Consider the following 144,179-nt stretch of genomic DNA (forward strand, 5'->3'; position numbering starts at 1 on the left):
TGACAGCATTTGTAGCACATAATGAATGGAATACATGGAAACGAAGGCGTATAACGCAATAGTTTGTGTGCTGCACAAAGTGGCTACAATGCCAGCATATAATGAATGTGGTTAGATGGATAAGAGGATGAGCAGCACAGCAGCCACTGTGCCATGTAGATTTGAAGCACCAGCAGCACATAATAAATGAGGAAAAAGGCAGATAGGAGTGCATATCATTTTAGGCTGCTTTTGTTTGTTTATTCATTTCTTTCAGTCTTTTTTTGACATTTAACAACCTTTATTAAACTTCCATAAACATGATTGTTTTTTTTCAACAATTTTTATTTTCATTTTGCATTTATAAAAGACACAAAAATGTTCATATTTACAACATGACCATAAGAGAAAGTTATACATTGTAAATATAAAAACATGAAGGTCATATAACCTATTTACACTATATACAGAGATGCTTTCTCAAACAAGTTTAAACAATATAAAGACAAAACATACATTAATGTTTGCAATACCATATTTTGTTGTGAGTTTGTGGGTATATTGCTAGGTTCCCTTATAACACGTTACTCTATAGTGTGCATGATGTTTTATGCTAGTATGCTATTAAAGGTTTGTTCCCAAGTTGCTCGAGTTTTGCTGTTTTTGTTTCTTTTATCCATTACTATTTTGTGAGCTAATAGGTGTTTAATAGCCACTTTCTTAAAACCCTCCCAAGAGATGTTCATAGAGTCTATCCATTTGAGGGCTATATATATAGTTTCATTAATGAGAATATGGTTATAAGTGAGTTTGCTTGTTTTACTGAGAAGTTAGATGGGCAAATATGTAATATGGTAAATTCCCATGAAGTGTTGATGATTGATCCAACTTTTTGTAATTGCAATTTCAGTGAATTCCAGAGTTTATAGATGCATTTGCAACTCCAAAATATATGCATTAAATCTATCTGATCTGGACAGTATGGTGATTTTGTTGCACTGAATTTGTGTAGTAATGCAGGTGAGAAATATGCATTGTTATAGGTTCATAGGTTCATAGGTTGGTACTAGGATATCAGCCCTAGGGCCTATACAAGCCTAGCCATAACAATTTCCTGGCTATTTCTTCCCACATTATTTACTTTCCTGGACCCCTGTCTAGCAGGGCGACTGACGTGATCCCTGGGGTGAATTTCCTTTCTCCCATCCAATCGTCAAGGTTCCTCTTGAAGAGGTCCAAAGAGGCACTCTGCTTGACATGTATGGGCAATCTATTCCAGAGTCTGGGGAGTCTCTGGGTCAAGAACCTATCCCTCCAGCATGTTTTGTTTATTGTGATGACAAGGTTTAGATCCCTGGAGCATGTAGCTCTGAGGGATTGGGATTTCATTAAGTGTAGCATGTCCAACAGCTCTGGGTTTCACATGGCCTTGTATGTTAAGCAGAGATCGCCTCTGAGTAGACGATATGAGACAGAGTATAGCTGGAGTTTTTTAAGGCAGTCAGCATAGGGCATCTGCTTTAGGCCTGTGATTCTTTTAGTGAGGTATTTCTGAGGCCTTTCCAGTTGTTGCAGATGTCTTGAGAGGTAAATACCAAATGGGGCATTGTATTCTATAATGGGTCTAATGAGGGATGAGTACAGTGGGACAATGACCTCCTTTTTTCTGGATGAAAAGCCCTTCGTGATGAGGTGTGCCACATAGAAGGATTTCCTGACTGTTGTGGCGATGTGGTTATCGAAGGTGAGACCACTGTCCACCTGTGTCCCTAAGTCTCTTATCACACTTTCTGTGTTTAGTGTACTGCCACCTATATGGTAATTCATGGATACATGTTTTTTCCCAAAGGGGATAACAATACATTTCTTGGCATTGAGCTTGAGCCCATGGCTCTGGCACCAAGCATCTGTTTCTGTAAGGCCCTTTTGTAGAGTATCCACATCATTTGGGGATTCAACAATGGCTCCCAGTTTGCAGTCATCTGCAAACTTTGTTAGCCAGAGTCCCTTAGTGTTGACCTGTACTTCAGAGAAGTAGATGCCAAACAAGAGCGGCCCTAGGACTGAACCCTGAGGTACTCCACTTGTCAATTGTCTGGAGCTGGATTTGGAGTCGGCTACTTTTACAGTGTGGGTTCTATCAGTAAGCCATTTAGCAACCCATTGGGTGACATAGGGATTAATGCCCGACTTAGTAAATTTATCTATGATTCCAGAGTGGGGGATGGTGTCAAAGGCCTTGGCAAGGTGTAGATAGGCTGTGTGGACCACCTTACCCTTGTCCATGGCTCTGGAGACTGATTCAAATAAGTCAATCAGGTTCAGGAGACAAGATCAGCCCTTCACAAACCCAAACTGTTATTTATCATAAGCTGTGTGTACAACAGTTTTTTAAGGGGTATGCTTTTCAGTGTTAATTTAATTGTATTTTGTATCTTGTGGTCATTCAAAGATGGTTGTATTTTCCTCCAATAGTTAGATAAAAGGAGGTATTTCTGGAATTTGATTTCCCCTGTCATTTTGTATGAGTTTGTTATAGTTTTCTTTGTCATGAGGGATAGTGTCCCAGAGCAGACTGCATTTTTCCATGTCACTATTATGTATGGTAAGGTTTTGGAGGTAACTGGAAACTGTCTAAGCATTATGACATAAGACTTAGGTAGATTCAGATTATTTCTCATTTCTATGATAGTACAATTAAGTAGTGGGTAGATATCTTGTATTCTTTTTTCTTTTAAAGTCTTTTCTTTTAATTTTGCATTTTTCTTGCCACTGTTTGGTGTGTGTGTGTGTGTGTGTGTGTGTGTGTGTGTGTGTGTGTGTGCGCGCGCACACTCATGTGCTTTATCCATTTTTATATCTATTTCTTGTTGTCTGTCTTAGTTTTTTTTTTTTTTTGTTTCTGACAACACACCTATTTTTTCCTGGTTTATCTATGAAGATTACAATTTGAATCGTACATCTGACTCTGTGCTCTAGAAGGTTGAGCCCTGATTATGACCCATCTGACCCACAATTTGCTGGTGTATTGGGTGCTGGATGAGCCAGGCAAGGGGGTAGGAAACAGCAGCACAGTCGAATCTTTCATTCTGGGAGGGAAGGGATTTTGGATGCTACCATAATTATACAGCAGATGCTGTTGCCATTTTGGCATTGAAGGAAAAAGGCCAGAGCTCACAGACATTATTTGTGGTGGTATGCATGATATCATTAGCTCTACCCATTTAAGACATAGGAAATCCCCTCGCATGCAAAAAAGCATATATGATGGGAATTGTTCATCCAGTCCATCTCACCTTCCTAACCATTTACCAGTGCAATCTTATCCCCATGGGATACTACCAAGAAGGCTAAAAGTAAAAATGGTACAGCTGACCAACTGGCTGTCAGCAGGGAGGCACTCCAAAAGGGGATAACATAACAATAAAAAAGGCTAGATCTTAAATCTTGTAATAGTTTAGAATAATTTAACACATTTAACAAATTTTGATAGCCAGTGCACTGATGTTTTTTGTAGGAGGGTTCATTTTTCAGGTGAGGAGGAGATGCTCCCCTAAACGTTTGCTGTGTATATGTGCAAAGACTGAAAATGATTTCCTGTGGAGATTTGGGTGTACCATGAAATATTCAATTATCTGACTTGTTATGTATTCATGGCTTCCATTTTGAGAATCTCATTGTTGTTCATGGAATATCAACATGAGACCATTGTTTGTCACGATATTCCTTTCGTGTCCATAGGTTTTCTATCAGTTCTTTTTACTACTGTTGATTTTTTTGTTAATTGCATATATGGTTTAATTCTTCTTATTCTGTTCTTCCATTTCATTTATTTAGTTACTTATTTATTTATTCATTAATTAATTCATTCATTCATTTATTTTGACAAGTAATATAGAACTTTCCATATATTTTTAGTCAGTGTTTGCCAAATAGATGCAAGTGATTTTATTATGATGGTGCATTGTATACAGTTATTTGTTCTAGTTGCAGTTTTATAATATGAGTGTTAGTACTCATCATTGAGGTCTTAGTTGTTATTTATGTAGGTATGTATGTGTGCATGTAAATATATATTTATTTATTTGTGTTATAATTGGATCAACCATACTGGCCAGGCCCATTTTCAGAGGGTCCCAAGGGAAAGGTCAAAGATTTCAATAACAGGCTTAAAACAAAATGAACAGTGTAGGGAATAATGTACCTTGCATATTACAGTATTCACAAAATAAAATGAAAGAAATTTAATTGAACAGTTGCTATTTGCAATCTTACAATGCTCAACACAGGAAAACATTTTTGATAATGGAAGGGGAACAGCATAACACTCAGAAACCCATTACTGTTGGTTACATAGAGGCTCATCTAATCAATTACAGATTGTTTTGATACATGCAGGACACATGCCACATATAAGCATCACAAAATCACATGCTAGCTTATAACTCTGAATTATGATTCAGGTGTAGCCTTCAGGTGTGAGAAGGGTGAAGAATACTATAACATATAGTTGGGTTAGACAAAAAGGCACAGTAGATGAGGTTTTATAGGAAAGATAATATAAATAATATTATTAATAGTGTAGGGATCTATGAAAAAAATTAGGTGAGATGAAAAAAGAGGGATGTAAGAGAGGTTGTAAACTAAGGATCAGCCAGAGCAGAAGTAAAAGAAGTACAGGAAAGATGCTGAAACATTACAAGAAAAGCTTAGTTTTAGTGTATTACTTAAACAGGGAAATATTAAAACTGTTATGTGCAAGCTTGAGAAAATATTGATTTTTAATAATATTGAATATTTCACAGGTTATACTTACATAAAGGTTTGAAGGAAGTATGGTTGTTGTCAATTTCTCTTGGTTGGAAAGAGATTGATTCATTCCTTTGTCAGGTAAACATCTATTACTTTGTGCCCTATCTTAGTGCTAGTTTAAGTTATTTTTATATGCTATGATTGCTGACCAACGTTTTTAAATTATAGTATGCCAGTTAAATGTATTGTTATTGCAGGACAAGTAGAATGACCTAGTAGTTTATGGGTAAGTGAAACATGAATATATGTGAATTTATTTTCCAGTATCATCTTCTGAAGCTGGTTCAGAGATGACAGAATTGTGTATGTGGTCTGCTGTAAACCTTGCCAGCTTGTTGCATAATAGAGACATTTTGCTGAGAAAAGCCTTTTAAGGTTCCTTGTTACATGTATTCATGTGGGTTTTCTCCAGGTGCTCTGGTTTCCTCTCATATTGCAATGTTATGTAGTAGGTAAGCTGAAGACCTAAAGCTGTCCTTATGTATGAGAGTGTGTGTGCGCGTGTGTGTGTGTAGTATCGAAGATAAATGACTACTTCCTTTTGTTCATTTGGCTTGTAAACTGTGCAATAAGAGGTGGTTCTCTACAGGATCACTCTAAGAATTAGCTGCAATTAGTAAGAAAGAAAGAGAGCAAGAGATAGAGAGAGATAGAGAAAAGGAGATTCATTCCAGTTATACCCTTCATTTATTTTACATTTGTAGACTGGTGAAGTCTGGTTGGCCACAATGGCCCCTTATCAGTGGAGGTGCATGGAGAAAAGCTCCAGTACATCCAATAAATTCAAAATCATTTAAATTATGCAATATCAACAGTGCCAGGCAGGATATAATTAGAGAGTGAAAAATAGGCAGGGCAAAATAAACAATAAACTCATTGATGAATAATGGTAGTACTCATGTAGAATTTTATTTTGATAATCAGTGTTACTTACAATTAAAAGGGACTGCCATGGGGGCCTCATTTGCACCCATATATGCAAATCTTTTTAAGGCTATGTGGAGGAACAACTGTTATATGATGAGACCCATAATGTTTTTTTGATCTCTATTGATATCTGGTGCCAATATTTGGATGACTGCTGCTTGGTGTGGTGATCTGATGTTGGTTATTTATAAGAATTTATTAAATATCTAAATGAGAATAAGTGGGGCATCCATTTTACTGTAAATCATGATTCTAAAGTTAGGAGCTTTATTTCCACCAGGCCTTAATGAGCATTTGTAATGACCAATAGGGCTATTGGGAGCAGAATTTAATTGATTTTACTGTATATTCCTTATTCCACTGATGAAGGCTCATAGCCGAAACCGGTATGCTTAGATTATTTTTCACCATATGGGTGTTTTGTTTTATAACATGTTTTTTAACATGTTGTGATAGTTAATAAACACTTTTTGATGTGTGAGAGCTGAGTTTGAGTGCGGGATTTTTGGTTGTTGTGATTGTGTTGAAAATGGATGCCAGGTCCTAAATGCAAATGTATGTGCATATATATCAATATATATATATATATATATATATATATATATATATATATATATATATATATGCATGTATATTTAGATATAGCTATAGATATGTGTTTGTGTGTGTGTGTGTGTGTGTGTTTGTGTGTGTGTGTGTGTGTGTGTGTGTGTGTTTTGTGTGTGTGTGTGTGTGTGTGTGTGTGTGTGTGTGTGTGTGTGTGTGTGTGTGTGTGTGTGTGTGTGTGTGTGTGTGTGTGTGTGTGTGTGTGTGTGTGTGTGTGTGTGTTTGTGTGTGTATGTATATATATATATATATATATATATATATATATATATATATATATATATATATAGATAGCCCGTGGTGGTGGTGCTGCGGTAGCGTTGTCGCCCGACAGTTAGACGTTGCCCTTTCGATTCTCAGTTAGAGCATCTTCTGTGTGTCGATATGCGTGAATGGCCATTCCTTCATTGAAGGTTGTGCATTAGGCCCAGCAAGCCAGTACATGAAAGTCTACTGCCAATCATTAGCGGACAGGAGTTCCACTGTGGCGACCCCTAACCGGGAAAAGCCAAAAGACACAAACAAACAATATAGACAGAGCGAGGGGGGGGTAAGAGATAGCAAGAGAGAGAGAGGGAGAGAGAGAGATAAAGATATATATATTTTAATATATGTTGAATTAATCTTACATAATAATTATATAACAATAACATATTACGCTAGCCAAACCAAATCTGCATACACTATAGATGGACATTGATTAGAAAAGCAATTTCATTGACTATGATATAGCTTGACTTGAGTTAATTCATTTTTTATTATATAATTAATGTGTGCATATATTATGAAAGATGAAATCATCACATATATATATATATATATATATATATATATATATATATATATATATATATATATATATATATATGTACATCTCTTTACATTTTTAGCTTATTATTTTTTAGTATCTAGTTGACTGATTGACAACATCACTGAGATTTCACTAGCAGATTGTAATGGTAGTTTGAACTCAGGGAAGAGGAAAAGATGTTTGTTACATTTTGATTACTTTTACCTTTTTCTATATTTACACACACACACACACACACACACACACACACACACACACACACACACACATATATGTATTTTGCTTGTGGTGTGAGCATTTGCTTTCACATCAGGTGATACATGGAGTTTCAGAAGATTAGTATTTATTAACCTTTTTAGAAGTCATTTACTGTTTCTGTATAGAACTTAAATTTGAGTTTTTAGTATTTTTATTAGGGTTGGATTTCAAAAGAAAGTTGCAGGCAGTGCAGCACTCTGAAGGAATATGTCAGCACAACAGCGGTGAATGTGGTTTCATAAAGTAGGACAACAGACTCAGTGCATGCCCAACAGATTCCAAAACACAGAGTGTGTACTCAGTGCAACTTAAATGCGACAAAGTACTTCAGTGGCAACTTCATGAAAGCATTTGGTGGAGGCCAAATGTGCTGTATTTCTACATCACAAAACTAATCAAATTGTAATGGAATCCTGTGGAATATACAGCATTGCTTAAAAATCCAACTGGCATTTAATCTATTTCAGCAGTCTAGGGTACTGCAAGCAACAGAGTAAGATATTCAAATTCATCCTAGAAGGCAGCCGACTAGCCAACCAGCAAGGCTACATTTAAGTCAGCAGTCTGATCAGTAAATAATCTACAGGTACTGATTAGACATATAAGTGGTTGCAGGATGTCTATAAAATATGCTCCCTGCAAATGTATACAGGTACTATGTAAGATAACCCTGTACCTCTAGAAACAAAACTTTGTCTGATTTTATGTATACTGGCCTCTGGGACATTTCGGTGCCATGTGGGAGATGCTGTAGGGGAGTCCTAGAAAGCTATCCATCACATCCTCTTGCATTTCCTGGCAGGTCTATATTAGAAGACCGAATGCTTAAGTGATTGAACATCTAAACATCGATCTTCTAGTATCGAACTGCACAATGTCAAACATCCCAGGGAAACACATCCCTCGGCCACAACACAAAAAAAATTACTTTACATTTAAATTACGTGGGGGGGGTCTTTGCCCCCACACCCCCTGACATGGGGGCTGTGCCCCCCACACCCCTCTCTAACTAAATATACCAACTCTGAGATCACTCAACAGTAGGGAAATAGCAAACTCTGGAGAATGTCCAAGGGGGAAATCTTTCCCTGCGTTAAATCAGCTGTTCAACATTTTTTGCTTTCAATATTAAAAGATCGATGTTTAGGTGTTCGATCACCCAAACATTTGGTCTTCTAATATAGACCCTTTCCTGGCAGCTGTGTGCACCAAGGCAGCTAAGTACATCCACTTCCCAGCTACAGTCATGGAGTGAAGAACTGCCATGTAACAGTTCCATTCCATATCCAACTTTCCCTATGTCCTCTGTGCAATTGAATGCACCCATATTCCAATTAAACTTTGGTAGTATATTTTTACCCAAATATTTTATACAGATTTTTTTAAAAAGTATAATAATTCATAACAGAAAAAGGAGACATATAATTTTAGAACAAATTAACCACTTAAATTGAAAAACTTCATAATGATAAACACAATGAAGCTATTTACAAAGTTGTCTACTTACACAAAAACAATTATCATTTATTCAAAATATATTTCTCTTTCATATCATGTTACAGTCAAGTTTCTGAAGTATATCTATAACTTTTAACCAGGAGCTGTAATGCAAAGTGATTCTATCAGTTCTCATCTTGATTGTAGGCAGTTGCAGCTGACAAATATTAAGTGCAATATTTTTAAATTCTTTAATCAATGGAGAAGTCTCAGTCTTCCAGTTCATAGTAATTGCTTTACATGCTATATATAATAAAGTCCATAATAGTGAATATTTTGATCTGAGAACACATTTAGTTTTGGAATATTGAAAAAAATCAAAGATTTAGGGCCGGATTCATGAAAGCTTGCACAGAGTGCAAGAAGAGTGTTGGGGCTCACGGAGGCAATATGTCTGCCGTGCGATCCAGGTAGCCAGCAGGGGCATGCACGAGAGCTGCTAAAGCTACTTTTGCACAGACAGCATCATGTTATGCAAATTACCTCATTTGCTGCTGAAAGCTATGCAAATGAGGTAAATTTGCAATCCAGGAAACATTAACCTGTCCGTGGAAGATTAGTGTTATCTGCAGAAATGTACTCAGTTGGTAACGGAGTACCGTTCTGAAAATAGCTAAACGGAGCTATGACAGCTCCAAATAAAGGATGCATGCAGTTGAGGAAGCATACCAATGGCCAAATATAAGGCCACTGGCATTTATAAATGTTTAAAATTATTAAAATCTAACTTTTTTTTCCCCGACCTCTGATGTTTAAGCGTAGCACAACACCACGCAAACGTGCAGCGCTTTAAAAAAACAGAAAATAATTTAAAAATAGCCAAAAATAGCCATTTTCACTAAAAGGCTTATCCTGCCATGCAGGTGAATGGCAGGATGAAGACAACATGGCCACTGAGTAGTGGTTGCTAAGGGGGGGAAGCTCAGTGTGAGAGATGTAACCATGCATTAGTAGGCAATCCTATTCAAATGAGGATAAGGATAGTGAATCCCAATTTTCCCCAGCATGTGAGCCATGTCCCAAGAGTGTAAGTGTAGGAGTAGGTGAGTAGTAGAGTAGAATATAGGTAACATCATAAGGGGGTGTGTCAGAAAGGCTGTAAGCTTATTGGAGCACAGTGTCTTGTGTTTGCCCTGAGTTGCTCAGGATTGCAACAGTCGTGTTTACAGTTGTCCTTTTTGAAAACCAGAAACCAAAGGTGTACGCTGTGAATATATCTAAATTTCTTGCAAACATGCACACAGCATGTGTGTGCATGTGCGCTCATTTGCGTGGTGCTGCCCTGGGCAGAAACAGAAATGGAAAAGGAAGGAAAAGAAGTAGTAGGAATTTAATCAAGGAGAACTAGCAGAGCTGCCAGGTGAAATATATCAGAATCAGCCAATTACACAGGTAGCAGAATAGCCCAGCCCAGCGCAGCACTTTAAACTCTGCAAACAGCATTCTTCCCTGTTTTTTCCCAAGAACTCTGCAACACTGCAGTATACAAAGAGAGAAAGCTTAAAAACTTTAAAGTCAGACAAAATGTTAGGGGCTGCTCTTGCTATCATAAACCAACATGTGAAAGGTGCTGAGGGTGGTGATGTTGTGAATGCTGCTGAGCAACACACAGTGAGGAGACGGAAAAGAGTGTACAGACCCAGGGTAACCTACCAGGGGCTACATGAGCTGGAGATAGTGGAGCGCTATAGGGTGGATAGAGACCTCCTGCAGCAAATTGTTGAGCTGTGCCGGCCACACCTCACACAAAGAATCAACAGAGGGGAACCTATCATGAGGGCTATGTTTAGCAAAGTTTGTGGATGACTACAAAAAGGTTGTCATAATCGATGTTTGGGACAACAGAGACATCCTTAAAAAGGGTCTCAGTAAGACAGATGTAGTGTCAAAACTATGGCCTCGAGCTGCAGTCATACAAATACCACATAGGTGCCAACACCCTAAATATGGAGGTAATAATAAGGGATCTATGGGGACATGTGGATAGTCATCTCTACTTCCAGAAACACATTCACAAAGTGGTTAGAAAATCATGCTATGTGTTCCGACAAATTGCCAAGGTCTTTGCATGTAGGTCAAAGGAGGTTCCCTCTACTCATCAGTCATCAGACCCTTCAGAGAGTATCACAGCACACTTGCGATGAATCTGACTAGGCACCTTCAGCAGCTAGAAAGACCACTGAAGTACTTCAACAAGAGGATTACTAGCCTCAAACAGTTGCCCCATGCAACAAGACTGAATTTAACTCAATCTGTACTTTGTTGCATACTGTCTACTCAGGCGATCTCTGCCGAACAGACAGGTCCATGTCCAATGCAGAACTGATGTACATGCGCTCTCTGAAGTAAACCCAAGCTCACTGTGCCACACGCTCTAGGGATATCATCATCACAACAATAAATAGAACATGTTGGAGGGATATATTACTAACTCACAAACTTTCCTTGCTTTGGAACAGGCTCCCAACCTACATTAAGCTGAGTCCCTAACTGACACTCTTCCAGAGGAGCTTTGATGAATGTATGTGAAACTGAACTGTCACACATTGGATCACTTCTTCAGCTCTACTACACAGAGGCCTAGGGAACTAACCCCATGTGTGGTGATAGCTGCACACTCTGGCTATACTAATATATACCTTCAGGAAGATAGCCTATTACCTACCTATGTACATATATATATATATATATATATATATATATATATATATATATATATATATATATATATATACATATATAGATATATATATGTAGGGGGAACACAGTATAATAAGCTAAAGATGGATAGGCAGAGATGTGTGTAAGAGGGTGACCATGACATGTACCTGTCACAATGGTTCATAGGTATGTAGTAGACTATCTTCATGAAGGCATATATTAGCCTAGGCAAGTTGTGCAGCTTTCACCACCCCATTGGGTAGTCTCCCAAGCCCTAGTTCTAATAGTTCGTACATTAAGCCCCTTTCTAGTGGGGCTGCTGATGTGATGCCTGGCGTGAATTGTCTGTTTCCCATCCACTCATCAAGGTTTCTATTGAAGAGTGTCAGCGAGGGGCTCTGTCTGATGTACATTTGGACTCTGTTCCACAGTAAGGCAAATGTCTGGGATGGTACTCTATCCCACCAGCATGTTGTATTCATTGTTGTGAAAAGGTTCATATCCCTGGAGTGTGCAGTGCGACTCAATTTTGTTATCCGTAGATGGAGCATGTTCAACAGTTATGTGTTGGACACGGCTCTGTATGTTAGGCAGAGTGTGCCTCTCAGTAGGTGGTACTCAACAGAGAACAGATTTAGTTTTACCAGTTGTGTTGCATAACACAACTGCTTGAGGCCAGTAATCCTCTTGGTGAGGTACCTCTTTGGTCTCTACAGCTGCTGGATATGCTTAGTTGAGTACATCCAAAATGGTGCATTGTACTCAATGATGAGTCTGATGACTTAAGAGTAGAGGGCTACCACTAACTCTTTTGATCCTGATACAAACCCTTTGTTGATTAGGTGGGCCACATAGGATTTCCCAATCACTTTGGCAACATGGTTGTCAAACGAAAGATGATTATGTACTTGTGTCCCCAGATCCCTTATTACCTTGTCAGTTTTAAGGGGGTAACACATATGTGGTAGTTTGTGGGTACTTTTTTTTCACCAAAGGGGATTACTATGCATTCTTCCAGATTGAGCTTGAGGCCATGATTCTGACACCACACATCTGTCTCACAGAGTCCCTTCTGGGGAATATTTGTGTCATCCGGGGAATCTATTATGGCAAACACTTTACAGTTCCCAGCAAACTTAGTCGACCACAACCCTCCTGTGTTGGCATGTACTTTTGAGAAGTCTATACCAAACAGGTGGGACCCCAGGACTGAACCCTGGGGGACACCAGTTGTTTCCGGTGTAGAGTATGACATGTAGCCAGCAACTCTTAATTTGTGGTATCTATCTGTGAGCCAGTTTGCAATCCATCTTGTGATGTATGGATTCATGCCCAGGCTGGTCAGTTAATCTATGAAACCTGACTGGGGAATGGTGTCAAAGGCCTTAGAGAGGTATAGGTAGGCTGTGTGGAGCTCATTTCAATCATCTGTAGCCAAACTGGGTGTGCTCAACTGTGTGAAGGTTCCCAATGTCTTTATTGTTGACTTCCATTATGATTGGCTCCATTGCCTTGCAGATCAGACTTGTCAGGTTCATAGAGCATGAATGCCAAGGGTCTTTTGTGGCTGTGCAACATTCTATGGGTACATATCCTGTAGAGAGCATGTAGAGAGAGGTGTAGGTATCCTTGATGAACATGGATACATCCCCACCCTATGTGCTATGATCTAGGTTCTAATGCTGGAAGGTATGGAATGAGTAGTATCCTGGTAGTGCTGGTGTGCTCTCTGGAGCATTGAACTAGGTTTCTGTTAATGCACAGATATCAATATTCTCCATACTGAGAAGTGCCTTGAGTGTGTGCATCTGGAGGCTGAAACTTCTGGCAATGGCAATGAGTAGCATTTAGCTCACTTTGTGGTTATTTGTGTTGGTTACGGGGTTTGATTTGTCCTGAGTGACTGGTGTTCCACACCTGAAGTCAATGCCTCATTGGTCCGATCTGACCACAAGCTGATTACCCTACATATCCACATTCTGCCCCCACCCCCCATTAAGGAAGCCATGTTAAAAAATATCTCCAAAGACAAATTCATGATTCTTAAGACAGAAGTGGTGAACTTCAAGACACCCATGCAGATGGACAATACGGTTACGACTACTGAATCCTACACAATTGCACTTTATAAGCACTTACATGAGTGCATGGATCGTGCTGTTCCAAACAGTACAAAGATGCTATCCTCTATGAAAAGGAAGCCAAACTGGTGTTCCCCTGCCATAAACAAACTGCACAACAGAAGGAAAAAACTGTTGCAAAAGAGGGTAAAACCCATGAGTGGAGGAGCTCCCTGGTCAGCCTCAGTAAGAAGCTGCAATCCCTGATAAAATCCTCCAAAGCTAGTTATGAAAACAAAAATCGCCACTGATTCTAAAGACAACCACAAAGCATTCTGTAGCTATGTCAAGAATCACAATGGCAACACTCAGATCTGAACTGAGTTACAGCACAATGGCACTAAATATACAGACCCAACTGATATTTCCAACATCCTGGCAGATAGGATCAGTGCTAACTTTACCCCCCTCTCACCCATAAAAGAGCCCATCTCTATACCGGAAGAATGGAAAGTTGCTGTCATCATGGCTGCACAGGTGAAAACCACTCTCCAAAGCCAGGAATACAGCATCCATGGGACCTGATAACATCCCAGGGTGTGTTCTGCACGAACTACAGAACGAACTGTCACCACACCTAAGTACCATGTTCAATCATTGCCTCACCTCAGGCTTTATGCCTGCTGAATGGTGCACAGAGGCAGTTATCCCACTACACAAGGGGGGAGCCACCACAGACCCCGGAAACTAGCACCCCATTAGCCTGATGAGCCTGGTCTGCAAGGCCATGGAATGTATCATCATGGAACTTTTAAACAAAGACATTGGCAATCTCCAAACTCAGGACCACAACCATTTCGGGTTTGTAAAAGGCAGATCATGTCTCCTAAACCAGATAGACTTCTTCAAAGCAGTCACCAAAGTTATAGACAAGGGTAAGGTGGTTCACACAGCCTATCTAGATCTTGCCAAGGCTTTCAACACCATCCCCCACTCTGGAATTATAGATAAACTAACTAAACTAGGTATAAATTCCTATGTCATAAGATGAGTTGCCAACTGGCTCACTGACAGAACCCACACTGTGAAAGTAGCAGACTCCAAGTACGACTTCAGACCAGTGGCAAGTGGGGTACCACAGGGTTCAGTCCTGTGTCCTTTCCTGTTTGGTATCTACTTCCCTGAAGTACAGGCTAACACAGAAGGTCTTTGGCTAATGAAGTTCCCAGCTGACTGCAAACTAGGAGCCATAATCAAAACTACTAACGATGTGGACATGCTTCAAAAGGGCCTCACTGAGACAGATGCCTGGTGTCAAAGCATGACCTCAAGCTCAATGCCAAAACGTGCATTGTCATCCCCTTTGGTAAAAACTCTGTACTCATGAACTACAACATAGGCAGTATTATACTTAACACTGAAAGTGTGATAAGAGACCTTGGGACACAGGTGGTCAGTAGACTCTCCTTTGATAATCACATCACCACAGTAGTCAGGAAATCCTTCTACATGGCACACCTCATCACAAAAGGTTTCTCATAAAGAAAAAAAAGAGGTCATTGTTTCCCTCTACTCATCAGTCATTAGATCTATTATAGAGTGCAATGCCCCTTTTGGTATGTACCTCACAAGACATCTACAACAACTGGAAAGCCCGCAGAAATACCTCACAAAGAGGATTAGCGGCCTCAAATACATGCCCTACACAGACTGTCTCAAAACACTCCAGCTTTACTCTGTCGTATATCGCCTACTCAGAGGTGATCTCTGCCTAACATACAAAGCTATGTCAAACACAGAGCTGTTGGACATGCTCCACTTAAAGAAATCCCAATATCTCCGAGCTTCGGCCCCAAAACCCAGACCGAAATACAAAAGGAGGGGGTGTATCCATTTTCATAAAGAATACCCACACCTCCAGGTTAGTGGCACAGCACGAGCCCTCAGAGACCATCCAAGTGCAACTAACAGTGGGCAAAGCTGCTTATCAGATCATAGCCTGATACAGATCACCTACCTTGTCTCAGGACACTCACTCAGCATTCCTGAGAATACTGGAAAATATAAAGGTCCTACCAAACACCATGATATTAGGAGATTTCAACTACCCAAACATTGACTGGGAGAATTACTCAAGTACAAACTCCTTTGCCCAATGCTTCCTAAAGTTTATAACCTCAAATGTCCTTGAACAGCTGGTTACCACACCCACTAGAGGTGACAACATACTGGACCTGATCATCACCAACATGGGGGATCGTTGTTCCACATCAGAGGTAAACCCCTCGCTGGTACGATCAGATCATAAAATAATCACACTGGGCATCCACATCCCGACCCCACTCCCAGTCAAGGAAACCACTGTGAAAAACTTTTCAAAAGCAAACTTCACACTTCTCAAGATGAAGTGGAAAGTTTCAAAGCCCCCTTGCTACAGGATAATACTATCCACTATGCAGAATCCTTTACAAGGGCATTATATGAGCATCTACAGGGATTCATGGATTGAGCCACCCTGAGTAAAACCAAGACTCACTCCTCCAAAAAGAGGAAACAGTCTGGTGGTCCTTGGCCATAAATAAGCTATACAACAGAAGGAGGAAACTACTACATGATAGAACAAAATTCCAAAAAGGAAAGGCATCACTGATCATTATTAGCAAAAAAGTACAATCGCTCATAAAATCATCCAATGCCAGTTTCTAAAGAAAAATTGCCAAGGAATCTAAAGATAACCACAAAGCCTTCTTTAGCTATATCAAACATTTAGGTGGCAACTCTCAGATATGCTTTGAGCTACTGCAAAATGGCACAAAATACACTGAACCAACTGACATTGCCAACATCCTGGCGGACAAGTTTATTGCAAACTTCACCCTCCCCCTCACCCCCAAGAGGGCCTGTGTCCATCCCAGAAGAATGCAGAGCCCCAGACATCATGGACATGCAGGTAAAAACAGCCCTTTCTAAAACTAAGAACACAGCATCAATAGGACCGGATGATGTCCCAGGCTGCGTTTTACACGAGCTCCAAAAGGAACTAAACCCTCACCTAAATTCACTGTTCAGAATCAGCCTTACCACAGGCTATGTACGCAAAGAATGGTGTACAGCAACATCCATCCCTCTCCACAAAGGTGGTGCCACAACAGAACCTGGGAACTATCGCCCTATAAGCCTGACCAGCCTGGTCTGCAAAGTTTTGGAGTCAATTATCATGGAACTCATAAACAGAGACATTGGGAACCTCCACACACTGGACCCTACCCAATTCGGCTTTGTTAAAGGCAGATCCTGCCTCCTAAACCTAGTTGATTTCATTGAAACAGTTAAAAAGGCCATAGATGAAGGGAAGGTAGTCCACACAGCCTACCCGGACCTCACTAAAGTCCTTCGACACCATTCCCCACTCTGGCATCATAGACAAGCTTACCAGCTTGAACATTAAACCCTATGTCATGAGATGGGTGGCCAACTGTCTCACGGATAGAACACACATGGTCAGAGTTGCGGGTGCCATGTCCGACTCTAAACCAGTCACAAGTGGCATCACACAGGTCTCGGTCCTGGGACCCCTCCTGTTCAGTATATACTTCTCTGAGGTACAGGCAAGCACGGGAGGACTATGGCTGACCAAGTTCGCATATGACTGAAAACTGGGGGCCATAGTCGACTCTCTGACTGACACAGACATCCTCCAGAAGGGGCTTACAGAGACAGATACCTGGTGTCAAAACCATGGCCTTAAGCTGAATGCCAAAAAATGCATAGTCATCCCCTTTGGAAAAAACAAAGTGCCCATGAATTACCACATAGGTGGTAATCCACTAGGTATGGAAAATGTAATTAGGGACCTGGGGACCCAGGTAGATAGTAACCTCTCCTTTGATAATCACATTGCCAAAATGGTTAGATATTCCTTCTATGTAGCCCACCTAATCACAAAAGGGTTCACCTCTAGATCAAGAGAGGTCATTGTGCCCCTCTACTCATCACTCATTAGGCCCATAATAGAGTACAATGCCCCATTTGGTATGTACCTTAATTGGCACATGCAACAGCTGGTAAGACCACAGAAATACCTCACCCAGAGGATCAAGGGCCTCAAAGAGATACCCTATGCAGCTCGGCTAAAGAAACTCCAGCTCTACTTGGTTGCTTACTGCCTGCTCAGAGGTGATCTATGCCTGATGTATAAGGCCATGTCCAACCCAGAATTAATGGACATGCTCCACCTCAAGAAAAACAAATCTCTTAGAGCCACACACTCCAGTGAATTAAACCTCAGCAAAGCAATAAACAGGACATGCTGGAGGGATAGAGTACTGTCCCAGAGACTTCCCTTGCTCAGGAATAGAATCCCAGTTGATGTTAGGCAGAGCCCCTTGCAGACTCTCTTCAAGAGGAATCTTGACGAGTGGATGGGAAATTGTAAATTTACCCCTGGGATCACTTCAGTGGCCCTGCTAGACAGAGGCCCAGAAAACTAATTTAAAAGGGAGGTGAAAACCAACTTATTCTGGCTAGGCTTATAAATGCCCTTGGGCAGATAGCCTAGTACCTACCTACCTATGAACCTATGAACCTACACGCTCTAGGGACCTAAACCTTGTCACCACAATAAACAGAACATGCCGGAGTGGTAGATTCTGGTCCCAGAGACTTCACATACTCCAGAATAAACTACCTTTCTATATCAAACAAAGTTCCTCATTAGCACTCTTCAAGAAAACTCTTGATGATTGGATGGGAAATAGGAAATTCACCCTGGGGATCACTTCTGTGTCTCTGCTCGACAGTGGCACAGGAAAATAAATTTCTTGGGTGGCAAAAGCCAGGGTACCTTTTTGACTGGGCTTGTATAGGCCCCAGGGCCGATAGGCTAGTACCTACCTATGAACCTTTGAGCCTTGCCTAAAAAAGGTAATATTGGGACAGCAAGAGCCTTGGCCAGTATTCAGAAGCATAGTGGCGACAGGTGCAAACCATCTCTAGCAAAGAAACAAGGCTTGTCTATCATGTCATCACAGGCAGACAGAGACTGGATCCCCTTTGAATGACACCAGAAGCTCAGCCAATTGTTGAAGTTTATCATCTTTCTGTTATATTGCAGTATCATGTAGGTGAAGGTAAGATGTTACTCAAGGTTTGACCCTGTGTGTGCCACCATGTGGTGCATCAACCCATATGTGATATGGTCATGGCCTATGCATACAATACACTCACAATACACCTAGTATGATACGCCTGCTGAGGTTAGCAAATGTGAAAAAAACCTTTGTGCATACTGCCAGCAAGTAATGTCTGTATTGCACCCTGTAACTCCATATTGCTTGCTGAAGTGTAAAGATGTACTTAGTTTGGATTAAGAGCACCGCACTTGCCAACTGTGTGTGTGTGTGTGTGTGTGTGTGTGTGTGTGTGTGTGTGTGTGTGTGTGTGTGTGTGTGTGTGTGTGTGTGTGTATGTGTGTGTGTGTGTGTGTGTGTGTGTGTGTGTGCAACCTTTTTGTAGACTACTCACACCCCTTAAAAGTGGTATACTCATCTTTGTCAAGTCTGATGATGTCACCATCCTACAAATATACCTGTGGAAAATTGAAATCCTAGTAATGTGCATAGTGTGCTGTGTAAATGCATACTGCTGCAGTGTCATAATGTAGTTAGGTAGGGGTTTGAATTCTGTACTTGTGAACTTTTTTGAGTGTGTGTGTCTCCCTGGGGAGGATCAGCCTTTTTGGAGACTACTCACACACCTTAAAAGTGGTATACTCATTTTGTCAAGTCTGATGATGTCACCATCCTACAAATATACCTGTGGAAAAATGAAATTCCAATAATTTGTATAGTGCATTGTGTAAATGCATACTGCTGTAGTATCATAATGTAGTTAGACAGGCGTTTGAATCCTGCACTTTCTTACTGTGGGTGTTTCCCTGGGAAGGAGCAAACTTTTTGAACACTACTCACAACCCCTTAAAAGTGGTATACTCATCTTTGTCAAGTTTCACGATGTCACCATCCTACAAATATACCTGTGGAAAGGTCAAATCCCACTAATGTGTATAGTGCGTCATGTAAATGCATACTGCTGTAGTATCATAATGTAGTTCGATAGGGGTTGAGTCCTGCACTTGCCTATTGTGTGTGTCTCTCTGCGAAAGAGCAACCTTTTTGGAGACTACTCACACCCCTTAAAAGTGGTATACTCATCTTTGTCAAGTCTGATGATGTCAACATCCTACAAATATACCTGTGGAAAGGTGAAATTTCAGTAATGTGTATAGCGCATCGTGTAAATGCATACTGTTGAAATATCATAATGTAGTTAGGAAAGAGTTTGAATCTTGCACTTGCGGGCTGCGTGTGTGACACCATTGGCCAATGCGGAGTGGGTTTTGTTTTTTCTAGTGTATGACATATCACAATGACAACAGTATGTGCATTACATATGTAAGGTTGCTGTGGGGCAAATCCATATACATACATGTGACCTTAAGTATTTCATAGGTGGGTACTCTGCTTTCTCCATGAATGCATCTGTTATCTTTGCCAGGGTGTGCTGGCACTTTCCAGACCTTATGTCATTTCTGTATGCTTGTGACAAGCTTAGCCACTGCAGTGATCCCTGGGCTACGTCTTCCATTTCACATCCACTCATCACGGTTTCTATTGAAGAGTGTGAGTGAGGGTTTATGCTTGAGGTATATTTGAAACCTGTTCCAAAGCAAGCAAAGTCTGGCAAAGATGACTAATCATTATAGGTGTGCAACAACCTCTGTGGATCTGCATGCAAACCCTTTATTGCTTATGTGCTTCACAGAGGGATTTCCAAAACCCTTTAGTAATGTGATTATCAAAGGAGAGATGACTTAACACATGGCTCTATGTATACATTAGTACCTGTTCCACATTTTGGGGGTTACTATCTATGTGGTACTCTGGGGATACTTTGTTTTCTAAAAGTGGATAACTATGCTTTCTTTGGCTAATAGCTTTACAGCATGAGTTTGACACCAGGTATGATACCCTTTGGAGGATGTGTGTGTCATCTGGAGAATAAAGTATAGCCCACAGTATGCATTTTCATCAAACGTGGGCAGACATATTCCTACTGTGTTTGCTTGTAACTAAGAAAGCTATATGCCAAACAGGAGTGGTCCCAGGACTGAGTGCAGGTGAATACCACTTGTTATTGGCATAGAATAGTACATGGAGGTTGCAAATGTTACTGTTATTCCTACATCTTTGTGTCAGTTGTCAAGCCATCATCTAACAATCGTTTATGGTCAGTCTGTTGAGGTTATGTATAATACCAGTATGTGGGATAGGTATGAATTGCTGGTGAGCTATAGCTTGGCTGTGTCCACCTCCCCTCCCTCACCTATAGCCTTGTTGACTGGCTTGAAGTCTACTAGGTGTAGGAGCCATGATCTGGCCTTTAGAGAACCTAAGTGGGTATGGTGCAGTGTTTGCAGGTTCATAATGTCGGTTAATTAGTTCCATAATGCTGTGCTCCATAGCCTTCCAGATAACATTGGTCTGGCTTATAGGGTGAGAGTTTCCAGGACCTGTTGTAGTTCTACCCTTAATCAATTTATGTTAACATTCGCACTGGGTGTGACGAGGGTGGACAGGTTTAAGAATAAGTATATTAGAGAGTCAGGCCAGGTTTGAAGGTTAGTAGACCATGCCAGTTAGGCAGAATTAAGTTGGTTTGTACATGTGCTGAGTAGGGATGCAGAGTATATTGTGAAATAGATGCTAAGGATGAAGCCGCCAGGTAACAGGAAAAGAGGAATGCCTAAGATGAGGTTTATGGCTGTGGTGATAGAGGACATGCAGGTGGATGGTGTGATAGCGCAAGATGCAGAGGCCAAGAAGAAATTATGTACTGTGGTGACCCCTAATGGGAGCATCCGAAATCAGAAGAAGAAGAAGACATTGTAGCTTAACCCTTGTGGACTGTGAACACCATTACCATGTGTCATTCCACAAGTATGTAACCTGTACAGAGGCTACATCTGGACAGAGCAATTAGTTGAGTGGTGACTTCATATGTTAACTTGTGTATGACACAGCCAGGGACACTGTCCAGTACCATTGCCACTGTGGTGTGTACTTTGTTAAAGAGATGTTTTAACTAGAGTGTCTGTGAATCATCAGGTTTTACATTCTTCAGGTCTGGAAATGTGGCCCTTGTGTAATGACAGGGTGGTGAAATCTGCATTCAAACTGTCTGACAAGGAATTAGTAATGTCAGTCAGATAAGTGTACTTTGTGATCATTTACATTAACTGTGACCCGATCTGAGATTTCCCCTGTAGATTATAAACAACACTGAAGAAAGCTATTGTCTTTGGAATCCTTGCCATTTTGTATTTTGAAGCTTGCCTTGTATGTTTATTGAGGGATTGTATTTTCCCAATGATACTGACGAGAGAGGCTATCCCTTCTTGGTATGTAACTCTTTTTTGGTACAACTTCACACCTTCTATTATATATTTAGTTTATGGCAGGGGTCCATGAGATTAATGCACTTTTACTGTATAAGTGCGAATTCCTCGTGTTTGTGATAGCACGGTCCCTGCAACCCTGTAGGTGAACAGTGTGCATTAATAAAGGATTATGCAGCTGGGACAGTGTTAACCTTAGTAATGCAAACCAATGACAGATAGCAACAAAAGCATCACCCACAGCATAGTGTCAACCCATGTCATACACACACATGTGTACTCAAGTTCCAAAATGTGAGTAGTACAATGCATACTGGCCACCAATAGAAAGTATGGAGTGTTAACACTGTCCAATACAGGGCATGTCACCCTGCCCATGTGTCCAATATGCACGTACATGCAGACAGTGCACCTCCACCATGTTCACAAATGTACACCTGCAGACCTGTGCTGCACACACCCCACACTTACTGTCCACTGTATAACACATGCTGACACAACTACACACATCAGCCAAGTGGCACATGGGCAAACAAAACACAATTGGAATAAACACTGGTGGAAACAATGCAACATTGCTAATTACAGCTTTAATGCATCATGCCTGCTCAGCTACACCTTCAAGGATATCATTACACTTTACTGCTGACAACATGCTACACATTCAACCATTGCTATACTTTATTAAAGTCACCCTGTGCATCAGCACCATGTTAGCCTGTTCCTGCATCAATGTTACAGATGACAGGAGGTGGCACAGGTTTCATTATAGGCACAAGGTGTGCTGTTGGTTTGCCAGAGGCCTACAATGAGCCATACAATCAACATGTGTGTGTGAGTGTGTCTGTGAGGGCCATGAGTACTATTATGGTCCAATGTTGATGTAATGTGTGCGGGTATGTGTTTGCCCTAGGTTTCTGGTTTATGTGTGTGTGTCTGCATGCACACAGTTCCACCATGTGGCTGCCATATACGGAGATTTTTGAGAAAGCTACAGACTGTACCTGGCAGGCTTTACAGATCACTGTTTTTGGCCATGGATATGGAACCTGTGCCTGGCAGGGGTGCTACAGACAGTATCAGGTACTATTCCAGACTGGGTACTATCCGAAGAGGTTGACATATATTTGTCCACTGGATCCAGGTGCCTGCTGGGACTGGCCAGAGTATGTGCACGTGGTCTTCTAGGACAGTCTTTGGACAGTCCCCTCCAACATTGCTGGGGCTGGTACTGGCACTATGGGTGTGGCTGTGACTTGCTGGATGTCCACGGTGACCTCCAGCTGCTGATGTTGCTGGAGTATGTTCACATCGATGTCTCAACTGTCCCGCACTGTCCTGACACATGGACATGACATTGTGGAGGACATCCAATGTCTCACCCCAACATCTATCAATGACCTCAGTGTAATTTCGTATGGCACCTGCTAGGTCATAGATACTGTCATTTACAGAACTGTTATGAGCCCTCTGTGCCGTTAGTCCCTGTCTGGTGTACCGATCCATTCGTGTCTGTGCCTCCATGACAGCCTGGAACATGCATGTGGTAGAAAGAGGTGTGGCACGTCTGCCAGGGGCAGGATGACCAGCAGTGCTCTGACAAGAACCCCTGGGCATCTGCCTATGTGGTACTGTTCCAGACATCTGGCTATGGCTGCTGGGTCCTGATACATGTGCCATAGATACCACACTGTCCTGGCCAGTGCCAACCGTACACTGTCGCTAAGCTAAGGGCAATGGTGATGATGGATGTACAGCCAGTATGACTGTGTGCATGGATGGGGTGGAGACTTGTGTACTGTCAGTTGGTGGCCCAACAACAGACCCTGACAAACCTGCCTGTGCCTCAACACACCTATCCTCATGATCACTGTCTGTCTCAGTGACATCAGGTTCCCTGCTGTACTGAACGAGCCCCACCTTGGCACCTGAGAGAGGAAAATAGGAATCACACTTTAAGACCTGAACATGATGTCAGACCACATGCACACGTGCATACATGTGCACGTGCTCACATGCTCACATGCACATATGCACACATGCGCACATATGCATATGCGCACATGCACACATGCACACATGCGCACATGTGCACATGCACACATGCACACATGCACACATGCACACATGCGCACATGCGCACATGCGCACATACAAAAATACACTACTCCCTAAAGCAGACACACACAACACCAGCAATCTCAGAACATAAACAATAGCAGATGATGGTGGGGTACAGTATCACAAGCAAAGTAGTCATATCACACGTCAGCATGCAGGACATGTGTTGCTCAACAGCATGCAGTGCAAGTGTAGACAGACTTTGTTACTAACAGTATGCATGGCTTTGATGCATGTGTTTTGTTATTAGGTGATGGGTCTCCCCCTGAAACACAATGCATACATGGACACATTATTGCTGTGCAGGTATTCAAAACTCTGTAATGTACTGTGCACCATAACTCACAGGTGTACATACCATGGCTGGATGTGTATCTGTGTGTCAGATAGGTATCCAATGCTGATTACAGCCTCTGTGTCTTTAGAGAATAATTGTAGACACATTTTTAGCACATGCATAATGAGTATTCACACAACATCATCAGTGGTGCATGGATAATTGATGGAATACCATTCGGCCACATACCCAATGTACGGTACTTATGGTGAGTGTAGATCATATTGTGGACATGCCAGTGTCATCCATGACATGGCATGCTAAAACACAACTGCATATTTAAACACTACACATACCCAGTGTGTCTCATATGACCTAGCCACTCAATAGCATCACAAGACATATATGTGTCAGTTGTGCAAATGGTGATTGTCATGCATATTGTTTAGAGGTGCATATGTGTGCACACATGCAACATTAAGGTGTATAGCAAGGTGTATAGCAATGAAAGCTATGTGTAGTACTGTGGTTACATTAACTAGATGGGGTATAGTACCATAGGCCATCATCATGAAGCATCATGTGGTCACAATGCTACAAATGTTTCCAAAACCAGCACTACTCATACTGTACCGGAACTGTACTACCTTGGCTACATTCACCATTTCACAACCAGTTGTTACATGAGTTTGTAAGGAGGCCAATAAGGAGCATTCCTTGACATGAATGTGTAGTGTGTTGCAGAGTGTTTAAATGCCCCATGATAGGCCTCTACCCCTCAGGTATATTATGTGTAATGTGTGGATGAGGTTTTGGATACTGGAGTGTGTCTTTACAGAGGGTTTGGAAATCCTTTATGTGTAGCATGTTAAAATGCTCTGTGTATGACATAGATGTGTATGTTATGTGCATGTTGAGTATCAACTGTGCCTATCCAATGGTCACTACAGTCTAGCCACATTTGTTTGAGATGGTCTGGGTATTGCATGTGTTTGAGGGAGCTAATCACATTAGTGAGATGTGCATGGTCTTACACCAAACATGCACAGCATGCATTATGGGTAGGTGTGTTACATGTGTACATGGCCTACACCTTAACTATGACATTCACTTTTTATTTACAATAATAAATGTAGAACACACTCACCAGCATCTGTCCGCTTCCTTGATTCCACCACAGAGGGAGCGACATCGAGATGAGACAGTTTGTCAGGGGCCACAACTGTGGCATTGCTACTGTGTGTTTGCAGTCTTACAGTACAACAACAGTTTACATTCACAGGGCTACAGATTATGTTCCAAATGATCAGTATTGCACAACAACAGGCTCCACATCTTTTAACGACACACTCCACATCTCACATATGCATGATCTACCAATACAGATAACAGTAGTCTACAGATATGCCATGTCACCTGCATGCTCCATGTGTGCTTTCTGGGTGGCTCCAACCTCCATCATGGTGTATGTCTGCTGCTGCTGTTGTTGGGCAGGTGCCACCAAGCTCAGGACCAGCTCCTGCACTCTGGTGAGGGGGGGGTGGATATTAACATCACCTCCTGTTGCAAGCTGTTCTCTCCGCACGTCAGCAGCACACTGATGGACATGTCTGAGAAGATCACTACAGTGGTGGCGTACCTGCTCATATGTCCGGTTATGCAGGCCTACTTCATTTACCCTGCGGACAACATCTTGCGATTGCAGTACGCTCCTGCTGGTCCTGGCTGGTTCATGAGAACATGAGACTGTAGTGCTGAATCATACTGGTAGTAATTGCGTCTTCAGCACTACTGTAAGTGGGGTTCCTGTGATGTGCCATGATCCCTGGAAGACATAAATATGAAAATATGTCTGAGCAAGTCATATGGCACATTTAACATTATACAGTACAGATATCACTGAACTGCCATATATAGCAACCTATTAGCTAACCGAGAGTGAAACACTTTAACTGCTCACCCCACAACTGCTTGGAAGTGCCTGATTCACTCTAAATCTAATGAACCATGTTCTGCACAGCAACAAAATAAAATCACTATATAAGACTATACAAGAGTACCTGGCACACTGTATGCAACACGATGCACCACCTAGCCACAGCAGATATATATCAAGCTGATGTGTAAAGAAATATATCATCCATCACAATGAGTGTTAGGTCCAGTAAATGTATTACTATTATACCACACAACTTGTTATGGCAAACCCGTTTCCAAAATATGTGCACAATTGGGAATATAGGTTGCATACTGCTGTAGTACACTATGAATGTTGCTAGATACCCAGTTATATGTTTTACCACACATATGTCAAAGGACATGTTACAGACATACCCACACACACATCAGACATAATTACAGGACGCAAAGGTATGACAACCCAGATAAGCTTTAAGTGTGTACTGTACAGTACTGTGTGTCAGTACTTACACAACCTTAATCTTGAGAAATGTAATCTGTGATGAATACAGGGACCACACAAAAATGTGGATGCAAGCAATTTGGACATACACCATAGTTTGCTGTACAGGCCCAGAGCTTCAAGTACTACTGCAGTACACACAGGATTTTGGATTCAACATCAGTACCAGTCAATAAACATAGATGTAGTGCTTAGCCTCCAATGATGCACCTTAGTTAAAACCAAGGGACTTAATCACACTGTATGCAATAGCATTTTTTCTGCCTAGCAACAGAATACACAGCTTTTGCTAGGATCAAAGCAATGACCCATAATACCATGACATAAACAGTTTCCCACTAAGCTATCCCACAGATACATATCTTTGACGTATTCACAAACACATTGACCATCACAGTCAGATAACAGTACAGAGAATCTATTGCAACAAGTAGATGTAGGTGTGTATGAGTATATATAACTATATAACTATATATATATATATATATATATATATATATATATATATATATATATTTTTTTTTATATATATATATATATATATATATATATATATATATATATATATATATTTATTGTCAAAGGAAAAAACTTCAAAGACCAATACACGTAAGGTTAAGGCACTTTAACTTACTTGCAGCAAGGAGACAAAAGCATGCAAATACAAGGATTTGTCTAACTACTAACAGGAAGTATGTTCATTCTTATACTGTTTTATTTTACAAGACGTGGCCTTCTAAGCCAACGTAATCAAACACAACTTTCAGTATTGTTCTACAGCAGATGTTACTCAGATTTTCTGTTGACACGACTAGATTTGTGAAAAACTTTTCAGAAAAATAACCTGGCCTTGGTGACCATTAATCCGTTTACAAGCGTCTATTGTACAGTGTTACATTTCAAGGTACTTCTCTAATACAGATACAAGCAAATGCTGATTGCAGTTCATATTTTCAAGCAGGCTTTGTACTAATTATCTGTATCCTCTACAGCTGTGTATTATCTCATGGCACAGCGGAACTTCTTGTCTAAGTTTCATACAAGTAGTATTGTTCTAGTCATTATTTTCCTAACGCAAGAAGAAATCACCTGCTTCTCAATAAATTTCCAAGGCACAAGCAAGATTTTAGCTAACAGTACAAGGTCAGAAAGCAACTGCAGTTTGTCCAGATTTATGCAGTATGAAATAGAATAAATGTGTTAACTTTTTTTCAAGCTTCTAAATGCACTAAGCATATTGCTAATACACACATTAATACATATTTTTTCTAATATATATATATATATATATATATATATATATATATATATATATATATATATATATATATATATATATATATATATACACATATACACATCCATTGGTGTACATATACATATATATGTAGGCACATATACATTTTACCTTTCATAGTGAGAATATCAATTATACAAAGGATGTGAGGTGTACAGTAATGTAATAAAATTGCACAGTCTTGGGATAAATGCATTGAAGGTGTTCACAGCCCAGGTAGCTTTAGCAGGCCTCACTGGCTTCAACATTGCAAACTGAACAAACCACCACATATCATATACCAGCACTGTATACTGTGTTGTTTGTCACACACTAAAACCTACATACAAATATGTGCATACTAACCTTCATCAACATATATATCTCCACCCTTCACAAACAGTTGCAATATGTCCCCTGCTCTATGCACATATACAGATGTGAATATATATGACACATATATATGTCTCCATATGTGTGTGGCATACACACACAAGGTCCACACTGTTGTAAGTCCCTGGACCTCACAGCTGAACTGTTGGGCCTTACTGCAACACAAACAGGTGTCACATATGAACACACATTAACATTAGGGGGGTATATATGGCTACAAATGCTAGATAAGCATACTAGACTGCTACAGCAGTTGCCAATGCTAAGCTACACTTTAATATGACTATCATGCATGTGTTGTTCTGTCACACCCATGTTTATATAATGTCAGCGCTAATCCCCCCAACAGCCATTGGCCACACTACTGTACAGAACACAGATAACATGGATCAGATCTTTGACATTTAATGCTGAGGTACACATTTCACAGGTATGTCCCACTGCCCACAGGTACACACTGTATTGTCCATAGCAGTAGATAAGCAGACCATCTATGCATAAGTAAGTACTGCTACCACATATGAATGGTTCACATTATGTAGACTATTCTTCAATAACATCTACTACATGCCAGTAAATACATATGTGTCACATACCTTTCCTTTGTATGATTTGGTAATATTTATTTTTCTTTTTCCTTTTCTCCATCTCTCTCTCTCTCTGTCTCTCTCTCTCTGTCAGTCTCTGCAATAGAGTGATTGAGTTTTTTGGCAGAGATTGCAGCCTGCTTTTGTAGGTATTTGCACATGAGCATGTGATGGCCTGTGCACCAATTAGTGGCCACCACTTGCTAATTGCATGCAGCCTGCTGTGTAGTAATTGCAGTAATCACTGTCATAGGAACTTAGTACTATAAATTGCTAACTCAGGTAGGCGTGGCCCTTTCAGCTTTCCAAGATGGAGCTCATCCTTGTTTGCTGTGGACATCATTGTTTAAGACAGAAGGTTGGTATAGTTCTTATATCAGAAGCCAGGGGTTTAGCCAGAGATTTACACTTTGTACTCAGACCTAATGTTGCTGCTTCCAGTACCCACTTGTCAGTGTAGAAATGTACTCACCCCTCATAATGCTACCCCAAGATTCATGGAAAGATGTACTTTCTTTTCAACTTTTACAATTAACTGCCATACAAAGCTAGTTATTGAGATGTATTCCTTTGGCACAAGAATTGTTTGTGAACTGCTATACTGTGAATATTCATTTACTCATTTCTAAACAGTCTGTGCTTTTTTAGTGTTAACATTAGCACAAGCTGCTCAGAAAAACTGGACACATGTCAGTACTGTCAGTTTGCTTACCTACATCCTTGGTAGACCCTGCACACACAGGTATATTCTACATTTGGGTAGGGGTGCAGAAGTACAGAGAGTATAAGTATTATTGTGTGGATTTTATCTTGCTGGACTTACAGGGTTGCTGTGCGCATGTTAGTTTATAAAGGCAAGTAGTCTGTCTGCGTAACTCCCAGTTATGGACCTATCCACATGGCAGCCAGAGAATAGCCTGTTATTTTTTGTCTGTCACCACACAGGTCTTTTCAGCAATAGAGCAATGGCATTGTTACATTTGGTTGCTACCAGCACATGGCTACATCCATTTGTATTTCAGTGTTGTATTCCTACATAAGGGTATGCTTCCAAAACTCCTTCCAAAGCTATTTGCACAGTGTGTAACAGCAGAAAGGCTGATATGCCTCTGCCAGACCTCTCAAACACTCAGGTACATATTTAAACAGACTCAGGGAAAAGTAAAGAAAAAGTCAGGGACACCTTTAAAATGTTAATGCCATTAAGTTGAAAGATTGAGAGAATCAGCGCATATGAATTAATACACCTTTTCTGAAGTAAAAGAAGTGTCTAACTCTTAATTTATGTCATTATTCATTTAGTGTAATTCACCACCTTTCTGGCCAAATTCAGTAGTTTTAGGAGGGATTCAGAGGGACAGAGCTAAAATTTGTGTCAAAATTAGGGACATCCCTGAAAACTAGGGACAGTTGGGAGGTATGGCCTCTGCCCTAAACAGATATGCCATTGTTTGTCCTGCTGTGATACTGTGTGGGGTTGTAAAGTGATGGTGCAAGATTATTTCCTGCTAGAATGGCTGCTTCTCGTATCACAGTCATGTAATGTAATCCCACAACAACTGTTGGTAAAGATCCACAGAACAAGTTGTGTGGTATGGCATTCCTATTTTTCCTTTACATTCACTCATTCTGAACGCATGATATATTTATTTCAGCACCAACTTGTTGTATATCTACTGTTGCTTAGTGGTACTTCATGTTGTTTCGTGTGTCCAAGGTCCGGGGTTCGAGATTGACAGAGGTGTTTTATTTTGCTCTGGAGCAAAACAAGGGCCCAAACATACAAAGTGACTAAGGCACTTTTAGGCAGTTGTAAGTGGGTCTGCGTGGGTTTGCATGATGCATAGCAATACTTAGCTAAGCACAAACAAGCACACACTCTCACAAATCTGCTAACTACTGCTTAATAGTGCTTACTCCTGCTAACCCTTGCGCTCATTTCTTTGAAAGAAAAGAAAAATGGGGAGATGGGAAAGTGGTGTAAAAGGGCACAAAGAGGGAAAGACAGTATGGAAAGTAGCTTGGGATGTGCAGGACAGGTGTAGGGAAGGTCCATATCTGCCCATTTCTTTAACAGCAACAGCTGTGCATATGGAATAAATTTGTAGGCAGATATGAAACATTCAACCCCTGAGAGAGGGGTGAAGGCAACAAAGTATGTTGTAATGCCAATTAAATTACTTTTAATGTGTCTAGTGGACATGTGTGCAAAATGGGCAGCTATGTATGGGGCATATTTTATTTTTGGGAGCAGATTGCCCTTTTTTTTTTTCAGGTGAGAGTGGAATGTGGGGTAGGGGAAGTAGGTATATTTGGGGAGGTAGGTTGGGGAGGTAAACAGACAAGACAAACAAGACGCATACAGGGGTGGTATATGACACATGTGGTGGATGAACACCTCTGACGGGGACAGATGTTTGGAAATTGCAAACCCATGAGCCTACAGATGGAAACAGTGGGACTGAAGTACCCACCCATGGGCAGTCACCACTGCACCTTCACAGCCCAGAGGGTGGCTGTGTTGGGGGCTGTGTAGGAGGGGCAGGCTGACCTGGGTGTTGTGCCACTCATGCCTCAAGCTGGCGTAGAGGTTCTACAACAGAACATTCAATTTCTCTATGCACCACAGCCTGGACCATTCAAAGGGTGATAGGTGGCCCTCCTCCGCCCATGCTTGCATGTGGGGGGGTGAGCCCCATCCCCTGCAGTGCTTCCACCCGAAGGTGGCACAGAGCCAATGGAGGAGGAGGTCCCAGGCTGGGCACTGGACCTGCTGGTGCCAGGTGCCATGGCCAGCTGAGGTGGGACAGGTGGGTCCACTGGGACCGGCCTTCCCATACGAACTATGTTTTGGAGGGTTTAATACAGATATGGGTTAGTAACAGTCAACAGCATTCCTAATTTGTTATAACAGCATGCAGAAGTATTCAGATTAACCCCAACACACCAGATTTTCAACAGTTGAAAAGCAAGCATAACACATGCATGTATAGAACAATAGTGGACATTACAACAGCATGCAGGTTGAATTGATGGCAAAAGGCCACCAATATTATGTTATTTTAACAGGGAACATGCATAGAAATAAATGCAAATATTTTTAAACCAATAGGACATATGTCCCAACAAATGTTTTGAGATTAGACATACCGATTGAGGTATGGATTTGCATTTTTTATGCACATACAGTAGGGTGGAAAATGATAGCTCAATTAACAACTTATATATCCTTCTAGTTTTAACTACATTCCTATTAACTGCAGTTATGTCCCTTACATGTATTATTACACTACCCAATGTCCTTATATTGTGCAATTGGATTTTGTTAGATCATTATATACATGAGCTGTATCTTACATACAAACTGTCCATGATGCAGATGTTACTGCTACATATTTTGAGAGTTGCTCACACACACTACTGCTAAGATGGTACACTGGCAGCTCTACTCTCATATAATTATCTAGATATGTTCAGGTAAAAGTATCAGTTATATGTTAACAGCTCCCTACATTTTTGGCAGTACACTGACATTTCAGGGGAACAAAATACCAAGCTACTCATGTGCCAGATTAACCTGTACATGCTGGGCATGAACCAACAGTTGAGGGCTGTAAATATGCATAAACGCTACTGGCACTCCTTTCATCCACATTATATGGGCCTACTCAAGTTTGGATTAACACTGCTTAATACAACAGTACTATTTGTAAAATGCAACAGTACAACAACATATCAAAGAAAATGGCACAGATGCACTCCAAGAATTATACATTTATTAAAGGATTATTACACCTTTATTTATTGGGTTAAAACACTTTTTGAAGGCTCTCTCATTTATTTTATATAACAGTACATGCAGAATAATTACTAACCTGCCTGATGACACAGCCTTTGCAACCTATCTTCATGGGCTTGCTAATTCATAGCCCGGACACCTGCAGCTGTGAAGTAAATGCAGTGATATTGATAAATCGTAAAAAATAAAAAATCCAGGCCACAATACCTGGTGTAAAGTCCTTTATAAGTCCACAAAAAACACAAGGATGAGCACTTTCGTCTGATCACAAGACGTCTTCAGATGAAAGCACTAGTGCTACATACAACTATTTATAGTTGAACACAATTAACACCAATTAAGCTTTTAAAAATTGAGGTTTGAAATTTAAAAGGGCATCACAATAAAAAATGCAACACAATGTGATGCTGTCAGTGCAATATAATATAAAAACTCATACCATCATCTCATAAAGTACAAAGATGCATGCAATTCAAATACTTTCAGCTTTCTTCAGTAATACAGATTTGATAATAATGTAGTCATTCAGACCAGGTGAAATATTTGATTTTAACCTAAGTTGCCATGTAAGTTCCTTGTACAACAAAGCATTTATCAAGTCCCCCCTCCCCTATATAGATTTTCTTTAACAATGTTAATGATACCAAACTTATAACCTCCAAAGGAAGAACATAATAGACTATGCTTAAATAAAGCACTAGTCTCTTTGTGTGTCCTAATGTCGTACATATTTATACATTTATTTACACATTTATAAATAGTTGTATGTAGCACTAGTGCTTTCATCTGAAGACGTCTTGTGATCAGATGAAAGCGCTCATCCTTGTGTTTTTTGTGGACTTATAAAGGACTTTACACCAGTTATTGTGGCCTAGATTTTGTATTTTTTACGATTTATGAGTTATCTTTGATTCATTCAGTGTATATGCAGTGATATTGAGACATACCTATCCATAGTATAGACAAGAATAGCAATTCTTAACTACTTAATACAATGGCTACTTACTCAGTACTGGGGCATTAGGCATCGCACGGGACTCCTGGATCCACTGGTCCAGTTGATCCTCCTTGCGTAGCTTCAGGTCAGAATAATGGTGCCTGACCTGCTCACCAGTCCGAGGAATGCTAGTGGCATTGGTGAGATCATGAGCTAGACTGTTCCAGGCCTCAGTTTTATATTGGGTGCCCTGGTACTGGCCCCACAGGAGTCTTTCCTCATGATTGTGAACAAGGAGCCAAACCAGTACTTTGGTCTCCTCAATGCCCCAGCGTTGCGCTCGAAATCGAGTGCCTTCTCCAACACCGGCCATGCTGACTGCAGAAGGGAGCTGCAACCAGTTATGTCAAGTATTCCCACCTGTGGAGCTTAAAAATGCCTCATATCCTGCACTTATTTGTGATTGGCCAGTTTTGAAAAAACTCAGCTGTAGGCACACCTGCTTAGCTGATGTTGGCAATGTTTAATATTCCTTTGATAGATATGTGTCTGTTGAAAAGTGTATGGCTAGGAAATGCTGTCATGGCTTAGTGGTTATGTACTGTGACTATAGTGCACAATATCCTGAATTCGAGCCCTGTCACTGCTTTTTATTTTCCTACTGGCCAGACCTGAATGGTTAAGGTACAGTAAAGGAGGTGTGGGCGTGTTTGGCCGACTTTGCTCACTTTACCCGACTTTGCCCAATGTTGCTGGACGTTGCCCGACGTTGCGCCGGTTAATGCAGTGCGCAGCTACGCACAAATACATTGCACTTGTTAATGCGGTGCTCAGCTATGAGCAATTGGTTTTAAATATGCTAAATACTGCTAAAATGTGCTGAGCAGTGTTTTATATTGCTTAAAATAAGTTACTCATGCCTCAGAATACATAACCATTTCACCTTCATATATATATATATATATATATATATATATATATATATATATATATATATATAAAATAAATCCAAACATGATGAATGGGGAGAGGCAACTAGTCGGCTCACTCAAATAATCCAGTCTTGTTCATAAACGTATAAAAGTTCTTTTATTATGTGCACAGGTAAGCACTTTCACCAAAGCTTCTTCAGACCTTAAAAACTTCCCGCCAAACAAACATTTCCTTTTATACTGATCATATGACTATGCATCAATTAAATCATTAACTTCCTTAAAAAAACATTCATCATTTATCCCTGCTAAAAACATTCAAATATTAACACAACTCTGAATTCAGACCATAAAACCAATGTCACTTTTTACTTTCCAAACTCACAAAAATCACAGTTCGCTATGTTAATAGAATCACCTAAAATGTATCAGTCATTGTTGAACGTTCGTGAGTGGAATATATTGTATCTAATACCTATCAATAATTTCTGTCTATTTCATAATACTTTTAGTATTACTTTGATCAATGTTATCGGTCTGACATAATTTACTAAAATAAAAACTGTGTATACATTCATTAATTTACCATTAAATAAACAAGGGCGACATTATGATGTTATAGCTAGTCTTGCTGGGCAACGTTGCTGCCAAGCTTGACTGCTATTTCATTTTTATGCATCAGATATCATCACCGATGCTACAATGAGTTATCGCTCTCCATTAATTCACATGTATACATATATGTATGCTTATTTTCACTCACTCTGTTCACTAAAAAACAAGTAAAAACAGTGTATAATAAATATTTATGCAGCTACATATATTATTTAACTCACTACCCCTCTTACATATATGATTTTTACTATATAATCATTTGCCTGATTATTTATTATCTACGACCATCATTAAAATGCTGTATAGCTTATAAGAAATATATCAGTCATTTATTTACAACTGTCATATAAATATTTATTAGATAATTAGACAGCCCAGAAATGAAGAAGGGTTTTAATATACGAAATATCTTTATCATGAAGCTACTGTCTTGAAATGCTTGTTAAATAGTCAACAGGACTTTGCACTTTCAAAGGGCTAACTATATATACTAACCATTTTAATACTAACTGACACTATACTTGATAGTTAACCCAATGAGAAGGATATGTTCTGGGAATACTACAAATTTATCTAAATAACTATTTCATAAAACCCACATATATCCAGGTTATATAACCATGAATATTAATATGCGTTAACATCCATAAGGCAATCAAACCTAATGTATTGATGTGAAAATATATGTATTGTAATCATGTGGATTATGAAGCCAGATATATATAAAAAGTTAGATATACATAAAAAAGTTATAATGACTATTAGATGTAAACTACATAGAAACTAGCTAACATTGACCTTTGTTAAAGAACACGAAAGCAACTGACTAAGTATTCCAAAGCCATAAATACGAGCATATGTCTAAAGTCTTCCAACAAAATACGTCATGTTATACAATTTTGTAATTATTTTGCTCAAAGGGTGTTTTAGGAATTATATTAAAATTGTTGAGAAAGAGATGACTAGAAGCTTTGCAAAAGTATTCTCAAAAAACAACTTTTAAAGCATGAAAATAAAAATAGAATTAACACTTAACATATTTTCTCTATACCAATCGAAATTGTTCAACTTATGTATGTTGGTAAGAATGCAATAACTGCCCTATTGCCACTCTATATAACCTAATACTGTATCTAATATGTTCGTACTTTAATGGCAAATGATTATATAGTAAAAATCATATATGTAAGAGGGATAGTGAGTTAAATAATATATGTTGCTGCATAAATATTTATTATACACTGTTTTTACTTGTTTTTTAGTGAACAGAGCGAGTGAAAATAAGCATACATATATGTATACATGTGAATTAATGGAGAGTGATAACTCATTGTAGCATCGGTGATGATATCTGATGCATAAAAATGAAATAGCGGTCAAGCTGGGCAGCAATGTTGCCCAGCAAGACTAGCTATAGCATCATAATGTCGCACTTGCTTATTTAATGGTAAATTATTAAATGTATATACAGATTTTATTTTAGTAAATTATGTCAGACCGATAACATTGATCAAAATAATACTAAAAGTATTATGAAATAGACAGAAATTATTGATAGGTATTAGATACAATATATTCCACTCACGAACGTTCAACAATGACTGATATGTTTTAACTGATTCTCTTAACACAGCGAACTGTGATTTTTGTGAGTTTGGAAAGTAAAAAGTGACATTGGTTTTATGGTCTGAATTCAGAGTTGTATTAATATTTGAACATTTTTAGCAGGGATAAATGATGAATGTTTTTTTAAGGAAGTTAATGGTTTAATTGATGTATAGTCATATGATCAGTATAAAAGGAAATGTTTGTTTGGCGTCAAGTTTTTAAGGTCTGAAGAAGCTTTGGTGAAAGCGCTTACCTGTACACATAATAAAAGAACTTTTATACGTTTATGAACAAGACTGGATTATTTGAGTGAGCCGACTGGTTGCCTCTCCCCGTTCATCGTGTTTAGATTTATTATAGACTTTTTTCAAAACGGTGGAGAGACATTTGCTTTGGTGAGTGTGTTTATTCTCTTGGTTACGAATATATATATATATATATATATATATATATATATATATATATAATTTGTTAACTACTACATATAACATTTGATTGCTTTTTACAAAACCTATACATGATAAATGGCATGAAATATTTTTGTATACAGATTTCCAACACAAAATGGAACGTGCAGTAGTGGGACTCAAACCGGGAATGCCTCCTTTTTGTGCGAATGCTCTAACCACTACGCTATTGCTATTTTGCTTAATTTGCATATTTTGTACTTATTATCCTCTTCTGTGTCTAAGCTGCTAACTGTAGCTAAGCAATGGGTAATCCCGCCCAAACATGCGCAAATATGGGCAGCTATATTGGAAATAAAACAAAAAAAAATTAATTTCTTTTAATTTTTAAATTTGTACGAGCTTTAACATATGGGGGAGTGTAGTGTTACAATGTACACATGTGAGCGGACTCGCTCATGTAGGTCGACATTTCTTGGGTTTTGTCAGTGCAGGGGTGTGGATTGTTGGACTGTTCGGCAGTCCAATACTCCCCCTGCACTCGTACATGCTCCATGTAAGCTTTAGAGTTGAGGCAGTGCGCCCTCATTAATATGCATGGCACACTGCCATTATACTCTTAGACTGGCGTTTCCGTGTAAGACTAATCTAGTCTTACATGGAAGATTAGTAAATCCTGGGGTTAGTTAACTGAAATTTATCATAAAAAAAGTTCAATTTTTCCCAAAATGTTTTAAGCAATTTACAGTTGTAAAATATATGCTTCCAATTTGCTTTTCGATGTAATCTACATCTCCAATATCCAATATCTTGCTTAAACATTAATTCATTTTATGTGGAGTAATAAGGGTGCTATTTATAAATTTCCAAGAAAAGAGTTTACATTGCAGAATAAAGTTGTTTATTTTAATGACATTAGCATTAACTTTTTATCATTTTCAATAGGCGGATGATTATTTACTGATCCATAATAATCCCCAAAATTATCTTTATAATACAGTTTTGTACTTTTAATTACTTTATAATACAGTTTTGTACTTTTAATTACTTTATATGTTTTAGATAAGTACCCTTTTCTACTATTGTTTGGTTTCCTATAATAATCATATTTCCCTATAATGTATTTCATTAAAAGAACTTGTCCAAAGTCCATTAGTTGATGCGAATATATTGGTCTTTTCCTTAAATATAGTCATTTTAGAAACATTAAAGGTGTTGATATTATTTTGTGTAAGGCTATACAGTATAATAGAAATTACCATACTCTAAATTCTGGTATTTTATTCAGATAATTTTTAAATATGTTTAATGCATTAGTTATGTATTTAGGACATATGTGTTTATTTTTATTCTCCAGAACATATTCTCTTACTGACCAATGAAAATTATTGGATAAAATTTTACAAAATTTAACTGCCAAAGAATGATTTGATTTTAACCAAATAAATTCCTGTATTTGTTTCCACCTAGCAGAATTAGAATGATTTAACTATAATGTTACTGTCTTATTAACTGAAGATAAAGGATAAAGTTACATATCTGGGAGCCTGATTCTATCAGATATCCAATCTTTTAGATGGTGATTTAACACTATTCTAGGTTCATTGAGATACCAAAAAAAGTTTAACATTATTTTATTAAACTGATATATATATATATATATATATATATATATATATATATATATTTATTTATTTATTTATACATATATGGGTCTACTTCAGAAGATCGACAGATCATTTGATCGACATTCATTTGGTCAACAACCAGTATTCAAGGCAGAAACTTGGGATTTGCCCCCCTTCCCAATGTTGTGTGACCCTTGGAGTTGATATATATAGTTAGGGAGTGTGGGGACACAGCCCCCCACATTGGAGGGTGTGGGGTACGAAGCCCCCACCTATTTTCATTTAAAATGTGTAGTTTTTGTTGCATTTTCATGTTTTAAACAGAAATAGGTGGGGGCTTCACCCCCCCACAACCCCCAATGTGGGGGGCTGTGCCTCCCACCCCCCAACTATATATATCAACTCCAGGATTGCACAACATTGGGGAGGGGGGCAAATCCCTAAGTGCCTTGAATACTGATTGCCGACCAAATGAGCTGTCGACCAAATGAATGTCGATCAAATGGTCTGTCGATCTTATGAAGTAGACCCATATACACACACACACATATATATATATATATATATATATATATATATATATATACACTCTTTCGAAAGAGGAAGAGAAGTAGCTTGTATAGGGTACAATAGTTTTGGAAAGATAAGCGTTTTAATTAAGAAAAACGTATCCTCTATTGTAAAAAAATATTCCACCTATCTATAAGAAGCTTTATATTATTTAATGTATTAATATAATTAATCATTAATATTTCATTAATATCATTTGATAATGTAATCCCTAGATACTTAATTTTATTATCTAGAACTATATATTTAGAACATTTCTTATCCATGTTTTTTTTATTACACTTTATAAATAACATTTTAGTTTTATTATCATTAAATTTAAGACCTGAAATCTTTTGGAAGTCTTCCATTGTCTCAAATACATCTTGCAATGAACTGTCATAATCATTCAAGGTTAATAGAATATCATCTGCAAACAATTGAAGTTTAAAATTTAAATGATTACTAAAGTATATGCCTGTAATGTTAGTGTTCAATTCGGCACAATTTGCATATGGTTGTATGACCAAAGCAAATAATAATGGAGGCAATGGGCAGCCTTGTTTAGTGACTTTGGTAACTGTAATTTGTCTTGATGTATATGATCTAATCTTTACATATGCTAAAGATTTGTTGTATAGTAATCTGATTCATTTTATAAAATATTATGAAAAAACATATTCTTCCAGAGCTAGCAGAAAATAATCCCAGTGAACTGAATCAAAGGCACTATTAATGTCTAGACTTGCTATAGTCAGGCTTTCTTTTGTAATATTAACATAGTCAATTATTGTAAGAACTATTTTAATATTATTATATGTGTTTCTATTCAGTATAAAACCAGTTTGGTCATCAATCAGCAAGGCAAAAACTGTTGAATTCTGTTTGTGTATATTGCCATACAAATCTTATAATCAGCATTTAATAGGGGTATTGGTCTGTAAGATGAGCATTTTTCCATCGTTGTCAGACATTAGTAGTGAAGAAATTAATGTATATTTCCGTGATGGGATAATTTATATATCTCTGAAATAATACCATCAATCCCAGGCGCTTTATTTAATTTTAATTTGTTAACTTGAGATTGAAATTTTGACATTGAAAATGGCTTATTTAATAGCTGTATTTGCTCTTCAATTAATTTATCTTTGATATGTTTCTTAAAAAGGATGTTATCATACTTCCTGGCTCTATTACTGGATCATATAAGTTAATTGAATTAAAGTGTGTTTTAAATGCATCTAAAATACCTTCTAAATCTGATACTGTTTTCCTAGTTGTTAGAATACAAACTTCTTTTATCTGATTAGATTTAATACTCTTCTTTGTCCTGTTTGCTAATCTGTGCTGGTTTTTAGGATTTTAATCTTCTCTAAACTGATAATAGTTTTATGATGTAATGTCTCTAAATATTTTTTATTTATCTCATCAAGATCTTTTTTAGGTTTTTATTACCTTTCTGGATATCTAATTTTAATTTCTCAACTTTTATTTGTAGATTGTATAATTCTTCGTTCCATGTGTTTTTTTTTTTCTTATCAATATTCAAGGACAGAACTTTACCATATAGAAATGATTTTAAAGAATCCTACACATAAATCCCTGATATATCCTCTGTTAAATTTACATTTATAAAGGATTGAATTTCTTTTATTATAACATGCTTTAAAATCTTTCAGGGTAGTTATATATGATGGGATTCTACTAACAGAAGCACTTTGTTTAGCATTCACTCTCAATTCAAATGTAACTGCATTGTGGTCAGATAGAGGGCATGTGACAACTTTAACTTGATCTATTTTCCCAGTTATATCACTTGAATATATATTCTATCTAGTCCCAGTTGGGTACCATGTCTATGTGAATAATGTGTAAAAAGTGATGAATTTGTCTCTTCAAATTCATTAATTCCTTTAATATTAAACATATCTATGAAGTCTAATAATGCCTTGGATGATGCTGGGTTCCTGTGTTATTTGCTGTGTTAGTATCACGATCATTCAATATACAATTAAAGTCACCAGTTAAAATTATACTCCCTTTAGAATATTGCATAATCTCCTCAAATTGTTGCTTAACTACTTTAACTCCTAACCCAGGAATCTAGAAAAAGTTTATCAAAGTGTATACTTTCCTTTTTATCTCCAAAGATACAAGACAAAACATCCCAGATCTATGACTGTATACATTTATGATTTTAAGCATTTTTACATACAATTGCAACACCCCTTTTTACTGTTTATAATATGAGCTAACATGCACTGAATCATTGTCAGCATTAAGTGTATTAATGTCTTCTTGTAATAAATGTGTCTCTTGTAAAAATACAACTTGAGCATTAAACATAGTCAGATATTTGCTTAAACTTCCCCTTTACAGCTATTATTCAAACCATTAGCATTACCATTGATAGAAATACACTTCATATTTTATGTATCAATAAAAATATAGTTAGCCATATGCTGCTAACAATATAGAAAAGGAAAATCTGAGTGAAAATGATTGTATATGTTTATCTAACAAGCTGACATTATTAATGCTCATAGACACCAAATTATAGGTTGTTAAACAAAATAAAAAGCAAACCAAACAATCTTTGAGGTTTAAAACCCCACATTTGAATAGCATCACTTTTAAAGTGTTCCCTTGAAAATCTCCTCCCAAGTCACACCTCTTCTCTAGCTATTTGAGAATTAATTTTATAAAGAACGTAACTTATTAAACAAATATTAACAAACAATAAATATTTGAAGTAAATCTGCAACTCACTTATATTAATGATGGCACAACTATAAAATATATTAGAAATGTGCTTATAATCTTATGTAATATTGATTAAAATGATATGGGTTTGCATGTGCATATGTATGCTTAAAATAATATGAATCCAGAAAAGAATAAAACTAGTGTATCGTTACTAAGAAATAGATTTGTACAACATAAATCCCATTCAGCAGTCACAAACCATGTTACTAACAACATTAAACATCATTGTGCTATATTTTAGATGAACCAATAAAATAAAAAGAATGGTATCTTAAGTGAACCTAAAAAACTGGAATCTTGAAACTATGCAGTATAATTTCCATTGACATCTTTCAGTTTGAAAATGTTCCTTGCACATGTATTATGAAACAGAATGCATATTAACTAGTGAAATAGCTCTTTCAGAAATAGCTCTTTCACCTGAAATGACTTTAACATCTATCATAATTTGTGAAGCATGATTTTCCAATCTTTCATCAATAGTCATTAGACCTAAGAAGGATGAAGAAAGACAAATTCAAAATGTAAGTCAGATGCTAAGATGTCTATGAGCAACCAAGACAAACAAGAAATCTATATTTTACCCAGGCATCATAATTTTCAACTTTCAAGATGTTTACAAAATATCTATACCCCTGACCCACATCTCTAACTTGTTACTCACATAATCATAACCCTCCAGCAATTAATTAACAATATTATGATCCCTGAGATGCTTTAGTGGTAGTGGAATTTGAATGCCAAAAGCACTCTCAACTTTAACCTTTCCAAGAACCATAAAAAGCCATAGAATGATCTCTGTTTCACAAACAAAAAAAAAAACTTAATAAAAAATGAATTGCAATATGGGTTCCTTTTGCATTTCTAGAAATTATCTGGATAAGGTCAACAAACTTTTAACCCCTGAATGAGGCAAAAAAGAAAACTGACAAAGGTGCCTCTCCCTCTTATACCACATGTTACTGAAGTTTGCAGAATGTGAAATGCTGGCCCATAGTGAGGAAAATCCATAATCTTTGTGATAGACAAATCATGCAGTCAGATATCTATATGCTATACACTTGCAACATCTTACATACTAAACTACAGCAGTAACCCCTGCAAAAAATATCAAAAACTAACTCAGTGCAATGGCACCAGCTATTGGATATCACAGTTTATGGAACTGTTCTAATTCTCAAAGTAATTATTATATATATTTTCCCCCTCTTCTCCCTTTTTTAATGGATTTCAAACATCTACTTTACATGAAAACAGCTATTGCTATTTGGTTCTTCAGTTTTAAAACAATGTATACTTGAGCTTAAAAATAGTTTTGAAAAGCTTACTTCTGCAATAGCAAATGTTTCATAGATACTACAGATCTTCCCACTGTATCTTTAAATCCCCAATACTCTGCCATTTGCAGCTTCATCATGGATTTCTACTTTATGAAATATTAAGGTTAAAGGTAAATATCACTTTAAATAATGTTATATCGAGATCAGTGTTTATATAACCTTTAACCCTAAGCTCGACATCATTACTCTGCCATCCTTGAACATTCTCACAGTCTGAGAATAGCCCAGAAACAGAAGAAGACAAGAAGATGGGGAAAAAAGAAAAAAATAATCCTTTCCAGCTCATGACCTCAGCAGGAAACGCTTAGGCAACCTGAACCAGAAAACAATCCAAGGCAACACCAGGTATAGCTCAAGCTCAGCTATGATTATCGAAGGGAAAAATATCTCATTTGCAAATTTAAGTAAGAGAAAGCAATCCACACAAAACGAGTTCTAAAATGCAATTCTCTACACACAAGAAATTCCCTCTAAGCCCTCACCAGCACAAAAACCCCACAAATTCAATAATACAAAAAATAAATAAATAAATAAACAAAATAAAAAACTCATGCTGCTCACAACTTCAGTCACACTACAAATATATACCACAAGTATCCAACACAAATCCAGACATAACCGGACATAAACAAAAAAAAACCACACAACCCAAAAATTCACTGTACTAACAACTTATTACTAAATGAAAAGTTCAGCCTACAGAACATAATACTTATTCATAGCAATGGCACACATAGCCATAAAATTAAACCAAAAAGAAAATAGAGAGAGAAAGAAAAATATATTATTTAATGCTTGATTATCAGTAATAGAATGTTTTCAAATAATATTTAAGTAAATATTAATTACTGTTTATAATGTGATAAAAACAATCTAGAAAGGCACATCATTTTACCTTACGTTTGTGTATATGCATACTACATATATTTTTGCCTGAATCAGCTGTAGCTTATTTATGTATAATAGCAAGTAGTACCAAGGACATACACGTATAAGCTAAATGGAACAAAGAAAAAGTAAAAAAGATGAATATTTATTTGTTCTTTGATTTCTTCTTCTTATTATTATTATTAGTAGTAGCTTTCTATCCATTTTTTTTGCTTTTCTTTTTAGTGAACTATTGCTCCATTCCATTTGTTCTTTTTGATCCAAAACATTGTTTGATTTTAAGAAGGATATAGCTGAGTCCAAAAGTTTAGTTCCTTCTGTAAGAAAAACTTTAAGTCTGGCTGAGAATAATAAATGCACTTTAATCTGCTTCTTCTTCAATTCTTTTATCAAGGGAAGAAACTATTTTCTTTTTAAAATCACAGCTGAAGAATAGCCATTGTCAAACCTTACTGTACTCTCATTGAATTTAAACATTGAATTTGACCAAGCAGTCTTTAAAATGACATCCTTATCTTGACAGGAAAAAAAATCTCACAAATGTGGATCTCGGATTTGTGTTTGCATTTTTTATGATGAAGGGACCAAAAGAGACCTATGACCTCTTCCAATACCATACAATAAATATTCTGGTAAATTTAAAGTCTTACGGAGCCAAGATGTGAGGAAATTAACCATATTGACTCATTTTATTTTTTCAAGTAGTCCATAGAGGGATATATTGTCACTTCTAGATCTATTTTCAAGATGATGATATCTTTTATTTAATAAAGATGTATTTTGCTTTAATAAAAATTCAATACTATGCTCTTCTTCTGAAACTCTCCCTTATATATCATTCAGTGCCGCTTGTATTCTTGTGTTCTGTGTCTTTTGCTGCATTAATATTTCATGTAACTGTTCCATTTGTTTTGTGCATTTTTCTTTGAAATTGTCTAGTTTATTGTTCTTTTTATCTAATGTTATTGAAAGGTCCCATTTGCAAGTAAGAAGTGATTGTTGTTCATTCTTTAATGACAAGTCCTGTGAGTTAGTTTTGGGGCAACTGATTTTGAAGAGCAAACAAAAACCTTTCTGCTTGAATGTTGGCATGGGTTTAAAACAATTAAAAATGTATTTCCAATGTAGTCCTCTACAATATTGAAAAGGAAATAATCTTCCAAGTTGAGGAGTCCACAACATCAAAAAATTAATAATTCCTGTCAGAAATATAACTCAAATAGCAGAGCCGAGAAACTAAGGTATTAGCCTTTCACATCTTGGCCAAACCCCACACCCTAGTAGTATTCATGATGCTGCAATATGGAGGGAATTATTTAATGCTTGGTTATCAGTAATAAAATGTTTTACAATAATATTTAAGTAAATATTAATTACTGTTTATGATGTTATAAAAATAATCTAGAAAGGCACATCATTTTACCTTACTTTTGTGTATATGCATACTGTGTATATTCTTGCCTGAATCAGCTGTAGCTTATTGATGTATAATAGCAAGTAGTATCAAGGGCATACACATATAAGCTCAATGGACCAAAGAAAAAGCAAAAAAAAAAGATTAATATTTATTTGTCCTTTAATTTCTTCTTCTTTTTCTTGGTAGCTTTCCATCCAGTTTTTTTTTTCTTTTCTTTTTAGTGAACTATTGTTCCATTCCATTTCTTCTTTTTGATCCAAAATGTTTGATTTTAAGAAGGATATAGCTGAATCCAAACGTTTAGTTCCTTCTGTAAAAAAAAAAAAAAAAAAAAAAAAAAAAACCTTTAAGTCTGGCTGAAAATAATAACTGCATTTTAATCTGCTTCTTCTTCAATTATTTTATTAAAGGAGAAAACTCTTTTCTTTTAAAAATCACAGCTGAAGAATAGTCATTGTCATAACTTACTATACTCTCATTGAATTTAATCAGTGAATTTGACTAAGCAGTTTTTAAAATGAGTTCCTTATCTTGACAGGAAAAAAATCTCACAATTGTGGATTTCGGGTATGTGTTTGCATTTTTTATGATGAAGGGACAAAAAGAGACCTATGACCTCTTCAATGCCATATGATAAAGATTCTGGTAAATTTAAAGTTTTAGAGAGCCAAGATGTGAGGAAATTAACCATATTGACTCTTTTTATTTTTTCAGGTAGTCCATAGAGGGATATATTGCCCCTTCTAGATCTATTTTCAAGATCATCTATTTTATTTAATAAAGATGTATTTTGCTTTAATAAAAATTCAATATTATGCCCTTCTTCTGAAACTCATCCTTATATATAATTTAGTGTTGCTTGTATTCCTGTGATCTGTATCGTCTGCTGCATTATTTCATATAACTGTTCCATTTGTTTTGTGCGTTTTTCTTTGAAATTATCTAGTTTATTGTCCTTTTCATCTAATGTTATTAAAAGTTCCCATTTGCTAGTAAGAAGTGATTCTCATTCCTTCTTTAATGACAAGTCCTGTGTGTTAGTTTTGGGGCAATTGATTTTGAAGAACAAGCAAAAACCTTTCTGCTTGAATGTTGACATTTGTTTAAAAAATTAAAAAGATGTATTTCCAATGTAGTCCTCTACAATATTGAAAAGAAAATAATCTTCCAAGTTGAGGAGTCCACAACATTAAAAAATTAATAATTCCTGTCAGAAATATAACTCAAATAGCAGAGATGAGAAACCAAATTATTGGCCTGCCACCATCTTGGCTAAACCCCACACCCTGGTAGTATTCATGATGCTGCAATATGGATAGAAGGTGGTCTGAGTTCTGCAATTCAAAATGGGGAAATATCTGAGGGACTACTACTTGGTAAGCACAAGACTACAGCTGTGATGTAATCAAAATCAACACCTGTCAATTGCACACATGAGAGCAACATATGCATACAAACAGTTGAATACAGTTATGCACTGGAACCTTGCTTAATGATGTCATACAGATCCCTATCATAGGATCATAGGAAGTTACTAGGCTAATGGATCTAGGGCCCATACAAGCCTAGCCAAGTTCGTACCCTTATTTCCATGATAAGCACCTATTACCCTTTTCCAAGAAGGACACAGGTAGAACCCCTGTGGTGTATTTATGGTCACCCATTCAATTGTCCAGATTGTGTTCAAAGAGGTCCAATGAGGTGCTCTGTTTGACATGAAGTGGGAGCCTGTTCCAAAGTTGTGGTGACCTCTAGGACACAAATCTGTCACTCCAGCAGGTTTTATTTTCATATACCAGGTTAAGGTCTTTAGAGCGAGTAAAATGTGTACCATCTGACTTACAGATATGCAGCATTTCCAGTAAAGCAGGGTCAGAGATTGCCTTGTATGCAAGGCAGAGATCACCTCTGAGTAGTCTGTATGAGATAGAATAAAGTGGCAATGATTTTAGACTATCTCAATAGGACAAATGCTGAAGACCTTGAATTTTCCTTGTGAGGAAGCTCTGTGGTTTCTCCATTTGTTGCAGATACTGGGAAAGGTGCATACCAAAAGAGACATTGTACTCAGTTATTGGCCTGATGAGGGAAGAGTACAGGGAGGTTATAACTTCTTTTTTTCTAGATGCAATGGTCTTACTTATGAGATGAACAATATAGAATGCCCTACTTACCACTGTGGAGTCATGGTGCTCAAAGGTGAGGTTACTGTCAACCTGTGTGCCCAGGACTCTCACCACTGAGTGCATACTTAAGGTGTTGCTATTGATGTGGTAGTTAGCAGGAACATTGCCTTTACTGAAAGGAATAATAATACTTTTTTTTTTTGCATTCTGTTTAAGGCCATTCATTTGGCACCAATCATTTCTTTGTGTAAGACCCTTTTGTAGGATGCTGACATCATTTGGGGATTCTATGACTGGACCTAGTTTGCAGTCATCAGCAAACTTTATCAGCCACAGGCATTTAGTTTTTGCTTGTACTTTGGAGAAATAGATTCCAAACAATAGAGGTCCCAGAAATGATCCCTATGGAACACCACTGATTACAGGTCTGATGTTGGAGGTGGATTCCCCTACTGTGATTATGTGAGTTTTTTCAGTGATCCAATTATCGACCCATCTAATGATATAAGGGTTGATGCCTAGTTGGGTGAGTTTTTCAATGATGCCTGAGTGAGGGATAGTGTCAAGCACATGGGCTAAGTCCAGGTAGGCAGTAGGCACATATTTCCCCTAATTCAGGGCCTTGGTGACTGTATCAAAGAAGTCCACCAGATTTAAAAGGGATGATCTCCCTTTCACAAATCCAAACTAAGTAGGGTCAAGTGTTTGGAAATTACCTATATCTTTGTTAATAAGATCCATAATGATTCACTCCATGGCCATACAGATAAGGCTAGTTAGGCTAATAGGTCTATAATTTCCAGTGTCAGTGGAAGCACCACCTTTGTGCAAGGGAATAACGGTGGCTGCTTTCCATTCAGCTGGAACATAACTGGTGCTTAGACTATGACTGAAAAGAGTACACAATGGTGTTGCTAATTCATGTTGGAGCCCATGTAGGACATAGCTTGGGATGTTATCAGATTCCATAGATGCTGTGTTTTATGTCTTAAAGAGGGCATTTATGATTTGCTCTTTAGAGATACAAGGTAGGGGACAGGTGTTAGGGATGTCATGGGGTACATGTGGTGGGGACAGAAGAGTGAAGTTTTCATAGAACCTGTCAGCCAGCAGGTTAGCTATGTCCCAGGTTCAGTATATGTGATATCATTAACTACCAGGTCAGCACAAATCAGGGCCTTTCCTTTTAGCGTATGGATGTAACTATAGAATGCCTTGTTCATAGGTTCATAGGTTCATAGGTTCATACTAGGCTATCTGCTCTAGGGCATTTATAAGCCTAGCCAGAGTGTGTTTGGCTTTCGCCACCCATTTTAAATTAATTTTGCTATGCCCTTTTTCGAGGTTAGTATACTGTGCCTCTGTCTAACAGTGACACAGAAGTGATACCCGGGGTAAACCTACGATCCCCCATCCACTCATCAAGATTCCTCTTGAAGAGAGTCAATGAGGGACTCTGCCTAACCTGGACTGGGATTTTATTCCAGAGTGAAGGGAGCCTCTGGGTTATGAATCTGTCCCTCCAGCATGTCCTATTTATTTCAGTGCTGAGGTTCAAGTCTCTCAATTGCGTAGCTCGATGGGATTTGGATTTTCTGAGGTGCAGCATGTCCATTAATTCCAGGTTGGTCATGGCTTTATACGTCAGGCACAAATAGCCTCTGAGCAGGCGGTATGCCACTGAGTAGAGCTGGAGTTTCTTTAACCGGGCAGCATATGGCATCTGTTTGAGCCCTTTGATCCTCTTGGTGAGGTACTTTTGGGGTCTTTCCAGTTGCTGCAGGTGTCTGGTAAGGTACATCCCAAAAGGGGCATTGTACTCAATTATGGGCCTGATGAGGGATGAGTAAAGAGGAACGATGGCCTCCCCTGATCTAGATGTGAATCCCTTCATGATTAGATGGGCTATATAAAATGTTTTTCTAACCACTTTGGCCATGTGATTGTCAAATGAGAGATTGCTATTAACTTGGGTCCCCAGGTCCCTAATTACTTCTTCCGTACTTAATGGATTACCACTTATATGGTAATTTGTGGGCACTTTGTTTTTGCCAAAGGGGATGACTATACACTTTTTGGCATTTAGCTTGAGGCCATGGCTCTGGCACCAGTTGTCTGTTTCTATGAGGCCCTTTTGGAGGATGCTTGTGTTGGCTGGAGAGTCGATTTTGGTGCCCAGTTTGCAGTCATCTGCGAACTTGATCAGCCACAGTCCTTCCGTGTTGGCCTATACCTCTGAGAAATATATACCGAACAAGAGAGGTCCCAGGACTGAGCCTTGTGGGACGCCACTTGTAACTGGTTTGGAGTTTGACATGGCTCCAGCAATTCTAACCATGTGGGTTCTGTCCTTGAGCCAGTTTGCAACCCATCTAGTGACATAGGGGTTTATATTTAAGCTGGTGAGCTTATCTATAATGCCCGAGTGGGGTATTGTATCGAAGGCTTTTGCGAGGTCCAGGTAGGCTGTGTGGACCACCTTCCCCTCGTCAATGGCTTTGGTGACTGTTTCAAAGAAATCGACCAGGTTTAAGAGGCAGGATCTACCCTTAACAAAGCCGAACTGGGTAGGATCCAGTGTCTGTAGGTCCCCAATATCTTTATTTATAAGGTCCATGATGATCCTTTCCATAGCTTTGCAGACCAAGCTAGTCAGGCTTATGGGGCAATCGTTTCCAGGATCTGTTGAGGCACCACCATTGTGGAGAGGGACCACCGTTGCTGTACGCCACTCTTTGGGTACATATCCTGTAGTAAGGCTGAGATTTAACAGTAGCTTTATGTTTGGGTTTAGCTCTTCTTGGAGTTCATGTAGGATACAGCCCGGGACACCGTCTGGTCCCATTGATGCTGTGTTTTTTGCTTTGGAGAGGGCGGCTCTTACCTGAGCATCTGAGATGTCAGGGGGGCTGCACTCTGCTGGGATAGATATTTGCCCTTTTGGTGGGGGAGGGGGAGAAGTTTGCGCTGAACCTGTCAGCTAGGATGTTGGCAATGTCTGTGGGTTTGGTGTATTTTTTGTCATTTTGGACTAATTCTGAGCATATCTGGGAATTTCCACCCAGGTTCCTAACATAACTAAAGAAAGCCTTGTGATTATCCTCAGTGTCCTGTGCAATTTTTCTGTCGAAGCTGGCCTTAGACGATTTTATGAGTGCCCGTAGTTTTTTGCTAATGCTGATCAGAGATGCCTTCCCTTTTTGTGAATTTGCTCTATCATGTAGTAGCTTCCTCCTTCTATTGTATAGTTTGTTTATGGCTGGGGTCCACCAGACAGGACGTCTGCCTTTGGAGGATTGGGTCCTGGTTTTATTTGGGATTGCATGATCCATGCATTCCTGAAGGTGTTCATAGAAGGCGTTTATAAAGGATTCTGCGGTCTGGGCCATATTTTCCACAGGCCTAGGGGCTTTGAAGGATTCCACCTCGGTTTTGAGGAGTGTGAAATTTGCTTTAGAGAAGTTTTTCACTGTGGTTTTCTGGGCAGGGGGTGGGGTCAGGATGTGTATATCCAGTGAGATTAGTTTATGGTCTGATCTTACCAGTGAGGGATACACTTCTGGTCTGGAGCATAGAGTCCCCATGTTGGTGATGATCAGGTCCAGTATGTTTTCCCCTCTTGTGGGAGTGGTAACAAGTTGTTCCATAGCATTTGAGTTTATAAATTCTAGGAACCTTTGGGCTAGGGTGTTGGAGCTAGAGTAATGCTCCCATTCTATGTTTGGGTAGTTGAAGTCGCCCAATATAATGGTGTTTGGAGAGACCTTCATATTTTCCAATGTTCTCAGGAAGGCCGAGTGGAGTTCCTGGGTTTGGGAGGGTGGTCTGTAGCAGGCTATAAACTGGAAGGCAGTTTTACCCACTGTTAGTTGCACATGGATAGTCTCTGATGCTTCGTGCTGTGCCACCAACCTGGAGGTGTGGATATCTTTGACGAATATTGATACTCCCCTCCTTTTGTGGTTCGGTCCAAGTTTTGGGGCCGAAAAGCATGGTATGAGGTATAACCTGGTAGTGCTGGGGTGCTCTCAGGAGCCTTGAACCAGGTTTCTGTTACTGCACAGATATCGATGTTCTCCATGCTAAGGAGAGTTTCGAGTGCATGCATCTTGAGGTTTAGACTTCTGGCGTTGAGTAGCACTACTCTTAGTTTCTTATCCCTTGTGATACCTATGGAGGTGGGTTTGTCTTTTGAGCCTTGCCTAAAAAAGGCACTATGGGGGTAGCAAGAGCCTTTGCCAATATCCGAAAGCCCAGGGGTGATAGGTGCAAGCCGTCCCTAGCAAAGCATCGTGGCTTGTCGAGCATGTCATCCCAGGCTGACAGTCATTGGATCCCCTTTGAATGACGCCAATACTTAAGCCAATTGTTGAAATTGATCATCTTGTCTTCATATTGTGGCATCATTCTTGGTGAGGGTAAGATGCTACTCAAGGTCAGGGTCATACCGGCCTCGGCTACATGCTCAGAGAGCTCCTCTATGTCTCTTTTCATGTAGTCCAGGGAGGTACATCTCAGGTCATTCACACCAGCATGGACAATGTCTGAGTCATATTTGTACTTGCCTTGGAGTGACCTGAGTGCTTGTGTTATCTGGCGGATCCCAGCGCCTGACAGGCAGCTCACCGTGACCTTCTCCTTGTTCAGCCTGGTGAGCGGGACGTCAGTGTGCCTGACGATAGAGTCACCTATTACAAGTGTATCAGGTGTGTTGTTTAGCCTTAAGGGCTGTGACTGTTCGGCACACTGGCTTTATGAGCTATGTGTTGCACGTGTTTTGTTTTGGGTGTGCGGTTGCTTGGGTGTCTGCTTTGGAGGTCTCTGCTGCTTAGGCAGATTTTTATTTAGAGCCTCCGAGTATGTTTTTGTGTGTTTATGTGTTTAGTTTGCTGTCGTGGTAGGTCTATATGAGACTGGAATTGTAGTGAGTGTGGTTTCCTTTTCCTCCTGACTGGTTACGTCAGTACTGAGTTGAGAAAGCTTAGTCTCCAGTTTGGCTATATGGTTGCATCTCTCACATGTGTTGGAATTTGTTGGGAGGAGGAGAGGGTTGTCTATGTACATGAGGCAGTTGTAACATTGCCTCAAGATTCCCAGATTCACCAGCTGGACCGGAGAGGAGATTGACAACTGATCTCTGGACATGCTAGAATAGTATTGGGAATTCCTTTATAATTGAAAAAAGGGCCAATGTGGAACAAGGTACTCAAGGGGTGTTTGTGAGGGTGTAGTGCTTTTAATTTTTTAGTGCTGACTTATATACTTGCTTTAGTGAGCAAGTGCCAGGTAACTTAAATGCAGTGTGCTACAGGTAACTTAAATGCAAAAATGACAAACAGTAACTTTCATTCAAGTGAAACAAGGAAATAAGTACAGTAAGCAATGCAGATATCACTAGGGATCCACAGAAGTGTTGAAAAGCCGCATTTTAGGTGGAATTAGCGTTTCAGGGAAATAAGCAAACAAACAACAAGCATACAAACAAAGCTAGATTCAGCAGGCCTGGATCTAGTCTATGCTACAGCAAACAAGGTGTACCAATTTCAGTAAGAAGCAGTTCAAATATGCAGGCACTATAAGCCTTTAACCAGAAATTCCCAACTCAGAAGGGCAGAGTCCAGCCTCTCCTCCCACAAGAGTGCAGACCACGAACCCTCTTAATGTAAAATAACTGGCCTGAAGCCAAAGTGCTTAAACCAGAATTAATACACTTTTAGAATAACAGACACCGAGCCCTCAATCAGCAGTTCCCAACTTAGAAGGATGTAAGCTACCTGTCCTGCCACCACAGTGCAGGCTACAAACCTTCCTAATGTTAAACAACTGGTCTGAAGTCCAAGTGCTTAATCCAAAAGACTTAGAATGATAGCTACACTTTAATCAAGTTACTACCAAGCAGTAATAAATACAATTGAATACTTTAAAGAATGCCTGGATTAGTGGTCAAGTTATACAAACAAAACTAGATTCAGCAGGCCTGGATCTAGTCTATGCTACAGCAAACAAAGTGTACCAGTTTCAGTAAGAAGCAGTTCAAATATGCAGGCACTATAAGCCTTTAACCAGACATTCCCAGCTCAGAAGGGCAGAGTCCAGACTCTCCTCCCACAAGAATGCAGACCATGAACCCTCTTAATGTAAAATAACTGGCCTGAAGCCCAAGTGCTTAAACCAGAATTAATACACTTTTAGAATAACAGACACTGAGCCCTCAATCAGCAGTTCCCAACTTATTAGGATGTAAGCTACCTGTCCTGCCACTACAGTTGGTACCACTTGTGGTTGTTCTTTGTTGAGGAAGCTAATTTGGACCCATAGTTTACTTTGGAGGACTTCACAAGAAGTCTTATTTGCTTGTTTAAGCAAAGGAGGGAGTGTTTCCAGTTTATGAGAGCTCACTCCTTCTTACTCTTAGGCAGCAATTTCTTCCTCTTATTGTAAAGACTGGTAATGATAGTTGTCCACCAGGCAAGTTTGCTCTTCCTTGAGGAGCTTGTTTGGTTTCTATCAGGTACAGCTGATTCAGTGCAGTTATACAGGTGTTTGTATAAAGCATTGGTGTTGAGCTTGGCATGGTTTCCAGTTCCATCTGAGAGAGGAGGTGCAGTGAAGCTTTTATACCATCCCATAAGAGGTTATAATCTGCTTTGGAGAATATTTTAGTTTAGTTGCTGCTTGGGGGGTCAAGTGTGATAGTTACTTCAAATGAGACCAATTTGTGATCAGATGTACCCAGGGAGGACCTCACAGTGAATGTGCTGTTGTGGTCCCTCATATTGGTAAGCACCAGATCCAGGATATTGGCACCCCTTTTGGATTGTCAACCAGCTTGTCCAGGGCATTGGAGTTAATGAAGTCAAGGAATCTTTGGGCAAGTGAGTTTGGGCACAAGTAATTTACCTAGTCAACAGAGGGGTAGTTAAAGTCGGCCAAAACCATGGTGTTTGGATGTATCTTCATAGACTCAAGTAGATCCAAATAGGCAGAGTGGGTGTCCTGTCTCATGGAGGGGCTCCTGTAGCTGGCAATGACTTGAATAGCTGTTCTACCAACAGTTAATTGCACCTGAAGTGTCTGCAGGGAACCATACTGTTTAACCAATCTGGAGGTGTATTTATATTTAATAAATATTGATACATCCCTTCCTTTAGTTTTCATGCCTTCAGTTGGACGTCTGAACGTGTAGAAGGAGCTGTAACCTGGTATAGCTGGGGTGATCTCCACAGCCTTGAACCAGACTTCTGTGACTGTATAAATGTCTGCATCTTCCAAGATGAGGACAGCTTCCAGTGAGTGCAGTATTGTGTTGACACTCCTAGCATTTAGCAGCATAACCTTGAGGTTGTTTTTACATGCAGTTTTTGCACTGGGAATATTTTTCCTTGAGCGACTGCCTAAAAAAAGGCACTATGGGGGTAGCAAGAGCCTTAGCCAGTAGCCAAAATCCCAGGGGTGATAGATGAAGGCCATCTCTAGCAAAGCATCGAGATCTGTTGATCATGTCATCCCAGGCTGGATCCCTTTAGAATAACACCAGAGACTAAGCCAGTTATTGAAGTCAATCATTTTCTGTTTGTATTGAGGTATCATCCTAGATGAATGTAAAATGATACTTAAGGCTTGGGATATACCTGCCTGAGACACTTAGTCTGAGAGCTCAATCATGCTCTCTTCTTATAGTCCAGAGAAGTATGCCTCAAGTCGTTCACACCAAAATTGACTATGACTGAGTCATAACAGTACCTGTTGAGAGACTTGAGTGCATGTGTGATATGGTGTGTCTTGGCACCTGACAGACAGTTGACTGTAAGCTTTTCGTTATCCAGCCTGGTGAGATGGACATTGGTGTGTCTCATGATGGAATCGCCTATTACTAATATGCATGATTTTGTGTTTTACCTTAAGGGTTTGACTGGTGAGACACTGGCGTGTGAGCTAGTATGTGTGATGTGTTGTGCGGAGAAAGTATTATGTTTTTCATGCTTGCGTTTGTGTTTGGGAGGTCTCTGGTCTTTAGGCATGTTTCTGATGAAGACCTCCACATATGTAGGTATGTGGGTTTGGGTGGAGTAGGAGGTGAAGTGTGTATGTTGGCAACCTGTTTATTGTCATATGTACTGACTGGCATGTGAGAGAGCATGGATTCATGGTTTTTACTACTGTTGCATCTCTCATGCATTGGGTTTGTGTGGACTAGGAGTAGAGGGTTGTCGATGAACATGAGGCAGTTGTTACACTGCCTCAAAAAGCCTATGTTGACCAAGCTGGCTGGAGAAACTGTGGTAAATCGTCCATCCATAGTGATAGGTACATTTATATGATCAGGAAAAGAGGTCACACTTAGGAGTGGCTAGTTGGTGAGAGGTGTGTTGGTACCTCTGAGACTAAGCTCAGTGTTGCACCTGAGAGTAGAGCAGGTCCACAAGAAATCTCTGGAGGACCACAAACAAAGATTTGCATCTATAACCACCAATGGTAACCACTCCTAAGTGGCAGTGCACAATGGAGTGCTATACACAAACAAGTCAAACATGGGGCTTAAATAAAATAATAAAATACCCTTTTTAACTCAAATTAGCCAATAAGAATGCTCTCTCTGAGCTTTAATCTAATCACCCTCAATTAGATTGGACACAGACAGCACTCTCCTCACACAATGGTGCAGAAGGGCCATCACCAACAATGGTGCCTTGAAGTTGATGCTCAGAAGTTACAAAACAGAGCCAGAAACATCAAACTGGGAATTGAGCAGTGCTACAGTTGAACTAGTACAGTGTACAGAAAAATGTGACAAAAATAGTTCAGACAATTCAAACAGACAGTGAAATTCAAATACAAATTAAAAGTGCAATATTAGAACAAAAACAGGCACTTATAGTTAGTTGGATATAACAGATGGCTCAGATATTTCAGTATCTCAGTGTAGATCTGGTTTTAGTGCTCAAGTGATATCAAAGTCTAGATTCAATAAGTCTGGATCTAGCCTATGCTATAAAATGCAGAACAGCAATTCACCAGCAATTTCCAGCATAGAAGGGTGTAGATCACACTCTCTCAACACAAGAGTCTAGACCACAAACCTGTATAATGTAAAACAACTGGTTTTGGAGCACAAGTGCTTAAACTAGCACTAAGACAGTTCAGAATAACAGACACAATAGGCCTTCAAACAACAATTTCCAGCTAGAAGGGTGTAGGCTATCCTCTTCTGCCACAAATGTTTAGACCACAAATCCTCCTCATGGAAAGTAGCTGGTTTGGAACCTAAGTGCTTACACTAGAATAAAGACACTTAGAATAACAGGAACAATAAGCCTTCACCAGCAATTCCCAGCTTAGAAGGGTGTAGGACACACTCTACTGCCACAAGTGCCCAGACCACAACCCTGTCGATGTAAGGAAACTGGTTTGGAGCCCAAAATTTTAAACCAGAACTAAGACACTTTCAGAATATCAGACACAATAAACTTTCAACCAGCAATTTCCAGCTTAGAAGGGTGTAGGCTATACTCTCCTTTCATAAGAGCTTAGACAACAACCCAAGCTCTACTGAGGATGCATAGATGCCTGGACACATCTGGGGGTGCACTGCAATACTCATCATAAAAAAGACAGCACAGATGATTACTTTGTGTGCCATGCTATACAACATGTTAACAGCAAAACATTGATTTTCTGGGGGAGGTAATGCTTCTTTAAATTTTAATGACAAAAATTTTACTTGGACACAATACGATCATGTGACCTATTCAATTATCTAATTAGTTGCATAAAAAGGAATGTGCCTGAAGGAATTTTAGTTGTGATGAAGTCCTACATAGTGGAAGGTGGAATAAAAGTGTTTATATTCTTTATATAATATGCTAAACTTCTCAGTCATTTTCTATTTGAATAAAGTGTAGTGTTTATGACATGTTTTCAGGTGCTTTGTACCTAGGCTGTGATTGTTTTCCAGAGGTGTTCTGCTGTTTGTTTAACACAAAATATAGTGGCTTGCCAGCTGCAGGTTTGAGTGACCTACTCCAAGAACCCAGGTGTCTGCTGATGACATAGCACAGCTGTCAGAAAATGATTAGTAGGACACTGCTGGGAGAAGAAATAAGTGTGGGTAACTGATGATATGGCCATATGTCCTAGTTCAGGCATCATGGCATCATCTGACACACACCATTAAGTCATGACAAGCCACACTTACATATGTACACAGAGTAAATATTGATGTTCATGTGTTGCCACAGAACAGCAACACAGAACACAACTAATGGAAATAACCTGTTTGTTGTCCACATTAAACATGATACATAACATAAGCTTAAGGTATGTCAGTAACATCATATACAAAACACTGAGAAGAAATATCAGTGCAACAAGACTGTCAGCAAGGTACATCACCGAAGAGGAACACACAGACAAATGTGTGGGACATAGGAGGTGTGCACAACAGAAGTTTTCATTGGACAGGTAGGATGTCATCATACAGTTGAATAGCATGGAACATTACTTGCCAAACAGCCACAATCACAAGAAATCTAGGTCCATGACATATATGGGAATGTATCAGCAAAAACATACACAAAACAGGGGCCATACACTAACAGTGTTGCATCACTTGCACATGTTATTCCTGTAACATAAGTCATTTCCAGATAACATATGTGCAAACATGCAGTGCATCAGTGACAGTAACCACACAACATACATTCAACAAGCATCAATGCTGAGGATACAATATATATATATATATATATATATATATATATATATATATATATGTATGTATATATAGATATGTGTGTGTGTTGTGTGTGTATTCCTCTCCCCACTGGAAGTAATCTACTTAGTACAAGTAGGGCATTTAACACCCATTAAGTACTGTGGCACTGCTCTAGCACCACTGTAACAAGGCTTTCTACACAGAGTGTAATAGATCACACACTGTCATGCTTGTACATGTGAGAATGGCAGACAACAAGGAAAATGCAATGTAAATATCAATCGTATCCATCAACTAGCAACTGATACAAACATGAAATCATGATGTCATATATTGCATTACTGTCACCAATATCAGTACTAACATATGTCAATGTAAAAAAAGTAATATGTATCACAAATTGAACCTCATCACCAAGGTCAGATAAATGAACAAAAAATCCTGTGGCATCAGACATTTGAATAACCTTCTACTGATTTATTTGGCAGTGGTCAACACAATGATCATCATTGCCACAGGGTCAGAATGACACAACAGCACACACATTGGATCAACTGTGACTGTTACTCTAACACAGTCTAGTTCAGCCACTCTTGACATCTCACACCGGGGTCATGACTGCCTCTGTCACATCTGGAAACATTCAGCCCATGGTGCTCTACCAAGGAGCTGGATGAGATGATGTTGGCATGTTGGGACATAGTGTGGAGAGAAGCATAACTGTGATGTAACCATCTGGATATGACTGCTGGGCTGAAAGTGGAGTGGCCAACAGTAGATGTATGTCCACATAGAAGCAGAGACATTGATATTCAATGACCAAGTGCGAGTTTATGGAGAGGGGGGATATGTCACTCCCAAATGGAGATAAGCTGCTTATTATTTATTTTATTTATTTAACATTTGTTAACCAGGAAAGTCCAAGTTGGAACAAATCCAATTTTCAGAGAAGGCCCAGGGAGAAATGCTCTAGATGCATGCCTTTGTAACATGGGAGGAAACTGGAATACCCAGAGAAAACCCACATGAATGTAGGTAGGACATGCAGACTCCACACAGAAGGCACTCTAGCTGAGAATCGAACCAGAGAACCTGTTGCTGTGAGGTGACAATGCTACCGCTGCACCACTGCACCATCCATACTTATTACCAGTAGGGCATTTAACACCCAGTAAGTACTGTGGCACTGCTCCAGCACTGCTGTCATGAGGTTTTCAGCAGATAGTGCAACAGATCACACACTGTCATTCTGTGCAGCCAATGTTGCTATGACCTCTTCATGTCTGCACTCCTGACCTTCATGTAACACTTACAGTTGATGTGCTACATTATCAGTGGCATGGACAAGTGTATCAAGGTCAGATGCATGACATCACTGTGAACATTCTTTCACCTGTAAAAGTAGATTGACTGCCTATAACACATGCCCATGCACACCAGCTACACTCCTACATGTAGTCTGATGGGCAATATTGTTCCATCATGGGGAAGAGTCACCATTGTTACCAGACTCTACGTGAGGCAGTGAGTCATGTTCATCATGATGTCCGCCATCTGATGTCCCCACATCACCAGAATGGTTGGCCCCATTATCCTCCATATCTGATGCTACAGCATGATCCACATGGCTGTTTTCTCCAGGGCCAGATTATAAAACCTATTTAGTGGTCTGTGTGCACTGGCCATGCTATCACAGTGAGACACATCACATACCCCCTCAAGATCAGTGGATGGGCTACTGGAGGAGGCAGGCAGTGGAAATACTATAAAAACAGACCAATGACACAAGTATCATGCATTCACACAAGTCAAATAATGATGCTTAGGACTGAAATATGAGACAACTATATGACTACAATGGTAATGAGGATATGGACTTACCAGGATGTCGTGGTTGTGCATGACTCAGGAACACTATATAACACCGCAGAAGCATAGCTGGTTCAACCACTGCCTGTTTATTACAGTTAGATCTCTGCCTCCCTTCCCTACATGCATGGAGCACAACAGCAGCATGTTTTAGTTTAAAAAAAATGTCTTTCTAAAACTATAGCAAACTGTTGGCTGCTCATGTTGAAAGCAGTTGTTACACTTTATACCCTGACTTCACAGATCATTACTGCTGTCAGGTTTTATTTTTAAAAAATATATATATATATATATATATATATATATATATATATATATATATATATTTTTTTTTTTTTTTTTTTTTTTTTAATGTTTAGACTGTAGCAGATAGTACATACTACAGTTTAGACCACTCACAAAGTGCTACTGTTCTCAGGTTTGACCACAAATGCAATACCAGCTTTTAAAGGCCAATACTGCATTAAAGAGAGAACATGATCTGCTGAGCACACCCATCCAGCACTTTTTGCACCCAGACCAGATGCTCATCTCTCTCTCCAGCTATGCAGCTGTGACAGAAAGATGATGTGCATTACATATCAAACACATATGACAAATGAGACTAATAACAATTCTAAAACCTACCTGATATGTCCTTCTGTGACTCCATCACTGGAGGTGAGGATTGAAATGCAACTGTAATGTGGAAATATAGACATACAAATATCATAATTAAGCAAATAATGACCATCACAAAGCATTTCAACAGAGGTATAACACAGCGGAGCTCATATAGACACATACCAGATGGATGAGGCTGATGTGCAGATTGCAGGTGTTGTAGGCAGGTAAAGAAAGGTACAGTTGTCATGAAGGGCACAGATGAGATTATCAATTGTGACATGTTTAAAATAGATGCAATGTCTTACAATTTACAACCTCCCTGTTTGTCATAATATGGATCCTGTAGTATAACAAATGTTCCACTGTCATGACTGTAGGTAGAGGCACAGAACTATGGCACACATTAATGGGATATGGAGACACTTATGCGACAAATAGTGCACATGTCATCCAGATGTACCTGTGTATGGAACAAGGTCACGTGAATGTCATACATCACAGGTGTGATACAAAGTGCTGCATCATATAAACAAGATGGGCAGCCATACCTGGTCTGTCTGCATGCATAGATGCAAAGTCCATGTCTTGAAATGATGTATGTACATGTTAAAATGGCAGGAAAAAAGCAAGATGTGAGTATACTCCACTGTCATGATGAAAGGCAGAAGAGGAGAAAGCTATGACTCACAATAACAGTATACAGAGACACTTATAGTTTCATATGTGTTTACTAGGCTAATGACCACAAGGGCCTTTTTAAGCCTAGCCATGCATCACAAATTTCTGAGAAGTTCTGAAGCTCTTGATAAGTGTAAGCAGGGACCTGAGAGATGAACCATTTACAGGTTACCTGTGTCCATTCAAGACATAGGTGCCAAACCAGGGATGAATTTTGGATTTTTGATTTTTGGATGGTTTCCCATCCAATTGTCCATGTTGCACTTGAATTGGGCCAGGAGGGGAACTCAGCTTCACATGGATGGGGAGCCTGTTCCACAGATTGGGTAGCCTCTGGAACAAATACCTATTTCTTCAGCAGGTCCTATTTATATCACAGGCAAAGTTTAAGTCTTTAGAATGGGTAACTCCAGTGCTGTTTGTTTTGTGGGTATGCAGGATGTCCATTGGAGTGGGGTCTGACAATGCCCTGTATGGCAGGCATAGATCTCCCCTCAAAAGCCTGTAGGAGACAGAATACAGGTATAGCGCCTTGAGGCGGTCTGCATAGGACATTTTACTTACACTCTGTATTGTTTTAGTGAGGTACCTCTGTGGACATTCCAATTGTTGGATATGCCTGGTTAGGTACATACCAAAGGGGGCATTGTACTCAATGATAGGTCTGATGAAAGCTGAATACAGTGGAACAATGACTTTCTTGGACTTAGATGCCATACTTTTGTTTAGAAGTTGTGCAACATATAATTATTTCCTCATCACTGTAGACACATGATGGTGAAAGCCTAGATCACTCTCTATGTGTGTCCCTAAGTCTCTGATTACTGGGTCAACTCTAAGGGGTGTGTTGTCAATATGATAGTTACCAGGGATGGATAACTTCACAAATTATACTATTATGCATTTCTTGGCATTCAGTTTTAGTCCATGGTTCTGACACCAGTTGTTTGTCTGTGTCAGCCCCTCCTGGAGAACATTTGTGTCAGTGTGAGATTCAATGATAGCTCCCAATTTGCAATCATCTCAAATTTAGTCAGCCAGAGACCACTGACATTGGCTCTGACTTCTGAGAAATAAATACCAAAAAGAAGCGGTCCAAGGACTGATCCCTGAGGGACTCCACTTGTGACTAGCCTCTTTGTTGAGATTGACTCCCCAGTTCTAACTTCCTAGGTCCTGTCTGTGAGCCAGTTGGATATTCGCTGGGTGACATATGGGATTGGACCTAACATCCTGTGTTTGTCAACAGTGCTGTTAGGTGGCATGTGTTGCTGCTGTGCAGTTGTTGATGGACTTATACGTACAACTGAAAAACAAAAGCATCACACGCGTTTCCAGGAGTGTAATGCATGTACTGCGTTGGTAAGATAACATACTATAACACTTATGTTGTGCATCTACAGCATGTGTGTTTCAATGTCCATGGTGTAATTCTGCTTCTGGAACACAAATATAACAATATGCTAATATTTGTGAAATAAAGATCCTTAATGAGGTAGTATATATGCTGCATTGTTTTGGAATGTAGGACATACATGTAGGTCAGTGAACACCTGTTTCAAGACTTCACTCAGATATCTAACAGTCATGACTAGTGGTATTATGTGATGCCAGGAACACTGTTATCTTATCTATCCTGAGGAGGCAAACATGGTCCACATACAATGACATTTTTCACTGTTTATAGAGGTGGAGTCTGTTAGATTCATGGAGGATCATCTCAGAGCAATGTCAGTGACAGTCCTCCCTGGATCTATTGTGAGCATCCTCAGCACTGATCATGTTTGTCTAGTCTGTCCACACTTCATTCCTCCACTCACTATTTTCTGTCTGCCCAAGAAGGCTGCAGCTATGCTGGCGCAGAACCTCGATTATAATTTCATTCTCTGTGTGCAAGAAATTGTCTCCCCTACTTCTGGATTGACATCTGGAAGACAGTATGATATGCACATGTTATACTTTATATGGGGGCTCAAATATTGACATGATGATCACCTCTCTTTTACAATGCAAAGTTATGGAAAAATGCAATTCATGTATATCGTGTACCTCTCAAGACATCTGCAACAACTGGAAAGGCCGCAGAAATACCTCACTACAAGAATCGCAGGCCTAAAGCAGATGCTCTATGCTGACTGCCTTAAAAAACTCCAGCTATACTCTGTAGCATATTGTCTACTCAGAGGCAATCTCTGCTTAACATACAAGGCCATGTCAAACTCAGAGCTGTTGGACATGCTACACTTAAAGAAATTCCAATCTCTGAGAGCCACACGCTCCAGGGATCTAAACCTTGTCATCACAATAAGCAAAACATGCTGGAAGGATAGGTTCCTGACCCAGAGACTCCCCAGACTCTGGAATAGACTGCCCATACATGTCAAGCAGAGCGGCTCTTTGGCTATCTTCAAAAGAAACGTTGATGACTGGATGGGAGAAATGAAATTCACCCCAGGGATCACGTCAGTCGCCCTGCTAGACAGGGGCCCAGGGAACTAAATAGTGTGGGAAGAAATAACCAGGGAATTGTTATGGCTAGGCTTGTGTAGGCCCTAGTGCTGATAGCCTAGTACCAACCTATGAACCTATGAACCTATATTACTATCACTGACAGAAAAAACATAATGGATATGAAACCAATGTCTGAATATGTAATACATCTAAGAACATCACCCCATTAAAAAAGTTGAATAGGTCATATGTGACAGCCACACAACTACTGTGCCATACACCCATTACTATAACAATTGTGTTTCCACAGTTACATGTACATTCAAACATAATGAGCATGTCTACCATAAAAATGTCAGATGCCTGTCATACAACCTCAGTCAGTGACATACATCATAGCAAATCTTACTGTCATTAAATGGTACACAACACAATTAATGGAAGTTATCCAAAAACAGTGGAGAAAATAGTATTAAAATGAGGTGTTATGCGCTCATGGCTACATATCAACACAATAAAGAGTGAGCAGTCAAAGCCATCCTTATGTTGTTTCTATCAGGTTGACTTTACTAGCAACTATTACTATATTACAAAACATCAGGGAGTATCTGTAAACTAGTCAGTAAACCTAGAAATTTGGAAATCCTTAGAAGTCATTGATGTTCTTTAACATACCACAGACATTTCAGGTTAATCAGAAATTACAGGTTATATATTGTCATTTCATCCTTATGTATTGTTCAGTGGGTGTATTATTTCCTTTTTATCAATACAACTGCATGTGGGATAAATGTCCGTGTCACTGATGAACATTCACCCATCTCTATGCATACTGTTCAATTCTACACCCTTACTTTATGTCACAGACTGTAATGCAGACACTTTAGTAAAAAAGGACTGAAACATGTATAAGTTGATTTATACAAATTAATAATAACATAGGTATGTGATAATAGCAATCTACTCAACCACAGCAATCCCAGCAGGTGACAGCTTACCTTTGAAGCTAGCTGTACATCATTTATACCTTAAAGAGAATTTAACTATTTGCACACAGCTTTTAAGTACCATTTGCACCAGACTGTGTTGAAGAAGTCCAGCAGGTTTAACAGGCATGATCTCCCTTTGACAAATCCAAACAGAGTAGGGTCAAGTGTTTGGAGATTACCTATATCTTTGTTGATAAGGTCCATGATGATTTGCTCCATGGCCTTGCAGATAAGGCTAGTCAGGCTAATAGGTCTAAAGTTCCCAGCGTCAGTGGAAGCACCATCTTTGTGCAAGAGAATAACAATGTTTTTGTGGGTGTGTTTATGAATTTTCTTTAAAACTGTTTTCACTTCCTGTTTCATGGTTCTGATGATGTCTTATACATAAGACGAAAACACTAAACTGTGATTATTTTTACATCCAAGTTTTTGTTTTGTTATTATAGTTCCTAGTTTGTTAGGCTGTTGGTATTCAATTCTTTTGTTTTAAAATGTAGACAGTGCACAATCTGTTCCATGCTATAAATAGTACTGCTGTATCTTAAGCCGTGTCATCCACACCGTGGTATGCAGATAAAATGGGCATGAAGTCCTGCATAACAATGTTGGAAGTGCCAAGAGGTCAGTTATATTGTACAAGTTAGGGAGATTTAGATAGAAAACAGTCAAAAGTATTACATCAGTTTCCTGATAGCACAATGTACTGTGATATTAGCAATAATATTTTGTCACACACTGCAGAGGTTTGAATCCTGGGAGTGCTACTAAGTTGTATGCATAATCATACTCCACAACTATACAGATTTTGATACAATGTTCAGATATAAAGCTGTATGTATATTTACACCCAACAACAGTACAGAATTTGCTAGAATGTTCAGATTGTAAGTTGTATGCATATTCATACCTCACAACTGTTCCAATCTGTCCAGCATGTCCAGATAAATGGCCCTTATCTCCAGCTTGGTACCCTGTTCCCCTGAAAATCCAGTGTGATGTTCCAAGAATTGTAGGCAGCTGTCAATCACATATAACTGATATTCAAATGTGTACATAGTCTGAGATTGCATATGGAAACAAACCTGTCATTCTAGCACCTCACCCAAAGGGTATGACAGCAATTCTCAACATATCTTGCATTAACACCTGCAGCCTGCCATGCCTGTATGTAAGACACAGTTCACGTATATAATAATTTATAAACATACCAGTGTACAATATAAGACCATTGTGTAGTGTAATTATACATGTAAGGGAAAGACCACTGCAGTGACTAAGAATGTTGTGAAAACTACAAAGATATATTAGTTGTTAATTGAACTCTCTCTCTCACCCCTACCATATGTGCATAATAACCCAATGACATTCCTTAACTGGTATGTGTACACTCCAACCTTTTCTTGGGACATATGTCCTAATGGTTTATAAATATTCACATTTGTTTCTATGCATGTGCCATGTGAAAATACACCCATATTGGTGGTCTGTTACCATCAATGAAACCTGCATGCTCCTGTAATGGTTACTGTTGTTTTATATATGCATGTGATCTGCTTGCTCTGCAACTGTGTTAAATCTGGTGTGTCAGGTTAATGGGAATACCTATGCATGCTGTTATAACTAATCCTAAATGCTGTTGACTGTTACTAACCCATATCTGCCATAAACCTATGACAACACAGCTTGTATGGGAAGGCCGGTCCCAGTGGACCCACCTGTTCCACCTCAGCTGGCCATGGCACCGGGCACCAGCACATCTAGGGCCCACCCTGGGAACTCCTCCTCCATGGGCCCTGCACCACCTTCGGGAGGAACCGCTGCAGGGGATGGGGCTCACCCCCACCTCGGAGCAGGCGCGGAGGGGTGCCTGACACCCATCAACAGGTCTGGGCTGTGGTGCATAGGGAGCTTGATCTGGAGCATCGTGAGCGGCTACGTCAGCTTGAGGGCCAAGTGGCACTATTAGAGGGTGAGCCTTCCCCTCCTACACAGCCCCGAGCACAGCCACCTTCGGGGCCGTGAAGGTGCAGTGGTGACTGCCCATGGATGGGGACCTCAATCCCACTGTTTCCATTTGGGGGCTCATGGGCTTGCGACTTCCAAACACCCCTCTCTGTCAAAGATGTTTACCCCCCCATATGTGTAATATACTGGCCCTGTATGCATCTTGTGTGCCTTGTCTGTTAACCTACCAAACCTCCTTCCCCAAATATACCTACTGCCCCTCCCCAACATCCCACTCTCACCTGAAAAAAAAGGGCAATCTGTTCCCACAAAAAAATCTTGCCCCATACATAGCTGTCCATTTTGCACATGTGTCCACTGGACACATGCAATCTGGTCTAATTGGCATCACAAGGAATATATGTTGTCCTCACCCCTCTCCCAGAGGGTTGAGGGTCCAAATGTAGCTGCAAATATAGTGTATATGTACAGCTGCTGCTGTAGAAGAAATGGGCAGCTATGGACCTTTCCTATACCCTTCCTGCATGTGTTTAGCTATTTTCCCTACTGTCTTTCCCTCTTTGTGGTCCATTTTTCACCACTTTCCTGTCAACCCCTTTTTATTTTCTTTTAAAGGAATTACCCCAAGGTAAGCGGTAGTAAGCACTGTTAAGCAGCGTTAAGTGTGTTTGAGCAGGTTTGGGTGGACGTAAGTTATGCCTACACAGATTGACTAATTTGAAACTAACTGACTGTAAGAAACCATCAGCGGAGGTTGGTCGTGCTTACCATCGCGCAAACTCACGCAAACCCACTTACAACTGTTTAAAAGTGCCTTAATCACACTGTAGCCAACGTCCCATGTTTTGCCCAGCAACAAAATAAGCATCCTTTGATAGGATCAAACCCTGGACCATGCACACCATAGCCAAAGTGATTTTCCAGTAAGCCATGTCAGATAGACATATCCATAATGTATTCACAAACATATCATCCAGCCCAGTCATTCAACAGTACAGAGAATGTATTCCAAAATGTAGATGTATGTGTGTAAATAAATATCTTAATGTCTAAATGGTTACGACATATTAATATATGTATGTTTATATATATATATATATATATATATATATATATATATATATATATATATATATACAGGCACTGGGTGGCAGTGAAGAGTTACCAAATAGCTGGATAACTACAGCATAACTAGTAAGGGAGATGGCTAGAAAGGTGCTTGGTATCACATCTGGATAGAGGAAGGACAACAAGGAGACATGGTGGTGGAATGAGGAAGTACAGGAGAGTATACAGAGAAAGAGTTTGGCAAAAAAGAAGTGGGATTGTCAGAGAGATGAAGAAAGTAGACAGGGGTATAAGGAGATGAGCTGCATGGCAAAGAGAGAGGTGGCAAAGGCTAAGGATAAGGCATATGAAGAGTTGTATGAAAGGTTGGACACTAAGGAGGGAGAAAAGGACCTGTACCAATTGGCTAGACAGAGGGACCGAGCTAGGAAAGATGTGCAGCAGGTAAAGGTGATAAAGAATAATGAGGGAAACATACTCACAATCAAGGAGAGTGTGTTGAGGAGATGGAAAGAGTACTTTGAGGGGTTGATGAATGAAGAGAATGACAGGGAGAGAAGGTTGGATGATGTAAGGATAGTGAATCATGAAGTACAATGGATTAGCAAGGAGGAAGTAAGGATAGCTATGAAGAGAATGAAGAATGGAAAGGCTGTTGGTCCAGATGACATACCTGTGGAACCATGGAGGTGTTTAGGTGAAATGGCAGTGGAGTTTTTAACCAGATTGTTTAATGAAATCTTGGAAAGTGAGAGGATGCCTGAGGAATGGAGAAAAAGTGTTTTGGTACCGATTTTTAAGAATAAGGGTGATGTGCAGAGCTGTAGTAACTACAGAGGGATTAAATTGATCAGTCACAGCATGAAGTTATGGGAAAGAGTAGTGGAAGCTAGGTTAAGAAGGGAGGTGATGATTAGTGATCAGTAGTATGGTTTCATGCCAGGAAATAGCACTACAGATGTGATGTTAGCTCTGAGAGTGTTGATGGAGAAGTACAGAGAATGTCAGAAGGAGTTGCATTGTGTCTTTGTGGATTTAAAGAAAGTATATGACAGGGTGCCTAGAGAGGAGCTGTGGTATTGTATGAGGAAGTCAGGAGTGTCAGAGAAGTATGTAAGAGTGGTACAGGATATGTACGAGGGTAGTGTGACAGCGGTGAAATCTGCGGTGGGAGTGACAATGCATTTAAGGTGGAGGTGGGATTACATCAAGGTTCAGCTCTGAGCCCTTTCTTATTTGTAATGGTGATGGACAGGTTGACAGACAAGATCACACAGGAGTCTCCGTGGACTATGATGTTTGCAGATGACATTGTGATCTGTAATGAGAGTAGGGAACAGGTGGAGGAGACCCTGGAGAGGTGGAGATATGCTCTAGAGAGAAGAGGAATGAAGGTCAGCTGGACTAAGACAGAATATATGTGTGTGAATGAGAGGGAGGATAGAAGAATGGTGAGGATACACGGAGTAGAGGTGGTGAAGGTGGATGAGTTTAAATACTTGGGATCAGCAGTTCAGAGTAATGGTGAGTGTGGAAGAGAGGTAAAGAAGAGAGTACAGGCAGGAAGGAGTGGATGGAGAAGAGTGTCAGGTGTGATTTGTGACAGACGAGTACCAGTAAGAGTGAAGGGAAGGTCTACAAGAGGGTAGTGAGACCAGCTATGTTATATGAGTTGGGGACAGTGGCATTGACAAAAAGGCAGGAGTCAGAGCTTGACGTGGCAGAGTTGAAGATGTTAAGATTTGCACTGGGTCTGACGTGGATGGACAAGATTAGGAATAAGTATATTATATGGTCAGCCCAGGTTGGAAGGTTTGGAGACAAAGCCAGAGAGGCAAGATTACATTAGTTTGAACATGTGCTGATGAGGGATGCAGAGTATATTGGGAAAAATATGCTAAGGATGAAGCTGCCAGGTAACAGGAAAAGAGGAAGGCCTAAAATAAGGTTTATGGATGTGGTGAGTGAGGGCATGCAGGTGGTTGGTGTGACAGAGCAAGATGCAGAAGACAGGAAGAAATGGAAACAGTTGATCTTCTGTGGTGACCCCTGATGGGAACAGCCGAAAAAAGGATATATATATATATATATATATATATATATATATATATATATATATATATATACACACATATATATAGATACATATGTAACTACACATACACGCACAGAGATTTGTACAGTAATATACATATGTAGTATGTGCACATAATATGGAGGAGCCAGTATTCCTACAATCACCACCTTACCAAATGGAAACTGTATGAACCACCCATACGAATGACATGCATAGCCTGCAACATATACCCACAGAGATATCAAAGGGTATAACACAACACACAGGTGTGCATAAATGAATGTGAAAGATTTATTTGTGTACTATGACAGTTGTATATGCCATGTCATATAGCTGTTTAGACAGTGACATCCATATAAGCAGTGTAATGCAACAGTGAAACAGTTATACTAAGACAATAGTCTGGAAAGGTTGACGTATGTTGCTGTCCAGGCCGAGGCCTCCAAGTAGTAAATTAGTAATGACAGACTGGGCCACAGCATACCAGACAATCACCAGTACGTAATGCAGATTTATAGGTCAGCAGCCTCTATCTACACTCTGTACACAATCCCTAGGGGGGATAGACCCCAGTTGACACAATGGGATGTAGCTGTTGCATAACAAGGCAAACTGACACTGTAATCTGTGCAAAGGCCATCAGCTGATCATGAGCATCACTGACAATGCACATGCCACTGCCTAAGCAAAGCAGGTTTAAGTCTCCACATCTACCAGAGAGGGAGTGAGAGAGGCAGACAGAGGCAAAGATAAGTCAGGGTGGGTTGGGAGAGAAAAAGGTGAGCATGTTTGTGTCACACACCTACCAGTCCCGAGTTTCGAAACAGTGACTGACTATGTACTGATATCACATCTGTTATCCCTGCATGGTGGATATTGTGATTTATGCTAGAGGCACCATATAAGAAAGTTTATAAACGCACTCAACATTGGGTCCAGTTGTTACACACTCACAACCACCTCCACACAGGGCATGAATGACATACATCAGCACATTATGACACACACATGCACACACCTGTCATATCTGGAATTCGAACTCCTACCTAACTAGTTGTTACAGTACAGCACTATGCCATTACAGAAAGCGCCACAAAGATTAGTGGAGTACTTTTTCCCCAAAGGTTTATTTCACAGTGAATGACATCAGTAGGACTGCCAAAGCAAAGCAAATGAATTGTAGTGAGTGTGAATATCCAATCATGCATTGCACTCTACACAGGCATAGGAACAGACACAAAAGCATCCACAACTCCCATGTGTGAGAATAGAATCCCTACCAGAGTTCCATACCACACTGCAGCATTATAGAACACACCACAGAGATTGCTGGAGTACTCTTTCCCCAAAGGTGTACTTCACAGTGATTGACATCAGCAGGATTGGCAAAGTAGGGTATTTGAATTGTATCGAGTGTGACTAACCTAAATTGCCCTAATTAGTCAGTATACATTAACCACTGTTCTGGCTAGAACAGAAATACCCTGCCTTTGCAGGTCCTGAACTCAGGATCCTGTACACTACAGTCACAGTAAATAACCACTCAGCCATCACAACAGTAAATGGGACTGTGGTTCCACTAAAGTAATCCCACCATAGGTTAATCAAACTGAACATGTGAAAGGAATGTATATACAGTTGTCCGTAAAACATAAAAGACCTCTCCAAGGCCAACTCCATGCTACTCAAGGCAGAAGTGACAATGTTTGCGACACCCATGGAGACAGGAGCTGACAGTTCAACTGATGAATCCTGCACTAAGGCACTGTATGAGCACAGCCACTTGTGCATGATTCCTGACAACCCACATAGAACCATGACGCTCAGCTCCTAAATAATCAAGCCAGTCTGGTGGTCTCTGCCATTAACAGAGTATACAACAGATGGTATACACTGATGAAGGAAAATGGATAATCTAAGGATGCAAACAACTCCCTTACCAGCCCCAGTAAGACATTGAGATCCCTCATGGAATACTCCAAAGCTGATTATGCAACTGAAATTGCCACAGATTCCACAGACAACCACACAACATTCTATAGTTATGTCTGAATTCAAACTGGCAATGCTCAGAAGTGCTCTGAGCTGCAACAGAATGGCATTACATAGACTTCTCTCACAGAATGTGCCAATATTCTGGCAGATTGATCTAGTGCCACATTCACCCCCTCACACCACCAAAAGGGCTCATGGCAATACAGAAAGGGTTCAATTGCCCAGTAATCATGGACACACAGGCAGAAAATGCACTACCCACAACTAAGAATACAGCATCCATGGGACCAGATGACATCATGGGCTGTGTACTACATGAACTACAAAATGGAATGGCAACTCGCCTAACTGTCATGTGTAATCATAATCTCACTGAGTGGCACACAGCTGCAGTTATCCCACTCCAGAAGGGGGGAATCCACCTGTGATCCGTGGAACTACCGTCACATCAGTCTGACGAGCCTGATCTGCATGGCCATAGAATGCATTATCAGGGATGTTTTGAATGCAGACATTGGCAACTCTCAAATACTGGACCCCACACTAATTGAGCTCATGGAGGGCCAGTCTTGTCTCCTGAAATGATTGACAGCTTTGACTCAGACTGCATAGCTGTTGAAGAGGGTAAGGCAGTACACAAAGCCTTTGTGGACCTCATCAAGCCCTTCAACACCATCCAAATGAACATACTAATCCAGCCATACATCCCTATGCCACCTGCTAGTTTGCCACATGGCTTACTGACAGAACAAAACGTGTAGCTGTAACTGACTCCAAATCCATCCCCAGGCAAATGGCAAGTGGAGTACCTCAGGGTTCAGTCCTGGGCCCAATGTTGTTTGGCATCTACATCTCTGAAGTACAGGCCAACAGTACGGGACTCTGGCTAACAAAGATAACAGATGATTGCAAAATGGGAGTCATTATGAGCCTGACTGTACTGCATGAAATGTTATTGATACCAGCCTGACATCATCCAGGTGGGATGGAGTACTGTTAACATCTTGTGCTCTTGCTGTGTAAGGTCCTGGTTATGGGATCTGCAACAGTTGGTAGTGTATTGCAGGGCAGACATGTTTGGCTGTGGGGGGGGGGGTGGTACCTATTCGTGCATGGCATATGCTGTTTGTGCCTGTCAACCCCATTAATGGAGCATGTGTACATATCTGTTTCTGCTATGTTTCCACTTTATCTGCAGATGTATGTCCGTATATACCTATATATATATATATATATATATATATATATATATATATATATATATATATATATATGCCTATATATATATATATATATATATATATATATATATATATATATTTATATATATACACATATAGATATATATATACATATATATATATATATATCAATATATATGCATATATATATATATATATATATATATATATATATAAATATATATATATATTTTTTTACACATATTGATATGTTATATCTGTTTAGACATTAATATATTTTCACACACACATACATCTACATGTTGGAATACATTCTCTGTACTGTTGTATGACTGGGCTGGATGATATGTTTGTGAATACTGCTTTACAGTGCCTTAATCACTGTGTATTCAATGGGCCATGTTCTGCCCAGCAACAAAATAAACAGCTCTTGCAAGGCTCAAACCAAGAACCCTGCACACCATAGACAAAGTCATTTACCACTAAGCCATAACAGATACAACGAGATTTGATGTTTGCAGAAACATATCATCCACTCCAGTCATGCAAAAGTGCAGAGAATGTATACCAACATCTAGATGTATGTGTGTACCTATATTAATATCTAAACAGATATAACATATATATATATATATATATATATATATAAATATATATATATATATATATATATTAATTTCTAAAGCTGTATACTTATATATCATTATATATGCACATATATACATGCATATGCCTAAATCAACACATATATGTGTCTACACCTATATGTCTATATATACACAGCACTTTACATATGTGTACACAGATATATATCTATGTAGGTGTATACTGACATAGTTTTATATATATATATATATATATATATATATATATATATATATATATAGATTAGCAGATGTATAAATCTATATAGGTATATATGGCCATATATTTGTAGATAGCAATGGCAGATTAACAAATACATATATGTCCACATGCACCATTAATGGGGTTGAGAGGCCCCACACACTATACGTCTTGTATGAATAGGCATCACCTCACAGCCAAACAAGTGGCTGGCCTTGATGTCACATGTATGGGTATGGCTTTGCACCCCAACCTCTCAGCTAATTTACATCTGTTATCCATGTATGGTTGACATTGTGATATATAGTAGGGCCACCATAAAAGAAATAAGCAAAACCCCCTCCACATTGCCCACAAGTGTCACACACTCACACCCACATCTACACATGATACGAATTACAAACACACACCTGTTATGTCTGGGAGTTGAACCCCTACCTAACTAGTTTATTACACTACAGCACTGCATAGTTATAGTATGCTCCACGAACATTACTGAAGTACTGCTTCCCCAAAGGTGTATTTCACATTGAATGACATCAGCAGGATTACAAAAGAAGGTCATTTCAACTGTACTGTGAGTGACTAGCCTAAAATGCATTACTCCCTACACAGACAGTGAGACACACACAAAACATCCACAACTGATGTGTGGGTGTAGAACCCTTGACCAAAGTCTATATCACACTACTGCATGGAGCTGTTATAGGACACATCACAGGGATTAATAGAGAAATCCTTCCCCAAAGGTATATTTCACAATGAATGACATCAGCATGATTGCCAAAGTAGGGCATTCAAAATGTCCTGTGAGTGTGTAGCCTATAATGCATTCCTCCATACCCATACATTGGAACACGCGCAAAAAAGATCCACAACTGCCATGGGTGGAGATGGAACCCTACCACAGTTCTAGATCACACTACAGCTGTATGCAGTTACAGAACGAGCTAGAGAGATTAGTGAGCTATAATCTTCCCAGAGGTATATTTCTAGGTGGGTGACATCAGGAGCCTTGCCAAAGTTGAGTATATAAATTCTAAGGAGTGTGATTGCCCTAAAAACATTGTTCTCTACTCAGTCTAAGACAGACAGAGATACACACACACACAGATTCACACACACACAGTTGCCAAGTCTGGGGTTGGAACATCTACTTAACCACTCTATCACACTACAGCAGTACGCAGTTACAAGACATGCTATGGAGATTACTGGGTTATGATTTTCCCAGAGGTGTATTTCTAGATGACTGACATCAGCAGCCTTCCCAATGTTGAGTATATGAGTTGTACAAAGTGTGAGTAGCCTAAAAAGCATTCTGTTCAACTCAGTCAGACACACACCCATTCACACACAAACACAGTTGCCAAGTCTGGGGTTAGAACACCAACCTAACAACTTTATCACATGACAGCTGTATGCAGCTACAGGACATGCAACAGGGATTACTAGGTTATTACTTTCCCAGAGTTGTATTTCCAGGTGAGTAACATCAGCAGCCTTGCCAAAGCTGAGTATATGAATTGTACAGAGTGTGAGTGGCCTAAATTGCATTGCTCTCTACTCAGTCAGACACACACTCACACACTCACACACCAACACACACACACACACAGTTGCCAGGTCTGGGGTTTGAACACCTACCTAGCTACTTTAGTACACTACAGCATTACACAGTTACAGGACGTGCTACGGAGATTACTGGGCGATGACATTCCCAGAGGTGTATTGCTAGGTGAGTGACATCAGCAGCCTTGCCAAAGGTGAGTATATGAATTGTATGGAGTGTGATTAGCCTAAAAAAAGCATTTATCTCTACACAGTCAGAGAAAGAGAGACACACACACACACAAACACTCACTCAGTTGCCAGGTCTGGGGTTAGAACTACTACCTAAGTAGTTTATAACTGCAGCATTACACAGTTATGGGACACGCCATGGGGATTACTGAGCTACAGCTCTCCCAGAGGTGTATTTAACATTGGATGACCTCAGCAGGCTTGTCATGATACTGCTATGCGGAGGGTGATGTGTGCATGGGCCATAACCCATTAATGTAGGGGTTGTCATGCCACATGCAGGCACACACAGGGTCATATGCCACAGGTATGTGTATACAGCTACTAGGTGACTACTTCCTTGTACAGCTGGCATGTGCACCATATAGTCTGTCATGCTGACAGATACTGGTGGCTAGTATCTGCAGTGAGTAACACCTGACCTCATGCGTTTGGGACCCTTTGGCTGTGTGCTGGGGGGAACAGGCCCAGATGACTCTTTGGCATGGTCACCCTCTTCCACACATCTATGTCCATCTCCCTTTGGCTTATTACCATGTGTTGTCCTTACATATATGTCTGTATTCCCATCCACTGTGTGTGCAAGGCAGGAGTGGTGCATACTGACATGTGTCTGCAATAAGAACTGCAACTTCCAGATATGTCTGGTCCACTGGTGTTTGCAGACAAGACCTTCATGTGTTTGTGTGTGAGCATGTCCAGTATGACCTTTCAGTATGTTGTTGACTGACATAGCCTTCATTCGTCTAAGTGTGTGAGTATGCCCAGTATGGCAATCTATATTGCATGTGTGGATCAAGTCCTGGTAGTTTGTACTGCGGTGCTGACCTTTGTGTTGTACACCGACAGGTAGCATGCTGTGTCTGCAGGGTATACATCGGTCATTTGCCATTGACTTTTGCTGCATTTCTGCATAGCGGGGGGCACATGACTGTTTCTACATTTCTACACAGGGGTGGGGGGGCACACCTGACTGTTACTATAAGTGTAAGTAGGATGGTGGGGCACACCTGACACATTTACTCATTTGCTAGGACTGTACTGGTATGTCGGGTACACCATTTCAGTCTGTGGACTTACCTACCGTGCTGTCTAGAGACATACCAGTGTACTCCATATCTTAGCTTTCACTACCTACATATTAGTTTCTATCTTCCTAGACTTCACAATTTACATCCACCTGCCTGGCCTGTTTTAGTCTGTCTGTGTAGGCCTGTGGGAGGGGTTACCCATAGGGCTCATTCAGAGGCCATAGTACAGCATTTGTTTGTGTTTGTCTACACCTATCCTGCTGGCTGTGACTGTTGTTGGGTATGTGCCCCCCCAACTGGCATGTGTGAGTCACTTACCTTGTGGTTGTCCCAGTATTGAGGGTGGTGCTGCAGGGCTGCCTATGTCGGATGCACATAGTACACTCCCTATACATTTCTGAGCACAGGTAGTGTCATGTTTGGCATCCCTTTTACTGTATGTGCAAGTCGGAGAGATGTGTCATTCCCTTGGTCTCTACTGTGTGAGTGCATGTGCTATGCATTGCCTCTTTGCCAAGGCCAGGGCATACAGGGCATGCCTCCTTCTGCCTACTGGGACAGGCTCAGGTTGTTACACCTCTGAGTCACCCTGTGCCTGTGCAGGCCTTGGCACTGGTGGGGGACTGTGTGGCCCTACCCCATGCTGTTCCTGCTGCAGCTGTTTCTGCAGGATCATATTGTGTAGCATGGCACATACAAGGACAATTTGGCTACATGTAGTTGTTGAGTACTGCAAGGCTCCACCGGATATGTACAGACACTGGAACCATGACTTAAGCATCCCAGACACATGCTTGATTATGATTCATGCATGTGCCTCATTATGGAGTTCTTGTTTGGGTGTGTGTGCATTTCGGATGGGTGTCATCAGCCATGGCTCCAGTGCGCATCCAACATCCCCCTCTAGGTGACCATGTGGGATGTCCCCATTAGCAAATGTCTGGTACAGCTGTGTCAGATGCCAGATGTAGGAATCGTGGTAGCTTCCAGAGCAGCCAGCGCACACATTCATTATAATGCCTTGGGCATCGCTCACAACCTGGCAGTTGATGGAGGGAAAGCCCTTGCGGTTGATGTAGACCATACCCCGCTCATCTGGTGGTGCTTTAATGCGTATGTGCCTGAAGTTTATTGCACCCACTACCTCAGGGTACTCTGCTATTTGGTGGAAGAGATGCATATTGCTGGCCAACGCCTCACGGGTGATGGGGAAATATACATGCTCACTGACATGTGCTGACATGGCACCCAGGAACTGGTGGAGTATCCTGGATGCTGATGCCTGAGAAATACCCATCATATTCCCAGTTGGACTTTGGAAGGTACCTGTAGCTAGTATTCTTAGGCCTACACATTCCTTGGTATCCACAGGGATGGGTTCCCGTCTGTTAGTTCTGTGTGTGAGGTGTGGCTAGCACAGCTCAACTATTTGCTGTAGGAGGTCCCTGTCCACCCTATAGCGCTCCACTATCTCCAGCTCATGTAGCCCTTGGTAGGTTACCCTGGGTCTGTACACTCTTCTCCGTCTCCTCACTGTGGGTTGCTCAGCAGCATTCACATCCTCACCACCCTCAGCCTCTTGCACATGCTGGTTTTTGATAGCAAATGCAGCCCCTAACATTTTTTCTCTTGCTTTTGTTTTGTAAAATTTTCCTGTCTGTATACACCGGTGGTGCAGAGGTTTTGGGAAAAACAAGGAGGACATGTGTTTGCATAGTTTATAGTGGTGTGCTGGGCTGGGCTACTGCCTGTGTAATTGGCTGTTTCTGATACATTTCACCTGTCAGCTAAGCTAGTTCTCGTTGATTATCTTCCTACTGCTGTTTTCCCTTCCCATTGCCTCCCTGTTTAAGCCTGTGTGCGTGCCATGCAAACGTAGTGTTCAAATGTGCACAGAGCTGCTATTTCCTGGTTTAACTTCCTTTTTCTTCCTGTAAGACCCGGCATGCGGCGCGTACACCCGCCTACACTTTGTAAAGAGTGCTAGGCAGTTTGGACACACCTCTAGCTTAGCTGTGCTAAGCTAGGAGCAGTCCCGAGGGACAGGGCTCCAGTCCACTTACAGTATGCCTGACACCCCCCCCCATGATGCCACCTATATCCTAGTCTTGCACCCAGCTATTTATACTCTTACACTCTTGGGACTTGCATCACACCCTGGGGAAAACTGGGATTCACTAACCTTTCCATTATTTGCATAGGATTGCCTGCTAATGCATAGTTACATATCTCACACTGAGCCTCCCCCCTTAGCAACCACTACTCACTGGCCAGGTTGTCTTCTGCCTGCCATTGACTTACATGGTAGAATACTGATTTTAGTTAGAATGCTCATGTTATGTTTATTTTCTTATTTTCCCCCTATCCTGTTTGCACACTGTTGCTCTATGTTTAAACAGCCAAGATCGGCGAAAAAAAATAAAAGTTGATTTTTTCATTTTTTAAACAGTTTGCAATGCCAATGGCCTTATACTTGGCCATTGGCATGCTTACTCAGTGATATGCAGCCTTTATTTGGAGCTGTCATAGCTCCGTTTTTTTAGTTTGCAGAAATGTACTCGGTTACTAACCGAGTACATTTCTTTAGATAGCACTAGTCTTGCATGGACTATTGCAAGCTTCCTGGATTACAAAATCACCTCATTTGCATGGATTTCTCCTGCAAATGAGGTGATTTGCATACCAAGTCTTAGTCCGTGCAGGATTAGTGCTGGAACTGTCGTGCACGCCCCTGCCGGCTGTTCCCGGATCGTACAGCAGACATATTGCCTGCGTGGACTCCTGCACTCATCTTGCACTCCATGCAAGCTTTTGAGAATCCGGGGGGCAGTCTTTGCAAAAAGTTTCAATGAGAAAATAAACCTTTATCCAAGGATTATTAACAAAATATCTTGGATTTATTCTCACTTCTTTCATTTTGGTTTCTCTGGAAATCACTTCTTTAAGGAGGGTCAGAAAATCTTCCATTGTTGGCGAGGGGATGGACTTCCATTTTTCTGTTATACACTTTCTAGCAATCACTAGTATTGTCCATAAGAGGCATGAGTTGGCATTGCTCATTACAAAACTTTAATTTACATTAAAGAATGTTATTGATTTAGTTAGGTTCATAGATTCATAGCTAGGTACTAGGCTGTTGGTTCTAGGGCCTATATAAGCCTAGCCAAAAAGGTACCCTGGCTTTTGCCACCCAAGAAAATGATTGGAGATTACCAATGTTTTTGTTTATATGTTCCATGATGATACGTTCCATGGCCTTGAAGAACAGGCTCGTTAGGCTAATGGGGCGGTAGTTCCCGGGGTCCGTGGTGGCTCCCCCTTTGTGGAGTGGGATAACCATTTCTGTGTGCTATTCAGAGGACATAAAGCCTGAGGTGAGGCTATGATGTAACACGGTGCTTAGGTGGGGTGCCAGTTCATTCTGCAGTTTGTGTAGATTGCAGCCTGGGATGTTGTCAGGTCCCATGGATGCTGCATTCTTGGCTTTGGAGAGTGTGTTTTTTACCTGTGCAGCCGTGATTACAGGAACTTTGCATTCTTCTGGTATAGAGATGGGCCCTTTAGGGGGTGAGAGGGTGGTAAAGTTAGCAATGAACCTATCTGCCAGAATGTTGGCAATATCTGTTGGTTCTGTATATTTAGTGTCATTGTGCTGTAACTCAGAGCAGATCTGAGTGTTGCCATTGAGATTCTTGACATAGCTATGGAATCTTTTGTGGTTGTCTTTAGAATCAGTGGTGATTTTGTTTTCGTAACTAGCTTTGGAGGATTTTATGAGAGATCTCAGCTTCTTACTGAGGCTGACCAGGGAGTCCCTCCAATCATGGGATTTTACTCCTTTTTGCAACAGTTTTTTTCTTCTGTTATAGAGTTTGTTTATGGCAGGGGACCACCAGATCGGCTTCCTTTTTTTGGAGGATAACGTCTTGGTTCTGTTAGGGATAGCATTATCCATGCACTCATGTTAGTGCTTATAAAGTGCATTTGTGTAGGATTCAGTAGTCATACCTCTATTGTCCATCTGTATGGGTGTCGTGAAGTTTGCCACTTCTGTCTTAAGAACTTTTTACGGTGGTTTCCCTAATGGGGGTGGGGGCGGGATGTGGATGTCTAGGGTTATTAGCTTGTGGTTGGATCTGACCAATGAGGAATTGACCTCTGGTGTAGAACACTGGTCGCACATGTTGGTAATGACCAGGTCTAGGATACTGTTACCCCTGGTGGGTGTGTGGATGAGTTGATCCAAGGCATTGGAATTTATGAATTCCAGAAAACATTGAGCAAAAGAGTTGGTACATGAGTATCCAGAAAAAGTTGAGCAAAAGAGTTGGTACACGAGTAGAGAGAAAATATTCAAATAATGGTTTAAAAAAAAAAACTTGGATATTATCCCAAAATTGTTTCAAATAGGCACATTCAGAAAAACATGGATCCAGTCTGCTTTACATGGGGAACATCTCCAAGAAATGATGTCATCAGTTTTATTACATTCTGCAACCCTCTCAGGAGTTGAAAAGGCTCTGTGTAGGAACTTTCAAGTAAAAATACTCCAACACTGTCCCCAGGATGTTTGTCCCCTGGATGTTAATTTTATAGAAGATAATAATTTGGAATTCTCGATTGAAGTATAATTGAGAGAGAGAAACCCTTAGTTATTGAGTTCCAAAGTTTGTTAGTGTAGTTTTATATGCTATTAGTATACCAAAATGTTTAGAAATTATATTGTTAAAGTTAAAATTATTGAGCAATAATTCAAATATATAACAAATTAAAGGTGGTTGGTCTTTATAGGACGAGTTACTAATAATTCTGCTTAGATCTTTTGAATAATTTACGATAATTTGCAATAATAACCAGTCTTGTGTCTGTAGACTAAATTCCTTTATAATTTGTTGCACAGTTAAAACTTCTAAGTCGCTTATACAATAGTTTCAGCATACAAATTTATTGTTCTCCCATTAATTTAAAAGTTTAAAGTGTAACTTATCCAGAAAGTTTTTTGTAATTTTGAAGGGAGCAAGTAAATTAAGCCAAATTTTAATATCTGAATTGGAGTTTATTATCTTTCTGAAGTTATTAAAGGTATTGCTTATGATATTAGACTTTGTAGGTTTTGTGACATTGTATTATATGGTATGGCAAATAAAATGCCAAAGTTTATTAGAAGATTCACTAATAAAAACTTTTGATAATAGTGAATTTTCTTTTAAAATATAGATAAGTGTAAAGACTTCCAATTAGAAGTGCAATTTGTGTCTGCTCAGCTTATGACGTCTTTAAGCAGTGAGGCTCTTATGCAAGTTTCTATATATGGGAATTTCATGCAGCCTTTATCTCAAGGTATAATGTGATGGATATCAGCTATTCTGTTCTTTCTTAGGGAACCATAACAAGTTTAATAAAATTCCATTTAAATCTCTGGTAAATTTATTTCCATGAGGTGTACCAAGGGCTAATACTATGTAGAGAATCTTTGGCAAAAGGACCATTTTTATTAATTGCAACCAATCTTACTTATGTGGTGATTTACTAAAGATAGCATGTTTTTGTAATTGATTTCTTGTTTTGCTTCAGTAGTGTTGTTTAGGGTTATACCTAAGTAATTTAATGGATGTACCTGCTCTTCAATAAAGTTTTGGCTACCAGGATGAGTTTTTGCTTTGTTATTCAAAATGATATGAGTAGATTTCTGCTTATTGAAATGAAGTCCTGAAATTTCTTGGAAATGATTTATAACTTAGTCCATTTCTTGCAATCCAGACTCTGAGTTGGGTATTGTGAGTAAAACATCACCTGCAAAAAGAGTTATTTTGGAGTTATAATTGTTATAGACATTAATACCCTTAATCTTTTGATTATTTCTTATTTAAGAGGCAAAAGCTTATATACTTAGAGGGAACATGATGGGAGACAGTGGACAACTTAGTCCACTTGTTTAGTCCCTTTAGTTATTGGTATGGACTCAGACACAAAAGGGCCTAGTTTGACATAAGCAAGATTATCTTTGTCAAGGGCTTTTATCATAGAAATAAATGATGGTGTAAATGCTAATGTGTTTAATATCCCTAAAAGATAGTCCCAGTTGATAGAGTTGAACATTTTTTTCTATATATCTAAGCTGAATAAAAGGGCTTCTTCACCCTCTATATTTAAATATTCAATAAGTGTTAGTATTCTTTTAATATTATCATGTGTCTTTTATGTATAAAACCTGTTTGATCATAATTTATCATTTTCATAAGCGGGACCATCACTCATCAACAAGTATGGACATAAAGATTTTATAATCATTATTTAATAGGTATGTTGGTCTGTCAGATTTATACAATTGTGGTTCTTTATTAGTTTTGAGAATGGGAGTGATTAAGGGATACTTCTAGGATGGTGGTATCGGGGTTTCAGATTGTGCTACTGTTAAAGATTTATGAAGAAGAGAAATAGTAGCTGTGGGGAATAGTTTGTATATTTTTATTATAATGCCATCTGCACCAGGGGCCTTATTAGGTTTAAAAGATTTAATGTTATATTTACAGTTATTGGTTTTTCCAATTTCAATTTAAGTTCATCAGGGATTCTCTCTAATTTTATTATAGCCAGCTCCTCATCTAGGTTATTACAACTTAAATTATCAGAATTATAATGATTAATGTAATGAAACCTGAAAGCATCTAATATATGTCTTATATCAGATGCTGCCTTATTGGAAGACTCATGTATTATTTTTATGATATTATTTGATTTAGAGCAAATCTTGGCTTTAACTGCCAAATTATACATGTGCTTTCGAGTTAGTGCATATGAATTTAATTTCATCTTCTCTAGAACTAAATTTGTTCTATGTGCCAACATATTTAACTACTTTTTATTTAGTTCATCTAATTATTTTTTTTCAACTGGTGATGTGTGTTGATTTTGATTTAAGAGTTGAAATTTAGATTTGTAGACTTTGCATCTCAGATTCCCATTCCTTCAATTTGTTCCTGTACCAGGTGACATTTCTGCTATAAATAAAGATCTTTAAAGCATTCCATATCATTATTATATTAGTATCAGAACTAGTGGTTACTTCTTGAAAATATTTTAATTCCACTAATAACCAAGGTTTGAAATCTTTAATTTTGGGTATATATGCAGGGATTCTAGGTATAGAAATTAATTTTGTAAAATCTAGATGTATTCCAAGTTTGAGACAACCATGATCAGAATCCGGGCAAGGAATTATAGAGAAAAATGAAAGTCTTAGCTTTAAATCATTAGAGACTAATATTCTATCAATCCTAGTTTGGGTTTTGAACCTGTTATCGATGTAAGAAAATTTCAGAGACTGATTATGTTTGGAGTTAAAAGTATCATAAAAATTAAGGGAATCTATCCATTTCGTAAATAGCTTTGTTATGGATGTTAGCCTTAGTGGTCGATTGTTAGTATTGTCAAGATAATCTAAAATACAATTGAAGTCCCCCTCAGTATAAGATTACCTTTATAAGTATTTGCAATAAAATCCAGATGACATTTTGCAATTGACACACTTAATCCTGGAAACCAGTATAGATTGACTAGTGACCAAATTCTATTATTAAGCTTACTAATGATGATGGTTAATAGTCTCTTAGGATCCTCATATTTATATAAAATCTGAGAGTGAATAGCACTTATTTTTCAGAGAATCATGACATCTCTCTCTTTTTTTTTATATGAAGAATGGGCTACTATTGTGTAATTATGGGGGTTCCAGACATTCTTTTCAGCTGAATTAAAAGTATTTTCTTGTAAAAATACTATTTGGGGTTTATTTACATTTAAATACCTTAATAAACTAGATAATTCCCTTGGATTATTGAGTTAATTTATGTTTAAAGAAACTAAGGATAAGGACATAAATAAATGTAGATATGGTTAAAATAAATAATCAAATTTCTATTTAGACAACTCTTTCTATTTCTTCAATATGCCCAGGTATGTGTAAAGATGTATGACAGATCTGTTTGTATGATGACAATACATAATATATAAAATACTTTACTATTGGGCCTGAAAGTTGAAGAAACATCAACAGAATTACTGAAAAACAAGCAGTAATGTAACAAAAAAAAAATTCCCAACAACAAATATGGAATTCCTAAGATTCCCAGTCTGAGAGATAGAACACAATCTGTTTCTCTAGCTTTTATGACCATAGTTAACAGCTCTGACAAGTACTATTATTGAGACATAAATAATTTAAATGAGATTATTTTGTGCAGCAATAGATTTAGAATCAAATTAATTAAATACAATCCAAATATAATAGTTAATGTGCAACTTTGAGATTATTTATGTATATACATGTGCGTCCTCATACATACACATACACACATACATATATATATATACATACATACACACACACACACACACACACACACACACACACACACATATATATATATATATATATATATACATGCATATACATATACATATATACACACACACATATATATATATATATATATATATATATATATATATATATATATATATATATATATATATATACACACACACACACACATATATATACACACTGCTAAAGTTAGGTCTCTATAAAAGAAATATGAATCATAACTTCTTAAATTATATTTTGTTAGAAACATACTTAATTCAAATAGATAAGAACAGCCATAAGTATTTGTTAAAATATTCTTTGTGATGATTTATATAAGATGTTAATTGCTTAGAACTAACAGGGCAATAATGTATGATAATAAGAAATAACTGTTAAGACATATATAAAGATAACTTTATAATGAATATTTGAATCAGCTCAGCTGTAGTAGCTAATATTAAAGTTACACTCACAGAGCAGTCCTGCAGGATAACATTCATACAAACATATATTTTCAATTATTGTCACCACTGCAACTTATATTTTTTCATTAAAATCATTTAGACTCAATACATACTTGCTTACAAGTATAAAATTACACAGATCTACTTATTTAGATGAAGAAGAGCACTGTATAATTTGAGCACAACAGTAAAATAGCTTGCAGTAATACTTAACTAAAAGAAGAAACTGCTAGTGCAATTAGTATCGGTGCAATACGGTAGATGTCCTATACACAAGTTTTGTTTTCCCCTTCTCTCCAACAATAAACAAATCATTCAAATTAAAACCATAAAACTTCCTTTAAATAATTGCTAATTATTAGTTAATAACCTTTTGTTTAACTTTAATAAATCAATCTAATGAGTTTCTGCTGTTCTCGACATTCACAACTAAAGATTATGGTAACAGAGACTGGTGTGTCACTCTGAAAACATTCCCCTCATTTTGCTTTGTTACATTAAAAGGGAATGGCCTGGAGACTATTTTCATAATGGTGACAACTGTGCAGTTTAAAAAAAAGTCTCAAAACCCTTTGTGGTAAGGAAAAGATTTAATTTGAGGGAAAACTGTTTGTAGCCAGCAACCAAAGTGGATCCGATAAAAAATCCTTTAATGTTAAATAAACAACAAAAAAGCTCAGACAGGTTTCGGCTGGCAAAAAAAGCACAGTCTTCTTCAGTGACAAAAAACACAAATCAATTGATGCAACTTAAATAGTATTTTAAACATATCCCATTGGTTCAATTAAAATTGCTCATTTAATCCAGGTGAAAAAAGAGCACCTAATTTAGTAATCCATTTCTTTTCCTTTGTATCTAACATTGAGTGACATCCTGTTTTATTAAATTTAATACCCTTAACCAAATCAAAGGGGATATTCTATGGGACATGTTTTGTGGGCCAGTAATTGGGCCAATACTTTATCTAGGCAGGAATTGTTAACTTATAAACTCAGGGATCAGAGGACAACACAGCCAATCAGGTTTTTAACAACATATGCTAGGAATTCAGATGTACTCATGAATAGTGTACAGAGAAATTGGAACATTTTGTTAAGTCTACCGGAATTATCAGATATATTACCGGACAAATGTTTATTCTCATTTTGCAAGGGAAAGAATCTAGCCTCATGTTTCAATCATTATAAACATACACATCATGCTAGCATTGTACAATTTTCACAAACAACTATGACTGGGGAACTTCTGGTGGGGTGTTTTCCCTGTGGTCATTGTAGTAACTGTGATAAAATTGTTAAATCTAAGGAATTTACTAGTAGGACTTGCCCAAGGGTCTATGACATCTCATTCTTTGCAAATTGTAGCAGTGAATGGCTTATTTATTTGGCCACATGTATTTGTGGCTCCTTTTATGTTGGTCAAACATCTCATCCTTTAAGACTACGGATTTCTGAACATATGAGCAATATTAAAAATGAGAAAATAAATAATGCATTGTACAAACACACTTTAAAACATCACACTGCTAAATTTTCCTTTATGGTGATTGATTTGGTTAAGGGTATTCAATTTAATAAAACAGGATGGCACTCAATGTTAGATACAAAGGAAAAGAAATGGATTACTAAATTAGGTGCTCTTTTTTCACCTGGATTAAATGAGCAATTTTAATTGAACCAATGGGATATGTTTAAAATGCTATTTAAGTTGCATCAATTGATTTGTGTTTTTTGTCACTGAAGAAGGCTGTGCTTAAACCGGTCTGAGCTTTTTTGATGTTTATTTAACATTAAAGGATTTTTTATCGGATCCACTTTGGTTGCTGGCTTCATTTTGGTTGTGTGGATGCTTTTGCTTTAGTTGCCGTGCAACTTTTCTTCATGCAGGAGGATTTTTTGACTGGAAAACTGTTTGTAATAACATTTTAAAGTAATGTGAGGCTGTAAACTTGAGAAAACATTAAAAAAAGTCAGAAACATTCACAGCCGTTTCCTGTATGTTAGTAAATGGCAAATCACATAGACAACAATAGCAAACTGTATTTGTCTTTTTCCCCAGAAAAGCATTAATAAACTCTTTTTTTATAGTTAAATCAATAAATATTGTGTTAGTAATATATTTAGTGTGCTAAATAACACATATTATTCAGAAAAGTCTTTTTTGAAACTCTGAAATAAGCAAATCAGTAATTATGTTGTAAGAATGCCAGATAGTCCTAATAAAAAGTACAAAGTAAAAAAAAGAAAAAAAACAGGATAAGTAACATGATGAGTTATATATTTAATGTACTATAGCTTGTAATAGCTTATTAACTCTCTTTAAATGTTAAAAACAGTTAGTGACTATAGTGCAAGAGTTTGCATGAGGTGTGTAGCTGCATAACATCTGTGAAAAACTTTGTAAATTAAAGACACAAAAAGGTTTTCCCTATCAGTAGAAGCTTTAAGAGATTTACTACTAGATGTGGATGAAGTGTCAATTTTTGTCTTCTTTTTCTTTGATTTAGTCCAAGAGGTTTTCTTTGATGATCTCTTTAATGAAGACAAGAAAATGTCCATGTCCTCAGGGATAGTGATTATGTTGTTGGTATAAGCAGATGCATGTTCAACACTATTAAATGTAATTGTTCCATTAGACTGATGCATTTTTATTCTTGCAGGATACACGATTTGTGTTCTGATATTATTTTATTTTAGTAGCTTTACAAAAGGTCAACATTATTTTTCCTCATTTCCACTACTCTTGCAGAATAATCATTGTCAAATTTATTAAAGCTTTGGTTATATTTTAATGGAACTTTCTACCAAGCTGTTTTTAGTATACGGTCTATATCTATATAAGAGAGGAATTTTATAATAATTGACCTTGGTGCTGTAGAAGAGGAAGTTGAAGCTGACTTACCTAGTGCTCTATGGGCTCTTTCAGTTCCATATGAAAGCCCTTCTTGTAAGCCCAGTATTTAACGAATCCAGGAGTTCAAAAAGGTAATAATGTTGTTCCTTCTGTTTTCTCAAGGAGACTGCAAATTCTTATGTTGCACCTTCTCTCTCAGTTCTTGAGATCATTAAGTTTATTTATTAACAAAGTGTTCTGTTTAATCATAAAGTCAGTATGTTGCTCAACTTCTTTAAGCCTCCCATCCATACCAGTTAGTGCAACTTCCATATCAGATATTTCACTCTGGTGCTGTTGTAACAGTTCCCTGAAAACTTTTGTCTGCTTCTGGTTGTTCTCTTGAAGATTTTTCTTGATTTTGCTGGAAATTATCTGTTTTCATAGATAATGTTTGTAGAGTTGAAGTTAACATTTGTATCTCCTTCTTCAGTGCTGAATCCATTTGAGAGTATTTGGTGCTACTCATTTTGTTTCTAATATGGCTCAGAGAATTTGACAGGAATTTCTTCAAAGTAATTTTCCAAAGTTGTTTTGATATTGTTGACTGAATTCATGTCTGACTAAATAATTTTACAGAGCTCTGAAATTAAACTGCCTTCAGTTGGCCATCTTGGCTCCACCCAGGTTTGTTATTTAGAGGTCTGCACTTCTAATGCTATCATTATGAATATGTAACACTACTGTATTTTAACCTAAAACAGTATTCTAAAGGGCTGATTTTAAATATGGGGAGTGTGGTATTCAAACCCACAAGCAGTGCTTATTGTGATACTGTACCTTTCCTTTGGAGCACTGCATAATGCAAACATTCTTTCTTTTTACACTTTATAGATCATGTTCAGTGTTATAATGATAACCTGCAGCATGCTGCTGTGGTCCCTGGTTTATAGGTCATACTTTACATTGCAATATTTATGTCATCTTAAAGAAGTACTGTATACTTTGGACATGTAGTTTTCTAAATTACCACTCTGTAATACTGGACTGTTGTTCTAAAATACTAACGCATGCATGCTTTTGCTTTACAATGGACAAATGCTTACTCAATGTGATACAACTGTTTACCGCAATAAGCTGTATTTACTCCTAATGCTAAAATAACAGTACTGTTTGGAAGCATACATATCACTTGCATTTTGCATCCTTCTCATTTTTCCTCATAGGTGCTACATTCGGTGATCATTCTGCATTAGCTGTGGGAAAAACAAAACACAACAGAATACCATTTAGAATACCTATAATGAACATATGCAGCTGCCTCTTCCTACAAACCGCTCCTGAAAGTAGTACTTACACATCTCTGCAGTGCCATCATTCCTGCATTTCTCGATCCAATGCTCGTGGACATCCCTCTTCTTCATCCTGAGGTCTTGATAGTGATTCCTACACTGTTTACTAGTGTGTAGGATACTGTTAACATTGGATAGATCCCAGGCCAAACTATTCCATGCATCTGATTTGCAACAGCTGAGGACCATAATCATTCACCAGAAGTCCAACAAGCACTTTGGACTCCTGCACACCCCACCTTTGAGAACAAAATCTCAGAACGTCTGCCTGAACACCAGCTATGTGTAATGCAGATGAAAAACAATGTATAATGACTGTTTCCACAAATTCCAGTTATGACAGATACTGAGAATGCATACTATTGGACTTTGCAGCATTAAGAAATGGTGTGCACTGCTTAGCATCACATAAACATGCTGCCCATGTTTGTGCAATGGGACACACTAAAGTGAAGTTTCTTGTTACAGATATTATCATATCTTTATATAACTGACAATATTACTGTGTCATCCATTAGGAAAATACTTAGGATATGAGAAATACTAGGTTGACTGCTATAACTCAGGGTGACTATAATGTGAAGGAGGAAACTATTGAAAAGAGACAGATGTCTACTCTATTAGAACCCTGGAACTTATCCATGGTAGTCCTGCACTCACAGCTGTTATCAGTAGAAGATTTAAACAATGCATGTGTATGTTTACTTACATTGCTATGTAATTCAAGGACACATTAGTAAAATACAAGCTGCAATCCTTGTATTAGAGCCCAGAGCCATGTGAACTGCAGGCCAACACTTAACACCTGCAGCTACAGGAGAGGTCACCTGAAAATCTACCACATTAATATTGATCTTGAGGTTCTCACTGCTACAAGCAGTTCAACAGCGTTTTGCAGGTTTGCACTATGCAGACTGACATTAAGAGAATAAATCAGAGGTCTATTTTTAGATGTCTGGGTCCCATCTGCTACCTGGGTGATCCACTTCTACAGGTTGTGCACTGCCACTGTGCACACAAACCAGCTGTGCATAGCTGACGCCATTTATGCTACATGCAGGAAAGTACAGCCACATGCAAAGAGTGGCTCCAAATATTAGGATAAAACAAGTGCTAATAGGCATAGTATGAAATCAATGTATCACACACACTACTAGACTATGTAACCACACAGGAAATATCCCTACATAGTTATGAAATCCAATTCACCATCCGATGCACATAGCAAACACAGGATGGGTGCCTTAACCATGTGTTTCAAACATACACCTTTGCAGCAAGTAGCAACAGGCATCTAGCACCATACCTCTCAATGTCTTAGAGCAAGGAATCTGGACAAAGGCACAGATAATGGGGGGGCAAAGGTATAAAACTAGGGACACTCTTTAAATATTGCTCTTACATACTTAAGAAGTGGATAGAATAACAGGTTATGCATTAACATGACCTTTCTGAAGGATGTGAAGTCTGAAACTCAAATGTGTGACCTTACTTCATGGCTTCAGTCCTCAATGATTTGCCAGCAATGTTACAGAAAACCAAAATTGTATGAGAAACAGACCAAATATATGAGTCCAATGTCTGTATATTCAGTGAAAATCTGTACAGTTGGGAGGGATGTTAAGCACACAATCAAATTGAAACTAATGTACAGTCATAATAAAATATTACATGGTAAATGTACATCTAGTGAAATGTTTCACTTTTACAATACTGCACTTACTGATTGCACACCCCATTATGATGTTTTCTTGCAAATATACAGCACTATTTTACGTGTCTGCATTTCTTGGCCATTCATCAGTTATTTGTCCAGTAGTCTGGGTCATACAGTCTGTACACCATTCACTATCATTGCATTTACAATGTCAAATTATATTAACTGAGAATAATATGATACATGACTGGCAACTAAAGAAAGACAGGTTGGATGTCACAAGCAACCATGCCTCTCAACTTGTTAGAGGAAAAATCCTGACAAAGGCACAAATAATGGGAGGACAAAGGCCTAAAAATAGGGACACTCTTTAAATACTGTTCTTACAAACTTAGAAAGTGGATAGAATAACAGGTTATGCATTAGCATTAATTTTCTGAAGGATATGAAGTCTGAAACTCAAATGTGTGCCATTATTTCCTGACTTCAGTCCTTAATGATTTGACAGTGATTTTCTAGAAAAATACAATTTTATGAGAAATAGACCATAAATATGAGCCAAAAATCTGGACATTCTGCACAAATCTATACAGTTGAGAGATATACAAGCAAGCACTGATTGTTCTTTTGAGAGTGAGGGAGCAAAGATGTGTGTCTGCTATGGCACTAACAAGACTGTGTTGTTCTGGTTACCCTACATGTCTGGTATCTCGACTATTGTATGATTTAATTATGGTTGATAACTGTTATCTCTAATGCATCCTTAATGGAGATATATAGTGATCATGGAGGATGGTTTTAGCCTCCTATGTGTTAAGCCAGTGTGCTATGGCTTGTCTCATAGCCAGTGCAAGGACTTACTGAGCGTGGCTATGTCTGCCTACAACCACACCTGCTGCTGGTACCTCCTATGAATCATCATTGGCCTGTGGCAGTGGTGACCTTAGCATTGTCGGTTGGATGTGCTCCTCATACCCTTCATGATCCTGCTGCAACTGTTTCCACTATGTTAACTTGAGTAGCATAGCACGTACTATGAGCATTCAGGGACATGTTGATCGATTGCAATGCTGCCCTCAACTAGAGGTATGTAGGCACTAGCAGTAGCTGGAAAACATGCTCTATGGCATTACTGGATGGACTGTGTGTCTCATTACAGTGTTTTTTGTGTGTGTGTGTGTGTGTGTGTGTGTGTGTGTGTGTGTGTGTGTGTGTGTGTGTGTGTGTGTGTGTTTGCGTTTCCTCAGCCATGACTCCAGTGCATAGCATGCATCCACACCTAAGTGAACTTTGGAGATATCCCCTATAGCACACATCTAGTGCAGTTGAGGAATGTGGCACATATGCAAGTTGTGCTAACTGCAAGTGTTACCAGCACACACACTCCACATGATTCCCATTCCATTACACATGACTTGGCAGTTGTTCGAGTGGTAGACCTTATGGTTAATGTAGACCCCACCATGTTCCCCAGGTGTTGTTCTCTTGTGTACATGACTGCAATGTATGGCACACATTACTGGAAAGTAGTGTGATATATGTTATAATTGTAGAACACTTGTGATCCTCTCCTCAGAACTTACGTTAAAATATCTGTGCTGCTGGCCATGTTGTAGCATAGCATGCAGGAATGTTCAGAAGATACTGGATGCTGATGGCTATGAAACACCAAGCAATTCCCCTGGTAGTCTGTTAATGGTACCTGTGGCTAACATTAACTTCAACATATACCTTATAGTCCACTGGCATGGTTTCCCTGCATTCGGCTCTGTATGTGACTTAAGGCTGCCAGAGGTTACACAGTTCTTCTACTATGTTGTTGGCCTGCAAAGTCATCATCCTCTCTGTCTATGGCTATTGGCAGCAGCAGCAGTGTTGCCTTCAGCCTGTAGCACACACAAATGTATATAAATTGTAGCTGCTACTAACAATCTGTCAGGCTTACATTGCACAGTACTCCACTATTACCTCACTGCATGGGCATAGTGTCTGAACTGATGCCTTATATCTTGCTGAGTAGTTCCACAGGATTAGTTGATTAGCATGCAATGCAGCAGTGCATGTTGCAATTAACTTCTCTGAAGCACAGACTAGGTCAGATGCAAGCAATTAGTAATGTACACCATTATAAAAAGACAAATGTATAGGTAGGCAAACCAATATGGACAAGATATGTATCATAATTCAAACTCAGTTACAATTTAAATTGGAACAGCATAGTTTGAGAGAGGAGAATTGTATTCCATCAAGTATACATCCATTTTGTTACCAAAATAATACATATGTTGAAATGTACTTAGGATTGATGTGAAGTAAATCAGTAAGCATTTGTTTGGACTGTACTCATGCCATAATCTTGTTTACCAGCCATTTGAGAGGTACAGAGGATGTAGAGTAGGCCAAAGGTCTAATGTTGTGTGATAACTATGCACACGTTTCATGGATAGGTTCTCTGATTGCACTTTTGATTTTACTCTGTTGTTTGGTTAGCACATTTGTCCCTTAGCCTGTTATATTTTTTTTCTGGGGGGGGGTGAGTCCCTGCTATGGCACAAACTAGAATGGACTGTTGTGTTGGGTGTGTGTGTGTAAGTAAGTATCTGTTATGGCACAAACAAGGGTATGTTCATCATGCTACTCTCCTTGTTTTGTAGCCCCCATGTTATTTGTTGACCACTGTTGAATCTTTAAATTGTAATCAAGTGGTGAATACTGAGAGCTTTCCTGTACCGCCTTTTATGTACACAGTTTATTTCTACTTATATGATCCTTATATGTATTATCATTATTTTGCCTTTCAGTAAATAATATGCTTCCAAGGTGTAGACCACCACTTTCTGAGATGGAGAATGAACTCATCATTGAAGCATTAATGCAACATCATGCAGTTCTTCTGTCAGGGGAGTGGGTCAATGTGCCACAATGTGTGGCTCTGTGGAATGAATTGGTCCAAAATGTAAATGCAACTGGGTGACAAAATTGCAGCTATGAGCAGGTGTGACACAGAGGCGCAAACGTGATTCATGCTGCAAGGAGGTGTGCTGATGAAGTGGCACATGATTTTCAGGTCACTGGTGGTAAGCCTGCAGCAGAACAATCCCTTACCACCACTGTGGAATTACGGTCAAATATTGCCACTCAGGAAACCTCCCAGCAGTCCATCAGCCAGTATGTTCTGGAAGTGGGTTCCACTCCTGCATTTCAGGAGGAGCTTCCAGGTAGTCTTTGTTAGATCATCAGTAGAATACTGTTGCATTCATTGTCTAATGGTGTTTATAGTTTTAATGTGTGGCAGGTTGCTTCTTTGGTGGGTGCATTTAAGTTAACTGCAGTTTTCAGGTCATTTAGAGGCTGTCAGCCACATTCTTGTTAACATTGCAGTTACTGTAGATTTAGATTATTAAAAGCATTAGCCTCTGTTATACTGTTAAATGTTGTGCTGTTGCCATTACATCTCACTTTACTTTTTCTAGTGCCATCTGAAATCCACAGATCCAGGGCTCCTGCAGTTGATAAGCAGAATACTTTTATGTCAGTAATGTAGAAATATTCCAACATATCTGCTAAAGTCTCATCCCAGGCCTGCTGTATGGATTGCTCTACTGTCTGTCTGCATACTTGTCAACTGTACAGATATTTGCAGAATGTCCAGATATGTGACTCATACCTCTGGCCCATATTTAAGATCATGGTGATTGAGTTGCAAACTACTGACATTAGTTACTAAAGACTGCATACATAAAATAAGGACCGATCTCACATTAAAAATGCATGCCACTTATTGTCACGGTGAAGCTATACTTGCTATTCTATCACCTTTCTAGGTTTGTAAGGACAATATGTCACAATGATGGCTATTCTTGGGCCTTTGTCAACCCATTATTCATGGCTTTGTCTACATTCCTTGCACTAAGAGGTTGAGAGATATCAATGTCTGTAATAGTGACAGCAGTGTAAATTGCTTAACATAAATAGTAGCATAGTAATGCAAGTATTAATGTATTCCTGTTTTCTTTCCTTTTATCACAGGTTAACATGGAAGTGGTTCTGTGTCCCCTATGCCACCTGATGTCAGTGTCTCATCAGACTCTGATGATGATGGTGGCCAAAGTAGGGCACATCCATGGGTTGCTGAGGCTGATTCTGGCACAGAGATTGACATCCAGTGAGTCCCCCCATTATCACTAGACACAGCCAGTATGCCTGTGCATACCCAGTCCACTGAGGCCACAGATATTGGACAGTTGGAAGGTGAGGACATTGACCAGGGAAGTGTGGCTACTACTGCAGCTTCAGCGACTGTTGACACTGGTCATATCCAAACTTTTGGCGAGGTGCGACACAGGCGATTTGATAGGGGTGCTTGCAGAAGGCCTGCTGTCCCTCTCCAACCTGTTGCAGGTGTCTCATCATGTGTCACTCGCCACATGTTTAGGGCCATCATGGAGGCACAGGCACATTTCAGAAAGGAACTCCAGGAAAATGCTCAGGGTTATAGATCAGGCACAGTCAGACATCCGTGACTGCCTCCACAATGTTGTTGAATCCCTGGATCCATTGAATGACATGTTGGAATGGGATGTGTCTGTGAGAAAGCAGAGTGTATCCATCATGGAATGCACATTGTCTGTGATGGAACATCTGCTGGGAGGGGACTTTCAGCCTCATGGATGTTGGTCAGTAACTACATCTGCTGAGAGCAAATGTGGCAGAGCCCAATGATGCTCCCAGAATGACAGTGCATCCACTGCTCCAGTAGGAAATGTGCTGTCCACACCCATATGTAGCAGTTCATGGAGTCATGGTCCTTGGCATTCCTGTGAAGGGAACACATCCAGGAGTCATCAGTCACCTTCAGGTACTAGCACAGCATCTGACCTTGTGCATGGAGGTGCCAGTGCAACTCATGGCAGAGCCATTTCTCATGTTGGGGGTGGAGAAGATGAATTGTCAGCTCTACCATGCATGGCTCACAGCTGGCTGGCATACAGACTTGTAGGGCTAGCATTGAGTTTGGCTGTGTTCATACAGACAGTCACACACCAATGTCACATTGGGGGCACCTACAGACACACATGAAACATTAACATGGTCCATCTTGCCTGCACACACACACACACACACACACACACACACACACACACACACACACACACACACACACACACACACACACACACACTCGCCAGCATTTTGTGTCAGCCTAGGCCTACTGCACCCCACACAACACCCTGTGCAAATGATAACTGTGCCACATCCCTGTCATCTATCTTTTGGATTCAGGGATACTAAAGCTATATGTCTAATGCACAGAGTGACTATCTATATTAATATGATGTTATTACCTCAATTTGTGCTGGTGAACTGATAATTGTAACTGTCATTTAGATTGTATGTAGCCATTTAGACAGTTGCTAGCATAATAATTTATATACTTTATAGCGGATGCTTTTGAAAGAGCTGTGAATTCAGACAGTTAAATGTGTCTCATTAATACATCTAACTTTCCCTTTAAAGATTGTTTAGTACAAGCATATGAGTGTACATCCAAAGTCAACCCATCAGATCCAGAGCTCAGAATTGTATGTCAGCACTGAAGACAAATCTCTTCAGAACAGTAATACAGTATAATGTTCCATTTTTGCATGTACATCATCACAGGTTCCGAGGTTCATAGGATGTGACTAGAGTACTGGCCTGATGGTGTTTTGAAGCATAGACATTACATCACCATATTATATTAACAGTGAGATATAATGCATGGACAAGTTTTGTTTAGCAAGGACCACCCATGTCCAGGAGTGAAGCAGCAGTGATCCATGACAGATAATGTTTCAAACATCAAGCTATCCAGCATGTCCTTCAACAGGGTAATGTAGGTGCTCTGTTTGACATGGATTTGAAGCCTGCTTCAGAGGAGAGATGACCTTTGAGAGATGTATCTGTGTCTCCAGCATGTCCTATGTATGTCATAGTGTACACTGAGGTCCCTGGAACAGATAACTCGAATCCCACATTACTTACACATGTGCAGCATTTTCATCCAATTTTGGCCACAGATAGCCCTGTAAGGCATACATAATCTGCCTCAAAGCTATGTATATGATACTGCACACAGTGACAGATATGTTAGTCTACCGAGAAAAAATAGGTGTTGGAGACCCTCTGATGTTTTATTACTCAGACATGGCTGAGGTCTGTCAAGTTGTTGCAGGTGTCTGATAAAGTACATTTCAAAAAGTGGATTATATTCATTGATCTGGCCAATTAGGAATGAATATAGGGGATTGCAAATATATATTGCTGTTGATGTAATGCTGTTGCTAATCACATGTAAGCTGTAGAATGTCTACCTCCCCAAAGTAGACCCAGGTTGCAGATGACATGTGTTCCAAAGTCTATTAATGCAGAAGTGGAGAATAGTGTACTCATGATTATTTTATAATAAGCAGGAACATTTATTATTACCACAGGGTATTCCGATGCATTTCTTTGCAGTTCATGTAACACTCATGGCTTTGTCAGCAGTCATTAGTGCCACAGACCCTCTGTTTTGTTCAAGACTTCTGAGACATATATGTCAAACGTGAGGGGCCTCACCACTGACACTTCTGTTACTACACAGGTGACATATCTGCTGCTTGAGGTGAAGTCTTGCACTGTGATTGAATGTTTTTGGTTTGTGATCCCATTTGCAAACCAAATGATAACATAGGACTTGAGATTCACATTGGTTAGATTCACAGTAACAACAAATGTTGAATTGTGTTGAAGGCCTTGGCCAAGTAACGATAGGAAGTGTGCACATCTTTAACTTTGCGTATGTCTCTGGTCACGGTCTTGGATCCCACCAGGCTTTGCAGCCACAAGATACCCTTGAGAACACTTAACTGGAACACAGCTAGTGTTTGGAGGTCATCTATTTCCTTGTGTCTAAGATGCATGCAAACTATATCCATTGCCTTATGGCAGAGGATGCATAAACTTATGGTTCTATAATTATAGTTGTATTTTGCCAATCTCTCTTGTGTGCCTGGAAATGGTCACTGTATTCCATTCAATGTGGATAACAGTAGTATTTACACTGTGGTTGAATATGGTGCTTAGGGGAGTAGCTCACTGGTGAAGCACATGAAGGACACAGGTCAGAATGCCATCTAGCTCCATGGAGATTGTGCTCCTAGACTTGCAGAAGTCAGTGATAACTTTTTCAATGTAGATTCCACAGCTTGGAGGTGATATTGCACATATGGTTTGTAGTAGGTTTGGTGGTGGCAGGGGGAACACATTTTTCAGCCAAACGTGCCTGCTAGCAAGTTTGGAAGTTACACTGGGTCAGTGTGCACTATCATACACAATTGGATCCAAATACGTCTGAGTATATATATATATATATATATATATATATATATATATATATATATATATATATATATATATATATATCAGTTTGCAGATGTACATTAAGAAAACCTTATGGTTATCCCTGGATATGTTGTTGTGTAAATTATTAAAATAGTTGCTCTGTGAAGGTTTTTCAAAGTGTTTTATTTGCATGCTTACATTAAGGAGAGTGGCCTTCCAGTCCTGTATTCTCAATGTTGTATTTACAAACAGCAACTTCTTTCAGTTACTGTATAATGTAGTAATGACAGACATCCAAGGGTATGGTTTGTATTTTCCAGAGGATCTTTGTTTGAGCCTATCAGGCTCAGCTGTGAATATACATTTGTTTAGATGTGTAGACAGGGCATCAGGGAGTAAGTTACTATAGCTGTCAATGTCCTTTGGGGAAACTGTGTCTTGGAAATAGTTTAGACCATCCCTTACGAGGGTGTAGTTACCTTGCATGATATTTGTGAACCTGACTTCCCCTTTGGAGAGTTCAGCAGCTATATCTACTTTGAAACATACTGGCTTATGGTTGGATTAACAGTGCAGGCACTGCACATGTGCCATTGCATTGTTTACTCATATTATTGATGTATAGATCTGGAATATGAGATAACCTTGTCGGGTGGTGCACTATTTCTTCCATGGAATTTCAATTCACAAACTCCAGGTAATATTGTGCAAGTGAGTTTGTTGTCCTATACATATCCCGATCAATGGATGAATACTTTCACTTACCCATACCTGGGTTGTCTTGCTCTACTTTAATTATTCCACGTAGTAATATATATATATATAGACTGTGTGGCCATTCATGTTTATGGACGGTGACCTATTAATGGTGATAACATGAAGGGATGTCCTATCCACAGTATGTTGGACATAGAATAACTCCATATAGTTATCTTCTCTAAACAAGCTTGAGGTGTACTAATAATCTTCAGTGTAAATAGATATGACACCTCCTGTTGTTCACACAACTTCCATTCACTGTCTGGTTGCTTAGAAGGCATTGTAGTCTTGGAAGGCCAAAGTACTTACTGCATCCTTGAACCAGGTTTTGGTGACTGCACAGACATCAAAATCTTCACTACGAGGATTGCTTATGGAGAGTGTGGTTTAAGATCTAAACTGCTGGAGTTGTACATTTTCACATCGGTTATTCTGCTTTTGTGACCTTACCTAATAAAGGGATTATGGTGCAGTCAAGTGTCTTATGTCTGGCAAAGCAGCATGCTCTATCCACCATCTCATACCACACTGACAGGTGCTGTATAACCTTAGAATGGTGCCAGAAACTTAGGCAAGTTCAGGGAATCGGTTCTCTTTATATAGTAGTATCATCCTAGGTGAGGGTATAATTCTACTCAAACATAGGGGCATACCTGGCTTGGACCCATATTTAGAAAGCTCACTCATGTGTGTATTCATATATTTCCTATAGTCATGTTTCTAGTTGTGCATACCAAGATGCAGTATGCTGGATTAAGAGTGGAACTTGTTGAGAAACTTGATTGCATGTGTGCTGTGATGACTACATCTTCCACACAGCTGACACTAAATGTATCCATGTATAAGCTAGTGAGAGGGGCATCTGTACATTTCACTATACAGTCAGCTATTATGAAAATCTTTGGGATACATGCACATTGCGTTAAGCACTTCTATGGTGAGACAGTGGTGATGATATTTCTTATGTGTATTGTTTGCTTGTAGCCTGATTATGTTTAGGATGTGTCTGTTGTTAGGTTGGTTTGTGGGAGCATCTCCACATATGATGGTTTGTGTTGGGTGCATATTATGAGTAAGAGTCAAGGAGTGTGAGTGGGAAACCTGTTTAGTATTATCCTTTTGGAAGCAAGAAAACACTGATTCCAGAATCCTACTATAGGTGGAGGTTTTGAAATTTGGATTTCATTGATGTAGGAGATATAGGCTATTCAGTGCACATGAGGTATTATCTGCAGTGAGTGACAAAACCCATGTCAAATATGCTAGTAGGGGAAACATAGGGGAAATGATAGGTGACAATGGGAGGTTTGAACCTGGTATCTGCTTAGAGAATGTAAAGAGGAGGGGTATATGTGATCTGACTGCTATCTTTAGATGAATAATCTATATGGTGTATGTTATGAGGTCCTTCATAAGGTGGCTCAATACCTCTGTTATTGATATGTAAGTGTGTAAATTGCTGCTTGTTATGTAATCGAGGTTCTGACAACTTGATCTGCTCTGCTACACAGCATCAGCTGTTTTTATTTAAAAGCAAGTGTATTGATGTTTCTGCACGTATGAGGGTAAAGTGTTATAGCCTCTGCAGACAATCCAGAGCATGTAATAGAAAGACACACTGTTAATGCCCAAACTGAGCCTAGACACACTAACCTTCAAATAGATACTCATATTGTACACTCCTGCCACAAGTTTACAGATGGGGGTTCTCCAAACACAGATGTCATCTTCTTCTTCCTAATCATTTGGATAATACCATTAGGGGTCACCACAGCAGATCATCTGCTTCCATTTCTACCTGTCCTCTGCATCTTGCTCTGTCACACCAACCACCTGCATGTCCTCTGCCACCACATCCATAAAGCATATCTTAGGCCTTCCCATTTTCCACTTACCTAGCACCTCCATTCTTTCTCCCAATATATCCAGAATCACTCCTCAGCACATGTCCAAACCAACACAATCCCACCACTCTCTCTTTGTCTCTAAACTGTACTACATGAGCTGACACAGTAATATGTGGTTAATACTCCTGTCCATCATCAGCACACACAATGCAAATTGTAACATCTGGGACTCTGTCAACACCTGTTATAGCTCCTGTCTTTTTGTCAGTGGCATCATCTGCAGCCCATATGACCTAACTGGTCTCACTACCATCTTGTAGACCTTTCATTTCAGTCTTAATGGTACCTGTCTGTCAAAACTCAATCATGATACTCTTCTCCACTCATGCTACCCTGCATGCTTTCTCTTTACACTCATCATTACTCTGAACTGTTGATCCAAAGTATTTCACATCATATGCCTTAGCTAATGGTATTCCCTGCATTCTAAGCATTCCTCTATCCTCTTCTCATTCACACACATATATTCTGTCTTAGTCCTGCTGACCTTCATTCCTCTCTGCTGTAGAGTATATCTCCGCCTCCTCAGGGTCTCATAAACCTGTTCCCTTCTCTCAATATAGATCACAATATTGAGAACTCCTATGTGATCTAATGTGTCAACTTGTCTATCACCATTGCAAACAAGATATTTGTGCATACAGTAACAGGAATGTCAGTGTTGTCTGTCTTATATAGGATGAGATGACATCTACTCATCTGTCAGACCAGTGTGTGACCATGGCCTGTTGTGATTTTATACATATCCAATAAACCTATTATTACAGATGACATCATCAGTGTCTGTTGAGGACAAGAGGACAGTGTCCCTTAGGCTGCTGTGAAATGTTCTGTGTAACATCCAACAACAGCTCATATACATACACATACAGTTCACTGCAGTGAGAATAGAACCCCATACCTAGCTAAGTTTACATACTACAAATCAGAATACTTAATTCATGTGCCACAGCACAAGTCTGATTTTAACAGGACTACAGGCGATCTTACAGTATATGACATCAGCTGGCCACATGGAAGACAAGCTAGGAGGACTGACTTGACTGGATGTTTGTGCAGGCACAAAAACAGTGCAAAACCATGTCATTTGAGGAAATCAGTGTGGAATACCCTTTACACTATTCTTCTTGGAGGCACACACACACACACACGCACACACACACACACACACACACACACACACACACACACACACACAGACACACACACACACACACACACACACACAGACACACACATATTGGCTGTAGTAAGGATAGAACCACTACTTATTTAGGTTTACATACTGCAGATTAGAGTACTTGGTTCAAGGGCCACAGCACAAGTCTAATTTTAATAGGACTGCGTGTGATCTTATGGTAGATGACATCAGCAGGCCACATGGAGGACAAGAGTTTGGAGGCCTGCCTTGACTGGATGTTTGTGCAAGCACAAAAACAGTGTAAATCATACCATTTGACAAGTCAGTGTGGGATACACACACCTACATTTGTTTACACACACACACACACACACACACACACACACACACACACACACACACACACACACACACACAGTTGCCTGAAATCAGATTAGAACGCCTATCTATCTATGTTTATGGACTATAGATCAAGTCTGAATTATGTATGACTGCAGGTGATCAGATTACTTAAAGCACCCCACAGCTCAAGTCTGAATTATATATGACACAGATGAACTTATACTAGATTACATAACCAAGCCATGTGTTCAATAACAGCTTGGGAGGCCTGCATGATTACATTACTTTGTAGTGTCATCTGAGGATAGTACCCTAGCAGACGAATACTGTTTAGTAGCCTAGTTGTATGTAACAGTAATATCATTATGCAGCCTATTTGTCTGTGTTTGGATGAGCAAGCCTGTGAGCACTATTGATTGGCCCTGCCATGAGGGTGAACACAACATCATATATTACAACGTGTACAGTGGTGGGTATATGTGTGGAAAACTCAAGGAGACACAGGGTTGTTGTGCTTGTTGGTGGTGCTGCTGGTGGGGAAAGTAATGGATGGTTTGTCAATATCTGTACATACACTTTTATTGTGCCCTGAATTTGCAATGTTTCCACATGCAGTCATAGGGGAAACAAGATGTCTGAGAATGACGGGGCACCATACCTCTCAATTGTCCAGATTTTCTCATAATGTCCAGATGTTTGACTCATATTTTTAGTCTTTTTCACACACTATTGTGGGTTTCTGGAAAATCAATGGCAAATTTTTGAGAAATAATGACAGAAAATATTGGCAGACATCTGAATTGCACACATCATAGCCTTTAGAAAATTTATGTTACTGCAACACCTGCTAATCTAACACTTTTCTATGTTTGTAACTGCATTATTTAAAGAAGTGTCAATATTTTTGGCCTTTGTCCCCGATTATTTGCTCTAACAGCTTGAGAGGTATGTAAGGCACTATGAACAAATACATCTATATATATATATATATATATATATATATATATATATATATATAGAGAGAGAGAGAGAGCGCGACAGTGAGAACATGCTATGGAGTGAAAAACATAAGATTTGCACTATGAATAACTAAGTGTACATGCATGTGACTTTGCTTTTTGGTACTGTTTGTGCATAGGTAAGCAGTGCACAATCACGATTTGTATTGCTGTCATGTGAGTCTTACTATTATGTAATATATACCCGTTACTATAGCCCACTCCTATCTCTACTCCAGGCCAGGGTTTTCAGACTACTAATGGCAATAATTGAATGTATCCAGTGTCTGTTGTTGGCAGTCAGACATAAATCTTATTTTACCTTTAACTGTTTCTGTACTCCTGTGCTCCTCACAAACTGGCTAAGCCTTATCAAAAATGTTTTAAACATGCAGCGCATCACACAAATGTGGAATTAAGACAAAACAAAGTTGATAATAGTATGGGACACAGAGTCACAGTCTATAAAATACAACCTATCGCTAGTACACATCCAAACCCTCTAATTATATCAGGAATCAAACGCTCAACAGCATTACAGCTTCATCAGACAGGATGGCTGCCTTAGTCATTTTGACAAAAGAAGCAGCTTGTCAGAAAAGGGGACATTCATCACACCACCTGCATAACAATGTACACTGCTATATATGCGTTCCAATAGTAGTAGGATCAATAGGTCTTATAAAAAAGAATCTACAATTGTATTTAGATATTTTACCATTGCATGTAACTCTGTCTGAAATGCAGAAGGAGTCATTACCGTGCACATTGCGTGTGCTGCGAAGAGCACTTCTGGCTGACATCAAAGATTGAAACAATACAAATTTTATGAACTTTAATCATACTTTGACTTTAGGAATGGGGTCCATTCCAGTCATGGTATTAGAAACCCAAAAGATTTGGAGAAATTAAAAAGAAAGTTACCTAACATACAATGTATGATTAAATCCATACTATTCTCCTGGAAATGTGGGGATAATAGCTATGAAAAAATGTGGGGGATAATAGCTATGACAAACACCCATATATCATTAGTTTGGGGGTAGCATAGATGAGCTATTGTTATGGCAATTACAAGGGGACAGCCCTGTTCTGGGGGGGGGGGCACATCTACTGTTAGGATACAGACAAGTCTGAAGTCATACGCTGCAATGTGTAGCCTCACTTTTTAACTTCTGTCTTGAAGGATGTACCAGTAATCTGCTGCAGTAGGACTGTATGATGGTTTCATGCATGAGGCATACTAATTACAAATGGATACATACTAGTAAAATGGTGTAAGCAGTCACGTTACTTTAATTTTTTTACAAATACACCACTATTTACTTGCATACTGTACCAAGATCATAGATACAAAGGATATATCATAATACTTTACTAGACTACAGTGTAGGTTAATGACCTACCTTGCAAATGCAGTGGTTGACACAACTGTAGTACCGGCTGACTCTGTCTGATACAAGCAATACACAGTCAATACATGGATAGGTACAGGTCGTTTGAGTTTCCTGGCATAATTTTTAATGTATGTGTGAGAATAGGAGAAAGGTATTAGTCCCTAGATCCCTATTTGGCCAGTGAATGTGCTATGCATTGTCTCTTAGCCAAAGCAAAGGCATACTGAGAACATCTATGTATGCCTACAGGGACAGCAGCTGGGGGTTCCTTCTCTGACTCCTCCTGTGACTGTGACTGTGATAACCTAGGCATTGGTGGACAGATGTGTGTCCCTTCCCCTTGCTGATCCTGCTGCAGCTGTTTCCCCAGGATCAGATTGTGGAGCATAGCACATACCACCAGATATATCTAGGCACCATAACCATGGCTTCAGAAACCCAAACACATGCTCTATGATGTTCCTAGTTTGTGCATGTACCTCACTATGGCATTTGTCCATGGGTGTATGGACATTTCTGATGGGTGTCACCATCCATGATTCCAGAGCATAGCCAGCACCCCCCAGTAAATGACCCTTTAGGATGTCCCCCCCCCCTAGCAAACATCTGGTACAGCTCTGATGTATGCCAGATATGGGAGTCATTATAACTGCCAGGGTTGCCAGCACACACATTTAAAACAATTCTCTGGACATTGCACACGACTTGGCAGTTGATGGAGTAGTGCCCTTTGTGGTTAATGTAGATTCTACCCTGCTCACCAGGTAGTGCCTTGATGTGTACATGAGTGCATTCTATGGCAACCAGTACTTCAGGGTAATGCACTTCATGGTAGAACCATTGCATATTGCTGGCCCTCTCCTCAGGGGAATTTGAAAATTATATGTGCTCAATGGCATGTAGGAGCATAGCATCCAGGAACTGAATCTCCTTGATGCTGATGCCTGTGACACCTCCATCATGTCCCCAGTTGGTCTTTGAAAAGTACCTGTAGCTAATATCCTAAGGGATACACATGCCTTAGTTTCCACTAGGATGGGTTCCAATAGCTCTGGCTGTGAGTAGAGGGCGGCAGATCTCATAGAGTTCTTGTAATATGTCCTTGTACACCCTGTAGCACTCTACAATCTCCAGCTCATGTAGCACCTGGAAGGTTACCATGGGCCGGAGCACTCTTCTCCTTCTCAGCCTAGGCCTATTGTCTGCAGCACCAGCAGCATTGACTTCAGCCTCTAGCACATACGGATGTAGAATAACTGCAGCAGCCCCTAGCATTATCTCAGTTAAAATTTCCAAGTCTCTACTCCAATGGTCTTGAAGTATTGAGGGAAAATCAGAATGCAGACTGTATGCATACTTTTTACATTTATTGAGTAGATCTACCATGTGGGATTGGCTAATTAAGATGGAAGTCACCTGGTTAGGATATAATTAAGATGATTTAAAGGTCCTGCTTCAGTGCACAGTAGTGTGCTGTGCACACCAGTGCACAGCAGAGTCTAGCTACACATAATTAAATTAAACCATTTAAAAAAATGTATATTTTCATGAAATGCTAAGTATTGCAAGTTATAATTTGTTTATATAGGGGCACAGGAAAATAATTTTCTTGGGTTGCGAAAGCCAGGGTACATTTTTTGGCTAGGCTTATATAGGCCCTAAGGCCAATAGCCTAGTACCTAACTATGAACCTATAACCTGCAATGTCAGAACAGTATTTGAAAAGCTGCCGTATGCTGTACTTGAACGCAGGCCCATCTACACTCCAGTCCAGTACCTAACACTTGTCGCCACAGGTGTAGTACTGCAAAGCTCTCTAACTGGAGGCTATTAGCAGAGAACAACCCTCTTACCAGGTTTGTGTGATTCCCAGCAGTGCTCAGCAATGTTAATTGAATGCATCCAATTTCTATTTTTGGATGTCTAGCTCATGTCTGATACATGGGCGATCTGGTCGCTCAAATAAGGTATGCATCACCAAAACCATTTGTGGCAAGAGGCACACTGCACAAACAAGTGCAACACCCCCCCCCCCAAAAAAAAAGTGACCTGAGACACCCCCTGATGTCATCTACATCCATTGGAAACAGAAACACCTTGTAGCAGCTTACATAAAGTGAACATCTCTACACGGTTGCTGCTTTTTGTGATTCAAAATATCCACTGATTTTTGCCTTCATTTGCATAATAACTGTGCTGACAGCCTGGAATCTACACAGTTAGTAGCCATGTAAGCTGGGCAACAGCACAGGAGCATGAATTTAAAGACATGAGGCAGGGTGTTACTTCACCTATTGTGACATTACATCTTACTCCTCTTTTACATGATTCTGGTATTCATATTTAAAACTTTCTGTGGCAAGCGGAGCACTGTGCAAAGATAAGATAAAAAATAATTTAATACCAATCTGATACCCCCCGATGCTTTTTTACGATATCCATAGTGTATACATTGCATATTATATGTGTGTTGCTACCTTTTTGTGGGTATTCTGTCCATATTTCTGGATTTTACATGCCCTTGCTTCCATGTAGACTACTACCAACACAGACACGGAGTCTATATGGTTGTGCTTGAGGTTGTTCAATCACTCCATCATGCTGATTCACTTCAGTAGCATAAATTTCAATTAAACATGAGTGTGCATGATTGTGCACTGCTACATGGAGTTTACTAAATCTAAAACTTGCTGCACCCATGCTTGCACCATGCTTTGATGTGCATATAGAAAAAATGACCATGTAAGCTTTATTACATTTTCACCTGGATCCTAGTATCTGACCCTGGCAAATACTCTACCACAGGTACAATGTCAACCTCTCTCAGTGATCATCTCCCAATCTATACAACCAGACATCTTGCAAATTCAGTTAAACAGCATTTTTATAAAATAACATGCAAGCATTCCAAGTTTAATCCTGAAATGTTCATTACTACACTATCTTCTGTTAACTAGAACTTCCTAAAATTCTCCCCTTAGAAGATGCTGTAAAGCAAATTCAATACAACTTTTCTAAATATACTAAATAACCTTGCACCTGCTAGAAGGAAGACACTAAAAATATAATGCAAATTTGACTATCCAAAAAGAGTAGAATGCTATCGCAGGATAGAGAAAAAGTATGGAAAGAATGGCAAACATATAAAACACCTCAATATCCTGAAAACTTCAGAATGCTTCACAATCATACTAAAAAGCAAATAAATGAAGACAAAAAACTATAATATAATACCTTTCAGAAAAATGCTAAACACAACACTAAAAAATTTTGGACATCCATTTAAGAATTTTTACATCTTGGCCAAAAATTCAACCCAAACTCCTCTCCCGATAACTTACCACTCAGAACTGCAATACAATTCAACTCTTATTTTATAGATAGTATATCATCTCTAAACAAGGATTCCTTAACATCTAATCCCAGCCCTGCCCTGCAGCCACATATCACTACATCCACTTTCACCTTCACACCTGTTCCCACATCCTATATAAAACTAATTTTAAACAAACTTAAACCGTGCTCTTCATCAACTGATGACTTCCAAGTATCTAAAAATAACAGCCAGTAGTATTGCTTATCCTCTCTCAATCCTTATAAATAGGTCATTTCAGAAATCCCACATTCCCACTCTCTGGAAAAGGTCTCACATTAGCCCTCTGCACAAAAGAGGACTTTCAACAGACATCATAAACTTTAGACCTATAGCAATCTTACCTCCCGTTGCCAAAATACTTGAAAAATGTAGTCAACAACAATTATCTCCTGCAGGAAGAACCGACCATACTGTCAATAAAGCTAGAGATAATGATAAACTAGTTTCTTACTTATTCTTGACTTGTCTAAAGCCTTTGACACAGTTCAAAAGCAAACTTCTACTTCAAATGTCCACCATAGGTCTCTCTCAGCCCACCCTTCTTTGGTTTAAAAGCTACCTGTCCAATAAAATGGCACCACACTCTCTCCTACCTCCCAGTCACCACTGGTGAGCCACAATGATCTATCTTGATCCCCTCCTCTTTAATATTTTCACTTACACCCATTATACAGCCATACAACAGGCCACCCTAATACAATACACAGAAGATGTCACTCTCACCTTCACATATGACAACATCCAAAAAATTACTGAGGAAGCTTTAACAGCCACTAAAACATGGCTTTGTAACTCATAACTCAACCCAGAAAATACCAAACTACTACTTTTTTCCCCAAATACCTCTCTCATGAAAAAAAAAATTAAGGTCATCTCTCTTTATAATACAACCAATCTCACAGCAAATTATTAGGGGTGATAGTAGATGATAATCATGTTCAAATTGCATATACACAAGTGCATAAGAAAAATCTCCTCAATAACTAGGGATGCTTTACAGAGCCAAACATTTTCTCAGTGATGCAACTAAAGCTACACTTGCCACTACTTATCTCTCCCGAACTTCTTTATAGTGTTCCCATCCTTACTAACCTCTAGGCATCACAAAAATTAAAACTTGAACAACGCTATGACAAAGCTGCTAAATTTGCATCAAATACTGATTTCAGAAACCACAACTGTATAGCATGAAATAGTCTAAATTGGATAGAACTGCATTCATAATTCTGCCAGATAACTATACATACACACACACACACACACACACACACATAAATATATATATATATATATATATATATATATATATATATATATATATGTGTGTGTGTGTGTGTGTGTGTGTGTGTGTGTGTGTGTGTGAGGTCTACTTGAGTAGACCAAAATTCCACTCACCCAAATTTCATATAATCAAGACAACAGCACTGAAACCTGACTTTAATGAACTTTCACATTACTGGAAATCATCTCCCGCAAAATAGGCAGTTGGCCAACATGAGAAAAAACACACCAAAGCAACTCAAACCCAACCAAGTGGGGGGCTTGCCCCCCTACTCCCTAACTAAATATACCAACTCTGAGATCAGACTACAGTGGGGAAAAGGGCACATTTCCCCATGTTGACCAACTGCCTCTTTTCCCAAAAAACTATTTGGTGATATATAAATATATTAAATATATACATAGATAAATGAATATATATATATATATATATATATATACACACACACACACACACACACACACACACACACACACACACACACACACACACACACACACACAGACTCTTGCATTTGTGCACACACAGACACACAGTTGTGTGTGTGTGTGTGTGTGTGTGTGTGTGTGTGTGTGTGTGTGTGTGTGTGTGTGTGTGTGAGGTTATGTTGGTATGTTGTAGAGAACCATGGTATATATGTTGCTATATATTTGCAATGCCACTTGTAATACCTTTGCTTTTCGGGAACTGTAATGAATTCTTTCTGGTTAACACAGTGTGATTATTGAGTTGCAAAAGATTTGCAAATGACAGCTGTTGTTTTTCCAGTATATTTCTCTGATGGAATTATATTACTTCTGTCATTCATATTGAACTGATGATGTGTGTATGCAGTCATATTACTTCTGTCATTCATGCTGAGCTGATGATTTGCATATGTAATCTGTATCACAGTTTAGCCTGGAATAAAGTAATATTTAATATCTGTTGACATTTTCATGCAATTTTAATTATACAAGCCCAAAAAGTGTTTATAATATCTATAAATCTCATGGATATTTTTTTGCAAACCAGTAATTCTTCTTTTCAAAAACATATCACCTTTATCATTCTTCCAGCTGAAAGATAAAACACAGACAATGACATGCTTTATTTTTTTGTTAACTAAAGTAAATAACAGCAGAATTTCCATGTTCAGCATCTTACGGATAGCGCTTCTAAATGTATTTGTTGAAGATGAATCTTTGGCACTATTAATTCACATAAAGATAAAGTCAAATTCATCATAAAATCAGTTTAAAACTTCAGTTCTTTCATTAATGCATAGTCATTCCCCAGGATTCACGAATCCTCCGTGTAAGACTAAAGTAGTCTTACACGGAAACGCTAGTGTAAGAGTAAGACGGCAGCGCACCATGCATATTAATGAGGGCGTGCTGCCTCAACTCTAAGGCTAACACAGACTGTGCACGAGTGTAGGGGGCATGTCAGACTGCTGAGCAGTCCAAAAATCCACGCCACTGCAAGTCTCTCAATCGGGAAATGTTAACCTACATGAGTGAGTCCGCTCAAATGTGTACATACCCAACACTACACACCCCCACATTCTAAACCCCTGTACAATTATAAAATGTAAAACTTTAATTTTTTTTTATTATTCCCGATATAGCTGCCCGTATTTGCGCGTGTTTGCACGGGTTTGCCCATTGCTTAGCTACAGTTAACAGTTTAGACATCGAAGAGGATAATAAGAAACATATGCAAATTAAGCAAAATAGTGATAGCGTAGTGGTAGAGCCTTTGCACAAAGAGGAGGCATTCCCGGTTCGAGTCCCACCACCCCCCTTTCTATTTTCTGTTGGAAATCTGTATATAAAAATAATCCCTGACATTTATCATTTAAATTTCAGAAAAAGGCATTGAAATGGTCTATGTAGTAGTGAATACATTTTATATATATATATATATATATATATATATATATATATATATATATATATATATATACACATAAGAAAGTGAAATGGTTATGCATACTGATGGATGCATAAGTAACGTATCTTAAGCAATGTGAAGCACTGCTAAGCAAAGTTTATCAGTATTAAGCATATTTAAATATAATTGCTCGTAGCTAAGCAATGCTTTAATTAGCGCAATAGCTTTGCGCGGAGCTGCGCATCTTGCCAACTAGTGCAAGCAGAACATGTTTGCACTTAGCTGCGCACCGCACTAACCAGCGCAACGTTGGGCAACGTAGAGTAAAGTAAAGCAACATCGGGCAACGTAGAGCAACATAGAGCAATGTAGAGCAACATCGGGAAACATAGAGCAACGTCAGGCAAAGTTGAGCAAAGTCAGTAAAACATAGCCACACCTCCTAGCCGGTCTGGCCAGTAGTGAAATAAAAAGCAATGACAGGCCTCGAACCCGGGATACTGTGCACCATAATCACAGTACTGAACCACTAAGCCAAGACAGCTTTTCATAAGTATGCACTTTCAACACACACATACATATCAATGTAAGTTTACCCATTGCTAAGCAGGTGTACCTTCAGCTGCATTTTTTCAAAACTGGCCAATCACAAATAAGTGCGGGAAATGATGCATATTTAAGCTCCATAGGCTGGAATACTAGCCATAACTGGTTGTAGCTCCCATCTGCAGGCAGCAATGGTCGGTGCTGGAGAGGGCTCTTGTTTTCCAGTGCAACTTTGGGGCATTGAGGAGTCAAAAGTAATGGTTTAGCTCCTTGTCCACAATCATGAAGATAGACTCCTGTGGGGCCAGTACCAGGGCACCCAATACAAATCGGAAGCCTGGGACGGTCTAGCTCATGAACTCACCAGTGTCACAGGCGTCCCTCGGACTGGTGAGCAGGTCAGACACCACCACGTAGACCTGAAAAAATGCAAGGTGGATCAACTGGACCAGTGGATCCAGGAGGTCCGTAGGATGGCAAATGCCCCACTACTGAGTAAGTAGCCATGGAATTAAGTATGTAAGAATTGCTATTCTAGTGTATACTATGGATAGCTATGTCTCAATATCACTTCGATTACTTCACAGCTGCAGGTGCCCGTGCTGCAAATCAGCAAGCCTATGCAGATAGGCTGCTAAGGATGCGCCACCAGGCAGGTTAGTAAGCATTCTGCTTGTACTGTTATGTAAAATAAATGAGAGAGCCTGAAAAAAGTGTTTAAACTCAATAAATAAAGGTATAATAATTCTCTAATAATTATTCTGCATGTACTGTCATATAAAATAAAAGTGTTTTAAGTCTTTAATAAAGGTATAATTCCTGGAGTGTGTCTGTGTCATTTTCTTTGATATGTTGTTGTACCCTTGCATTATAGAAATAGTACTGTTGTATTAAGTGCTGTTAACACACAGTTGGGTAGGCCCATATAAAGTGGATGAAGGGAGTGCCAGTAGCTTTTAAGCATATTCACAGTCCTCAACTGTTGGTTCATACCCAGCATGTACAGGTTAATCTGGCACATGAGTAGCTTGGTGTTGTGTTCCCCAGAAATGTCAATGTGCTGGCAGAAATGTAGGGAGCTGTTAACATATAACTGATAATTTCACCTAAACATATCTAGATAAGTATATGAAAGTAGAGCTGTCAGTGTACCATCTCAGCAGTAGTGTGTCTGAGCAACTCACAAAATATGTAGCAGTAACATCTGCATCCCGGACAGTTTGTATGTCAGATACAGCCCATGTATATAAAGATCTAGCAAAATCCATTTCACGATCTAAGCACAATTGTGTAGTGTAATAATACATGTAGGGGACATATAACTGCAGTCAATAAGAATGTAGGGTAAACTAGAAGGATATATAAGTTGTTAATGGAGCTATCATTTTCCACCCTACTGTATGTGCATAAAAAATGCAATTCCACACTTCATTGGGTATGTCTAATCTCAAAACATTTGTTGGGACATATGTCCTATTGGTTTATAAATATCTGCATTTATTTCGATGCATGTGCCCTGTTCAAATACCACAATATTGGTGGCCTGTTGCCATCAATTAAACCTGCATGCTGTTGTAATGTCCACTGTTGTCCCCATATATGCATGTGTCATGCTTGCTGTTCAACTGTTGGAACTCTGCTGTGTTGGGTTAATGGGAATACTTCTGCATGCTGTTATAATTAATTGTAAATGCTGTTGACTGTTACTAACCCATATTTTCATTAAATCCTCCTAAACATTGAACATATGGGAAGGCCGGTCCCAGCAGACCCACCTGTCCCACCTCAGCTGGCGATGGCACCTGGCACCAGCAGGTCTGGTGCCCAGCCTGGGACCTCCTCCTCTGTTGGGCCTGTGCCACCTTTGGGTGGAAGCACTGCAGGGGATGGGGCTCATCCCCCCCATGCAAGCGTGGGCAGAGGAGGGCCACCTATTACCCTCCGGATGGTCCGGGCTGCGGTGCGTAGGGAGAGCGAGCGTTCTGTCGCTGATCCTCTATGCCAGCTTAAGGCACGAGTGACGTGACTCACAGGTGAGCCTGCCCCTCCTACACAGCCCCCAGCACAGCCACCCTCTGGGCTGTGAAGGTGCAGTGGTGACTGCCCATGGGTGGGGATCTCAGTTCCACTGTTGCCATCTGTGGGCTCATGGGCTTGCGATTTCCAAACATCCTTCACCGTCAATGGTGTTCACCCATCACATGTGTCATATTCCGCCCCTGTAGGCATCTTGTTTGTCATGTCTGTTAACCTCCCCAACCTACCTCCCCAAATATACCTACTTCCCCTACCCCACATTCCACTCTCACCTGAAAAAAATGAAAAAAAGGGCAATCTGCTCCCCAAAAAAAATTACGCCCCATACATAGCTGCCCATTTTGCACACATGTCTGCTGGACACATAAACTGATATTTAATTGGCAGTACAACATACTTTGTTGTCCTCACCCCTCTCACAGGAGTTGAAGGTTTCATATTTCCCTTCAAATGTACTGCATATGCACAGCTGTTGCTGATAAAGAAATGGGCAGCTATGGGCCTTCCCTACACTTGTCCTGCACATCCCGAGCTGTTTTCCCTACTGTCTTCCCCTCTTTGTGCCCCGTTTTCACCACTTTCCTATCTCCCCATTTTCTTTTCTTTCAAAGAAATGAGCACGGGGGTTAGTGGGAGTAAGCAGTTTTAAGCAGTAGTTAGCAGGTTTGTGTGAGTGTGCACCTGTGTGCGCTTGTGTGTGCTTAGCTAAGCATCGCGCAAACCCACACAAACCCGCTTACAACTGCTTAAAAGTGCCTTAGTCACTCTGTATGTCAGGGCCCTTGTTCTGCTCAGCAGCAAAATAAAACACCTCTGTCAGCCTCGAACCTCAGACCTTGTACACACTAGACTGCATGAAGTACCACTAAGCCATGGTAAGCATACAACAAATTGGTTCTGAAATAAATATATCATGCAACAGAATGAGTGAATGTAAAGGACAAATAGGAATGCCATAACACAAATCCTGTTCTGTGGATCTTTACCAGCAGTTCTTTTGGAATTACATTACATGACTGTGAAAAGAGAACCAGCCATTCTATCAGGAAATAATGTTACAACAGCAATTTACAACCCCCACACAGTATCATAGCAGGACAAACACTAGCATATCTGATTAGGGCAGAGGCCATACATCCCAACTGTGACAAATTTTCAGGCCTGTCCCTGATTTTGAGACAGGTTTTAGTTGTGTCCCTCTGAAACCCTCTGAAAGGTACTGATGTTAGGTAGAAAGGTGGGGGATTACACTTCATGAATAATGACAATAAGTAAGAGTTAAACACTGCTTGTACTTCAGGAAATGTGTACTAATACATATGCTCTGGTTCTCTCAAAGTCTCAACTTAATGTCTCTAATACTGTAAAGGTGTACCTCACTTCTACCTACTTTTCCCTGAGACTGTACCTGAGTGTTTGAGAGGCCTGGCAGAGGCAGAAACACACAGGCATATCAGCTATTCTGTTGTTACACACTGTGCAAATAGCTTTGGAAGGAGTTCCAGAAGCATACCCTTATGTAGGAGTACAACACTGAAATACAAAGGGATGTAGCCATGTACTGGTAGCAACCAACTGTGACAATGCCATTGTTCCAGTGCTGAAAAGACCAGTGTGGTGCACAGACAAAGAATAACAGGCTAACCTCTGGCTACCATCTGGATAGGTCCACAGTTGGCAGCTACGCAGACAGACTACTTGCCTTGGTAAACTAACAGGTACACAGCAACCCTTTAAGTCCAGCTAGATAACGTTCACACATTAATACATAATGCTTTCTGTCCTTCTGCACCCCTACCCAAATGTACCATATACCTGTGTGTTCAGGGTCCACCAAGGATGTAGGTTAGGCATACGCAGTACTGAAATTTGTCCAGTTTCCTTGAGCAGCCTGTGCTAATGTCAGCACTAAAAAAGCACAAACTGTTCAAAAGTGAGTAAATTAATATTCACAGTATAGCAGTTCACAAACAGTTCATGTGCCAAATGAATACATCTCAATAACTAATTTTGTATGGCAGTTAATTGTATAAGTAGAAAAGAAACTACATACTCCCATGTATCTTGTGTTAGCATTTGTAGGGGTGAGTACAATTCTACACTGACAACTGAGTAGTGGAAGTGGCAACATTCAGGTCTGAGTACAACATTTATATCACTGGCTACACCCCTAGCTTCAGATATAAGAACTATACCAACCTTCTGACTTACACAACGGTGTCCACAGCAAACAAGCATGGGCCCCACTTTGGAAAGCTGAAAGGGCTATGCCTACCTGACATAGCAATGTATAGCATTGGGTTGCTATGACAGTGAGTACTGAAATTACCACACAGCAGGCTGCATGCAATTACCAAATGGTGGCCACCAATTGGTGCAGAGGCCATCACACGCACATGTGCAGATACCTATAAAAGCAGGCTGTACTTGCTGACCACACATGCAATCATCCCATTGCAGATGCTGAGAGAGAGAGAGAGACAGAGACAGAGACAGAGAGAGATAGAGACACACACCCCCACCCACACCAAGGGAAAAAAAAACAAAAATAGCCAAAGACACACCAAACTGAAAACTACGAACACATACAAAGGAAAGGTGTGTAACAGATATGTATTTACTGGCATGTAGTAGATGTATTTGAAGACTACTCTACATACTTTGAAACATCAATATGTGGCAGCAGTACGTGTCTATGCACAGATGCCTTGCATAACTACTTCCATGGACAAATCAGTGTGTAGCTGTGTGCAGTGGGACATAACTGTGATACATGTAGCTCAGCATTAAATGTCAAACATCTGAACCATGTTATCTGTGGTCTGTACAGTAGTGTGGACAATGGCTGTTTGGGGGAGTAACGTATACAGCTGTATAACCATGGATGTGACAGAGTAACACATGCATGACAGTCATATCAACGTGTAGTTTAGCATTGGCAACTGCTGTACCAGGCTAGCATGCTAATCTAGCATTTGCAGCTATGTATACGCCCTCTAATATTACTGTGTGCTCACACGTGACACCTGTTCATGTTGCAGCAAGGCCCAACAGGTCAACCGTGAGGTCCAGGGACTTACAACAGTGTGGACCTTGTGTGTGTATGGCACACACATACGGAGAGATATATCTGTGTCATATATATTAGCATCTGTACATGTGCATAGAGCAAGGGACATACTGCAACTGTTTCTGAAGGGAGGTCATATATATGTTGGTGAAGGTTGTTATGTGCATATATGTATGTAGGTAGTAGTGTGTGGCAAAAACGACAGCATACAGTGCTGGTATATGACATGTGGTGGTTAAACGCTGTGGGTGTGATTTGTTAGGTTTGCAGTGTTGCAGCCAGTGAGGCCTGCTAAAGCCACATGGGCTGAGAACACCTTCAATGCATTTGGCACAAGACTGTGCAATATCATTACATAACTGTATACCTCACATACTTCGCATAATTAATATTCCCACTATGAAAGGTGTACTGTATATGTGCCTATATGTATATCTATATGTACACCAATGGATGTTTACATGTATATATGTATATATATATATATATATATATATATAAAGAGAGAGAGAGAGAGAGAGTCATATTTACTGCTACAGATGCCTGGTGACAAAGCCATGGCCTCAAGCTCAATGTCGGAAATTCATTGACATCCCTTTTGCTAAAAACTCTGTACCCATGAACTACCACATAGGGGGTAGTCTACTTAACACCAAAAGTGGGATAAGAGACCATGGGACACAGGTGGACAGTAGTCTCCCCCTTGATAATCACAGTGCCACACTAGTCATGTAATCTGTCTACATGGCACACCTCATCACAAAAACTGTCATCCAGGGAAAAAGAGGTCAGTGTTCCCCTCTACTCTTCACTCACAAAACCCATTATAGAGTACAGTGCCCCTTCTGGTATGTACCTCACAAGACATCTACAGCAACTGGAAAGGCCACAGACATACCTCACAAAGAGTAATAATGTCCTCAAACAGATGCCCTATGCAGACCGTCTCACAAAACCACAGCTAGACTGTGTCACATACCGGCAACCCAGAGGTGACCTCTGCCTAACATACAAAGCTATGTCAAACCCAGAGCTGTTGGACATACTCCACGTAAACAGATCACAATCCCTATGAGCTACACACTCTAGGGACCTAAACCTTGTCACCTCAATAAACAGAACATGCTGGAGGGATAGATCCCTATCTCAGAGACATCCCATACTCTGGAACAAACTACCTATCAATAGCAAACAAAGCTTCTCAGTAGCACTCATCATGAATAGTCTTGATGACTGGATGGGAGACAGGAAATACACCCCGGGAATCACCTCTGTTGCTCTGCTTGACAGGGACACATGAAATGAAATTACTTGGGTGTCAAAGGCCAGGGTACCATCTGGCTAGGCTTCTATAGGCCCTAGGGCCAATAGCCTATTACCTACCTATGAACCAATACACACCCACATGTACTTGTTGCAATAATTGCTATGTAAGGTTGACTGAGTGTGATGGTGAATGTCTTGGTGAATGTGTCACAGTTGTGTATATGTGGGATAGCTTAGTGGGAAACTGTTTCTGTCATGGTATTATGTGTCCTGGCTCTGATCCCAGCAAAAGATGTGTATGCTATTGCTAGCCAGAAAAAGCAGTATGGCATACGGTCTGACGTAGTCCCTTTGTGTTAACTGGGGTGTGCCATTGGAGGATAAAGCAGTGCATGTATGCTCATTGATTGGTACTGCTGGTGAATCAAACCCCTGTATGAACTGTAGTATTACCTGAAGCTGTAGGCCTAAACAGCAGAGTATGGTGTATGTCCACATTGCTTGGAAACACTGTTTTGTGTGTTCCCTGTAGTCCTCACAGATTGCATACCTCAGGCATAAGGGTTTGTAAGTACTGACACACAGTACTGTATGGTACACATGTAAAGCTCATCTGGGTTGCCATACCTCTGTGTCCTGTATGTATGTCTGATGTGTGTGTGGGTATGCCTGTAACATGCCCTCAGTCATATGTGTGTTACAAGATATAAGTGTGTGACTAGCAACATGTATAGTCTAGTACAGCAGTATGCCACCTATATTCACGAATGTGCACATATTGTAGGCAAGGGTTTTCCATCAACAGCTAGTGTGGTATACTGGTAATACTGTAATTGGACTTTACAATCATTGCAATGGATTACATATGTCATTATGCATTAGCTTGACATATACCTCCTGTGGTTAGATGGTGCATTGTGCTGCATACAGTGTGCCATGTACTGTTGCATAGTCTTACATAGTGGTTTCTCTTTGTTGCTGTGCAGAAAATGTTTTAATATATAGAGCATGTCAGGCACTGTCAGGCAGTTGTGGGTTGAGCACTGATATGTGGTATTGAAAGTGTATATCCTCTGACAGACAATAGTTTGCTATTTATGGCAGTTCAGTGATATCTGTACTGTAGAATGTTAAGTGTGCCACATGACTTGCTCACACATATTGTTTCATTGTCTTCCAGGGTCATGGCCCACCATCGCAATCCTGCCTATAGTCATGCAGAGGATGAGATATTAACCACCTCTCTCATCCAACACTACACCCTGCTATTTTCAAGAACCAGCCAGGACCAGCATGAGCGGACTGCACTGTGGCAAGATGTTGTCCATAGGATAAATGACATAGGCATGCATAAACGGACATATGAGCAGGTACGACATCACTGCAGTGATTTACTTAGACATGTCCGGCAGCATGCGTCTGATGTCCGTAGGCAACAGCTTGCCACAGATGGTGGGGTTGCCACCCATCCCTCCCTCACCAGAGTGGAGGAGCTGCTCCTGAGCCTGGGGGCTTCCGCCAACAACAACAACAGCACACATGTATCATCATGGAGGCCGAAGCCCCCCAGCAAGTTCACATGGAGCGTGCATGTAAGATGGCATATCTGTAGACTACTGTTACCTCTATTGTTAGATCATGCATATGTGAGATGTGTACTGTGTAGTTAGAAGATGTGGAGCCTGGTTTTGTTCAATACTGATAATTTGGAGCATGATGTGTAGGCTTGTGACTGTCAACCATTGTGCTACTGTAAGATTGCAAACCCACAGTAGCAATGCCACAGTTGTTGCCACTGACAAACTGTTTCATATCCTTGTAGGTCCCTCTGGTGTGACAGCAAGGCAGCAGACCCATGCTGGTGAGTGTGTTCTACATTTAATATTGCAAATAAAATGTGCATGTCATAGGTGAGGTGTAGGCCATGTACACATGTAACACACCTATGCATAATGCATGCTGTTCATGTTTGCTGTGAGACTATGTACATCTCAGTAACGTGAGTGGCTGCCTCAAACACATGCAATACACAGAGCATCCAAAACAATTGTGGCTTCACTATAGTGGACATTGGATAGGCAGTCGATACACATGCACACGTCATACACAACTCCATCATACGCAGTACATGTTTATTTATTTATTTTTATTTATTTTTATTTTACATTTGTTGACCGGGCTAGTCCAACTGGATACATATCCCTTTTCAGTAGAGGCCCGGGGAGAAAAGCTCCAACATAAAAGCAATACATGGAGAGAGCAAGTTACATTTACAATATAAGAATAGGAAATAACAAAGACTTAATATAAGTACAAGTAACAAATCTGCATTTTAAACAAATTAGTGTTATAGGATAAACACTGTGAGAATAATGGTCGAAGAACTAGCTAATCAGGGCGAGTAATAAGTAGAGGAATTTAGGTAAGTTAGTCGGGTTCTGTGCATGGGCATAGCCATTGTAGCTTAAGATGGCTTTTGAGGTTGTATTTGAACTGTTGATTTGAGGTCATGAGTCTAAGGGTCTTTGGTAGGGAGTTCCAAGGCTTTCCAATGGAGTTGGCATACAGGGCATCACCGCCTGAGTTCTTAGATTTAGTTGTTAATATCAGGACGGTATTAGCAGATCTAAGAGAGTTAAGGTTGGAGTAGGGGGTCAAAATACTACACAGTGAGGGAGTTCTGTCGGGATAGTGGATTATTTTAAAGGCTTCGGTTCGTTGATTAAGTTTGAGAAGATTAGGTAGTTCCAACCAACCAAGTTTCCTAAGGTTAAGGCAGTGGTGGGTGCGGTATGGGGAACCTGTTATGAACCTAGCAATATGGTTATAAGCAAGAGAGAGCATGTTAAGTTCACGTTTACTGAGGAAGGAAAAGACTGGGGATGCATATAGTAAGGTGGAGAGGAGATGCGTGCGGGCAATTGTTAGTTTGGTCAAAGGGGTTAAGAAGTTTTTTATTCTGTACATGGATCCAAGTTTTTTGTTGACAGTTTTGATGGTTTGGGTAATGTGGATGTCAAATTTTAGCTTGTAGTCAATGGTAACACCTAGTAATTTGGTACTGGCAACAGGGGCTATGATGGTTCCATTGATGGATTTAATTTGAAAAGGAATACTGTTAGTATTTGGGAGTTCATTGGGAAGGTGTATTGGCTTGGGAAGAATAGGAGTAATTTAGTTTTAGTTGGGTTAAGTAGGAGTTTCAAGTCAGTGAACCATTTCTCAACTAAGGTAAAACAGAGTTGAGTAGTAGTTTGGAGTTCTGAAAGGGAGACAGCGGAGCAGATCAGGGTAGAGTCATCAGCATATTGTATGCAGGTAGATTTAGGGATGACTGATTGCAGGTTGTTTATGAAGATGGAAAAGAGAAGAGGACCAAGAATAGAGCCCTGAGGAACACCGATGGTATTTGAGAGCAGGTCTGATAGTTTGTCTTGCCATAGGACAGCTTGTTGCCTACCCGTGAGGTACGCCTTAAACCAGCTTAGTGCAGGGGTACTCAGATCTAGACTTTCGAGGGTATTAAGCAGGAGTTGGTGATTGACCATGTCGAACGCTTTCGATAGGTCGAGAAAGAAGGCAGAGGATATTAGTTTGTTGTTACGATTGTTATTAATGGAGTCGATAAAGGAAAGGAGGGCAGTAGTAGTACTATGGTGGGGGCGGAAACCATGTTGGGAGTTAGATAGGAGTCGATTAAGGGTTAAGTAGTGAAGGAGTTGTTTGTGAACACATCTTTCCATAATTTTCGCTATTGGAGACAGGATTGCTATTGGTCTGTAGATAGATATTTCAGTGGAAGTGCCTCCTTTATGTAGAGGGATGATATAAGAAGTCTTCCAAGAAGAGGGAATAGTGGCTTCGGTAATAGTTCTGTTGATCAAGATAGATATGGGGTAGGCAATGACTTCGGATGCTATTTGTAAATATTCCGCTGGGAGGTGATCAGCCGCCAAGGTGGTTGGTTTCAGTTTTTTTAAGAGGGAACAAATGTAGGAGGAAGAGACAGGGTTTAGGTTAAAGGAGATGCGGGCAGCTTCATTAGATTTGGAGGAAGGTGGGGCAGTGGAGGTTAGTTGGCTAGCAAGGGATTGGATGGTAGCGGTGAAGAAGGAGTTAAAGGTGTTGGCTACTACCTCTGCATCTTTCCCGATTTGCTTCTCAGGGGTTGGGGTGGTAGTTTTACCTGGGTGAAGGAAATTGTTAAATCCTTCCCAGAACTTCTTTGGATTGTTCTGGTGTTTATTCTGGAGGTGACAGAAGTATTGTTTTTTGTCCTGGGTAGTGGCTGCTTTGGTAGTGTTTCTTAGCTGTTGAAATATTATGCGATCTTGGGGGGTTTTAGTGGCTCTCCATTTGACCCAGGCCTGATTTCTGAGTCTCATTTTGTTTTTGGTTTCTCTAGTTAACCAAGGTGCTATGATTTTGAATCTGATTAGTCGATTCGGGGCATGTGTTTCTAGTATGCTTAGGAATGTATTATTGAAGTGGGAAACACTCTCTTCTAGGGCTAGAGATTTTAAAATGGACCAGTTGCAGGATTTTAGATCTGCAAGGAATAATTGTGGGACAAAGTTCTTTTTGTTTCTAATTAATCTATAGAGGGGGGGGTTAAAAGTTGGGCATTTATGTTTAATAATATAGGTAATTAGGTGGTCACTGAGGTCATTTGGAAGGGTCCCGGTGGTATAGTTAATTGAATCTTTATTGGTAAGGATCCAATCGATGGTGGTTTCTTTTAGTGAGTATTGCCCAGTCTGGTTGGACATGTTATATTTTGGGAAAAGCCATGTAGGTTAATAGGTAGTGGGGTTGAATGGGAGGAACATAGGGACCAGTCTATATTGACATCCCCAAGTACTATTGTTTCTTGTGGGTAACTAGTGGCTAGCCAGGACAGTATTAGCTCGAGATTTTCAATGTTATTCCCTGGTGGGATATAAATAACTATGAGGTTGATGCATTTTTATGTTTAAGCATAGCTTAAGGGCAATAAGTTCTAAGTTAGAGATTATAGGAGGTTGTGTTGGGTTCTTAATAATATTCAGTGTATTCCTGAACATAACAGCTATACCTCCACCCCGTTTATTTACACGGTCGGCCCTGAAGATATTATACCCGGGAGGGAGAATCTCTTCGTCCTTAGTGGCGGGTTTTAGCCATGTTTCAGTTAGACACATAATGTCAGGGGAATGAGTAGCTAACATAGTGCAGATTGTGCACCTTGTTATTAATGCTTCTAGGTTCAGGTGTAATACTAGAAGGAGTCAGTAGAGTTACGAACAAGTTTAGTTGGGTTAGAGTCTAGGTCATTAGGGGGACCTGGGTTGGGGTGGATATCGCCATAAATGGTAATACTATTTTTCAGGTGAATTTGTAGTCTTTGTAGTTTGAATAGTAATTTGAGGTGATTTTTATTATTTGAAATTTTAGGGTAACGGAGGGTGAGTTGGGCTAAATTGGGGATTTTGTTTTAAAAGAGTTAGGCATTGGTGGGATAGTTATGGCGAATGATTAGTATGGCAATTGGTGGAGCTTAGGATGGGAGAGACCTATAAGAGTTTGGTTTTCATACTTGGTTAAAAATAGGCAAAAGGAGTAGTAGGGTACTTGAGAGGAGGGTTGTGGAAGAGGGAGTTTGGCCATGGTGAGGGGTGGAAAGTGTACTAGGAAGGGAAGATGCTTTAGTTTTATCTTTGGAATTGTGGGAGGAGCTGGAAGTGGGAGGAGTAAGGAGGAAATTGATGGGCGTATAGCTTGCAGAGGGTACTTGGGAGGGTTATCAATTCCTATAAATGTAGAGGTACTGGGGCGGGTGGGATAAGGGGCAGGAGGAGCGGAGCGGAGCCCGAGCTTAGCGAGGCTGGAGCGGGCATACACCGCCCAGAGTTCTCAAGGTCTTAGAGCCAGCACTAGGTGAGTGAACGACTGCCAGTGCTTACAGTAAAGAAGCACTTTGGAGGGATGTTTTATCACTTAAGTAACAGAAATAAAATCCCAGGTTCGAGTAAGCACAACCTTTTTTTGGTCTATCACTGAGAATAGGGTAGATGCTTTGGTTGTTGTCAGGTAGGAGCGTTGTTCTGAGGAGCCACGCGTAGTTAGGGTTAGCTTAGGGGGCTTCCTGTGGTAGAAGGGAGAGAGGTAGCACAAATTAGTAACTCCGTAAATGTAGAATTGACTCAGAGGTGCCAATAGATGTGTACTAGTGGACCTCAATGATTGGGAGAGAGAAATCAATAACAGTAGTTATGCAGTTAGTGTTACAGTAGTTAGAGAGTTGACATCATGATATCTCCAGTGTAAGGAACAAAACATAGAACTAGAAGGCCAAACACAAGTTATATCAAGGGTAAGAGATTAAGTTGCACAAGCATACAGTACAAAACAATAACCCAACATTATTAGATAACAGACACCATTGTTCCAACAAGAAACACGTTCAGACACTTTGAGTTTGCTGCAACAATTCACTAATCCAGTCTAGATGTTAAATTAAGACAAAATGCCACCAACTTAGCATCTACGAAGTAAGAAAAATGATCAAAAACATATGCAAACAACTCACTAAGCCAGTCGCTTAATTATCTTTAGAAAATATGATATCCGTTTTGCATAAAGAACGCTATGTTGCCTTAAACTTCTATCAACCAAGTCACTATCTGGGTTTGGGAGAAGGACGCTAGTTATATGCTGGAAGCACGTGCTAGCCTTGGTGGATGAATCAGATAAGTTCGGTAAAGCAGGCAGACAGACCACTACAAAATACTGGCATTGATAATAAAACAAAACAAATCTGCGTAGGTTCTCTGGCTGTAATGGAAGCCGGATAATACAATACAATACAATATAGAGCCAGTACAAACACTTTAGAGGCGCTATCTGGCTTTAGTAAAACAACGCCGGATATGCGCTAACCACACATGCATACTGACAATGAAAGTAAAACAAAACTGCGTAGGATCTCTGGCTGTAATGGAAGCCGGATAATACAATATAGAGCCAGTACAAACACATTAGCGGCGCTATCTGGCTTTAGTAAAACAACGCCAGATACACGCTAAATACACATGCAAGCAGATAATTGTGATGGAGTACCCAGGAATAAAAAGGAGTCACTGACAAAAATGGTTGCAGAGCAATTTGCTTTAGAAGAGAACGACCACAGATTAGACTTCTTTCACGGATTCCAAATTACCTGAAGGCTAGAAAATGCGACCGGACCGAGGGAAAGATAGTACCAGGAGTAAGTGATAGTCAAGTTTCGCGGTAAGCCAGGTGGAGTCTTTGAAAACTTTCTGACGTCAGCATACACCGCCCAGAGTTCTCAAGGTCTTAGAGCCAGCACTAGGTGAGTGAAACGACTGCCAGTGCTTACAGTAAAGAAGCACTTTGGAGGGATGTTTTTATCACTTAAGTAACAGAAATAAAATCCCAGGTTCGAGTAAGCACAACCTTTTTTTGGTCTATCACTGAGAATAGGGTAGATGCTTTGGTTGTTGTCAGGTAGGAGCGTTGTTCTGAGGAGCCACGCGTAGTTAGGGTTAGCTTAGGGGGCTTCCTGAAGGCTAGAAAATGCGACCGGACCGAGGGAAAGATAGTACCAGGAGTATGTTACACATGGCGTATTCAGACACATGCTGTAAGGTCACACTCCAGTATCCCAAATGTCATCCACACAATACACATAATATACCTGAGGGGTAGAGGCCTCTCATGGGGCAGTGCAAAACTCTTCAACACACAACACATTCATGTTAGGCAATACTCCCTATTGAGCACCTTACAAACCCATGTAGCAACTGGCTGTGAAATGGTGAATGTAGCCATGGTACAGCGGTTCAGGTACAGCATGATAGGTGCTGGTCTGGCACACATAAGTAGTCTTGAGTGACCACATGATGCTGCACGATGATGGCTCATGGTACAACACACCATCCAGTTACAGTAACCACAGTACTACACATAGCATTCATTGCTATACACCTCAATGTTGTGTGTGTGCAAACATATGCACCTATACACAATATGCATAGCAATCACCATTTGCACAAAGTGACACATATATGTCTTGTAATGCTACTGAGTGTATAGGTCACATGACAAACATTGGGTATGTGTGATGTTTAATGTTGCAGTTGTGTTGTAGCATGCCATGTCATGGCTGACACTGACATATACACACAGACATTGCCAACATCCTAGCTGACAGTTCAGCGCAAACTTCTCCCCCCTCCCCACCAAAAGGGCAAATATCTATCCCAGCAGAGTGCTGCCACCCTGACATCTCAGATGCTCAGGTAAGAGCCGCCCTCTCCAAAGCAAAAAACACAGCATCAATGGGACCAGACGGTGTCCCGGGCTGTGTCCTACATGAACTCCAAGAAGAGCTAAACCCAAACATAAAACTACTGTTCAATCTCAGCCTTACTACAGGATATGTATCCAAAGAGTGGCGTACAGCAACAGTGGTCCCTCTCCACAAAGGTGGTGCCTCAACGGACCCTGGAAACTATCACCCCATAAGCCTGACTAGCTTGGTCTGCAAAGCTATGGAAAGGATCATCATGGACCTCATAAATAAAGATATTGGGGACCTACAGACACTGGATCCTACCCAGCTCTTAAACCTGGTCGACTTCTTTGAAACAGTCACCAAGGCCATTGACGAAGGGAAGGTGGTCCACACAGCCTACCTGGACCTCACAAAAGCCATCGATACAATACCCCACTCAGGCATTATAGATAAGCTCACCAGCTTAAATATAAACCCCTATGTCACTAGATGGGTTACAAACTGGCTCAAGGACAGAACCCACATGGTTAGAATTGCTGGAGCCATGTCAGACTCCAAACCAGTTACAAGTGGCGTCCCACAAGGCTTAGTCCTGGGACCTCTCTTGTTCGGTATATATTTCTGGGAGGTACAGGCCAACACAGAAGGACTGTGGCTGACCAAGTTCGCAGATGACTGCAAACTGGACACCATAATCGACTCTCCAGCCGACACATGCATCCTCCAAAAGGGCCTCATAGAAACAGACAACTGGTGCCAGAGCCATGGCCTCAGGCTAAACGCCAAAAAGTGTATAGTCATCCCCTTTGGCAAAAACAAAGTGCCCACAAATTACCACATAGGTGGTAATCCATTAAGTACAGAAGAAGTAATTAGGGACCTGGGGACCTAAGTTGATAGCAATCTCTCATTCGACAACCACGTGGCCAAAGTGGTTAGAAAAACATTTTATATAGCCCACCTAATCATGAAGGGATTCACATCTAGATTAGGGGAGGTCATCGTGCCTCTTTACTCATCCCTCATCAGGCCCATAATCGAGTACAATGCCCCTTTTGGGATGTACCTTACAAAACACCTGCAGCAACTGGAAAGACCCCAAAAGTACCTCACCAAGAGGATCAAAGGGCTCAAACCGATGCCATATGCTGCCTGGATAAAGAAACTCCAGCTCTACTCAGTGGCATACGGCCTGCTCAGAGGCGACCTGTGCCTGACATATAAAGCCATGTCCAACCCGGAATTCAGGGACATGCTGCACCTCAAAAAATCCAAATCCCATTGAGCTACATGCTTGAGAGACTTGAACCTCAGCACTGAAATAAATAGGACATGCTGGAGGGACAGATTCATAACCCAGAGGCTCCCTTCACTCTGGAATAAAATCCCAGTCCAGGTTAGGCAGAGTCCCTCATTGACTCTCTTCAAGAGGAATCTTGATGAGTGGATGGGAGATCGTAGGTTTACCCCAGGTATCACTTCTGTGTCACTGTTAGACAGAGGCACAGTATACTAACCTCGAAAAAGGTCATAGCAAAATTAATTTAAAATGGGTGGCGAAAGCCAAACATACTCTGGCTAGGCTTATAAATGCCCTAGGGCAGATAGCCTAGTATGAACCTATGAACCTATGAACCTATGTTCTACACTCACCATAACTACTGTACAATGGCTATGTTGAGCAATGTTATTCCATCAGGTATACACGCACCACTCATCCTGTGTGTATACATAGCATGCATGAGCTAAACCTGTGTCCACAATTATCTGCTAAAGACACAGATGCTCTAATCAGTAACGGATATCTATGTGACACACAGATAAACATCCAGCCATGGTATGTATACCTGTGAGTGATGGTGTACTGCACATTGAAGAGCTTGTAATACTTGCACAGCAATGTTGTGTCCATGTACACATTGCATTCCAGGGTGAGGCCAATCACTGAACAACAACACACATGCATCAAAGCCATGTATACTGTTATTAGCAAGGACTGTCTACACTCGCACTGCATGCTGTTGAGCAACACACATCCTGCATGCTGACACATGGGATATGACTGTTTGTCTTTGATACCGTACCCCACCATCAACCACTATTGGGTATGTTCTGAATTGCTGGTGGTGTGTGTGTGTGTGTGTGTGTGTGTGTGTGTGTGTGTGTGTGTGTGTGTGTGTGTGTGTGTGTGTGTGTATCTGCTTTAGTGAGGAGTGTAGTTGTGTGCATGTGTGCAATGTGTGCATGTGTGCATGTGTTCATGTGTGCATGTGTTCATGTGTTCATGTGTGCATGTGTGCATGTGCTCATGTGTGCATGTGTGCATGTGTTCATGTGTTCATGTATGCATGTGTGCATGTGTGCATGTATGCATGTGTTCATGTGTGCATGTGTTCATGTATTCATGTGTTCATGTGTGCACGTGTTCATGTGTTCATGTGCACATGTGCATGTGTGCACATGTGCACATGTGCATGTGTGCACGTGTGCATGTGTGCATTTGTTCATGTGTTCTGACATCATGTACAGGTCGTAAAGTGTATTTCCTGTCTTCCTCTCACAGTCATACTGCCAATACATCCCTCATCACCAATGCCCTTAGCTGAGGGACAGTTTACAGTCGGCAATGACCAGGACAGTGTGGTACCAATGGTACATGCATCTGGATACAGCAGCCATACCCAGAGGTCTGGAACGGTACCACATAGGCAGATGTCCAGGGGTTCTCATCGGAGCACTGCTGGTCATCATGCCCCTGGCAGACGTGTCACAGATCTTACAACCTCACGCATGTTCCAGGCTGTCATAGAGGCACAGGTATGTATGGAACAGTACACCAGACAGGGACTAAGGGCATAGAGGGCACATAACACCACTTTAAATGACAGTATCTATGACCTAGCAGGTGCCATCCATAATTACACTGAGGTCATGGATAGACATTGGGGTGAGACATTAGATGTCCTCCGCAATGTCATGCCCATGTGTCAGGACAGTGTGGGACGGGTAAGACGTCGGCGTGGATGTATACCAGCAACATCAGCAGCTGGCAGTCACTGCAGATGTCCCTCAAGTCACAGCCACTCCCGTAGTGCCAGTTCCAGCCCCAGCAATGTTGGGGGTGGGCTGTCCATAGACCATCCTAGAAGACCACGTGCACGTGGCTCTGGACAGTCCCAGCAGGGACCTGGGTCCAGTGTACATATGTCTACCTCTGAGGATTGTACTCATTCTGGCTCAGTAACTGATACTGTCAGTAGCACCCCTGCCAGGCACAGGTACCGTATCCGTGGCAGGAGACTGTGATCTGTAAAACCTGGCAGGTACACTCTGTGACTGTCCCACAAATCCACGTATATGGCAGCCACATGATGGAACTGTGTGCATGCAGACACACACACACACATAAACCAGACACCTAGGGCTAACACATACCCGCACACATTCCATCAACATTGGCCCATACCAGTACTCTTGGCTCTCACACACACACACACACACACACACACACACACACACACACACACACACACACACACACTCACACACACATGTCGATTGTATGGCTCAATGTAGGCCTCTGGCAAACCAACAACACACCCTGTGCATATGATGAAACCTGTGCCACCTCCTGTCATCTGTAACATTGATGCAGGAACAGGCTAACATGGTGCTGATGCACAGGGTGACTTTATGGCAGTATATCAATGTTAGCATGTTGTCAGCAGTAAAGTTAATGTTATCCTTGAAGGTGTAGCTGAGCAGGCATGATGCATTAATGTAGTATTGTTTAAACAAGTGTTAATCCCAATAGTGTATTGTCTGCCCACGTGCCACTTGGCTGATATGTGTAGTATTGCCAGTATGTGTTAGAGAGTGGACAGTATGTGTGGGATGTGTGCAGCACAGGTTTGCAGGTGTACATTTGTGAACATTGTGGAGGTGCACTGTCTGCATGTACGTGCATAGTGGAAACATGGGCAGGGTGACATGTCCTGTAATACACAGTGTCAACACTCCATAGTTTCTACTGGTGGCCAGTATGCATTGTACTACACACATTTTGGAACTTGGGTTCACATGTGTGTATGACATGGTTTGACACTGTGCTGTGGGTGATACTGTTACTATCTGTCATTGGTTTGCATTCTGGTAGTATACATAACCTCTACAGCCTGACCATAAACAATCATTAGATGATGTCTTGACAACTGACACACAGATGTAGGACACACAGTAACATTTGTACCCTTCAGGAACTATACTATGCCAGTAACCAGTGGTGTTCAACTGCACCCATTCCTCCTAATTGCCATATAGCTCACTTAGGTACAAGCAAACACAGTAGGGATATGTCTGCCCACATCTGGGAATGCATACCATGGCCTATAATGCATTCTCTAGATGACACACACATCCTCCACAAGGGTATCATACAGACAGATACCTGTTGTCAAACCCATGCTTTAAAGCTATAAGCCAACTAAAGCATGGTCATCCACCTTTCCAAAACATAGTATCCCCACAGTACCACATAGGTAGTAGCACCCAACATGTTGACAGGTACCGATGTGTACATACAGCCAAGTGTTACATCATCTCTCCTTTGGTAATCACATTTCCAAAAGTATTTTGAAATCCTTCGGTGAATCACATAAGCAATAAGGGGTCTGCATGCATATCCACAAAGGTTGTTGTACACCTATAATGAATAGCCATCATTGACAGACTTTGCTGCATTTTAACTGGTCTGAAATATACCTCAGGCATAAACCCTCACTCGCACTATTCAATAGAAACTGTAATTAGTGTGCATGACACAGATGACCCAGGCCAGGGATCACTGCAGTGGCTGGGATTGTCACAAGCATACAGATGTGACCTAAGGTCTGGAAAGCGGCAGCACACTCCGGCAAAGATAACAGATGTTTTCATGGAGAAAGCAGGGTTCCCACCTCTGAAATAATTGAGGTCACATGTACAAATATATATTTGCCACACAGCTACCTGACGTGCAATGCACATACTGTTGTCATTGTGATATGTCATACAGTAGTAAAAGCAAAACCCACAACACAGTGACCAACTATGTCACACACATAGAGCACACACACCCTCACCAAGTGCCGGATTCAAACCCCTACCTAACTACTTTATGAGACTAGAGTAGTACGCATTTACGTGACGCACTATGCACATTAATGGGAGTTCTCCTTTCCACAGGTATATTTGTAGGATGGTGACATCATCAGACTTGACAAAGATAAGTATACCACTTTTAAGATGTTGTAGTTGTCTCCAAAAAGGTTGCTCCTCTACAAGGACATACACACACACACAGTTGTCAAGTGCAGGATGCAAACCCCTACCTAACTACTTAATGATACTAGAGCAGTACACATTTACACAACGCGCTATACACATTACTGGGAGTTCTCCTTTCCACAGGTATATTTGCAGGATGATGACATCATCAGACTAGACAAAGTGAGTTACATTAGGTGGGCTACATAGAAGGAATTTGTAGACACTTTGGCAATGTGATCATCAAAGGAGAGTTTACTATCTACCTGGGTCCCCAGGGCCATAATTACATTCTCCGTACATACTGGATTACCACCTATGTGGTAATTTGTGTGCACTTTGTTTTATCCAAAGGGGATGACTATGCATTCTTTGGCATTCTGCTTGAGGGCATTGTTTTGACACCAGGTATCTGTCTCTGTAAGACCCTTCTGTAGGATGTTTGTGTCAGCCGTGGAGTCGATTATGGACCACAGTTAGCAGACATCTGCAAACTTGTTCAGCCATACTCCTCCTGTGCTTGCCTGTACCTCTGAGCAGAATCTACTGAACAGGTGGGGTCCCAGGACCAATACCTGTGGGATGCCATCTGTGACTGGTTTAGAGTCGGACATGGCACCCGCAACTCTGAACATGTGTGTTTGATCTGTGAGCCAGTTGGCCACCCATCCTTTGACATAGCTGTTAACGTTCAAGCTGGTAAGCTTGTCCATGATGCCAGAGTGGGGAATGGTGTCGAAAGGCCTTAGTGAGGTCCAGGTGGGCTGTGAGGACTACTTTCACCTCCATCTATGTCCTTGGTAACTGTTTCAAATAAGTCAACTAGGTTTAGGAGCCAGGATCTGCCTTTGACAAAGCCAAGTTGTGTAGAGTCCAGTGGCTGGAGGTCCCCAATGTCTCTTTTTATGGGTTCCATGATAATCTGCTCCATAGCTTTGCAGACCAGGCTGAGTAGGCCTATAGGGCAATGGTTTCCTGGGTCTGTTGTGGCACCCCCTTTGTGGAGCTGGATGACTGTTGCTGTATGCCATTCTTTGGGTACATAGCCTGTGGTAAGGTTGAGTTTGGACAGTGAATGTAGGTGAGGGTGTAGTTCCTTTTGGGGCTGGTGTAAGTTGCAGTCTGGGACACCATCCAGTCCCATTGATGCTGTGTTCTTAGCTTTGGAGAGGGCTGTTTTTACCTGCATGTCCATGAAGTCTGGTGCTCTGCATTCTTCTGGGATGGACACAGGCCCTTTTGGGGGTGATGTGGGGGGGAGTTTGCACTGAACTTGTCCCCTAGGATGTGGGAAATGTAAGTTGGTTCAGTGTATCTTTTTTCCATTTTGCAGTAGCTGACAGCATTTTTGAGAGTTGCCACCTAAATGTTTGGTATAGCTAACAAAGGCTTTGTGGCTGTTATTCTTACATTCCTTGGCAATTTGTCTTTAGAAACTGGCCTTGGACTATTTTATGAGCGATCATCATTTCTTCCTAATAATGATCAGTGATGCCTTTCCTTATGTGAAGTTTGGTGTATCGTGCTTGTTCCCTCCTTCTGTTGTATAGCTTATTTATGTGCGACAACCACCAGATTGGTTTCCTATTTTTGGAGGAGTGCATCTTGGTTTTATTTGGCATGTCTCAATCCATGCATCCCTGTAGATGCTCACAGAATGCACTTGTAAATGATTCTGCAGATTGTATAGCATTATCCTATAGCAAGGGTGCTTTTGAACTTTACAGTTTGGTCTTGAGAAGTTTGCTGTTTGCTTTAGAAACTTTCTTCACAGTGGTTTCCTTGACTGTGTGTGTGTGTGTGTGGGGGGGTAATGTGGATGTCCAGTGTGACAACTTTATGATCTGATATTACCAGCGAGGGGATTATCTCTGTTGTGGAACACTGGTACCCCCTGTTGGTGATGATCAGGTCCAGTATGATGTCACCTCTAGTGAGCGTGGTGACCAGATGTTCCAGAGCGTTTGAGTTTTTAAACTCTAGGAAGCATTGGGCAAAGGATGTTGTACACGAATAATTCTCCCAGTCAGTGTTTTGGCAGTTGTAATCTCCTCATATAATGGTGTTTGGTAGGACCTTTATATTTTCCACTGTTCTCAGGAATACTGAGTGAGGTTCCTGAGACAAGGTAGGTGATCTGTAGCAGGCTTCAATCTGATAAGCAGCTTTGCCCAATGTTAGTTGCACTTGCATGGTCTCCAAGGCCTCATGCTGTGCCACTAACCTGAAGGTGTGGGTATCCATATGGTAAATGGATAAACCACTTTCTTTTGTATTTCACTCTGGGTTTTGGGGCCGAAGATCAAAGGGATTGTGAGTGTTTTACGTGGAGCATATCCAACAGCTCTGTGTTTGACATAGCTTTGTATGTTAGGCAGAGATCACCTCTGAGTAGGCGATATGCGAGTGAGTACAGCTGGAGCATTTTGAGATGGTCTGTGTATGGCATGTATTTCAGGCCACTAATGCTATTTGTGAGGTATTTCTGCAGGCTTTCCAGTTGTTGTCTTGTGAGGTACATAACAAAAGGGATGTTGTACTCTATTATGGATCTAGTGAGTGATGAGTATAGGGGAACAATGTCCTCTTCTATTCTACATGTAGAAGAACTTCCTAACTACTGCGGGGATGCGATTATCACAGGTGTGTCCACTGTCCACCTGTGACCCAAGGTCTCTTATTACACTTTCAGTGTTAAGTATACTACCGCCTATGTTGTAGCTCATGGCTACAGAGTTATTACCAAAGGGGGTGACAATGCACTTTTTGGCATTGAGCTTGAGGCCATGGCTTTCACACCAGGCATCTGTCTCAGTGAGGCCCTTTTGTAGGATGTCCACATCTTCAGTAGTTTCAATTATGGCTCCCAGTTTGCAGTCATCTGGAAACTTCATTAGCCACAGACCTTCCATGTTAAAGTTTACTTCAGGGAAGTAGATACCAGACAGGACAGGACCCAGGACTGAACCCTGTGGTACTGCACTTGTCTCTGGTCCAATGTCGTACTTGGAGTCTGCTACTTTCACAGTGTGTGTTCTGTCAGTTAGCCAGTTGGCAACCCATCTTGTGACATAGCGATTTATACCTAGTTTAGTGGGTTTATCTATAATTCCAGAGTGGGGGATGGTGTTGAAAGCTGTGGCAAGATCTACATAGGTTGTGTGAACCACATTACCCGTGTCTACGGTTCTGGTGACTACTTCAATGACGTCTATCAGGTTTAGGAGACATGATCTGCCTTTTACAAAGCCAACATGGTTGTGGTCCAGAGTTTGGAGATTACCAACGTCTTTTTTGATAAGTTATATGATGATACATTCCATGGCCTTGCAGAGCAGGCTCATCAGGCTAATGGGGCGCTAGTTCCTGGGGTCCATGGTGGCTCCCCCTTGTGTAGTGGTGGGATAACCATCACTGTGCGCCATTCAGCAGGCACAAAGCCTGAGGAGAGGCTATGACTGTACATGGTACATAGGTGTGGTGCCTGTTCGTTCTGTAGTTTGTATAGAACACAGCCCGGGATGTTATCTGGTCCCATGGATGCTGTATTCCTGGCTTTGGAGAGTGTCTTTTACCTGTGCAGCCATAATGACAGCAACTCTGCAGTCTTCCATTATAGAGATGTGCTCTTTCATGGGTGAGAGGGGGGGTAAAGTTAGCATTGATCATATCTGCCAGGATGTTGCCAATATCAGTTGGGTCTGTATATTTAGTGCCATTGTGCTGTAACTCAGAGCAGATCTGAGTGTTGCCATTGCGATTCTTGACATAGCTATAGAATGCTTTGTGGTTGTCTTTAGAATCAGTGTCGATTTTGTTTTCATAACTAGCTTTGGAGGATTTTATCATGGATCACAGCTTCTTACTGATGTGGACCATGGAGCTCCTCCCCTCATGGGATTTTACCCTCTTTTGCAACAGTATTTACCTTCTGTTGTGCAGTTTGTTTATGGCAGGGGAACACCAGATTGGCTTCCTTTTCTTGGAGGATAGTGTCTTGGTTCTGTTTGGGATAGCACGATGCATGTAGTCATGTAAGTGCTTATAAAGTGCAATTGTGAAGGATTCAGTATTTGTAACTGTATTGTCCATCTGCATGGGTGTCCTGCAGTTCAGCACTTCTGTGTTAAGAAGCATGAAGTTGGCTTTGGAGACTTTTTTAACATGGTTTCCTTAATGGGGGTGTGGGTCCAGGATGTGGATATGTAGAGTAATTAGCTTATGGTCTGATGGGACCAATAAGGCGCTGACGTCAGGTGTGGAACACCGGTCACACAGGACAAACCAAACCCCGTAACCAACACAAATAACCACAAAGTGAGCTAAATGCTACTCATTGCCAGAAGTCTCAGCCTCAAGATGCACACACTCGAGGCACTTCTCATTATGGAGAATATTGATATCTGTGCAGTATCAGTAACCTAGTTCAAGGCTCCAGACAGCACAACAGCACAACCAGGATACTACTCATTCCATACCTTCCAGCATCAGAACCTGAATCATAGCACATAGGGTGAGGATGTATCCATATTCATCAAGGATACCTACACCTCTCTCTACATGCTCTCTACAGGATATGTGCCCATAGAATGTTGCACAGCAATGTTCTTCACACTCCACAGGGGTGGGGCCACAAATACCCCTTGGCATTCATGCTCTATGAGCCTGAAGAGTGTGTTCTGCAAGGCAATGGAGCCAATCATAATGGAAGTCAACAATACAGAGATTGGGAACCTTCACACAGTTGAGCACACCCTGTTTGGCTTCATCAAATGCAGACCACGCCTCCTGAACTGGGAGGATTTCTTTGACAGTTACCCAGGCTACAGATGATTGAAATGAGCTCCAAACAGCCTACCTATACCTCATTAAGGCCTTTGACACCATTCCCCAGTCAGGTATCATAGAAGAACTCACCGACCTGGCCATGAATCCATACATCACAAGATGGATTGCAAACTGGCTCACAGATAGATACAATACATTACGAGTTGCTGGCTACATTTCAGACTCTACACCAGTAATGACTGCTGTCCCCCAGGATTCAGTCCTGGGGTCCCTCCTGTTTGGTATAGACTTCTCAAATGTACATGCCAACACAGGAGAGTTGTGGCTGACTAAGTTTGCTGGAACTGTAAAGTGTTTGCCATAATAGATTCCCCGGCAGACAGACATATTCTCCAGAAGGGACTCTATGAGACAGATGTGTGGTGTCAGAATCATGGCCTCAAGCTCACTGTGGAGAAATGCATAGTGATCCTCTTTGTTGAAAACACAATACCCACAAACTACCACATGGGTGTTACCCCTTAAAAATGACAAGGTGATAAGGGATCTGGGGACACATGTACATAGTCATTTTTACTTTGACAACCATGTTGTCAATGTGATTGGGTGATCCTATGTGGCCCACCTAATCAACAAAGGGTTTGCATCAGGATCCAAAGAGGTAGTGTTGGCACTCTACTCTTACATCATCAGACCCATCATTGAGTACAGAGCACCATTTTGGATGTACTTTACTTAGCATATCCAGCAGCTGTAGAGACCACATAGGTTCCTCACCAAGAGGATTACTGGCCTCAAACAGTTGTGTTATGCAACACGACTGGTAAAACTAAATCTATTCTTCGTTGCGTACTGCCTACTCAGAGGCACACTCTGCCTAACATACAGAACCATGTCCAACACATAACTGTTGAACATGCTCCATCTACACATAACAACATTGAGTCACCCTACACATTCCAGGGATATGAATCTCATCAAAACGATGAATACAACATGTTGGTGGGATAGAGTACCATCCCAGACACTTGCCTTACTGTGGAACAGAGTCCCAATGTACATCAGACAGAACCCCTCGCTGACACTCTTCAATTGGAACCTTGATGAGTGGAAGTGAAACAGACAATTCATGCCAGGCATCACATCAGCAGCCCCACTAGAAAGGGGCTTAGGGTACTAACTATTAGAACTAGGCCTTGGGAGACTACCCAATGGTGTGGTGAAAGCTGCCCAACTTGCGTAGGCTGATATATGCCTTCGTGGAGATAGTCTACTACATACCTATGAACCTATGTGACAGGTACATGTCTACAGATAGTAGATGTGTACTTCATTGTACAGTTATGTTGTACAGCAGGCACATGGACCACATACACTGCTTGCAGATACTGGTGGCTGTTGTGTACAGTGCGAGAGATGTGCACCTCATGTCTTTCGTGCCATTGGGATGTGTGCTGGGTGGGACAGTCTTGGATGGCTCCCTGTCATTGTCACTCTCTTACACACACATCTCTGCCCATCCATATTTGGCTGAATATACTGTGTTCCCCCTACCTATACATAGAGGTACATAGGTAGGTAATAGGCTATCTGCCTGAAGGCATATATTAGTATGGCCAGAGTGTGCAGCTATCACCACCCATGGAGTTAGTTCCCTAGGCCTCTGTGTAGCAGAGCTGTTGAAGTGACCCATGGTGTGACAGTTCAGTTTCACATACACTCATCAAGGCTCCTCTGGAAGAGTGTCAGTGAGGGTCTAGGCTTAATGTCGGTTGGGAGCCTGTTCCAAAGCAAGGGAAGTCTGTGAGTTAGTAATGTGTCCCTCCAACATGTTTGATTTAATGTTGTGATGATGATATCCCTAGAGCATATGGTATAGTGAGCTTGGGTTTACTTCAGATAGCGCATGTACATCAGTTCTGCAATGGACATGGACCTGTCTGTTGGGCAGAGATCTCCTGAGTAGACAGTATGCAACAGAGTACAGATTGAGTTATATTCAGTCTTGCTGCATGGGGCAACTGTTTGAGGCCAGTAATCCTCTTGTTGAGGTACTTCAGTGGTCTTTCTAGCTGCTGAGGGTGCGCAGTCAGATTCATCGCAAGTGTGTTGTGGTACTCTCTGACAGGTCTGATGACTGATGAGTAGAGGGAACCTCCTTTGACCTACATGCAAAGACCTTGGCAGTTTGTGGGAACACATAGCATGGTTTTCTAACCACTTTGTGAATATGTTTCTGGAAGTGGAGATGGCTATCCACATGTGTCCATAGATCCCTTGTTATCACCTACATATTTAGGGTGTTGGCACCTATGTGGTATTTGTATGACTGCAGCTCGAGGCCATGATTTTTACACCACATATGTCTGACTGAGACCCTTTTTAAGGATGTCTCTGTTGTCCCAAACATCGATTATGACAACTTTTTTGCAGTCATCCACAAACTTTGCTAAACATAGCCCTCATGTCTTTGACTGTATTTCTGAAAAATATACACCAGACAGGAGGAGTCCCAGGACTGAGCCATGGGGACAGCAGTTGTTACCAGCTTGAACAGGAGACCACAATTCTTACCTTGTGGGATCTATCTGTGCCCCAGTTGGCAATCCGTCAGATGACATGCATATTTATGCACTGGTTGTTGATTTTGTGGATACGACATATGTCTGGGATGTTGCAAAAGGGCTTTTCGTGGTCTATGAGGGACATGTGCAGCTCATTTCATTGATGTATGTGCTGGGTGACTGCCTTGAAAACAGTCTAGCAAGTTTGGGAACCATGATCTGCACATGACCAAACCGAAATTGGTAGGGTTGGGTGTTTGTAGGCTCACAATAGCTCTGTTTATGAGTTCCATCATGATGGACTCCATGACCTTGCAGATCAGGCTTAATAGGCTTATAAGACAATAGGTCCTATGGTCTGTTGTGCACCAGCACTTGTGGAGTGTGCCAAATGTTGCTGTAACGCATTCAACAGTTTCATATCCTGTACAGAGGGTGAGTTTCAACAGACTGTTCAGGTGCAGGGTATGTTTGTTTTGGAGTTCACATATGACACAGCTAGGGAAACCATGTCATCCCATAGACGCCGTGTTTTTAGGTTTGGAAAGTGCTGTTTAACCATTGTATATGTGATTTCTGGGTTTTCACAATCTCCAGGTATGATAATGGGCCCTTTTGTCAGTGAGAGGGGGGGTAAATATGTATGAACCTGTCTGACAAGATGTTGGCAGTGTCAGTCATGTACATTTATTCATTTACAGTTTGCACTGACTCAGAATATATATGTGTTTGCATTGATATATATATATGACATTGCGAAAGAAAGCTTCATGGTTCTCTATGGACTCTTTGACAATATTTTTGCCAGAACATGGATTGGATAATGTTAGGAGTGCTCATTGTTTATTGATGATACTGATCAGAGATTTATTGATCTTCTTTGAATTTTCACTTTCTCTGAACAAGTTCAGTACTTGTAGTACATAATTTGATTATGACAGGAGTCCAATTTATTATATGGGTCTGTTTTCATATTACTGTGTGCGCAAGGCAGGATTGGTGAATAGTGACAAGTTTCTGGGGTAAGAACTGCAACTGCCAGATATGTGTGGCCCACTGCTGTCCTCAGACATGGCCTACGTGTGTGAGCATGCCCAGTATGACCTTTCAGTATGTTGTTGACTGACATTTGCTTCATTTATTTAAGTGTGTGAGCATGCCCAGTATGACTTTTCAGTATGTTGCTGACTGAAATTTGCTAAATTTGTTGGTGTGTGAGCATGCCCAGTATGGACATATATACTATATGTGTGTGAAAAATCAAGTTGGTTTTTACTTCAGGGCTCACCTTTGTGTTGTACATCGACAGGAAGCATGCTGTGCCTGCAGGGCTTCCATGTGTCACTTTGCATAGACTTATCAACATTTCTACATACAGGGGGGACAGCTATTATTTGTACATTTCTACCCAGGGGGCACACCTGATTGTTACTGTAGGTGTACATAGGATGAGGGGTTCACCTGACACTTATACACATTTGCTAGGCCTGCACTGCTATGTCAGCTACTCCATTTCATTCTGTACTGTTGCCTATCCTACCGGCTTGAGGCATACTACTGTACTACAGAACTTAGCTTCCAATTTCACGTATATTAGTTTGTGACTTCAAAGCCTACCCAACCCACATCACACTGCCTGGCCTGCTGTTATCTGTCTGCATAGGCCTGGGGGGAAGTTCAGAGGGTATGATACAGCATTTGTTTGTGTTTGCTAGCTGTCATGGCTTAGTGGTTCAGTACTGTGACTATAGTGCACAGTATCCTGAGTTCGAGCCCTGTCACTGTTTTTTATTTTCCTGCTGGGCAGACCTGACTGGTTAAGGAACAGTAAAGCAGGTATGAGCATGTTTACCCGACTTTGCTCGACTTTGCCTGACTTTGCCCAACGTTGCTCAATGTTGCCCAACATTGCCCAATGTTGCCCAACGTTGCCCAATGTTGCGCTAGTTTGTGCGACGCACAGCTCCACGCAGTTGTGCTTAAATATGCTAAATAGTGGTAAAATGTGCTTAACAGTGCTTTATATTGCTTAAAATAGGGCAATCATGCCTCAGGTGGTGCTGCAGGGCTGCCTATGTCGGAGGCACATAGTATACTTCCTATACATGTTTGAAAACAGGTGGTGTCAAGTTAGGCATCCCTTTTATTGTATGTGCAAGTCAGAGAGAGGTGTCATTTCCAGGGTTCCTACTGAGTCAGTGTATGTGCTATGCGTTGCCTCTTTGCCAAGGCCAGGGCATACTGGGCATGCCTCCTTCTGCCTATTGGGGTAGGCTCAGGTTGTTCCTCCTCTGAGTCATGCTGTGCCTGTGCAGGCCTTGGCAATGGTGGGAGGCTGTTTGGCCCTGCCCCATGCTATTCCTGCTGCAGCTGTTTTCACAGGATCATATTGTGTAGCATGGCACATACCATGACAATTTGGGTGCATGTAGTTGGTGAGATCTGCAAGGCTCCACCAGATGTGTCCAGGTACTGGAACCGTGACTTGAGCATCCCAAACACACACTCAATAATGTTTCTTGTTTGTGCATGTGCCTCATTATGGAGTTCTTGTTCAGGTGTGTGTGCATTGCTGATGGGTGTCATCAGCCATGGCTCCTGTGCGTATCCAGCATCCCCCACTAGGTGACCGTCAGGGATGTCCCCATTGGCAAATCTCTGGTACAGCTGCATCAGATTCCAGATATGGGAATCGTGATAGCTTCCAGGGCAGCCAGCACACACATTCATTATTATGCCCTGGACATCGCACACGACCTGGCAGTTGATGGAGGGGAAGTCCTTGTGGTTGATGTAGACACTACCCCGCTCACCGGGTGGTGCTTTGATGTGTATGTGCGTGCAGTCTATTGCACCCACCACCTCAGGGTATTCTGCTATTTGGTGGAAAAGATGCATATTGCTGGCCAATGCCTCACGGGAATTGGGGAAATATACATGCTCACCGACATGTGCTGACATGGCATCCAGGAATTGGTGCAGTACACTGGATGCTGATGCCTCTGAAACACCCATATCACCAGTTGTTCTCTGGAAGGTACCTGTAGCTAGTATTCGTAGGCCAACACATACCTTGGTATCCACTGGAATGGGTTCCCTTCTGTTGGTTCTGTGTGTGAGGCGTGGCTGGCACAGCTCAACAATTTGCTGCAGGAAGTCTCTGTCCACTCTATAGTGCTCCACTATCTCCATCTCATGTAGCCCCTGGTAGGTTACCCTGGGTCTGTACACTCTTCTCCGTCTTCTCATTGTGGGTTGCTCAGCAGCATTCACAACATCACCACCCTCAGCACCTTGCACATGTTGGTTTATGATAGCAATAGCAGCCCCTAACATTTTGTCAGCCTTAGGCTTTTTAAGTTTTCACTCTTTGTATACTGCAGTGTTGCAGAGTTCTTGTGAAAAAACAGGTTAGACTGCTGTTTACAGAGTTTAAAGTGCTGGGCTGGGCTGGGCTGGGCTGGGCTAGTCGACTGCCTGTGTAATTGGCTGATTCTGATATATTTCATCTGGCAGCTTTGCTAGTTCTCCTTGGTTAACTTCCTACTACTTTTCCTTCCTTTTTCCCTTTCTGTTTTCACAAGGGGCAGTGGCACTCAAACAAGTTCACATGCATGCACACGCGTCCACATGCTCACACACGTGCACACACGCGCGCACACAAGTGCACACGCGCGCACACGGTGTAAGTATGTTTGCAAGAAATTTCAGATATATCTACGGTGTATGCCTTGGGTTTCTTGTT

Source organism: Protopterus annectens, chromosome 3.part1 (genome assembly GCF_019279795.1).
Source record: "Protopterus annectens isolate FY-2018-M chromosome 3.part1, PAN1.0, whole genome shotgun sequence".
Classification (NCBI taxonomy): Eukaryota; Metazoa; Chordata; order Ceratodontiformes; family Protopteridae; genus Protopterus; species Protopterus annectens.